Genomic DNA, 144,179 nt, shown 5'->3' with positions numbered 1-144,179 from the left:
CAGAATATAAAACTTTGCAGTAGAAAATCATAATGTAATTATTTATAATGGTTATTCGTAATCAAAACAGTTACGACATAACTTTTTTTAAATCATTTTATTGTTTGAAAAATTTCTCGAAAATTCAGTGATGACTGTCTTTCATTTAAATAAAAATTAATTTTAATTTAATGATTGTTTCCAAAAAAAAAATTAAAATAACTTTTATTCTGTGTCTCTGCTATTTAAATAGGTATGATCCACAAGCTCTAGTAATTCTGAAAATTGTCATGATGCGAAAATACACATGAAATTATGGGGTGTACATACCATCCAATATAAAGAAAAATCTGTTGAAACGATGTTACTGTGTAAATGATTCAGAACATTGAATGCCATTCATATTCACTGAATTTACATAAATTACCGTAATTTGAAATCAACCCACCCAGCAGATGGTACATTCGTTCCCATGAAGGGGTCGATTTCTCATTTTCGAATATTTTACGTTGCTGTACGTACTAGTCCTTCCGATAGTGGATCCTATCAAGGATATTATGTAAAGACTCCTGGACGTCCACCCAGCTTTATGCGCCAAAAGTGGTACACACAGGCGTCCAGTAATGTCTGAAAAGGCTTGGATCGACATCACAGTCGCGATCGCAGTTCTGTCGAGTCCTGAGAGCTCGGTAAGGACGAAAGGAATCATCGCGTTAAAATTCGTTTCGGCGACAAAGGATACTGCCATACCTGTAACAAACGAAACGTTAGTCGCAGACTAATAAATTTAAACATACAAGTAAGAAAACAAGTTAAATGGATTATAATGTTTCTCGAATAATAAATACTGTTTATGTATATGTAAACCTATAGTAATAGAATTGAATGCTTAAAATTTGTTGTATGAAACTTGTAATTTAACAAAATGTTAAAGTAAATGATTAAATGACACCTGTAAAGTGTCACATGCAAGGTGCTACATTTTTTGAAGGGTGATTCTACATATCGAAATAATGAAAACTCACATACCTGCACGTATTTAGTGATTCATATTTTTTTAAGTGATTTAACTTAACGCTAAATAAATACAGATAATTTACGTAGTTTATTATCATTTTTAACACTATTTTCCGGTCTTTATAAAATCGACTAGGGAATTTCGACATTCTGGCAAAATTATAACGCGCAATATGTCAATTTATTTTAAAAGCTAGACAAGCCAGATAATATTAAACAAGTGAAACGTTAGAAGATTTTTTCAATTTTTTAAAATTTAAATTATTATGTAATTGATTGTGGAATTTTGAGATCGATAGCGTTTTGATACTGACCAATGTACTCTCGAAGTTTATGTACCAATACATAGATCACAGCAGAACGTATAGTATTGATTATGTAATAAAAGTTATTTATGTATAAATAATAGAAATATTTAAAGCTGGTTCTAATCTAGAGAAATCTCATTTATGCATGAGATAATCGTGTTTCCATAAGCTAAGGATTTAACTATACATTGGTACGACCAACAAACTTCAAACGTTTTAAAAAAAAAGGCGGAAGGTCCTATAAAAACATCTAAGTTTAGCATTGAATAGATATGTAAAATTTACGGGGTGCCTCAAAATTCAGGGAGTTCACAGAACATGCAATGTCCTGATGAAAAAAGACATCGAAAAGTCCTTTACGGTTTTGGGATCCGAAGCTTCGTTCCCGAGATATTAACAGTTGAATATTAGGGGTGGAACTTCTGGGACGCCCAGTTTAAAGGCCGAAACAGCTGAGCGTGAAGCAGTGAACCCTAGCACGCACACGCAGGAGGCACGCGTGGATACAGACGCATGCACACAGTGCAGTCGACCGCGTTGGTTTCTAACTGTGAAAATAAATCAACGCGGTCGGCTCAAATGAGCAGTAGCGCTGTCCAAGGTCGCTTTCGCGGGAGCTTGGGGTCTCCCACTCTCGTCCGCGTTGTCAGGGATACCGCGCGACGCTAACCGCGAAGACGCTAGCCCGGCTAGCCCGTCATGGCAGCCTTCGTAGCGTCGCGCGGTCTCCTTGACAACGGAAGGCACGCTGCGCGAAAGAAAGATTGGAAGGAGAAGCAGGCGCGTGAGGGGCCCCTACGCTGGACAGCGCTGCTGTATAGTATGCAGCACGGTGTAATAGACAGGTGTCCTGACTCCTGTTCAGAATGTGTGATTTTTTCGTCCTAGTTCTTCTGGCGGCCGCTAGATTGGCGCTCAAGGAGAAACGGCTGACTTTTTGCGCAAAATACGACTAAGAGCTCTACTACTACAATCACATAAATGCATGCATACATGGATTTCTTATCACGACGCCTCTCGCGACAGCCAGAGGAACCACACAGAAATAAGCACACAAAATCGCTGGGGTAAAGGTGCTGAGTCGGAACACCTGTCTATTGCACCGTGGTATGCAGTGTATACGCGAATCCTACGTGTGCGTGCGAGAGGACGATACGGCGCACTCACAATCAGCTGACTCGGCTTTAAACTGCGCGACCCAGAAGTTCAGCCGCTAATACAGGGTGATTCTCTCGGTGCGCCTGATCAAAGAGATGCCGCCTAGTCAACCGTGACGAGGTCAATCCCCCGTGGTGCCTCTTCTGATTTATCGATTTCGACCCTCGAAGAGGTTGGAGTACCTATTAAGAAGTGCGAAATGTCCCGTTTCCGCATTTCTTATCAGATCTCTGCGAAAACGATGTCAATCGATTCCTTATGTTTCGCCGATGAAACTAACACCGAGAACGACGCAATTCGGAGCAGAATGAAGGAAATCACATGAAAAATTGATTTGCATAATTTGAAGCTAACTTCGTTGAAAATAGTTCGATTTACATGACATTTGGTATGATTTTCATCGGAAAAACACAAGGAATCCATTGGTGCCACTTCCATATCGATACGATAAAGAATAAAGAATTATTTTATTTCTGAAACAGGTATGAATCCTCGGCCGACCGCAGCAAATTGAGGTCGGCGTCCCGGAGTCCAGGGTGAGAATGTGAAATATTCATTGCAGCTTATTAAGAAATTCTTTATACTTTATCGTATCGATATGGAAGTGACGCCAATGGCCGACTGCACTGTGTGTATGGGTCAACATTTCCAAAACGTTTGCTTTACACAGTTACATGTGTATAGTGTCTCTTTTATTGTACTGACAAGGGAACACCGCGAACCCGGACTCACCGATTGGAACGCAACTTTGTGGGTTTTTAGAGTGATTCAAAACAAGAACAACGGTGTCTTTCATTTGGGCCCTATCGCCCTTTTAGGGGGTGAAAACTAACCTCAAAGTCAAATTGGCACTTCCACTTTTTCGCGTATAACTCTCAAAGTACAACAGACAGAAAAAAATGTTTCAAACAAAAGTTTAACAGTGCAATAAGCCTTACAAACTTCCGTTAACAAATTTTTGAAAAGAGTTAAAAAAATATATATAATTGACGAAAAAAACTCTTTTCAAAATTTTGTTAACGCAAGTTTGTAGCGCTTATTGCACCATTAAAATATTGTTTGAAACATTTTTTTCTGTCTGTTGTACTTTGAGAGTTACACGCGAAAAAGTGGAAGTGCCAATTTGACTTTGAGGTTAGTTTTCACCCCCTTAAAGGGCGATAGGGCCCAAATGAAATACTTTTTTCCAGAACATCGGTCCGTTCCATACTTATTTCCCAGACACATTTTGTTTCTTCCATATTTTGTATTATATAATAAACAAAATTCTTAATTATTTTTGGTGCTTTTACTTTAAAATAGACCAATTTAACATTACCACGCGTTTCAAATATATACCGTTACATATTATACATAAAAAATATTGGTGTTTCTCGTTAATTTCGTATTTTTGCGTTTGGTTCCAAACTTATTGCCAGGGGTTGTAGATATACCATTGCATGTTTAAACCAGTTTTTCTTGAAATCGCTAAAAGTGGACACACAATATTTGTGCACTGACCCATCGATATGTAACTGTTGTTGCTATAGTTGAATAAATCGTCCAATCATTGTATTTAATTTATCACCTACTTCATAATGAAATATGCAGTTAACTTAATGCTAGCAAGAATCAAGAATTGTCAATTTAACAATAAGTGCAATCACAAAATAATAATGAAAAATCTGTAGAGCGATTATCAAACAAGCTTATTAAACAAAACAGTATCAGCAAATGCATGTACTGCAAAATGCACATTTTTAACTGAAAACTGAATATTGTCTGGAGAAATTTAGAGCAATTATTAGCATTACTAGTGTAGATATAAGAGACTTACCTAATATAACCGCAACGTATCGACTGTCCTTCAGAAGATCGAGATCTAAATGCTCAGAAATTTTGGACAGGATCGTCTGTTTCCCTTCCTTCATATTTTCATCAGTCATGTCATGCACCGAAGGTCTCTCACATTTTTCCATTTCTCCTTCCACTTCTTCGTTCAATAGTAGACAACTAGCGAGACCATTTTTAAGGTCAGTCTCATTATCAGTTTTCAGTTCTTCGGTTCCGTTTACAATGCTGCCACCGTTGCATTCTGCGGAAGATGCCGTGATGTCATTGCCCTTTGTTATACTTGTTATCTATTAGAAATCAAATCTAGCGGTGAACGTTAATCAATGCCTTTTCTCTGCTGTTTTAAGAAGACACAGAACTAGAGTGATTGTACTGGAAGATTAAAATGAACTTCACCTTCCATTCAGATTTAATTCTAATAGGCCTCGTTCAACGTCACTTTAATATTCTGGTTGGAGTCTTTTTTATCAAACTAGTTTTTCCCCAAACAGATACATATGTTATAATGAAATGAAATTTGGAAAAAAATAAATCGGCTGTAGACTAAAAAGCTTAAGTAATTTTAAACTCTGGAATGTTCGGTATTTAGAAACAAAGTGGCTTTTATTATACTGTTTCCAGCTTTAAATTAAACATTAATTCGCATTACCGAAATTGTCGAAGTTTTTAAATGCTTCTATTACATAATTCACTGTTTACAATTTTCAGAATCGTTTAGAAGAATACTATGTCGGGCAACAATGATGATTTAGCTTGATTTGAAATGTTTCCTACTTTGTTCAGTGTCTTCTTAGTAATGATTGCGTTTTAAATTCTTTTAACTCACTTCTTTCTCTTTAAAGGGTTGTAACAACGACGCCCCAATAAATGAATGGATTGCGATGCCAGCGACAATTAAGAGGGTCCCAATAGTTCCATATCCCTCTAACAGGTTTGCTACTACAAGAGGCATTAGAATGGGACCTAAACCAGTTAAAGTCACTGAGAACCCCATCGCTATATTCCGTTTCTTTCGGAAGTACGTATTCAGGGCTAAGCTCGTTGCTGGAAATGTGATTCCCTGACCAATACCTACAAATCATGACTTAACGTCACTAATTGTGTTTAATTTTATACTCTATAACACTTAAAAAAAAAAGGAAAGGAAAAATAGTAGGACACGCAAGAGGCAGGAGGCGGCGAGCGGAGACTGTAAATAGTGATGTAGTTAGGGGTAGTTGTAAGGAGTCGCAGTAAGGAGTAATTGTAAGAAGTAATTGTAAAGAGTAATTGTAAGTAGAGTTAAGTAAGGAAATTGTACGGAAGGAGACGGAGGTTCTTGCAACCCTAACGGGAGTCAATAAAGATACATACATACATACACTTAAAATTTTGCAAAATAGTTGGATCGATGTACTTTATTTTAAACATTTCAGAATAAAGGATTAATAAGTTTTATAAAATTTATTAGAGCTGTGTGTAATTCGTTTCCTGATTTTATTTTAATCGGATTTCATTTAATATTGTTTATTACCCAATAAATCAAGCACAGTTTTTACTTCAACATTAATTCTAAATGCACTTTATTTTGTACTTGTAAAATCGCACCTTGAAAATAATACAGAAGGTGATTTTTTTTAATGGTTATAAGTTATAAGTGAAAACAGAAAATGGGAGAATATTTTCACTATAGCTTTTGTATTCCAGATACTTAATGGGCAAATTATTAACGTATTGTTTAAGAAATTTTAGAAAACATCAATAAACTAATTAATGTAAATTCAAACAGAATTTCGAATCTTTCAAACATTTATTATGTCTCTTTGATTTCTTAATTATTATTATCGTACAAGTATGGGCAATAAAAATTTTTATGTGTGTGAGTGAAAAGTTTTATCTGATAAATAAATAAGTACATATAGAATATTGAATATGTCGTTATAAATTTTTGCAATGATAGAACGTTTCACTGTACAGTTTCGTTCTGCAAGGTCACGCGTGTAAATTCCAGATGCTCTATGGCAGTAAAGTTCCTCTGCAAGGAACAAAGTCAAAACAGAGATATGAGTTACTCACCAATGATAACACAGTATGTGATAATAATAGAAGGAAGAGAGACAGCGAAGGCAGTCATGTAGATACCAATGGCAATAATCAAACCCCCACAGAAGGCGACCTTTCGAAATGTGAATCTCTTCATCATTGGGCCGCTTATCAGACCCAGGCTGCACGTTATTGTTCCATTCAAGTGAAGAATTAGGGATATTTGTGTGGCTGTGATACCAAGTGACATGAAACGTTCCGCAAAGATCAGGCCGAAGCATTGTTGTATTGGAAGTATCGCCAGCTGAAACAATATTTTTGCTTTAAATAATTTTTGCCATAAATAATTGGCTGCGTAACGCGTCCTTGCGTGGCAACTGTTACAAAGAAGCTACAAAAGACCTTTACCATATCCCTCCCCGTCTCACATCACGATGTAAGAAAATATCTACATACAGTGAGCCGCATTAATATTCGGACACAGTGGTACTTGGAAATATATTGCTGTGTATCTGTAGTAATTCTGGAAATAAGAGATTCGTTGTTTTTTATGATTTAGTACAGTTATTCTAGTTGCTAAAAACGTAAGATTTTTTTTATTTAATTTGTACACTTTTCTTGTTAATCAATGGTAAAGGAAATAATGCCTAACTTTGATGTCGCAAAAATATTCGGACACTGTGCGAAGCATAATGCTTTTATGTAAAATATACATATACTTTAAGAAAATTACATCAATTTTAATATTTTGTTGGATTGCCCTGATGTTTGTGTACTAGGTTAAATTGTTTGAGCATACTAGAAATAATTTTATTTAAGTATTCTAATGGAATACGTGACCATTCTTCGCTTAATCGTAATTTTAATTCGTCTTTCGACTTTGTGGGTGTTAGTCTGATTTGGCGATCTAAGTCAGGGGTGCACAGGACCCCCAATTCCGGGCGCGAGCGCTCATCCGAGCTCGAGCCGAGCTCAAGCCGAGCTCGAGCTCGTTCAAGAACAAGCGAGTCCGCTAACGGAGTGGGGAGCGGTTGGAGTAGTGGGAGCGGAGCGTCACAGGCTGCCGCAGGGGTTTCCAGAGTTTCACGCTCCGAAAGTAAGGCACACTTTGGGGAATTTTTAAAAGAAACGTATTGAGTATTATAATTCCAATCTCTGTACTCAAGGTTTCAAATTGAAGAAAAATGAATCCACGATTAATAAATATTAACAAATTATACATAGAAATATATGTATATTCACGTATGGATCTAACATTGGACCAACTTTATAAGTATCCGAATACTTTTGTGGCCCACTGTATATGTATATATCACATATATGTTATTAGATATCTTCAAATGCAAATACCCAAATTTACGTATGCGAATTTGTTAAAATTAACTTTCTGAATATAATATAAAATTCTGTACGTTTTCGTTTGGTCTTGTATATCTATCGCGAGTATGCTTGTAGTTGTAACAGGCATACGGCCCTTAAAGTCATAGAGTTCCCCACCACGAGACATTATACCGAGGAGTGGGGGTGAGCATACCACGGTCGAGCTCGACGGCTCACCGACTGCCCTAGGGCAGACTTAGTGCGCACCCCTGCTATAGATGTTCTTGCTTTGTGACTACTGTTTACCTCACAAGGGAAGGTCCCGCACCCGAAAATTCAAAAAAGTCTGAAACCTTGTGAATATGTAGGGGATTTCTTCCTGATTACAACGCAATTTTTGTTTGCTACCCAAATTCACAATAAGGAGGTGAAATTAACCCCCGAAATTTCGGCTATTTTCCGATTTTATTTTGTAACTTGCAATCTGTAAGAGATAGAAAAAAAGTTTTACGACAACAGTTACTTCTTTTAATTAGATCTATCATTTGGTAACAAAATTATTTTATATTTCACGAGTTATGACACGAAATCGGAAAATAACCGGATTTTCAGGGGTCAAATACAGCCCCTTAGAGTGAATTTGGGCAGCAAACAAAAATTGCGTTGCAATCGGGAGGAAATTCCCTACATACTCACAAAGTTTCAGATTTTTTTGAATTTCCGGATTCGGGATGTTCCCTTGTCAGTCACCGTTCAACCGACTCGTACGTCGCACGTTCCCAGCCATGAACGTGTTAGTAATTTAAAAGTAAAATTTTCTTGTATAAAAGCACACGCGGTATTTTTCCGTTTATCTAACTTTCCTTGAAAATGGTTATAAGAATTTCATGAAAGTTCTCAAAATTGCAAAATAGCTTTTATTTAATTATTCAATGGACCGAACTAGTGCGCCGAAATCATCTCTCCTAATTAGAACAATTTTTACGGTCGAAATTCAAATTATATTATGTAATTCTGACTCAGCTGAGAATCGGCCATTGCAAATCGACCCAGGAATATTTAATATCATAATATCAACCTAACACGTGTACTCATTGCCAAGTCCTCACCACGGCTATGTAAACACCTTTTGCTTGAGTGTCCTTCGTTGCGATCAAGGCGAAACAAATTCAACATTTCCGGAAATCTTCAAGTAGCGTTGAACAACGAACGGAGAGCAACCGAAATACTTCGTTTTATAACTTATATAAATTTACAAACTCAAATACGACTGTAAATATATTAGACTAACGTATAATAAAAATGAAAATGTAAAGCGAGACAAGTAGGATTAAATAGGATTAAGTACCTAATGCAGATAATTCACCCCATTTAAGCGAAATCTGGTCGCTAATAACCTATATTGTTGATGCGGCCTTAGAAATAAACGGAGAAAAAGTTTGTTACAAAATTATACTCATCACTTTTAGAGGAACTTGAAACGTTTTTGAGTTCATCATGAACATTTGATACAACTTGTTAAAATAATGCTAAAGATTGATCTCGATATCGATTATCACAGCTTCTGAGTGTTATACGGGTTGAAGGTTGATACCTTCACCTTCTGGATATGCACGTATACTAGGATTGCCAACTTTTTTGCAGGAAAATAACGTAAATTTGTGGGGTATACAAAAAAGGACGGTCGATAAAATTAAAAGTAGATTTTAATCTTATTTGTTTATATTTTTTCCAAACATATTTTTTATTGCTTCTTGCATTACACAGCAACTTTTTATCATTTTTAAATAACTTAATGGCAATATTGCACTCAATATTCATATTAAAATATATAAATACAGAGGCCTTGTTTCTTTCACCCCACCACTTCACATTCATGACAGAGAAAATTTTCTCAGTAAATGCTGAGGTGGCAGGAACAGACAAAAGATACGCAATTACTTTGAGATGATCATGGTTTGTTTACGTAAGCAACTACACTGCATTCCACTTAAGAGTAGACTCGCTCCGCGCAACGATAACTCTGAGGAGGCTGTTGATTGGTAGGGAACCGGCAGGGAAAGCGCTACGACCAATCGCGTGCGCAGGCAGTGAGTAGTGGGAGCTGCGCAGATCGGTTGCAAATCGGTGGGGGCGTGGGTCTACTCTTATATGGAATGGTAATATCATTAATCGTGAAATAAAGTATTTTCGCATAATTTATTTTTATTCAAAAGCGTAGAGTAGGTACATTTATGTGTAATAACGTAAGAATCTTTATTTTAAAGTACCGGTGGCAACCCTAATGCATACCTATATGATTTCGTTATAAATAATAGATCCATTGATTTTTATTCATCAAAAGATATATGTAGGTACATCAGAAGCTCGGGTGCAAAGGGTGTAGCCGGGTAAGCATAGTGAAAAATACCCACAAACCAAATTGAACTTGGTGCACAGCAATCGATAGGTTTCTCAAAGAATACTATTTCTGCCAAGTATCAACCCGGTACCCCTACTACTAGCGTATTTGCGGGGATGAAACGTAATTTGCAGTTTAGGCTTCATTACTTCTGCTCCACTGCACAGAAACTTATACAAAAAATCAGAGACATTGGTGTACACGTCTGTGAATATTTTCGGAATTTTCAGCTGCAAAGCCGAATTTTAAAAGATTCAAAAAATTAAAAATGCCGATTTCACGTTCAATTTATGAAGGCGCCACATTTATATTTTTACACTTATAGCATCTTTGTATGGTTATTAATGTGTAATTTTTCAGATTCTCGGAAAGGCGAGTACTATTTCAAGAAGATTCCTTCACTTTTTGAAATGAATATCATCATCGAGAAGGAATTAAAAAAAAATTTAAATAGAAAGAACTATATACTAATTTAAATAGTAGAAACTAGATTTAAATAACCGTTCATCTTAAATCACAAGTACACATCTTACAGTTAAGTTATTTTCCTAGCAGAAGATGTTTGACATACATACTTGATTTATTGATTTGGACTGTACATAAAAGCGCGGGCAATAACACAATAAGCAGCATGCTATGCATAAAATGAAGTCATAGCTGAGATAAATTTTAATACGTTAATTGAAATATTATTTCGTTCCTGTTGCGCTGCGAAAAAGTTAAGTGGCAAACACATGCTCATCGAGTTCGCGATATCTTACAAATAAACGTGCAGATCGCGATATTGTATCTTGATAAGCAGCTAATAAAATTGCGCGGACGTCATTGATGCTGGTAGAGGAAAGAAAGTTAAGGAGGCTTACGTTAATGATCGTTACGGCGGCGACAATCATCCACGCCCAGCCTCTGTCAGGTTCGCCATGTGAAATTATGTCGATCATCATCGACCTCCGGCTTCGAACTTCCTTCAGGAATCACGAGAGCACCGCGCGGCTCTTTCTTCTCCTTTGCCTTGCCTTGGAGCCGGTGGTAGACTGCAAACTTAACGTGTCGACGAAATACAAGTCGGGATCGGGCCAAAGATAAGATATCGCGACAGTGCGAGTAAGTATTAGGCACGTGAAGATAGACAGACGCACATAATAAATGTTTATGATCCGACGTCAGCTGGGGAGAAATCAATTTATAAATACCATTTGAAAATCGATATGTATTGATACTCTGAGCGGCGTGACGATTGACAAAATGCGATTTCAAATTAGTCAGGCCTTCATCAGCGATAGCTCCTGCGGGGAGAAAATTTCAGCTGCTATATTTTCTATTAGATCTTCATGGCAGTGCTAATAATGGATGGGCAATATGTTTCCGATGAAAATGAGTCCAAACACGATACCATTTGGGCTGTACCAAATGGCCACAGTGACTGATCGACAAGAGGTTCGAGAGGAGCTGATGGGAGGGTGTGTAGAGACTAAATGTAAAACTGCAGCTTCGGGGGTTTATTAGTTTCCGAAATATTAATAAAAAACTTTCAGTAGGTACAATACATTGTAGTCTGCCTATGCAGACGCTAATAGTCAACTGTTTGCGTTGTAGTAGTCGTCGTCGTCAGGGTCGAATAGCCGGTGATTACAATAGCGATATGGGCCTCAGTATCTTTAGGGTGGCCCATCTACAATTTCGACGATGCGACCGAGTTTAGACTTCCCTAAAATCCTTGGTGTTACACCGATAGTCATGTCATTTTGTGAGAAATAAATACTGTACCTTATTATTCGATAGGCAGTGACTTCATGTATATTTACCTACCACAACTTATATAAAATAAATTTTTCCAGTTGGGCAATATAGGACTACTGGGTCCTGAAACGCCATCTTTTGTAGAAACTGTACAAGAGAGAATAAAAAACCTAACCTAAATATTTCTAAAAAGTGTCAAATGCGAACTTTTACCCCACATGTGGGGGGAAAGATCGCGTGTTACGTGGTAAAAGAACGGAACGAGAAATTCCGACAAAAGTGTTTTATTTTCCTACATGCAATTGTAATGTGCTGACCCTTTACTTGTCGCTTTATCTCAACAAAGATGAATCAGACCAACTACCCAAATGCTGCGTAAATGTAAATACTGCGTCATCCCTGCTACCCATCGTCATCCTAGCTCAGGCCTTCCCAGGTAGGGGAAATGCACTCCTGAAACACATGATTCAGTTCTCCCTCCACCGGTGCGCCTTCAGCTAAGGTGGGACGACTCCTGCTACCCTCTCTCCGAGGAGACAGTAACGTCGCTGGGAAGCATGTTGGGTGCTTTAGGGCGAAAGTACCAAATGTGTCAAATTTTTATAGGAAATTTCATAATAACTTAAAAATAGTAGGAAAAATTAAAATTTAAAAAATTTAAAATTTATAAAATAAGTACTGATTGTATTTTCATAAAACTGAATTAAATATATAACACATTTGCATTGTACGAAAGTTGTTTAAAATATAAAATGTATTTGTGTATTGTACGAAAATTTAGAAAATAACTACTACTTGTATTTTTAAAAAAATGAATATATTTTTCCAATGAGAAGACATCACTACGATTATTGTTTTACTGTATCGTTGTATGCAATACATTTTTTAAAATTCTTTTTACGTCATTTTGAAATGCCAGTTTAAATTTTTATTTTTCCTACTATTTTTAAGTCATTATGAAATATTTGGTACTTTCGCCCTAAAGCGCCCAACATGCTTCCCAGCGACGTTACTGTCTCCTCGGAGAGGGGGTAGGTAGGAGTCGTCCCACCATAGCTGAAGGCGCACCGGTGGAGGGAGAACCGAAACATGTGTTTCCGGAGTGCATTTCCCCTACTTGGGAAGGCCTGTCCTAGCTAATGCGTCACCTATCCGAAATCCTGCCTTTCTGCCTTATCCCGTCATCCCCTCTCTTGCATTCCGAAACCTTTAAAACCCCATCGCATCCCCTTATACGAGAGCATTACTGTTCTAAAAGCCACCAGTCTCAGTCACGAAGTCCAGTCCAAAACAGTTGAAACTCCAATACAATTCTCCTTTTTTTTAGATTTTTAAAATCGCGCCCGATGTTAAAAACCTGCATTTATTTAAAATAATTGCACAAAATGGTTAAATTTTTTTTTAAACTGAAATAATTTTTTCTTAAAACTTCAATGTCTTCTCTATAAGCACCGTAAAGCTCATCTCCGTCCGTTTACTACTTCCACAGCTAGAATGTATTGAAAAAAAGTTAGCACTTAACTTCAAACAGCTGTAACATCGACATTTTTCAAAATTTCGAAAAATCCTTTGAGTTACGTTTAAATATCACTAAAGACTACAGCATATTCAAATTTCAGCAATCTACGAAAACTTACTCCAAAATCTGTCCGAGTTCGCATGGAATGTCCCTATAAGATAATGTTCGGACTTAATGTACTCGGAATATGCGCGGTAATCTCGATAATCGTTTTACAAGAAGAACTCGAGAGTGTTTCGGCGTTGGGACTCATACAAGGACTGACTCTTGGTCAAGGGAGACAAGCTAAAGGTGAAATCTGATGGCACGTGGGATCAGCGAGTCTCGTGTCAAGCTCGCCCAGGCTCGCGAGTCGGCGATCCATGAGCGTTCTCACAGCGCGGGACTCAGCGAGAGGCTCAGCTCGCCCAGGCTGGCCCAGGGGGGCCAAGCTTCCCTCTTACGAAAGTTGAAGCAGAGTTTGTAGCGCCTCCTACCAATGAGGTGCGTACTAAACTGTGAATGTGTGAATTGGTGTGAATCGAGACGTATGTGTATGTGTATACGTGTAATGCACCGTTTACTTTAAACCTGTCCACGGATTGTCGCGCCAGCGACACGTATGCAGCAGATAGAAGGATATACAAAGAAATTGAATATATTTTCTCTTCCTAAGAAAAGAAGAAATATTCAATTTCAATGTTTATCCTTCTATCTGCTGCATACGTGTCACTGACGCGACAATCCATGGTCAGACGGCCTTAGAAAGGGTAAACCAGGGAAAGTGAGGACACTTCCTCGTGTCTGCGCCAAACATTTCTAAATGACGACGGTCGTCATGGTAACATTTCACCAACGTCGAAAGGTTGTGTGTCGTGCTCACTGATACACGTAGGTATGTGTGTGTGATGTACCTAGCGCCTCCTACCAATGCGGTGCTAACTAAACGGGAAAACTTCAGCCAAACAAAGACAGCTTGGTCCCCCTGGGCTGGCCCAGGCTGGCCCAGGCTCGCGAGTCGGTGAGCCGTGAGCGTTCTGACGGCGCGTGGGCTCGGCGAGTCTCGTGCCAAGCTCGCCGATCCACGTGCCGTCAGATTTCACCTTTATCTATCGTCGAGATAGGTGGGTACGTAAGGGCGAGTCTGCCCTTTGCACATGACTCCAAGGATGATGAATCCTGCGTGGCGATGCGACAGTTCGGGATGACTCGTTGTTTTAGAAGAGTCACTGTATACTTTTACTCATTACAACGTGTATGTAAAACAAATCGTAAAAAAATAACAATAATTTTTTATTAACCCTCATCGGTCCCCCGCGTCAATTTGACACAGTTTTTCCGTAATAAGTTCTACTGTTCTGTTGTTTGTGATTCTTGTATCAAGCAATATGTCCTGCACATCATTTTATTCTATGCGAAAGTTGTGAAAAATCTAAGATGTAAATGGTAACTCGTCAATTTGAATAAAAAAATATCGAAAAATAACTGTTTACCTCATCGATCTCTTAATACTGTGTCAATTTGGCACCCAGGGACAGAATCAGTTCGTGAAATGAGGAACGGATGAGGGTTAATATTTCGGAAACTGATAAATACCCGGAGCTACAATTTTAAATTTAGGGTCCAAAACCCCCTCGCTACCCCTTCTCTAAAACCTCGTGTTAATTAATGATTAAGTCGTGAATATAACAAAATGGTGCAAAATTATTTTAGTTTTATCGGTATGGTTAAGTGAAGCAATATGTTTCTGTGTAGTGCTGAACAAGCCTTTCTTGTGGACCTTGTCTTTATCTTTTGTTTGCACCGTGAATTTGTAGATTTACTTGAAACAAAGTCTACGTATGTCTCGTCAAACGTAAGTAGGTAATACACATTTATGTAAGTAATAAACAGAGAAAGTAAGTTATCTGCTATATTCAAGATATTAGGTGTATACATCTAATTGCTTATAAGTAATATTGCAATAACTGAACAATGATGAATTTTTCCAATTTTTTAATATGGCATAAACGTGTTTTAAATTGTCGAAAGAACATTGTGTAATTATTTTGAAATGCAACTAAACTGCATATTTTACTTATGATTATGCTGTCAATACTGCAATTACAGTTTAATATATTATGCTTGCCATGTGTATCCTGCTTTCGTAACCTAAAGTACAACATTTACATATGCATGTATGGCATTTTAAATTTAAAATGAATAAATTCTAATATATGATGTTAACAGTACCCACAGTATCTAAACTCTCTCTTGTTGTGTTACCTTCGTAGTGCAAGTAACCCTTTTCAACCTGAAAGATCTAAACATTGTACAAAAATAGTGATAACAATATCCACAAAAAAAATGTACCACAGAAGTATTATTTACGTTATCCTTTTTTTTCACGTTCATTTAATCTTACACATATTATAAGAACGTAATTGTCAGTTCTAATGGCAGATTACCTATCTAATAATAATTTTTAAACTACATATTTCTTAAAAAAAATGAAATACAAAATTTTGACACAGCAGTTCTGCAATATCTTGCGTAAAGGAACGTAAAGAGCATGCGTTTGCTCCAAAGTATCGGCTTTGAAGGAATTGCGGATATAATTACGATTTGTAATGCGTGATAAGATATGCGATAATTATCGTAGATAAAGGAGAATGTGATAGCCTTAAGTATAGGTATTATCGCATTATCTTAAAATAAATGCACAGGACTTAAAATATCTTTGCATGCAACTAATGCATTTCTAATAGTATTCTACCTCTTCTGCGTTCTACGTTCTAAACAATGTCAGTGTCCTACGTTCTTGTTATTTTTCTTAGTAAAATAATATTTGTTACACCAACCGAACGATAGAATTTGTCCATAAATGTTTATGCCAACATATGAAAAACTGTTGCATAATAATATTTTTGTGTCAATAAAATTTCCGTATTAATATAATATTTATTAATAAACAAAGTTTGTATCAATATACGTGATTCCTATGTGATTTCTCGTCATAAACGCAATACTATATAAATTGATATCGTTTTTGATAAAATAGGTAGATATCAAAATGTTTGTATTGTTGCATGTGCAATTATGAAAAACGTTTTAAGCAAAAGTTACTCAAGTTTAGTAAGGACTATGCGAATATACCAAAATTGGCCGCACATTCCATTTAAAAAATTGAAGTTACCCTCCGTTTCGTACGCTTCGAGTGAGACCGGATATTTTTGTTTAGGAAAGGCTCCTTCATAAGATAAAGTTTAAGAGAAAAATCATCTCGTTAATATTAATAGCTCCGTGGATATCGGCTTATTACAGGTATGGTGAAATATAAATTATGTGTGAATGGAATATTTCCTTATAAATTTTTTGGCGAATATAAACATTAGGGTGGCTCTTATTTACTCTTGGTAAAATTTTTTTTCAAGATTTTCTTCGGGGCACCCTCCAGAATAGTTCCAAATAATTAAAAAATAATCCGTGTAAAGTTTGAGCTCGATCGGATAAAGGGGAAGGGTGCCCCTGGGCCCTTAAACATTTAAATCATTATTTAACAGCTCGCGAAGTCGATATTATATAATATCCTCCAAGTTATTGATTAAATAAAAAAATATGTCAAACAAAAGTTGTAGATCCGGATACGGAGCATCTTTTATGTTGTATTACTTTTTCTCGTGCGACAAACGGTTTTCGAAAAAAGTCAGAAAAACTATTAAATCTATTCCTATTAAATTACGTTTTGTTGTTATGATTTGTAGCGCGGACAGCCAAATTTATATTTTATTGTAAAATGTTTAATTTAATTTGCCCGCGGCGGAAAGGGATTTTTCCTTTAATGTCACTCGAATTTTTAAGTCTGTACATTGTGTACTTAACTTCCTAGTACTTTAATTGTGAACTGTAATGTATAAATAGTGTAATGTGAAAAAATTAAATTGTTTAAAAATTCTTTCTATTCGGATAAATTCTCAACTGAGTACGGATTAAAAATACAAAAGTAGGCTAGTCATACACGTGCCTCACAATCAATTGAAAAGAATCGCAGATTCTCTTCCATGTATTCTATTTCAGTTAATCATTTTATAATAGTTTAATGAACCCTCTTACACCCTCTGTTCAAGTAGGTAAGCGTATGACACAGTGAGAATAACCATTTGCCATGTTCTCTTTAAGCTTCGAGAATTTAATAGGATTCAATTTGCTCCATTGGACGCTTTAAGTTTACTTATAAGAGCATTGTACTTTGCATAAAAAAATTCATCCAGCAAAAGCTTTTTTCAAAACTGTTAAGTCGCGAACGAGTCTGTAACTGAAATGTAACTAAAAATGTAAATTACATATGGACGTAAAGATATCAGCCTGTGAGTTTTAAAAACTCAAATAAGGAATTGGATAAGTTATATTAATTTAATACTATCAATAGGTTTGTAATGGTGCTAGAAGTGTATAATATTTATATACAATACGTTATGAGGTATGAAATACTGAATTATATTTTTTATTCAATTTGTATTCAATGCAATAGAATATTATATAAGAGTGCACTTAATTTCCTACGAAAATTTATTAATCTGCTTTGGAATTGAGAAAATTGTTTTTTCTTAATTTGATGGAAATTGTTTATTCTTATTATTGTTCACATTTTGCAATACATATATACTATAGATACGTTAATAAGATGGTTTACTATTATAAATTTAAATTCTATGAATATGTACAAATGAAATTACTAAACTGTGACAAATATGAGTTAGTTTTTAATTTTTCATTATTTCTTACTTTGCCTACATTCTTGGAAAATTATCTTTCACGAACTACACATGATAACTAACTATTTTTTTCTTCTTTTAATAGTGTCATGAATAATTATGTTTCACTTATGTGCTTATGTTATTAACTTTACGAATGAATATTTTACGATAAACAATTTTATTAATGTTATATTTTATAGTAATTCTTTTAATTTCTGTGTACACGCAAAAGTGTTTCGTCGATAAAAATAAAAAAGTGATTTATTTGACTAATATCGTCAGAGTTCAGTTTATGAAAATTTGCATGAATTTACATTTGGTAATATCAACTATTTCGTATTTAACCAAGATAATTAGTTGTTATCGACTAAAGGAGCTGTACCGATCTGGAGGTGGTAGAAATATAAAGGAAAGGAGTTTAATCACTCACCAGTTGTCAAAGGAACCGAAATCTCCATAATTCATCAGTTCTTATTCTGCCTAAGTAGGTTTTGCTTTTCTTGTATAAACTTAATTCCATTACTTGGTCATCCAGAGTCCACACACTTGAACATAATTTACATTTATTCAAGATTATACGATGTTTTTACGATGTTACGGTGATTTTAGTTTTAAATATTCATTAAAAGATGTTGTTTTTTTTTAAATCTTATGAATTGTTTTAAATAATATTAGAACTAATCACCTGATAGTAATGCTTGAATTAATGTAGTAAATAATCCTGGATTAAGCATATTGGATGTAACGATTTAATTAAGAACGCAGTAACAATACATGGAAGGAGCTCGATTGTTTACAACGTCTAAATGTAGAATCAGATCTTTCCGCGGGGATAGCCGATTCACGCGCCGTGAGGTCACTCATGGCTCGCCGACTCGCGCTCGCCAAGCCGACTAGCCGAACCAGAGCGGGCCGAAACTGAGCCGGCCGAACCTGAGCCGGCCGAACCTGAGCGGGCCGAAACTGAGCCGGCCGAGTCTGAGCGGGCCGAAACTGAGCCGGCCGAACCTGAGCGGGCCGAAACTGAGCCGGCCGAACCTGAGCGGGCCGAACCTGAGCGAGCCGAACAAGCTCGCTAATACACGTGCCGTGTGATCGTTCATGGATCGCCAAGTCTTGCTCTCCAAGCCAACTTGCCGAGCCTAGACGAGCGGAGCAAGCTCGCCGATTCACGCGCCGTTTGATTACACCTTTAAGGTACGTTTATGTTGGAGCTGCGTTAATAGCGAAGAAGGAGAAATATTTCTTTCTCGACGCTTTTATCGTTGGCCATCTATATAGTCATCTCGCTCTTATCGTCGCTCTGATCGTTTATCGCAGCTCCAACATAAACGTACCCTTAGAAATACTTAAGTGTGCCGCCTCATTTTTCTTATGGTCCGAATAGAGACACTCACAGTCTGGACACGAGAAGGCCACTTTTGATTGGTCCGCTATTTTTGGTCTATTCCCTCTTATTTTTAACCCCGCTACATCCTGCTCATTTAACATATATTTTTTTTATATATTTTTCTTGTCTCCAATTAAGTTACAGTCATCAGAATAAAACAAACCAATTTCATTGGAGAATTGAAATAAGACATTCAAGCTTTCACCCCCTTGATACGGATGATTACAGATAAAAAAAGTGCATATATTTTTCGAAGAATTATATTCTCGAGCCGAATAAACTACTGATGAAGATGAAAACCTTATTCGACGGTTCGAATAAACTTTCTTCGAATAAAAGAATTATCTTTTGCCGTCGAATGAATTCACTTCAAATAAATTTATTTATCCGTGGTGTTTGGAATAAAGATAACTCGTGCTGTTCGAAGCTTCGAATAAGGGATAAACATAAAGTATCTTTTATTTAAGTTTATCCAGATATTATCTTTGCCCATCTCTGTTCTCCAGCCGCTTCGCCGTGATTCATTCAAGCCTCCCTAAAGCCGCGTATTCACCTGCGCATTCGCCCCGAATGTGCATTCGGCGCGCACCGATTTTTTGCTCGTCCGGAGCTCTGCGCGCGTTCGGGGTTGAGTGAAATTTGCGGCGTCCAGTTCATGGTATTGTTCGGACCCGAATGCGCGCTTTGATGGACCGCCAACAAGCGGATCGGCCCGAATGCGCGCCGAACACCGGACGAGCAAAAAATCGGTGCGCGCCGAATGCACATTCGGGGCGAATGCGCAGGTGAATACGCGGCTCAACGGCAAAATAGTGGTAGGGGAAATGCGGCAACAGCGCCATACGACTCTCAATACGTATCGGCAACTATGTCTTCCTTACATTTATCGGCTAGCTTGGACTTCCACCGGTTCTGATGGTACATGGCGCGAATGTACCATCAGCGCCAGTGACGGGGAATCCTCGAAGCTTCATTCTGTCATTTCTCGAGTCATAAATTCATTATTATTTCAACGTACGGTGCTTATTAACTTTCAAACGCACCAGAACACCCTGCACAGATGTCTACTGGAGGCAACTATACCCGCAAATACTTCCTTCTTGCCGATTCCAAGACGAAAGTTATAATTTACGGTTTGTTTACTACGCGCCTGTACGTACACGCTCAACTTAGCTTGCGTGAGCGTACGCGCACACTTCAAGGCCCAGTGAGACGGCAGCCTAAATATTTATCACTTAATTGCCCGAAAATTGAAGCATTTAAAAGCAAACTACTTAACGAATCCTTTTGAATACGATTTTCATTTCGAAATTTATTTAAAGTAGATTTACAAGCTGTACAGGAGCAGTAACTTAGCGCAGCAAAAAATTTGGTTGATAGTTTTCTGACGAAACGGTGCTCCTAAAATCAAGAAACCAAAATGTTTTAGGAACTATATGCGGATGGCTATGGCACGACGGGAGATTTTTTGATTGGTCGTTTCCCTCTGTTTCTGTTTTCAACAAAAGAGGTTAACTCTCAAACAAAACTTCACAATTTTCTTCAAAGCTTCGCCATTTTGTGATTTTTCGAAATTTTCAAAATTGAACCCGTCGCGCCATATAGTCTCTAAACCTTTTCGGTTTTTTGATTTCAGAACAACCGTTTAGTCGGAAAACTGTCCCTATAAATCTGTACTTATAAAAGAAAACTGTACTTATAAATCTACTTTAAGGAAATTTAAAAAAAAATATTCGTTTAACTTAAATATCCAATAAAAAGCCCTGAAAGTTTCCAAGAGATTCATTAAGTAGTTTGCTGCGAATAAATGCCCAAGGATACCTTTACTTTTCGAGCCATTATCCTTCCCTTAAAAGCAGGAAATTACAGCACTTTCAAACCACAACACAAACCATAAATGTTCTTTGAATTATACAAAAAGAAACGCCACAAAATTTATTTTCGGTACTGGTCTGCAACCGACAAATGTTAACCGAAACAAAGGAGTTGCAAACTATAGTTCCTTATCTGTTTTTACACAACTCAAACATATTTACAGAAGCTGCATTTAACGAAAATGGAACAAAGCCTACTTACATGCAAATAAATGCAACGGACGAACTCGACCCGACTTATCCTTGTGCGCAGACGAATAAATATTCCTCAGCGCAGACTTGTATAAAGAAAACTCTTTACGACGCTGATTTTAGTGGAAGGAAAGCAGGCCAAGAGGAAAGCAGAAGCGAAACAGAATTTGGAACGTCTGTTTCCTTCGCGACACGTAATTCCTGCTTTCTCGTCGATTCAGTTTCAATTACGCCGACGTATCGCGAGAGTAAATTGTGATTCGCGTCAAGTTCGTTGTCACTTCCGAAAGACTCGGTTACGAGGCCGTCAATGAGCTCCCGATAGGCACCACTTCCCGTCGGATCGTTTCACTCGAAAACACCGCATTTCTCCGTCACGTATATCCACGAACTTTCCGCTGGTGCCTTTTTACGTCGCATCTCGGATGAAACGGAAAAATGAGCAGCATAACATGCTCCGAACGGAGCTGCGGACTACTCGTGACTGGCTGGACGAAGGGAAGTCGCGCGATAAAAACCGGCTTCGTGACTCGACTCCAGACCAAGTCTGGTCTTTGACTAGCGGCTTCATTTACACGCATCATCGAACCTGCTCCAGCAGAATGCTGCACGCACAATGCTGCAATTTATAAATAAATCTACACGCAAGGGGTGACACATAGGAGTGGTGCGATGAGAAAGTTGGCGACTGTATTTGTCAACAATTAAGGTGAACGTAATGGAGGAAAATTTTGGTGTGCGAGGCCTTCAGGAAAGTGACTTTGAATAATTGAGAAATTAGGTACTCACAAGGGAACACCGCGAACCCGGACTCACCGATTGGAACGCAACTTTGTGGATTTTTAGAGTGATTTAAAACAAGAACACCGGTGTCTTTCATTTGGGCCCAATCGCTCTTTAAGGGGCTGAAAACTAACCTCGAAATAAAATTGGCACTTCCACTTTTTCGCGTATAACTCTCAAAGTACAACAGATAGAAAAAAATGTTTCAGACAAAAATTTAATGGTGCAATAAGCGCTACAAACTTGCGTTAACAAAATTTTTAAAAAAGTTTTTTTCGTCAGTTATATATTTTTTTGTAACTCTTTCCAAAATTCTGTTAACGCAAGTTTGTAGCGCTTATTGCATCATTAAACTTTTGTTCGAAACATTTTTTTCTGTCTGCTGTACTTTGAGAGTTATACGCGAAAAAGTGGAAGTGCTAATTTGATTTTGAGGTTAGTTTTCACCTCCTTAAAGGGCGATAGGGCCCAAATGAAACACACCGTTGTTCTTGTTTTGAGCCATTCTAAAAACCCACGAAGTTGCGTTCCAATCGGTGAGTCCGAGTTCGCGGTGTTCCCTTGTCAGTGAAACACTTAAGGGGTTATACCTAGTCAGGCGGCCGAAAAGAGGCGAATGTTTGTGATTTTTTATTGAGAAAGCGGAAGCATATATTCTTACAGAACTTTCGCTGCTTAAAAGAGCAATATTTAAAGAACATTTGGTAATTTTTTCGTAGAAAAATATTTTGTGCAAAAATCACGCGAAAACAATCTGGATTTCAACTTTAAATAACCGCCATTTTGTTTTAAATTAATCTTTCGGAAAATTCTCTCCGCCAACCTGAGGATACATTAATATACTAACGAAATCTTTTTTGTTTTTCGATTTTAGATAATCTGGTTCCGAATGGCAGTGCTCACCGTAAAACCAAATTTTTAAAAAGGCTTCTTGGATGTGGGTTGTTAATTTATTATAAACGTAAATATTTTTCTACGAAAAAATTACCAAATGTTCTTTAAATGTTGTTCTTTTAAGCGCAAAAAGTTTTGTAAAAATATACGCTTTCGCTTCTTCAAAAAAAATTCACAAATATTCGCCTCTTTTCGGCCGCCTGACTAGGTATAACCCCTTAACAGATCTCGTTTTTGAACTCCCAGAAATCTATTATACGTGTTTTGACGTCTAATAAATTAAAATTTAAAGACATTGAACAATAAAATACTTAATAAAATACTTTTTAATCATTTTTACGAATTTTTGCGAATTTTTACGTGCTTTGACGTCTAACAAATCAAAATTTAAAGACATTGAAAAATAAAATACTTTTAAATCATTTTACTGCATTTATTCTATTTGACATTCATAGTACAAGTGTTACAAGTATTTAAAATGTACCTAGGTATGTACGCCGGTATGTAAAATATCAGGTACAGGTCATCATAAAATTGATAAGATTTTGCGCTCTATTATAGCATGGCATGTATTAATAATTACGGAACTTTAAACATACACATCGTCGAAAAAGCACTGAAACAATTAATTATTAAAAAAGTAATTACACACTTAAAAATTAGCCCTCAGTATTAGCCCTCAACGGCTACCACTTTTGTACCTTGATTGTAATCGTAAAGTCTTAACGGAATCCAAATGATTCTCCAACATTTCCTTAAACAACAATTACCGTTCTTAACGTTACTTGGTGATAGCGTAGTGTGTACAACTAACAGATTCACAGAAAAATAAAAGATATTTATTCGTCACATGTGTAGCATTCTCCTATCTATAAAATATAGAAGTACTTAATGTAGATCGGATTATTTAACACCAAAATTGTTACTAATATTCAGTAATGTAAATTGAGAAAAATAATAATGTCAGTATAACTGATAAACTGCTTCATAGATGTATTAACAGTACATAAGAAATTCATTTTAAAATAAGAAATTCATTTTAAAAAATTTTACTGCAAAGAGAAGTTATTAATTTTTGTCCATTTCCCTACACCCATCGAACACTGTGGCACACCATGAAGGCTCAGTGCAGGGGGTCAGTTTCCCCTGGATCGCTGTTCGCGGGAGAAGTTCGGAGTGGACAATGAATGAACTACATCTGTGGATGTAGTGATTAATCGAATAGGGATTTTATAAGGAACAATTATACGATTGTCTACATCTAAAAGACGGAATGTGTTTAAATTTTCAATTTCATTAATTATGTAGGAGTTAAATTCAATGTTGTTAAAATCTGGATATTCATAACTTCAATACTGCCCTCTTTAGTTAAAATGTCCTATCTAACATTTTGAAACAACCGAGAAAACTGAAGTTTTATCATTTAATTTGTACCGTCCTTGTTTTCCTTCATTTAAATTAAAACATGTTGTCATTATTTCGTAACAGCCTAATATAATTTTTTGTAATAGGTGTACCGGTAGGTGATGTATTATTACCGTACCAATTGATTAATTGTTTTAGATAGGTTATTATAACCATTTGGAAATAAGTTAGGTTAAATACATTATACTGTTTATAAACTTTTACGAAGCACGTAGAGTTTTCTAACTTTACGTAAAAGGTAAAAGACGTGTGGAACTTCAAATATTTTAACATATCTCGAAAAATGAAAAAATGCTAGATAGGACAGTTTAACTGGGGAGGGCAGAATATCATTGATGACCAATTGATTTAATTGTAAAGAATGGATTTCATAATTCATCAATAAAATACAGAGTTTTTATGGATGGTACTGCGATTGTTATTAGTATAATTATTAGTGTAATTGTTCAAACAATTTCAATTGAGTGATTGTTTAGAAGAAATCGATTAGTAAATTTATTTTTAATTATGTTGACTATAGTGATTATTGTGGATGAATTTTAATATATCTGATGTCGATCTTGGGTCAGTAGAACTAATAATCAATAATTAATAGAGCGAGAGAGGACACTAAAGAAAGCGCAGAATAATTGATTTGTAAAAAATTTATAAAGTCTCTATAAGTTTTTTTTTAATTTACCATGCGCCACCTGAGGATGATGTAATAACTTATTAATTTTTGGTATGAATAATGCATTTGTATAGGGTCAAAAATCAAACATACAGTGTTGGCGAAATTGTAAAAAAAAAAAATTTCATTCCACCCTAACGTGCAATACTCATAAAAATAAACAAAAAGATGAATACACTTTTTTTGTTACGTATTCTGTATTAATAATCCGTCTTCGCTATCACTATTAATTCTTAGCAGCTGTTCAATCGATTGCAATCTTTATAAAAAAACAAGCTTTAATTTATAACTCGGAAATGGTTGTAAGTTGAAGTTTCGTGTCATATCAAATCACTTGTTTACGTCGACGAGTATGGCAAGTCTGAATTTCGTATCAGGGATATTATTGATGCTCGTTACGTATAAATTTTAAAAATAATATAATGGAAGAACTTCTGATAAAAAAAAGTTGTCGACTTCTAATAACTGCAACGGCGAGAGTTACAGAGATTTTTATTATAGATATAAAAGTATTTCCCATGAAATGAACATTAAATTTGGCTACACTTAAGTTATTACATACATTATAAGCATTTTACGCCTTTAAAATTATTTATAATCCGCATCGAATTGCATGAAATTATTTTACAGTGGGAATTATATTTAGGGCACAATTTTTTTCTTTCACATTACCGCTAATGGTAAGCCAAGAATAGCCATTAAATTCTTACATCAGTAAAGCGTCGTTTCACATATTGGCCGTCAGACAGGAAATGGTCGTTATTCACGAATAAGGAATTACTTCGTATATTAAAATGGATTGGTTCGGTATATGAAGTTATACCGAATGATGGATGTAATTTTTCTATTAACACCCAGTAACGTTTATTCTACCATGTCGCTTCGTGCTTCATTAGATAAAGGGGATTTCCTTTTTATAAGTGCTGCATGTACAAATTCGAGACTCCACGCAATGAAGGTGATACATATCATCAGTGTCATAACGTGTATACAAATGGTATAACTCTTGGTAACATCTCTGATGTACCCTGGAAACAGACAAAAATTAATTAATATTTGCTACACAAACAATCACCATCGTGTACATTTTAATTTCTTAAAATTTTAAGGAATTAGACCTCTATTAGGAAACATTGTTCAACCGACTCGTACGTCGCACGCTTCTATCAAGCATGTTACATATAAGCATACGCAGTATTTAGTTATTCAAACTTTCCTCGATAAAGGTCTAAATATTGACCGAAACGTCGGAAGATGATACTTCTTATATTTGCAAATTAGCTTTTATTCTTTTAATTCACCGAAACTGTGTGCCGAAATCATGTTTTAATTTTTTTTTTTTTAAATTTTACGGTCGAAATTCCAACTTCATTATCTATTAGGAGAGTAGTTTAATCTCTTCGACAAATTTTCTGTACATTTTAATCTCTTCGTGAATTTCGAAATACGTAGCAACAGATACGCCAAGTGTGTTAAATAATATACAATTTATTTGTTAAAATTTTATCGAGGATAAAGGCTGTGGTGGTGCAAATAATATCTTACGAAGCACTATCATTAAACCAAGAGGGTTTATTAAATTTATGTTAGGAGCCGAGGGCAATCAGATTACCGGTGCGAAGCGGAGGATTTGCGATGATTTTAGAGTTTGTTACAAGGGAAGTTAGCTAACCCGAAAATTTAGAAAATTATCCAACTTTGTGTGCAAGTAGAATAGTTCATCCGTAAGACAAATCTATTTTTTGTTGGTGTCATAGTGCGGTTTTAGGGGGTGAAATCACGTCTTAAGAAAACTGCAGAATTTTTTTTTTAGTGAAATATCTCGAGAACGGTGAGAGATATTGAAAAGAAATTTAAACAAAAGTTGCATCTTTTTTATATCTACAGAACTACGTAAAAATACTTATTGAAAAACCCATAGTTTTCAACTTTCCCCCACCACCAATCCTTAATTCGATCATTATTTTCGAGTGGTTTTGTAGATATATAAAAAAGGTGCAACTTTTGTTTAAACTTCTTTTCGATACCTCTCAGCGTTCTTGAGATATTCCACGAAAAAGAAAATTCTGAATTTATCTCAAGGGGTGATTTCACCCCTTCATGTGGGACTATACTTTAGGCAACCCTGAAACAGGCCGATTTGGGGGAATTTTTTCTGCAGAAATTATGAAGCAAATCATTTTTAACTTTTTATGGCTTTATATTTAACTTTTGAAGATGCAAAAAAATTCTATGTTAAAAATATGCATTGTAGATGTCGCTATCGACTCATCTTGCTACAGCGTGGCCGCCGAAGTTGCAAAACGGTGCAAAACCCCTAGTATTATAATAAAAATTAATTTTAATACACCAATGTTGCATAAATAGCAATATTTTTTTAAACACAAATTGCGATAACTTGAGTAAATATTAACGGATCGTTATGAGACTTAAAACATAACTTCAGAAAACCCTAGCGAAGCCGTAAAAGGTATGCACAAAACCCTTATGTTAAAAAATGTAATAATATTTAATTAAAAAGTAATACTGGACATAACCCATGTTATTCAACGTTCGCCGTTAAAAAGTATCGAGGCAATTTTGAGGTACATATAACTTGCAGCGACAAAGTTTTTCCTTAATATACAAGGAAGATTTTCACCAATTTTCACACTGATTAATAAATAATTGTAGAAGATATGGCGAAATATATAAATCTCGCGCGGCACCAACAGTCAGCGGCCGCGTATAATGCGCTACTTAGCAGTCATAGCAGTCGCGTTGACTGTTGGTGCCACCTTTCGGTTTTGGCGCACTGAGAAATGCGGGAGGTGGTCTGAAAGAGGATAATAAATATGTAATACCTAACAGCAACTTTACATACTCTACGGTTAACTAGTTGCTGTAACTCATTTGCTGAAAAGGGGATGAAACCCGATCTTGCTAAGCCTTTGACTCTAAAGCCTATTAAACTGAAAGTGAGCCTCGGAGTATGCATTCGTGGTCCATTTTACACTACGAAATTGGGTTTAGAAAGTAGCGGAGACATGCGTGCCTTCAATTAAATATCACTTTTCTTGGAAGACCTCGGCTGCAGCACACCACTGCAGGAAACGATTACGCCACCGCGTGATGCGCATTCCAGACACCGAAAGGGTCAAAATGTCAAGAGACAGTCTCTGAACGTAACATTTATATCAATTTCAGCGGACATAAGGAAAAACAAAGGGGAACGAAATCAGAAAAGCGTACTAAAATACTTGCTAATATAATAATATCTGCTACGCATTAAAATGCATGTCAGGCCTTGAATACATAGGGTGTCCTCAAACAAAAGTATACCCGCCTAGGACCCGGCAACAAATGTGATTCTGTGTAAGCAAGTTTCAGTAGACGTATGCCTGCGAATCCTTAATTAAAAAGTTATTGAAAAAAATATTTTCTATTGTTTTTATTGTTCTTACCAAGACCGCCAGATCTAACAATTCTGAACTTTTACACGGTGCCTCGCAACCGATGGTACAAGCGGAAAGTTGGCGATTCTACATGAAAAGAAAGTCAAAGATATGGATTAAAATCGTTGGCACTTGTAGCGCGAGTAACTCGCTTTGTTTTCGAGAAAACTTAGTTTGAATTCCGGTGGGGTGCTCGTGCACCGAAGTATGAAGGATATATTAGGCAGTGAGAGCAACAACGGACCAACCCACATTAAAATTTTTTTATTTTTTTATTTTATATGATTAGTAGAGCCTAGTGGAATAGGTTATTCCTACTAACTCAATTTCGAAAAAATGTGGGTTAGTCCATTGTTGCTCTCACTGCCTCATATTATGTACAAGATGCGGCAAGAAATTAATGAGACTACTTAGTAATAAATAGAAACTACTAATACGTAAGACTGCAGACTTTTTATTTGTTTTCTTCAAAATAATCTCCGAGACACTCAATACCACGTTTACGTCGGTCACATTGTCGTTTAAGGGTGGGGTGGATGCACCATTTGTGGACACTTTAAGGTATTGCACCAGTTTTGGCCACTTCTTAATAAATATAATATTTTTCCGCGTAAGCAATAAATGTAACCTTATATTTCTGGCGGTATACTAAACAAAATATTTATGATGTGAAATTCTCCACATCATAATGATCTGCGAGCAGTTTAAAAATAAGAGAATTATGCACATGTCCAAAAACAGCGCAATGGCCACAAACGGTACACCTACCCTACTAGGCAGTCGTTCCTGTCTAAAATGAAGCATTTCTGTTAAAATTAATTACAATGAAACAAATTGTAACTGAGACTTGTTCTTTGGCCTCAAAATTATTAACATCAAAAGCTTTAAAAGACTTGTTTATTTAGTAAAAAATATGCATTATATATGACGCCACAGATGGATCATTAAAGAGGCTTTTTAAAGAAAGATTCTTTTGTTTCTCAGCGATAACTGACAAATGGAGGTTTCAATAGATTTAAAATAAATTCGAGCACCTTCACAAAATGTGTAGTTTCGGACCAGACGTAATTAAAGTTAATGAAAACTTTTATTCTTTATGAAAAGAAACTGAAACCTCATCCTTTGGGGCTTGAGGGTGGTAAAACCTCATCAATGGGGTCTCGATGAGGTTTTAGATTATTTTCATAAAGAATAAGAATTTTCATTAACTTTAATTTAGGTGTGATCCGAAACTACACATTTTGTGAAGGTGCTCGAATTTGTTTTGAATCGATTGGCATCCCCGTTTTTGAGTTACCACTGCAAAACAAAAGAAACATTTTTTAAAAATCCTCTTTAATGATCCATCTGTAGCGTCATATATAATGCATATTTTTGAGTACACAAGCAAGTTTTTTAAAGCTTATGATGTTAATAAACTTTATGCCAAAGAACCAGTCTCAGTTTCAATTTGTTCCTTTATAATTTATTGAAACAGACTGCCTAGTACCCTTAAGGGAGGATTGCGCCTTGTTGGGCCGAAAAATAGGTAATTATTTGAGAATTTTTTGTACAAAAACGGCGCGACAAATTAATTTGACGTTTGGCAGGCTGCTTTATTGTATCTTGAGCTATTGTTCTGAATTTCTGTGTGACAGTGAAAGAAAAAGCATGGCAGATACAGAATGCTGACTGAGAGCGGTGAAAAAAAGTAGGGTGGTCCTGGCGTTGACAGAAAGTACTGTAAGGGTTATCTGTAACCCAAAGAGGAAAAGTGATTCTTAATCTATACGAATGTGGCTACCTGTGGTAGTAGATTAATTGCTGTATCCGTTACCGTTCCTTTTTTATTTAAAGAAGTTTTCCCGATTTTGGGGCGAAACCTTTTTCAAATCAGGACTCTTCATCTTCTTCAAAAGCCTGCCATTTTACCATTTTTTTATATTTTTATTAATGCATCTACTACCACAGATAGCCACCTTCATATAGATTAAGAATCTCTTTTCCTTTTTGTGTTTTAGATAACCCTTACAATACTTTCCGTCAACACCAGGACCACCCGATTATTTTTCAACGCTCCCTCTGTATCTACCATGTTTTGTTTTGCACTGTCACACAAAAATTCAGAACAATAGTCCAAGATACAGTAGAACTGCCTGCCAAACCTCAAATTAATTTGTCGAACCGTTTTTGTGCAAAAAAATCACAAAGAATTACCTATTTTTCGGCCCAACAAGGCGCAATCCCCCCCTTAAAAGAATTTTGAAAATCTATTATCTCTACCATTTTTAAAACGTTTGAACCAACGAAATGTCGCTGCACGAGACAGAGCATCTTCTCCATAAGCTGTCCTTAACATATCATGTGTTTCATTTGCGGTTTTCCCCAGTTTTACGCAAAATTTGATACTATATCGTTGCTCCATCGAAGAGATTGCGGCGGCCCGGAAAAACAAGACTCGGGAAGCACTTCTGTACGTTACGAAAACGAAACATCGTCTGATGTTTACTAGGCGGACGCTTTGGTTCATATTCCGTCGTATCTGTTTCGACCATTCGCATAACATTGTTGCCGCACCGTATGCCAGCAGATATTCAGTCACACTACTTTCTTGCCGCAACGTGTATGAAGTACTTACAGTGACTCGCATTAATATTCGGACACTTTTAAAATCGCATAACTTTTTTAGAATTGGTCCAAACGACTTGAGTTTTTTTTAGAAGCTAGAAGGATTAGTTTGCTAACTGACGCGTTTCGTCGTTTTGAAAAAAAAGTATTTGGTTGGAATAGCGAAAAGAATAGTAAAGGTCGATTTTTGAACTTTTTTTTTCGCGAAAATTCCCGAAATCAGCGATTCTCGATCTTATTCTGCGATCTTTAAACGTTTGTAATTTTAGGCACGTATACAACTTACTGTAATCTACAAACGGTTTTTTTTTAATTTTCATTACGAGCTCACAAAAAAAAAGTTTGAAAATCGACCTTTACTATTCTTTTCGCTATTCCAACCAAATACATTTTTTTTTTCAAAACGACGAAACGCGTCAGTTAGCAAACTAATCCTTCTAGCTTCTCAAAAAAACTCAAGTTGTTTGGACCATTTCTAAACAAGTTATGCGATTTTAAAAAGTGTCCGAATATTAATGCGAGCCACTGTACGTGCATACAGTGGTAGACGAAAGAAAATTTACATTTTTAAAATCGCATAACTTTTTTAGAATTGGTCCATACGACTTGAGTTTTTTTTTTTGAGAAGCCAGAAGGATTAGTTTACTAAGTGCCGGGTTTCGTGGTTTTGATAAAAATTGCAATTGTTCGGAATAGGGAAAAAAATAGTAAAGATCGTTTTTTCAACTTTTTTTCTGAGCCTGTAATGAAAATTCAAAAATCCCGTTTGTAGATTTAAGTAAATCGTATACATGCTGAAAATTTCATGAAAATCGGTTAAAGTTGCTCTGAGCTACAAACGCTTAAAGATCGCAGAATAAGGTCGAAAATCGCTGATTTCGGGAATTTAGCGAAAAAAGTTGAAAAAACGACCGTTACTATTTTTCTCGCTATTCCGACTAAATGCAATTTCCTTCAAAACGACGAAACACTTCGCTTAGCAAACTAATCATTTTAGCTTCTCGGAAAAAAACTAAAGTCGTTTGACCCATTCCAAAAAAGTTATGAGATTTTAAAAGGTGTAAACTTTCTTTCGTCCGCCACTGTGTACTGTGCAGGGGCGGATTTGTATATAGACTAAGCAGGCTGTAGTCTAGGACGGCAAATTTTCGGGAGCGTCAAATTTTGAGCGAAAGAGATTGCAGAAGGTTTAAACACAGAGGTTTGAGACCACTTTAAAAACAATTCACTTTCTTTTCATGTAGAAAATGAGCAGTTTCTAATATATTTGAGTTGTCATAATAAGTTAATTGTAAAATTGTCTCATCTCTTTTCAATTACAATATTCGATGATATTTCACGGAAAGGGCGGCAGACGCTTGTTAGCCTAGGGGCGCCGAATCTCCAACTCCGCCCCTGATAGTATGCCCCTTAATACGGCGTACCCTCTAGCCACGACGACTGCTTCAGTGCACTTGTACCGGGGCGTAATTCAAACTCGAATTTCTCAGAACCGCAGCGAGTTAGGAGAAAATTTTATTCTGCATTTTCGACTCATTTTTTCCTGTAGAATTACTAGCCTCGGATTTTTACCACTGCTTGAATGTATTGTAAGTAAAACTAATGGATTTAGATACTACATAAAACTGAACAACCCTTAAAAGTTAGCAGAATAAAAAGATAAGGTTAACTCATAAGGACAACGAACTATGTAATTGATTACACATGGAGGAAACATGACAGAAATGATTTATAACTCGGGACGGCTGGCCTTTGGGCTCACATTTACTTACATATTTGTGTTTACTTTGATGAGCACTACACGCAGGGCCGGCGGAACCCATTATGCAAATCATGGCCGAAGGGGGCGCTAAAAAATTATATCGCACGCTCAATAATAAAGGAATCCGACTCCCTCATAGACTAAATGTAAACGTAAAATTTCTTTTTGTACTCCGTAAAGGCGAAACATATTAAATAGGAAACAGGTGCAAAAATTTGGGGCGCCAATAATTTTCTTGCATAAGGGCGCCAACTATCCTCGCGCCGGCCCTGACTACACGGGTGTAAAGTGGGCATCATAATCATGAATATGTGTGTACCTTGTGTAAATGAAAATTTCTCAGTCTTAATTTGTATATAAACTAGGTATTAACATATTAATAATTTAGATGCACGAAATTTTGTAAAACTATGAGACGTACCGATTAAAGGACTCATCGTTACAACGAACAAACCCTTGGAAACCATAAACATTCCCAAGGCACTTGGTAGTTTCTTTAAGGAACAGCATTCGGAAATGCTGAGATTCAAATTCACCAAAGTGGCTCCACGTAAGAAGCCTATTACTATGAATGTCACTATCATGAGCATTCCCTTGGATTGCACCGCCAGTACTGAAAAAAAGTAACAAAAACATATTACAATGAAGAAAATGGTAGTTTTAAGTGATTTCTTGTCTCACCAATTTACGAAATAATATAAACGATTTTATTAATAAAGCTATGTCTACATACATCTATTGGCACATGCGTGAAATTTTAGACAGATATTTATGTAAAATATTCGTAATTTTTTACATCGCACACTGTTCTATCCAATTCGTTACTTACGTATATCACTGTATACATAAATACATTCATAAACACTGTTCAAATATATTCCAAAATATTTCAAAGAAGGGATCAAGCATTGCTTTGCGAATTTAAAATCTATATAGACTAACAAGGGGAGGACAACATGTGGTAGACACCGATTTTGATGAGCCTTGGCAGGATGGATCTATGTCGAAAATAAGTAAATAGGTGTCCGAGCGTTTCAGCCAATAGGCCTTAATAATAGAGATATTTACATGTAAATTATTAAAAATTTCGTAGTGGCCGTGGGGTTTTAGTGGGTAAAAATCCCACACTACCCTGGCGCCCGCGGGAGATTCCCTTCCAGAGGCGTTGGGGTGCCTTTTGAAGATGTCTCCACGTTAAAAAAAAAACATTATAAATTTTTTTGTTATAAATTATTATTTTTACACATTTTTTTTAACTTGGGGAAATCTTCAAAAGGCACCCCGACTCCTTCAGAGGGGAATCCCTGCGGGCGCCAGGGTAGTTGTGGGATTTTTACCCATTAAAACCCCACGGCCACTATGAAATTTTTAATATTTTCCATGTATCTCTATTATTAAGGCCCATTGGCAGAAACACTGGGACACGTATTTACTTATTTCCGACGTAGATCCATCGTGCCAAGGCTCATCAAATCGGTGTCTACCACATGGTGTCCTCCCCTTGTGAATATGAAATATCAAGGATACAGTAGTTTCGATAATTGAAGAGTCCTTAGTAGAAAATACTGTAAGTGCTAAAAATCAAATTCTATTTATAGGTGCCTACTACAGTATTACCACGGGCACGTAGGACATTTTCCGATAAAAATTTTCTTTTTTTAATACCAGCACTTGCAGTGCTTTCTACAAAGACGGATATATATATATATATATATATATATACCATGTATGTAGACTTTTGGAAGTCACTATAAAGATGTACTAACCAGATCTTCCAATTCCAACCAATAAGCAAGATATCCAGAAGACGGACCTTTTCTGGAATCCCAGTCTGTCGAAAATTGTTGGAAGCAGAAGTCGGGCGACAATATCGGTGAATGCGGTTATTGACAAACAAAAGGCCACTTCTACGTTGGTCATTCCTATCGACCGTCAAGTTCCTTCGAGATGTCTACCGAAATCCTAAAAAATGTCGCACAGTGGAACGAAACCCGAAAAAAACGCGACAAACGGTCGGAACATCGATCGTAACAGTTCGTAGTACATATTCCTCTATTTTACATTAAACGTGCAAATTATAACAATTTGCTCAGAGTTCACTGAGAAATCACTATGTTTCTATTAAATCTCATATACATTACATGTATGTACTTCGACAAATACCTACCCAGATAGCAACAACGCCTCAAACACGTCTATTTTACGTTTTTTCTTTTTATCTGAACGTCTTACTATCTTATTTGTACATTTTAAAGACGTACAAAAATTAGGTCTCAAGAACAAGGGAATATCATCAAAATAGCGTGGATCCCCAGTCACATAGGACTCAGCGAAACAGCGGACAAAGCCGTCCAAAAGCTATCTAAAATTCTAAACTACCTGTCATTGCGGATATCAGAACAAACCTTCAAGATTCAAAAACAGTTATTAAAGAAGCCTTAAACAGACTCTGGAAGTACGAATGGCTCAACAACTCCCAAACGAAGCTGCACAGAGTTAGATCAAGTGTATCTACGAGAGAAACTTAATACTTGAGTGCTAACTAGGAGGAATCAAGCCGCTCTTAAGCTGGGAGATTTCCAATGGCCGCCGCGGCGAGCCGAGCATTGGAAATCCCAGGTTTAAGGTCGGTTTATACAGCCACCGAGCCGGGCCGTCCGTGCCGTGCCAAGCCTCTATGGTAAGTTTATGGACGTGAGGAGCCGCCGAGCTCGGTGGGAACTCGGCGGCTCCTCGTTGTCCACTGGGTCCGGGCTCGGTGGGAACTCGGCGGCTCCTCGTTGTCCGCTGGGCCCGGGATCGGTGACCGCGCTCGTTGAGACGACGGGCCGGACGGGCCGAGTCCGTACCCTGTTGAAGTGCAACGTTATTGGATTTCATGCTCCCAACACCTAGGGTAAATCCCGGAGACGCGGTCGACCTAATATAAAATGGCTATTAAAACTAATATAGATATTACTTCTGAACATATAGGTTTGTTTTGATAAAATAAGTAATATCTATATTAGTTTTATTAGCCATTTTATATTAGGTCGCCCGCGTCCCCGGGATTTACCCTAGGTGTTGGGCCACCGAGCCCGGGTCCAGCGGGCAACGAGGAGCCGCCGAGTTCCCACCCGGCTCGGCGGCTCCTCGCCTCAATAAGCTTACCATAGAGGCTCGGCACGGCACGGACGGCCCGGCACGGTGGCTGTATAAAGGTCTGCGCACACAAATCCGTTCCGTGTCAGTGGTAAGAAGAAGAGGGGCGTAGAGGGTCTCTTCTTCTTACCACTGTCACGACGGATACGGAACTGACACGGAACGGATATGTGTGCGCAGACCTTAAACCGACCTTTACCCGCATTCGTACCGGCCATTCGCGACTAACACATGAATCCATATATTCTACATATATAAAAGAAGAAGTCCTGACTGAATGACTAACTGACTCATCAACGCCCAGCTCAAACTGTTTAACCCAGGAACGTGCAATTTGGAAGGTACAGTGTTTCACGACGTAGGCGCTGAATAAGAAAGGATTTTTGGAAATTCCGTCCCTAATGGGGTGATAGGGGGTAAACTGTATTTTCACGGATTTCTCAATATCTCTTAGGCCCGATTAGATAGCAACTTGGTTTCTACTTACAAAGATTTCTCACACAGATACCTAAACACCAATTTCAGGATTTTGCCCTAATTAACGTGTAAGGGGGTGAAAAGGGCTAAACTGTGTTTTCACGGACTTCTCAATATCTCTTAGGCCCGATTAGATATCAACTTGGTTTCTACTTACAAAGGTTACCCACAGAAATGCCTAAAAACCAATTTCAGGATTTTTCCCTAGTCAACCCCTAAGGGGGTGGAAAGTGGTAACCTGTGCTTTCACGGATTTCCTAATATATCTTAGGCCCGATTAGATATCAACTTGGTTTCTACTTACAAAGGTTACCCACAGAAATCCCTAAAAATCAATTTCAAGATTTTGCTATAATCAACCCCTAAGGGAATGAAGGGGGTAAACTGTGTTTTCATGGAGTCATTAATATCTATTAGACCCGAAGCGAAGCGCGGGGTATTTTGCTAGTAGTTAATAACTAAGCAGCCCCCTCCCGAATGTGAGTTTTGTAAAATACCCATAAGCATAGAACTTGTTTTGCTGGAATGCCCTCGCAGGAAAGAAGTCGACTCAACATCAAAGAGAATTTGAACTCAAACTTGAATAAGCTTGAAAATATCCCAAATGTGATCAAATTTTTCAAAGAGATAAATTTGCTTGATCTCTTGCAATGGAGCACTACGTATGATCGAATTAGTTTGTAACTAAATTTTCAGCTGTTTAATCGTTGTGCGAATTTGGGTGGTCGCTAATGGCTCTAGGGTTGATGCAACCACCTTAAAATAAACCCACACACAAAACAGAAAAAATTAGGTCTTAAAATTACGTCTGTCCTTTGAGATTCTGGGAGATGAGTCTAGAGATCGAATGGTGGCATTCTATAAAATATTTCGCGCCAATACGCATTGTTTATGAACAATTGAGATTAGTATGTAGGTACCTAAAAGTTGAAACAGTTTACAAGGAAGTGTCTTGGGTAGTTGCGAATAACGGTTACTTCATAAGCGGGAGGCATAGGTTAGATTTCTGTCAATGTTAAGTTTTTTCCACACGTCTTTAAGACGTCTGTCTTGAGATGTCGTTTCAACGTCTTTAAGACGCCTTTCAGACGTCTTCAACATGGCTACCGACGTCTTCAAGACGTCTTTTAGTTGTCTTTAAGCCTTTATTAGCTACATTAAAGACGTCTTAAAGACGTAGGTACTCATCTGTGAATCCGGATATGTTTAAGACGTTTTTAATTTTTGCTATCTAGATATAGTATCTATCTTTGTATATGTATACGTAGAACCTATCACTTTCAATGTTTCCATTAAATAGGTAGTATCATAATTATGATTTCATAATTTATGCAGAATTTTGGCCCTATTCTAATTTCATTATTGTAGGTATATCCGCAATATAATTAATTAATAATTGATTTCGTTCAGTGGAAGTATTACAGACTTAAGGAGGGAGCCTCATATTTTGAATATGAAACTGACAAAGTACAGTAGTTTTTTTGCAGTTAAAAGAATATTATCTCATTCTTCAAGTTTGTACTAACACTTTCATAATTTTATAGTAATATACAAACTATCTTGCTTACTAATCTGCAAAAAGCTACTGTACTTTGTCAGTCTCATATTCAAAATATGAGGCAAAATTATATTTTAATAATACTCTACCAGCTAACACTGAAAAAAAATTAATGAAAATATTGAGGAATTCTGTGATCATTTTTTGACCGTTTATCACGTTTTTTCGGGTTTCGTTCCACTGTGTGCCGTAGCGAGGATGTTAGCCATGTTGCCACATATGTAACGTGTGGCGCAAGGCACGCTGAACATACAAAGAAATCGCTTTTAGAGGTATCATGGATCGTAAATCTCTGAGGTATGTTCTACTTGTTGCATATGTGGAAACGTAGCTTTAGATTTTACAGCATGAGTTCTTATTAATCTTCTGCGATGACCGACCAAACAAATGGTGGTAATAACATTTTGAAAGTGCCACTCTGGCTTTATAATCGTTCGATAAGTGCTATTATTTTTTTCTTTGTATTAAGATGAGGAATTTGATGTTTAAAACTATAGTTTTGACTACAATTTGGAATAGGGGAATTTTTTAACTATCACGCGAATATAATAGGCTACCGTTCGCTGAAAATTACATATCTGCACAGGGATTGTTTAATGGTATTTTGTAAGAACATCATTGTTGTTTTAATAACATTCCTTGCTACGGTACTGGTTTCGAAGTAATTTCAAAAATATTATTTACCTATGTTGGACAGAAAAAATGGAGTCATTAGCTTGAAGTTTGATTCAGCAACGTAATACAGACTCAATCCGACGATTACGTTGAGATAGACACCATCTCTAAGAAGGTCCAAATCGAAGAATTGATTTATTTTCTGCATGCACGATGCAACTTTATGCTTCCCTTCTGTTCTCTTCTTTCCGTTCTGCATAATGTCGTTTCGCGTCACCTCCGCGCCATTTCCCACTTCATTTGTTCCGTTTTCATTATTAGTTTTACGTAATAATGTGTCGCTTTCAAACGTCTCGTTTCTAACCTGCAAGTGACAAAGTGAAAGCAAAGTTTTATTCGAATAATAAATAATGGTATGAATAAATAGTGGCTTATTTAGCAATTACAAATCGCAGGTGAATGAATACAATTTTCATGAAATAATGAATAACGAATAGTAATACATAATAAATACATAATGCTAATGGTAAGAATAGTGAACAGTATGAGTAATTACGATAAAAATCTAAACAGACAACGATACAAAATGGTCAATTCTGTAACAAGTTAAAAAACTAAATTTGTATAAATATTGAAGTTCAGCTAATTATAGGAAACCTATAGTTACTATTGGAGACGGAGTGTTAGTATTATACACTGCGTTCCACATTAGAGCATACTCGTTTCGCGCAGGGATACACTGTTGCTTGGTAGTAAACCGGCAGGGAAAGTGCTACGACCAATCGCGAAAGTGCTACAACCAATCGCGTGTGTTAGATCCGTGGGAGCTGCGCAGATCGGTAGCAAATCGATAGGGGCGTTGGTACACTCTTATATGGAACGCAGTGTAGAACACAACAGGTGCCTAAGTAGTTACAAATTAAACTACGTTTGGCGGCTGAATATGTTATTTATATGCATGTGTATCGTATGTTACTATCGCTACGATAAGTAAAACTTTAGCACGCCAATACAGGGTTGCCAGGCGTACTGGATAAATGGCGGCGTGTTGGCCTATATGACGTCATACGGTGTAGGAGAAGGGGAATACTTATATTTGGTTGGTGGCGCAGTGACGTCATGCCAACGCCAAGCCAATCCAAGCTAAGTGACGTCATATATGCCAGTACGTGTACTGGATCGTCTGGCAACGCTGCGCCAATACGAATTGACAGCTACATTATAAGATTCAGTTACAATTATTATTTCCTTTTCTGACTTACAATTAGTTTTAGCCTCTACATGTTGAAGTTAAAGCTGACATCACGTTCAATAAAATAATTGTTGTATAGAAAGGACCTGGAGTAGAAGCTCTCTTAAGGGGTTATGCCTAGTCAGGCGGTCGAAAAGAGGCGAATATTTGTGAATTTTTTTTGAAGAAGCGAAAGCGTATATTTTTACAGAACGTTTTGCGCGTAAAAGAGCAACATTTAAAGAACATTTGGTAATTTTTTCGTAGAAAAATATTTACGTTTATAATAAAATAACATGCGACATCCAAGAAGCATTTTTAAAAATTTGGTTTTGCGGTGAGCATTGCCATTCGTAACCAGATTATCTAAAATCAAAAAACAAATAAGATTTCGTTAGTATATTAATGTATCCTCAGGTTGACGGAGAGAATTTTCCGAAATATTAAGTTAAAACAAAATGCCGGCTATTTAAAGTTGAAATCCTGATTTTTTCGCGTAATTTTTGCAGGAAAAAATCAGGATTTCAACTTTAAATAGCCGGCATTTTGTTTTAAATTAATATTTCGGAAAATTCTCTCCGTCAACCTGAGGATACATTAATATACTAACGAAATCTTTTTTGTTTTTTGATTTTAGATAATCTGGTTACGAAGGGCAATGCTCACCGCAAAACCAAATTTTTAAAAATGCTTCGTGGATGTCGCATGTTATTTTATTATAAACGTAAATATTTTTCTACGAAAAAATTACCAAATATTCTTTAAATGTTGCTCTTTTAAGCGCAAAAAGTTCTGTAAAAATATACGCTTTCGGTTCTTCAAAAAAAATTCACAAATATTCGCCTCTTTTCGACCGCCTGACTAGGCATAACCCCTTAACCGAACTTCCGTTGCCGAATACTCTGTTACCTACACGTAAGTTCTATACTGAATGGAATCCTAGAATGTGATAGTTCTAATGCGATGGTATGAAACACAACAACAGCGTAACATTAATCAATTGAATTTCTTAAAAAGCTAGGATTATTTAGCCGCTAAAAAAGTTTGGGAACCAGAAATCTTTAATCACATTGCGTTTAATTTTATCATTTCTTATCCCCAATCTACCTAACTTAACCTAACCCTGATTAATTCCGATAATCGAGTTTCTATGGTACTTCGTTTAAGGGGGAGGTCTACCTAGAAATTTTCGAAAAATCGATTTTTATATTTTTTTGAAGTACAACATCTAAAAATATTCCTTGAAAGTGTCAAGTTAATCCGACCAAAATTGACAAAGTTATACGCGTGTGAGAAGGTAGGTGTTCCTCGGTGCAGCGCTCAGAGCCAAAACTTTAAACGCGTTTTCCTCACAATCATGTTTTCAAAGACGGTGACACACATAACTCAAAAATTAATGCTCCGATTTACTCGAGGATTTGCAGGCTCGTTTTAGGGTTAAAAATCTAAGCGCTATCGGGAGCTTTTCATTTTTTTTAGGCATAGATTTTTTGTACACTCGAAACACGAGCGATTTTTTGCCAAATCTCGATGCTTCAACTTTGCTCCTCCGTCATTTTATCTCAAAATAATTTTTACAAAATCGGGCCCGTTAGCGCCTAGATAATTTCATATATTATCTAAAAAAAAATCGCATTTTCTATTTTAGATGATCCTGCACCGAGCTACGGTTGTCACAGCAAAGCGCGTAAAAAAAGGGACGTCTCGGGCATCGCCTATAACTCACAAATCTTTCAATACTTTTTATAACAAAAAATACTCAAATCTCCGTAAGATGTACTCTTTCCAATACACTAATATTTAATAATAAAAGTTTATCGTTTTTTCTAGAAAAAAATCCCAAAGAAGCATGTTGTTTTGACCGTTCTAAGTAGGCCTCTTCCGTTAAAGGAGTAAAGCATTCATTATAATTTTGATTTTAATTTTATGTATCAAACTTAATATTACCATTTTAACCATTTTTGTATCTCCGCCTTTAAGTGGTCTCAATAAACAAGCACCAACAGTTGAATGTAGTGCCCATCCACCAATGACCAGCATTGCTCCGCGGAATCCATAAGATTCCAGAAGAAGGTGTACAAACTGTAGAAAAAGAAAATGAAGTGACATGTTAGTAGAATTTTCACATATATTTCTTCATATATGCATTGAGACTGTGCTGTTAAATCAATGAAAATAAAATTTGCTCTTCACTAAGTAAGTAGTTTTAGACCTTTATATTATTTAAAACATAATCAAAAATCTATTACACCTATGTTTTAAAATGATCTATGTATGGTATTGTAATAAGTTCGATAAATTTCTGTTTAATAATTTACCTCTTATTATACGAAATGTATATATGTAGTACATGTATATTCTTTCACCAAAATGTAAAAATATGTAATTACATGCCAAAATATGTAAAAAAATGTAACATGTAAATGTAAATGTAATATATAAAAAAATAAGTTACTACAGAAGTAAGAAAAATAGAAAAAGGAAAATATAAAGTGTATATCTTAATATATAAAGCAGAAAGCTTCTATATGTTTGTGTGTTTGTCGCCTAAAAACTTTCGAGCGATGAACTCTGGGATCACAGAATGTACCTCAGCTCATTATGCCGGACTAATCCAGATGAATGTGAACATTTTCACAAAAAAAAAAAACTAAAAGAACAATTTTTTTTTAAATCAGAATATATGTTTTAGGCGAAACCGAGTAGTAAAGCTAGTAATGCATAAACCAGTTGCCACGATATTTGTGCTACTTCTAATACTTTAGTAAAAAAAAGTGTTTAAACAAATGTGTTTTAATACAAAATGGAGAATATATTGTGCCTCTCAAAAAATTTCAAAAACATCTTATCTCCACAGAAAATTGGAGTCACCACGTATCTTCCTTTCCATATGCTTCATAATGCTTCATGTTCAAACTGAATCGGCAACCATGTCGTGGATTTTATTTCAGATACCAACAAAATTATGTTAAGATGAAATAATTAAAGTCATACATCATGTTATATCCCTGAGGTCATCTTTTTCTCTACAATTATTAAGTATGGAAAGAAAAATATACAGCGCCGCGTATAAAGCCGGGAATCCACCGGGAAGCTAAGCTATGCTATGCGATGCTATGCTATGCTATGCTATGCTATGCTATGCTATGCTATGCTATGCTATGCTATGCTATGCTATGCTGTGCTATGCTATGCTATGCTATGCTATGCTATGCTATGCTATGCTATGCTATGCTATGCTATGCTATGCTATGCTATGCTGTGCTATGCTATGCTATGCTATGCTATGCTGTGCTATGCTATCGCATAGCATAGCTTAGCTTAGCTTAGCTTAGCTTAGCATAGCATAGCAAAGCTTAGCTTAGCATAACTTAGCTTAGCTTAGCCTAGCTTTGCTTAGCTTAGCTTAGCCTAGCTTACCTTAGCTTAGCTTACCTTAGCTTAGCTTAGCTTAGCTTAGCATAGCATAGCAAAGCTTAGCTTAGCATAACTTAGCTTAGCTTAGCCTAGCTTTGCTTAGCTTAGCTTAGCCTAGCTTACCTTAGCTTAGCTTACCTTAGCTTAGCTTAGCTTAGCTTAGCTTAGCTTAGCTTAGCTTAGCATAGCATAGCTTAGCTTAGCTTAGCATAGCTTAGCTTAGCTTAGCTTAGCTTAGCTTAGCATAGCATAGCTCAGCTTAGCTTAGCTTAGCTTAGCTTAGCTTAGCCTAGCCTAGCTTAGCTTAGCTTAGCTTAGCTTAGCTTAGCTTAGCTTAGCTTAGCTTAGCTTAGCCTAGCCTAGCTTAGCTTAGCTTAGCTTAGCTTCCCGGTGGATTCCCGGCTTAAAATACAAGATGACACTAATTTTTTGTGGAGTAAAGATTTCTTAAGATTCTCGCTACGTTAATACATACTTCACTTGCTACCAAGAAGCTTTCATTAGAAATATTTTTTCGCCAAACTATAGAAGGTAGCACAAATATAACGATGACTTATTTGTGGACCACCCTGCATAAGGAAATAAATATGAACAGGAAATATAAATGGGCGCAGGGAATTTTAATGCATACCTGTGGTACTAGCATCATAGCTAAAGTTGTTCCCGCCATGGAAAAACCGACGGCTTGTCCTCGTTTTTTATCAAAGAATGTGTTTAATGCAACAAAGGCTGATGCGATGGCTAAACCAGTTCCTAAGCCTATGATAAGAAAAATAAATATGTACATTAATTGAATAAAATAATATTATAATATACACAATGTGATACACTGTTTTCAGAAATTATGCACTACTTGTTGACGACACACGTATTATCTAGAACAAGAATTTTAATAAAATATAGATACAAGACTGCACGGTAGTAACATTGCAGAGTTGTTCAAGTTCGATTGGAAACGCAAACATTGTAGTGATAGTTTATCAAGCAAAAAGATTAACTTTCAATGACGTGCGTCTTCTCTAAACCAAGTGTACACATGAAATATGTAACCTGTTGTATAAATGTCTTTCTTGCGCCATACCTCCTAAAATACTGTAGGTACAAATAATGTGAAACATGCTGTTAGCCCTCGACGTAAGTATCAGTCCAGTACAACTTAAAAGAGAGCCAAAGAAAGCCACTTTCCTGTAAGAATATTTCTTCAACAATGGCCCTACTAAGACACCTAAATTTAAAAAGTATCATTTTAGCTTGGAAAGCGAGTGATGTTTATTTAATGTAAAAGGAAGTTGTAGCATGCAGAGCAATACTTATAACAATTTTGTAAGTTTTATTATTCCGATCGCAAATATGCACTATGTTCGAATCATCGTTTATTTTATCATGGTTGTGATGAATCGAGATTAGAAAACTGAAGGAACGTAAGTTTGATACCTGAGAAATTAACGATTGCATCAAGAACGCTCATTATTAGCGACGTCCCTGTGGAGTCTACATTAAGCCTCTCTAAAGGTTCGTGAAAAAGGAGGCCAAACGAGGGGTCCAAAGATCTTAAAGACAGCTAAACAGAAAAGTATACACGTCTCGTTATACACTCTGTATGAGGTAACTTGCGGCAGAATGTAGATTTTTATTTACATGGTAAAATCAACAATAATTCATACCCTTTAATGAACATTCAACATTACTGAGCGAGCGTAAAAGTTTTGTTAGTTTTGTCCAATAACGAAGTAAGGTTCCATTAATATGTATCTAAATCGTACAAACGTGTATATATTTTTCGTAAATAATTAATGTGTTTTACATAATTTACTGGAAGAGAAATAAATAGCTCATAGGAACAATGCCACAACCTTCTTAACATTATTAGAATCACATCTTTAACGCTTGTAACGAGTATTATTCAAGCCTCGACAGGGATCGGCGGGCTTAAGCTACGCTGATGGAGGGGGAAACACCTACAGGAGCGGTGGTTGCGTGCGTGACTGACGCAGGCGCAGTTCATGGTCATGCGTGCATGAACTGCGCCTGCGTCAGTCACGCACGCAACCACCGCTCCTGTAGGTGTTTCCCCCTCTATCAGCGGTAGCTTAAGCCCGCCGATCCCTGAGCCTCGAGGAAGTACTCAGCTTCGTGTAATCTATCATCCATGTTCTCTAATTACTTTGTACAATTCCATACAGATTAAAGGAATTTGTTCATTGCTCAGTGTTAGATAACATAGTGTTTCTGAGTCTGAGGACAGCGACGAGCAGGCCAGGGAAATGGAGTGCGACATTGGTTGTGCAACAGAAGTGTGACATGCGGCATCACGTGCCGTCTACCACATGTCTTTGAGCCTGTCACCCTCGTGGCGAAACTACTCGCGAATGGAGAAGGAATCGTTGGTACTTGTTACCGCGGATGAAGGCTTTCATAAATTCTAGCGGGGTAGAAACTCCATCCTGCAAATTCATTGTCCACCACCCGATTATTCATTGTTCTAGACTGATAACACTAAAGATTTAAAAATGACCACGACTCGCACATTAGTCTACGAGGCTCCCCAAGTATGATTTTCAAATTAAATATATAAATGCGGGAGGGACAACGTGAGACAAGTAGAATCTTTAACTTGGCTGATCAATAAAATTCTGAAGGTTAATATCGAAGAACTACATATTAAATCAGAGATTCCTCAGTAGATTTTGACCAAAACTTAAGATAAGAATTTGACAGAGCCATTTTAGAAGAGTTACATTTTTAATTAGTGTTGGAAGCTATTAGCACTATTAGCTATTACCGCGCCATTATTTAACGACAGAATTATTATCCTTTAAAATCTTATTTTCTAGATCTCTTTCGTAATTCTTAAATTATGAAGGAAGAAATAAATGATACCCCCACGTTAGGTTTATGCAATAGTTATTTTCCCCAATATTTATATTTTAACATTATTCAATATCTGAGATAATGAATTATTTCAATTACTTTATTACTCCAAACATCTCGGGATTGGTTATATCAAATCCCGAGATGTTTGGAATCCAAAAAGCAGCCGGGATCGCGGGATTCCAGGATACCTTATCCCGGGATTGTATTCCTTACTCGCAAGATATCTATCGGTTCCGAATGTCGAATGCCGTGCAACAGGTGGCTCACAAATACGACTCTTCTTTGCAATTCATAGAAAGCCACTAAATGTATGCTTTTCGATCATTCAGAACCAAACGACCGCACTATCGACTTCTATCGGGAAGTACTTTTTAGATACGGATCATCAGACATTGGTATCAGTGATCATGGGACTCAATTTGCGTCACCAGAATGTATGTGGAAATGCAAATAACACACCTTTTCACTCCATCAGTTCACAGTCCAACGGATAAGAGGAGCGTTTAGTAAAGTCTACTAAATGGACACAGTCGAGGAATCAATTAGAAAGTACTCTCACGACTGAACAGAAGAACTATTTAATCGAATTTTTATATGACTAACTTTATGCAGCTTTTCTCATAGTATCTGTAAATAAATCATCTGCAAAACTATTCATTGGGAAACAAAGAAATGCAGCTTTTATGAAATTACTTTTAAAGATACGAAGTAAAAGATCAAGTTTTGGTAAGAAAAGATGCGAAAGAGGGGTTGTTTCTATGTACACGAGATCGTATTAATATAATAGTTCTCACAATCAGTAATAAATGAAATTGATGTAGTATCGCAAGAATTTAATGAGATATTAACTATAATTAACATTGTAACATGACTGTGATTATTTTATCGTTTCAATTTTTTTTGTATTAGCAAGAAATATTATTCATTACGTATATACGTGTATATCAGACGTGTAATTATGTGTACCCATGTATGTCCTTAAATACCATGTTTAACATCACTTATGACCATAACTGAGGAGTGATTTTTCATAAGGGCACATTTCCATATAGAAAAAAATTTCAATAACCGCAAAAAACTGTGGTACATATTTTTATTTAAAAAAAATCATTTCTCTTTTTATTAGTCCACGTATATTTTATTCTTCCATCTGATAGCGGTAATGTATTATATTTAGCGACATTGTTTTAATAGTTATTTAAAAAAAAGTTTGGAAATAAGCCCTTCTGATGGTAACTATAAAAAATAACCATTTTTGTATGAAACCATTTGGAAATAAGCCAAATCTATCAATCTTTCTTTTCTCCCCTATTAAGAACTTGCACAATCTTTTCTACCATTTTCAAAATATAATATAATGTTTATATTTACTTTATTTTGCCACATTTAATTCTAAAGATACCATGATACGTTACGTTTTTAATCTAATTTAACTAACTTTGGGTAACTCTTTGGAATTAAGTTCCTTCTATTTCGAATTCATTACAATTTCCTAGAGTAGTATAGGAAATATGTCCGTTTTGTTTCAGACTAAAAAGTTCACTATGTCAGCGCTGTCCAACCTGCCTCTTGAGAGCCAAAAGCCGTCCCCACCCTCGTCCGCCGTTGCCATGGCGCAAAGACGCCGCTGAGTCAAAGTAACAGTGAACGTCGATGTCGTGCGTGGCGTCTGAGCTTCCTTGTCTACGCAACTGTCGCGGTCTCCTTTTTAGCGTCGCGAGGTTTCCTTGACAACAAGTCAGCTGCTCGAAAGAAAGGTTGGAAGGGGAAGCGGCGCGTGAGGGGCCCCTACGCTGGACAGCGCTGCACTATGTCATCAGGCAAACTTAGAAATAACACCCTTTTTATGAAACATGTATTCTCACTTCAATTTTTCAAAAAGGAATTAAACCTATTTTGTAGTGTCTGTGCTGGGGTGTAATTTAACATTATTAAGGCGATGCCATCAAAATTTGCTTCAAGGTCAAAAATGCCTTTTTGAAAAATTACTCCTCAACTAGGTTTTCGTTTGTGCTGAAACGTAGTTCACTCATCCCGGGGAAGCGCAGAGGAAGACAACATACTGATACTTCTGTGCAACAACCAGAAGAACAGTCACATAGGTACCCTACACCCTACACTCGTTGTCAGCGGGGGACCCACTCAGTACGGGAGGTGTTGGATAACAGGTTAGGTTTGGGTCTGTAGATAGCGATAATCAGTCAGAAAACGTCAAGTAAGTATGCATCCAATGTCCAATAGAATGGGGATAGTTAAGAATTGCGTGAAGCTATAGTGAACAAACATCTTCCCTATGTTATATTTCTATTTTAAAATAAAGTACGTCGCAGTCGCGCTGAGTTTTTTTGGAAAAATTTGGTTGATTCCCAATTCTCAACCGTTATCGTTACATTATTGATTTACAGTAGCGGACAAAAAAATTACCATTTTTTCAAACCACTGTACCACTATTACTTTTTTACATCCACTCAAAACTGCGAGCATATGCCCAATACAGTACTTCCTCGTTACGGGCTCGGTTTGGTGTACACGATACGGACTTTTCGCTATCCCCACCACCCAAAAAAAAATTTTATGTTAAACGATATTATTAAAAATGTAGTAAGAACTAGATTAAAATGCACTAAAAAATAATTCTTTTCTTGTACTTCAATTTCGATGGTGTTAATATCACTTTAAATAAAATCGCGATGCACCATGTGCAATCAGAAGTTGAAGTATTAAAGTGATTCATATCCTGTTATGAAATATCGTGCCCCACGATTTCATTTAAAGTGATATTAACGCCATCAAAATTGAAGTACAAGAAAAGAATTATTTTTTAGTTTTTAGTGCATTTTAATTTAGTTTTTACAACACTTTTAATAAAATTGTTTAACATAAAATTTTTTTTATATATTCTTTTTACATTTTCGACTTAATCTGCACAGTAAGAAAACGTCAATCTGCAAAAATTTTGCAGCAAATTCAATTGTTCCAATCATGGTTAAAATATGTCGCAACTTTACAGTTGAACACTTAATCTACTCATTTGCGCGTTCCTTCTGTGGTTCCATGTCAACTTTGCGATAATTTCGAGAATACAAAGTGTGTCATGAAATTTTAGGTTGCAATGTTGCTAATTGGGAATACCGAAGGTGAAGGTAAGTAATTTGGAATATTCCAGGGCTTAGTTAACGATGCTCTTGTTTACGATTGTTCCTATATTGTGATTTTTCAGTCTGATTAGATCACGAAGGAAATAATTTTATTAACTACATGTTTCTTTTTTTAAGTTTATAACGTGAAGGTAAATTGGAATACCAGTATTCCAAATTACCTGCACCTTAACGAAATCGATACTTCTTGTCATTTTTCATTTAGACCAAAGTTTCAGCTATCGTAAACTGGGGTGAATTTGCCCAGTTTTGAACTTCAAATAACTTTTTTAGCACTCTTAGTGAATTAAATTTATTTTTCAAAAATACTATTATACGGTAGACGGCGTGTAGATTTAAATAGGCTTTTAAAAAAAAATCTTTACTTAAACGTACGCTTTTAAAATGCCAAAACATGATGGGCAAAGTTACCCGCTCACAAGGGAACATCCCGAACCCGGAAATTCAAAAAATTCTGAAACTTCGCGAATATGTAGGGAATTTCCCCCTGATTACAACGCAATTTTTGTTTGCTGCCCAAATTCACTCTAAGGGGATGTAATTGACCCCTGAAAATCCGGTTATTTTCCGATTTTCTGTCATAACTCGGGAGTTGTTAAATAATTTTTTTTTAACAAATGATAGATCTAATTAAAAGACGTAACTTCTGTCTTGAAACTTTTCTTCTATCTCTTACAGTTCGCGAGTTATAACGCAAAATCGGAAAATAGCTGAATTTTCAGGGGTTAATTTCACCCCCTTCGAGTGAATTTGGGCAGCAAACAAAAATGGCGTTGTAATCAGGAGGAAATTCCCTACATATTCACAAAGTTTCCAAATTTTTTGAATTTTCGGGTTCGGGATCTTCCCTTGTCAGTTGGGGTGTCTTTGCCCACGTCAAATTTTTCAGTGAAAACATGCCTAAAACTCATTATTGTGTTATGATAAAGCAATCATTCTTAGTCTAATGGATACATAAGACTAGTATTATCAAAACATGTGTTTTTAAAAAAAAAATATTTAAAAAAAGCCTTAAAATGCGCTCTGGGTATTTCACCCCACGCCGAAAATACGCTTTTTTTCATCCCCGGGTCGTTGCTAAGATTCGTCTCGTCGTAATTAAGTATGTTCGCTTTCGGGACGCCTGCCAAAGTTTTCTCTAAGTGGTCAAAATATTTTACAACCGTCTCGACACCAACAGTCGTTCTCGCGCGAGAAATATTTTGACACCTTCTTTCGGGCAGTTCCGTTTTGTGTCTTCTGTTCCAGTATTGTGTAACAATTTTGTACGAGATTTTAAGGTTTATTTTCTCTCAACACCACAAAGTTCGAAGATCACAAAATTCACTTGGAAAAAAAAATTTGTTTGTGTAATTTTTTACCCTGACTGAAAAATTACCATATGATTGGATTCGCTATTTTTTTTTTCGTTTCACCTTGGGGAAATTATTGCTATCGATTACAAAACACCATTTGTCCTAATTACTTCACAATAAAATAAAATAAAATTTTTCCGAAAAGTGGGCAATGTCACCCCGGCGGGCAAAGTCACCCCAGTTTACGTTACTTTTTTTCTACAATTACTGAGAGTTTGAAATATAAAAGTTTTTTAGTTTCCCTATGATATTATGCAGTTTTATTTGTTCCCATCCTCTCGTAATTTTTTATTCGTCTTAAACAAACTGGTGTTGCAAATATACTGCACTTCCTCCAGTCGTGAAACCATTTGTTTGAATAACAGACGCGGTTTTGTAGAAAAATAATTCAAAACACAATTGAGTAATAAAAATACCGACGTTGTTGTATACCAACGCCACTTAAATTTATTTTTCTATAGTTTTAGTCACTCCTTTAGAGATAGTAAATCTCTCTACAGATAGCTCGTTCTACAGATAGCAGTCGCAAATATTCTAAATTCCTTTTCCTGTGATTTTATTCGTCCCTTATTACTCCTCCTTGCCCCTCGATCCCTATGCCTCATCCCTTTCAACCCCCACTTTCCGAACCACCGAAACCACCCATATATAACACGCAATATCTCTTTCAACTGACTCTTTACTCCTATTCCGAACAGTCTCGACACAATAGTCTAGCTCTAAAATCTATTAAGCTGTATTTCGTTTAATTTTCCGTAAACTGTATTTTTATATTATTATACAAAACAAATGGAAATATCATAATTACGGAATACAACAACGTAGAAATAAAGCAACAAAAAACCCACCCCCATAGATCTACAAACTAATAGTTTAATTTCGCGATACAACCAAGCTGCTAACAAAATAAATATTCGCCACGTGAGTATTTAAATAAGCACTGGTACAATTTTTTAAATTAACATAGAGATTCCGGAAAAGTCAGAAAATCATTGTTATTACGCCAGGCAACGAGTAACATCCTTTACGATTATATATAGAGTGATACTTCAGAGCGAATAGTGGCCCCGAATTTTGAAACCGCAAATTCCTTAGACAAACGTAATCAGGGAAATAACATGTCTGTTCCTAGATCGTTCCAAGCTTCGAATACATAAAAGACGAGTAGTTTGCACACCTGTGTTTATCCAAATTTCGTCTTGCACCATGCGATGAGTTTTATTAGCGTGGACGTGAGTTATAGTTTTATTAGCACAGATTCGAGATATAGCTTCATTAGCACGAAGTATATCTTGCATGAATACGTGTCAACAATTGTAATTTTTACAAGGCCATTAATATTTCGCGGGCGAATTACCATAGTCGAAAGTACGTGGTTTAAAACTTAGCACAAGCTTCTATGGTATCGCAACAATAATACAATTTGCAACTGTTATAGCAGACTGAAATAGCAGAAAGGTTTCGAAATGACGAGGACGCAGGATTAGAGAAGCTGTTCAATAATAAAAATAAAAATAACGCAAGAGGATCCTGAGAGGAGGGAGCAAAGATGCAAATTGACAGGGTATTAGCAGCTTAAATGTGAAGTAAGCAGGTGCATGCAAGAATAGAGACAAGGAATTGTAAGTGAATTGTTACCGTGATTAAGCTGCTGCCGAGGCAAACGAACCACCCCCAACCACCGTCGGGGGCTTTCTTCTTAACGTCTTCGCGATTCGTCATTTTTCCTTCGCACTGTTCTCCCACATATGATCGGGTTTAATCGACGGCTCTCCGGGAGTTTTGGAACGATCGTGCGAAACGTGTCGAAAAGTGTGGTGCCCGCAATTGTATTTGGTAATCACATGTTACGAGGTATAGTTTAATCACTGCCGCTTTATTCACTGCTTAATGATCCGATACGCAGTCCAGAAAGACCGGTTAGAAGTTTCCCTCACTTCTGGCTTCGGTTGTGACTGACGAAGCACTGTCACTCAATGGCAAACCAATTCGTTCTTCGTTCGCCCCTCTTTGTTCCGTCGTCTCGTGGAAAAATACGTATTACATTGTGATGTGGGACTTGCGATGCTGAAAGAATTGTACCTTCGTTTTAGAATACCACGAAATGGGAATACATTTTTATGAAAATGTGTTTCCTTTGCTCTTAACGAATGTACATATCGTTGATAGGTCTATGGATACGAACACATTGGTGCTCTGTAGTTCGTGCCTACCCAAGGAGGACAAATGGTAATTGTTCCTTCAATAAAGCTGATTCTGATTTTTTTTTTTTATAATGTATAGGTGCTTCACTGATACTTTATGTCCCTTAACTTTTAGGAATAATTTAATGGATTAGCTTTAACGAGCACTGGGATAAATTAGGTTTTATGGGGGAATGTAAAAAATTAATTAATCTACGTAATTAAAATTTTAAAATGATCGTGATTGTTTTATGGTTTTAAATGTTTTTTTTCTATGCTAATTGTTATTAAGTAAAACCGAGGAAGTACTTGCAACTGTACAATATTTATTATAGATGATTGTAAATAGTTATTTACTAGCGTTTTCAACATTATGTGCTTTTTGTATTTTTGTATACAATAAAATAAGGAAGAAGTTTTATATTTTATAATCATAGCGACTTCGTGTGTGTGACTTTGTTTATAGATAAACTGATAGACTGGAATCTAATCTAATTGTCCAGTGATTAGATAGAGGGCTAATGAAAAGCAGACTCTCTAGAAATCCTAGAACATTAAGTGGTCAAACACCTGAAGATTTGAAGAAATAATTCTACGCTTCAAAGATTCCGTGTAATTTCAAATTTCTCCGTGCGAGATTAATTTCCAAGTGGTATTCTGGTAGATACCTATTTACATTCGTCGCAATCTTATCTGCATAATATAATGTGCGGAGGGCAGGAATATGTGATTCCATGTGAAAAAAAAAACGTTACTCATTATCATAATTCAAAACAGAATGACTGCGTGAAGAAGGAAAATATGTGCATCATGTTTTTGTTCATCAAAACTGTTTAACTGAGGATCTACGTATTTTTTTTTTGTATTTTCATATTTCGCGGAAGTAATTGGTGTTTTATTTTTATTCTCGTATAATTATAAATAACAAAACTGGCAATGATACATTAAGAGACAGTGAATGCGATCTAGTGTTTGAAATGGAGTAAATATATTTTTGAGGATTGTATTTTAAGGGGAGGTTCCGGTCCAAAAACCGATTTCTTTGTTTCCTTTTTCGAATGTTTAACCTTTCAGGAATACGTGTTTAAAAGAATTTTTTTAGATTTGTAAAATTCCCGAAGTTATAGGCATTTGTGTTTTTTTCAAAACAGTATTCTTAATATTGATTGATTCAACTAAAAAAATTTTTATTTTGAGGAATACACTTCTGTGTAGTGGATGAACCACTAACATTTTAAAAAATTGGAAATTTGTAATTTTCAAAGGCCTTGAAAGGACGAAAAATATAGGGAAGAAGTGATTTCAAACTTCAAGTATCGTTTTTATCTAAAAAAATGTAGCTTTTTGTAATTTTTATTGTTTAGTCCACGAGCGAGTTTCACGCCCTTTAATAATCTGGCATTGCTTTTTATTTCGGACAAATGGTTTAGGTGCTACAGGTTCCACTGATGTGGATGAGTTTTTGGACACCTCGAATTTAACGACTCCCCAGTGCTGTCTGCAATGATTAATTATAAAACAAAAAATGTATTTCTATAGTTTAAGACATCCCTAATACAATGCAACAAGCCCCATTAAATTATATGTAGTAGTTTTCCTTTAATTAATTCCTAAAGATCACCTATTTTTATGGGCCCTAGCCCGAAAAGCCCCTTAAGGGGAAACGTTTACAAAATAGCGTAAAATAAAGTCTAATTTCTTGTACATATTTTAAAGGACATTTTTCGTTTTGCTTTTGGATGACACCCCGAGGAGAAATTTTTAGCATCGCAAACTCCTTATGTGACGACCCTGCTTTGTTCAGCAGCAGCTACTTACGCGGCGAACTTTTTTTTAAATTCTTTAAATTATAAGCTTTCAAGTGCATATTACGATTTTTGATTAACAAAATTACTTATAGGAAAAAAATCATTAAAAGTCCCCTCTTTTTACGGTCCTAGGTGTATGTAACCCTTTAAATCGATTGCGAAAGTATGTACATACACCGCAGGTCAAAAGTTGGAATCACTTTGTGAATATAACGGGTGTAGGGATTCTCTCGTTGAACAAATAAAATTAAGTAACTTTCTCACGTTATAAGATACTAAAATTTACTAAAACAGAGAACATTGTAATCGTTGAAAGTATTAGCTTCGCATGGGCGAAAATTTTTTATACGAAATTCTTTAATGAAATTCAGCAAGTGATTTCAAAATACGTTAGTAATTTGTCCCTAAAAGGGGTTCCATTTATTAGAATATATACGTGCATATACTGTAAACAATTAACCCTCTAATGCATAAATTTTGAATTCAGTTGGAAAAATAAGACTAGTCTAATTCGGGGATGAAAAGACCGAATCCGATGTCTGTTTTCAATTTGGAGGTCGTCTGGGCTCCCCAGGGCAGCTTTCTGTGTCACTGCCTTAAGGCGGGATCATGTAGCAAGTACAAAAAATCTAGTTTATTTTAATAAAATAAATACTTTATTTTTAATGAAAAACTTTGAAAAATTTTCAAAGAAATATAAATTTATGATATAATAGAGATATATTTTATTGCGTATTGTGAAATTTAACAAAGCACAGAAGAAGCACGAGAAGCCATCGCGAGCCGGCCTAAGGTCGGTATCAGATATACACGGTGAGTTCATTTTAGCGAGCAGCGATCTGGGAGAAATCAGCCACCACCATCTGACGATCGTGGATTTGTCAATTGGAGTTGCATGGTCCCCGAAGAGTATGGTGAAGTAACGGCAAAGCTGCTCGGCTCCGCCTGAACGTGTTATTTATTCTGAGCGTAATAGTTGTGTGCCTTACAAAGCTATGCGTAAACCAGTATGAAATAAAAATATCGAGAAAGAATCAATCTGCTGAATAAAACTCCTGAATTTTTTCGGAGCTTACGCACACCTATTCTGTTGTGTGTATTTCTACGCTAAGAACTCGGGGTGTCCTACACGTCAGGAGCTTGGCGCTATCCCCACCACTTCTGATTCACTCTTGTTCTGCGAAGACGAGAGCGTGATGGAACGAGAGCGAGTCAGGAAACGTGGAGAAAAGGAGCACCGAGGCAGGTAAGCGGTATGGTGGGAGAATACCCCTCGCGAAACGCACCGGCCAATATATCTGATACCGACCTATATTCATGACTTCTTTATGTACATACCATTCTATATACAGATTAATTTTATTTTACCACCATAATGCATAGCATATGTCCCTTCTTCTTGTTCAAGGATACTGTAGTTAAAATTTGTTAATAATTTTTTCAGTACTTTTTGAGATTTTTGTGAGCATACAAACAAAGGCTGTGGCTTTATTATAATAGTAAGATATGATATATGTGTGTATATAGGTACCAAATTTCGTGAACAAAGAGCGAAAAGGTGCACAAGTAAAATTTTCACGCAGCAATTATTAGGGTGATAAACTAACACCCTGACTAACTTAGGATGATCCACTAACATGATACCGCCTTAAGGCGGCTACCGGCCAAGCCTCGCTTCACAGGTGTAAATTATTTTGTGCTTTCAAATCTTTATTCCATTCGATACATCACTACACAAACTACTTACCAATAATTTTCTTTTAGCTGTACGGTGTCGGGAAGTATTTTATTCGATTTTTTTACTTTCACAAATAATATTCGCAGCATGCTTAGCTCAAAAATGCACTTCAAACTAGATTTCTATCAAATCGAAACGTCAGATTGACATGTTTCTTAGACTAATATGTGCGGCGTGGCAATACTTTTAAGGCTGGCAACTGAGAATTCTGAAAAAAAATTATAGACGCCCAACTCCTGGATTAAACAGGTGCCCGCCTTAAGGCAGGCGTATGCACTAGAGGGTTAATGTCACTACATTCTGTGGAAATAAAATATCTATTAAATACTACGTCCTTGTCTAAAAACTGGGTTTCCAATATAACTGTAAATATAGTTTGATTCCTAGATTAACCGAATCTTTAATAATCTGCTACTCAGAGAAGTTTAGGGAACGTGTAAAATATTCTGATGCAGTGCAATAAAATAAATTATACCAACTGTAACGTTGGCATTTATTGAAAGTACTTCTATATTTTTAATGTTACAAAGAACGAGTCGCAAAATGAGAAGGTGACGAGTAAACAACGAATATAGAAGTCAGGTGATATAGATACACATTACGTGCGCATATGTAGTATGTTAATGTCAACGTTGTACAATGAACGACTAACATGGTGCAGGTGGTGTAAATGGCTGATTAATATGCCCGAGGTCGAAGAATCGAATCTCGTTTACGATTGTAAATAATTTAATTGAATATATTGCACGTATCAAAGGCCGTCTGTCTCTTCCTACATGTATCTTCAATTTTTTTGCAACTTTGCTGCAACTTTCGGTATTACATAAGATATTAGATATCTTATGCGCAGTGTGCAGACATATTTATATAGCATATTAAAGATCTTATTTTTAATAGCTGGCATGAAAAGTTGGCGTTACGAAAAGTAGCACGTTTCATTGTTCTTACGAAAAATAGCACGTTTCAGTTTGCCACGTCAAGAAACACATTTGAGGCCGTGAGAGCAGAACGGACTAACCCACATTTTTTTCGAAATTGAGTTAGTAGCCATAACGTATTCGAATAGGCTTTACTAATCATATAAAATAGGAAAAAATAATGCTTTTTTTAATGTGGGTTTTTTAATGGGTTCCTTCTTAAATGACAAGGAGTATGTACATACAGTCACTCACAGTTAAAATCGTACACGTCGTTGTAAAATTTGTAAAAATAGAATATTGGTAATTAGGGTGACTGTACCTAGTGTTCCTTCTCGAGAATGCTTTGTCGACAATTTCTCGAGAAATTTTATAATTGCTTATCTCTTATTTCTCGAGAAATACTACAATTTCTCCAGAATACTTTCGTTTATAAAAAAAATAATATCACAGTTCCAACAACTTACGAAGCATTATTCAGTATTTAGAAAAAACGTAACGCGTTCGATAAAGGTTCATATGGAAAATATTTGCATATTTTTGCATTTCCCTTTCAAATGTTAAACTGAATCACTGCGAATGTGGCAGAAATAATTACAACACAGTATTCGTAACAGAAATAGAAACAGAATATAAGAAAAATGAAAGAGTGCATGTACCAGAATAGGTGCTGAAACCCATATTGTCAGATTACGAGGCTTCGACCCCCAGCCACTGGGTTATCGTCTCATTTAAAATCAGTCTGAGGTCATAAACATTTAGCGTTGCAGCGAGCGAAACACAGTTTTGTTGTTAAATATTTTATAAATTATTGTTCGTTTACGCGAAGGTTCTTACACGTGTCGAATATTTTCCACTCCTTTATCTACTTATAAAGCTTCATTACAGTGAATGCATCATACCTCGCGTGGTCCACTGGCGAGCGTCGCGCGCAGTAGACTGTCACGTATCAGTGAAAGTATTTTTAGAGGGAAATCATTTTTACTTTTTAATTAATCGCTTAGGTTCAGCTAATATCAAGAATAAGGGCAACGTAAACGTTGCGGCACGCTACTGGGTGTTAAACACAGTTGGTGCTTATTAGTGATCATACACAAGGGTGTTCTTCTCCCCTTTGCAGGTGTAAAGTAAGCTCTGATACGAAGCTCGAATGCAATAAGAGTAAGGTGAATGTCCCAAATTCTGCTTATTTAAGAGGTTACTCGTCATAAAGAAGGTGTAAAAAATTTATTTGTGATTAAAATTCGCAGAGTATATAGCAAGTCAATAAACTATTCAAGGACGATATTTCAAGATGTTTAACTATTAGTAATTCGTAGTTAAATACAATGCTCTAAATGTCCGTATTTCTGCTCACGAAAAATAGCGATGTCCGTATTTCTACTCACCATTTGTACCAATTTCTGCTCACATAATATGTTGCCTTTTCAGGTTAAAATAATTTACATCTTTTATGGAGCTGTTTTATAACACAACAGTAAAGCATAAGACAATGATAAACAAAAAATAAATTGCCTACGAATAGAAATAGAGGTTACATCACACATTGAATTGTGAGGTTGTGTTACTAAAATTTGGTGAGTAGACATGTGGACATGGCGGTGATTCACTTGACTCTAAACCTGCTCACCTATTTCCTACTTAAAAAATTAAAAATAGTAAAAAAAATCTAAATCCAAAGCACAATACGGTATTTGTTTTTGTCATTAAATAAGAATTTTTACTGCAAAAACTATTTTCTGCCCAATTATCGAATATCAATAGTGACGATGTTCCTTAGCACAACCAGCTAGAACACGATTGAAAAATCATGAGTCTCTCGTTTTAAAAATTTTTCGTTGCTTATGCTGCACTTTGATTAGCCCCAACCTCGTGCAACGCTCGCGTAAATGTTCAAATAATTTAGAATTATTTTGTTGCAACTATAGTGCAACGGTAACGCTTATAATAATAAGAAAAATACGAAATGAGCAGAAATAGGGACATGAGCAGAAATGGGGACATTTACCTTAGTATGAAAACACATTCTAGATTTTTAGTAAAGAAGGTAATTTAAATATATTTACAGAAAGTTTGCCATAAAGATAATACTTCTCACTAAGATTAAGATGTATACGTCAACTTTTACGGCTGTAACTTTGGAAAATAATGAATAAAGACGTGGAATATGGTGCAATTCTGTTATTTATGAAAATACTAAAATACCCTAATAATTTCTAAAAAATTAAACGACCTTTAAAACTTACAATCATCTATAAACATTACATTCTTAACTGCATTATAATCATTTCAAATCAACGTAATTGCTTGCAAGCACGATTCCACTACATACACTGCGTTCCATATAAGAGCGTACCGACGCCCCTACCGATTTGCGATCGATCTGCGCAGCTCCCACGGATCTGACACACGATTGGTCGTAGCACTTTCGCGATTGGTCGTAGCACTTTCCCTGCCGGTTTACTATCAATCCAACAGTGTATCCCTGCGCGAAACGAGTACGCTCTAATGTGGAACGCAGTGTACACATAAATATAAAGTAGAACGATTAAAGTAGGGTAAACTCGGGTAAGTTCGTGGTACAGGTTACTCCGTGATACTTATTCATTTATCTGTAACTCTAAATTGTCTGACTCAATTTAGATGGAGCAAACACTACCAGACAGCGTTGATCTTCTGGTTTATGTTGTGGTACAATAATTAGTCAATTGAAGTTAGTATGATAGAGTGAGAGAGCATTTTGTTCCAGCAGCGCATTATTCGTGAAATTTTTCTGGCTAGTTGTGGACGATCGCTTGACTATGTATTATATGTGCTTTAGAAGATAAATGGAAAGTTCAAACTGCAGGTAAGTGATGGTAAAACGACACTTTAACGACTTTTAAGGCACGTCTACACGACGACACTTTTGTGTCTAGATCAAGTGTATACGACACTCAACAAAATTTTCGGAAGATTGGAAAGTGCTTAAGCAGTCCGCGACAGTGAATCTGACTTATCGTCGCGGGAGTTGCAGGTAGAGGTAAATTGGAGACACTGCAACTAGCTCTAGCTAAAGTGTCGTCGTGTATACGCACCTTTACTCTTGAAATTATCATACAATAAGGCATCAGTGTTATTTTTGCTTATGAAAAGTGACTAAATTCTTATATCTCTTGTGCCTGAAACTGCGTTTCTGATTGCGCTTCTTGAGAAATTTTGATGGTCATTACCAGAAACAATGTTTCCTTATGTCTCAGACATCTAACGACCATGAAACGATTGATTATGCACAAAATAATAATAATATAAAATAATATGAAATAATGTAAAATAATGTAAAATAATGTAAAATAATATAAAATAATATAAAATAATTTAAAATAATGTAAAATAATGTAAACTAATGTAAAGTAATGTAAAATAATGTAAAGTAATGCAAAGTAATGCAAAGTCATGCAAAGTGATGCAAAGTAATGCAAAGTAATGCAAAGTAAGGCAAAGTAATGCAAAGTAATGCAAAGTATTGCAAAGTAATGCAAAGTAATGCAAAGTAATGCAAAATAATGCAAAGTAATGCAAAGTAATGCAAAGTAATGCAAAGTAATGCAAAGTATTGCAAAGTAATGCAAAGTAATGCAAAGTAATGCAAAGTAATGCAAAGTAATGCAAAGTAATGCAAAGTAATGCAAAGTATTGCAAAGTAATGCAAAGTAATGCAAAGTAATGCAAAGTAATGCGAAGTAATGCAAAGTAATGCAAAGTAATGCAAAGTAATGCAAAGTAATGCAAAGTAATGCAAAGTAATGCAAAGTAATGCAAAGTAATGCAAAGTAATGCAAAGTAATGCAAAGTAATGCAAAGTAATGCAAAGTAATGCAAAGTAATGCAAAGTAATGCAAAGTAATGCAAAGTAATGCAAAGTAATGCAAAGTAATGCAAAGTAATGCAAAGTAATGCAAAGTAATGCAAAGCAATGCAAAGCAATGCAAAGCAATGCAAAGTAATGCAAAGTAATGCAAAGTATTGCAAAGTAATGCAAAGTAATGCAAAGTAATGCAAAGTAATGCAAAGTAATGCAAAGTAATGCAAAGTAATGCAAAGTAATGCAAAGTAATGCAAAGTAATGCAAAGTATTGCAAAGTAATGCAAAGTAATGCAAAGTAATGCAAAGTAATGCAAAGTAATGCAAAGTAATGCAAAGTGATGCAAAGTGATGCAAAGTGATGCAAAGTGATGCAAAGTGATGCAAAGTAATGCAAAGTAAGGCAAAGTAATGCAAAGTAATGCAAAGTAATGCAAAGTATTGCAAAGTAATGCAAAGTAATGCAAAGTAATGCAAAGTAATGCAAAGTAATGCAAAGTAATGCAAAGTAATGCAAAGTAATGCAAAGTAATGCAAAGTAATGCAAAGTAATGCAAAGTAATGCAAAGTAATGCAAAGTAATGCAAAGTAATGCAAAGTAATGCAAAGTATTGCAAAGTAATGCAAAGTAATGCAAAGTAATGCAAAGTAATGCAAAGTAATGCAAAGTAATGCAAAGTAATGCAAAGTAATGCAAAGTAATGCAAAGTAATGCAAAGTAATGCAAAGTAATGCAAAGTAATGCAAAGTAATGCAAAGTAATGCAAAGTAATGCAAAGTAATGCAAAGTAATGCAAAGTAATGCAAAGTAATGCAAAGTAATGCAAAGTAATGCAAAGTAATGCAAAGTAATGCAAAGTAATGCAAAGTAATGCAAAGCAATGCAAAGTAATGCAAAGTGATGCAAAGTGATGCAAAGTAATGCAAAGTAATGCAAAGTAATGCAAAGTAATGCAAAGTAATGCAAAGTAATGCAAAGTAATGCAAAGTAATGCAAAGTAATGCAAAGTAATGCAAAGTAATGCAAAGTAATGCAAAGTAATGCAAAGTAATGCAAAGTAATGCAAAGTAATGCAAAGTAATGCAAAGTAAGTGGCAAGTAATGCAAAGTAATGCAAAGTAATGCAAAGTAATGCAAAGTAATGCAAAGCAATGTAAAGTAATGTAAAATAATGTAAAATCTTTTAAAATAATGTAAAATAATATAAAAAAAGTAGCTGATGGCCATATCACGGGCTAGCGAGAACTATCACAGTGTTACCAGAGTACTATCACGGACTAACCAGAGCTATCCAGAGCGGAGTAACCAGAGTATGTAATGACAACTTAATTTTGTATATTTTCAATTAAACATACTTAGTAAATTTCTGTTAACCAATTATTTGTTTCTCCGATGTCTGACCTATCTATTATATCCTAGACTCACTTTCAGAATATGAAAATATAATCAATTAATAGACAGATTCCAAAACTATCACGGACCTACCCGAGTTTCCCCATAGTATTTCTGACTACTTTAAAAAAAAAACGATCCGAATAATTAGCAGCAATGAATATGTCACTCACGAGGTATGTTAACTCAAAAGAAGTTACTTCCCCTGCACATATATGCGCTCCAAATCGATCGTCCAAATTCAACCGCGAATGAAACTGGGAACAGTATACTCGCACCGACAGTTAAGGTACCAACCAAGCGCACAAGCCTGCTTCCAATCCATAGGCAGACTCCACTTTGAAAGTGCATAAGCACACCCACAGCCGCTCGATATTTCATTATCAGCGGCGTGGTTATCGTGCCGCGGGGTTCCGTTGAAAACATTACCAAGATTCGTCAGGAACAAATTAATCACAGTTCGATGTCCCTTCGAAATGATCACACTCTCCGCACTATCGGCGAACCCTTTCCTATCCCTTCCCCTTGGAAACTCTTCACTCCCAGGGAGACGGATCGGCGAGAGCCGTGGACCGACCACGGGCCCCGCATGCCAGGCAACGAAATGACGCCGCCGGATCGTGGCCCCGTCCCTTTTCTGTATTATCGTCTGCTTCGCGAAGAAAACGGCGGACGATTGTTAGGCCACGAGGAGGAAAGAAAGCGCGAAGAGGAGACACGAGAGATTAGCGATATCTCGTCACTGGTTCGACCGCAATCGCCACTGTCGCGCGTTGATTCCGCGGCGTTTCGCGGCGAGAGCGGGCACGGCCGGTTTAAGGCGGGTTCTCGTGCGACGATTCCTTTACCCGGGACGCGGCTTAATTTACTATGCCCCGTCGCGGAACGAAAAGTCCCACCACCTCGCGCCTAATTGCCGTCAACGTTTCGTGCGCCTTTGTGTGACAGTGAACGCGACATCGCCCGGAGCGAGCCAATTCTCGCCCAGTGTTGATGAGAATTCGTCAAGGGAAGGAAATATGCGCACGCACATCAACGTCGTCGGCAAAGCTTGATGCTGACATTCCTGCCAATGCCGAAGTGCGCTAAAGTATTTTTTTCGACTCGATGGAAACACGGTTTGTAACGGTCGTTCTCTCCGCCGGGAATTTAGATCACCAGCTGAATTGATTAAGCCTGAAATAAAGAGGTCCTGATGCATGTGTATGGAGATACATTCGTTGCTGTATGCACGGATAACAATGACACAGTTTTTTTGTTATTTTCGCGGCGGTTCTTGTTTTCCCTTTTATCTCGTTGGTTGTTTTTGTGCACGGGACAATAAAAGAGCAGTGGGAGGAAAAGTTACGTTACTCTCTTTTCCCTTTGTTCGCTTCGGTACAAGCGTTAAGGGTATTTCGGGGCTCGGTGTCGAAATCGTTGGATTACGAAATTCATTTAGGATCTGAATCGAAGCTGGCTTTCAGTTACATCAGCGTAACAATTTCAGATTAAATAATTGCATAGCAGATTCTGTTATCATCTTCACTGTTGACATTATTGTTGCTATCGGTGATAATCTAATTTCTGTATTTTATTGGGGCTACTTCTGTCCACCTCTGCGATTGGAAATTTTCAAGCCTTTTATAAATTGAGTTTTAATTTATTACTGGGTTCGCAATGGGGACAAAATGAATTTACACATTCTTGTAATCGGTGGAAAAACACGATCAAACGATTGTGAAGATTTGACTGTCTGGGGTAGTTAAGGTTTTAAAATAATTTTTTTTTAATTTATTTCCACGTTTCGTGGGATTTAGTGCGTTAGAGAATTATTAATGCTTAATGCGCGTATGGATATATGCATTGAAAGTGTTTGTACTTGTATCTTTCATTGGTGATAACAGAAAAATTCTACACTGTGCTGTATCAAGAAAGCATCAACCTTATTTCAGAAATTTCTTTATTATCCTTTTATTTATTGTTCTTATCGTATTATATCTCGCAGAACACACGGTACGCTTTTAGAATCGATCGTATAATACCGTCCTACATACGGTCGAATTAAGAGAAATCATATTCGCTGTAAAATTAATTACAAAATTATGTTACTACTAAAGTAGAGTCTACGCTTAAATAGAAATATGTAACATAATTTATAACTACATAGAAGCAATTTATTTTTCAATTGTCAGTATTTAAAAAATTTAATACGTACAGGGCGCGCCAATAAGGGTGGCGCAACCTAAATGTTGCGATGCCTAGTGGACAAATGAATTATAGAATGATTTTTTTTTCGAAGAAGCTTTGTTTGTGAGAATCTAAATTTCGACGATATTTTCTTTTAAATTAAAGGTTTGTACTGTTTCTCTAAATTTCGCCAGCGATAAAGTCGATTAGAAATGATAGGAAATAGTTCGAGAAGACAAACGTTCAAAACGATTTTACTGAATACAAAGACTCCTCTGATAAAGAGATACTTCTTCAATTTCGATTTATTTTTGCGCAGAGAATCATCTCACACGCGATTGCACCACTGCTGCCCGCGCTCTTTGTATGCGTAGGTAATCTACGAGCCTAATGAGAATTTTCCAAAACCAGCGAAACCGCTGTGCTTTCGAAAAAGCATCAACTGCAGTGTGCAAAATTATCTGCTAGTTGTTGAATAATATTTAAAGCGAAACTGCTCATTGTTCGCTGCAGTAGTAAATGAATGTCAGATGGATTAATTAACACGCTCGCAGAGAATACTTTTCGCCAATGGCTTAAATTACTTGCGGTGTAAACTAGTTGCGGCTTTGGAGCAAATTTATTTTCGCACCGTAAATGTACTCTGATGACAATCACCATTTCCACGGTCATTTTAATAATATTCAGTTCATAAGCAGGCGATGGAATTTACGAAAACTATAAACAAAGAATTTCAGTGTAATTCGCGTGTGATTATTTGTTGATTCTCATTAATGTACAAAGCTAATTAAACTTCAATTAATTGCATTAACGTAATGGATTGTTCCGAAACGATTGATACAATTATTAGAAGCGATCGTTAAAAAAGTTATCTAAGTAATACAAAATATTAGGGTCTCCTAATTAGAGCGAATAGAGAAAGGTACGTAGAAATGTAAATTGCTTGAGAATTTTTGTAACCAATTAATAATACTCGCGAAGGAGGTCTATCACGTGTTCAAGTCTATATGTATTGTATTTTATCACGTTGTAGCATGATAAACGTATTCGGAACGCGCAAATTGTATTGCTAAAAGCGTCGAGAAATGCAGTTTTATTAGTAGCATACGAAGCACGCAAGAATAATGGCCGCGAATTAATCTGCTGAGTTAATGGCAAAAATAACATAGAAATTTATCAGTAATGAAAAAACAATTTAATGCGAATTGGAAGATGGTTTGAAAGATATTTCAATGTTGAACACAGCACTTCGAGTTCACGATTAAAAATAGTATTTAAAACACTTTCAAAATTTTAGATTCAATTTAAATGCTCCAAATCTTCAATTATTCTTAAAAAATGTGAAAGTATTTTTCAAGTAGTTCACGTTAATATTATACGTACAGGCACTTGCAAATGATTAATGTAACGATGACATTTGTTTGTTTAGTTACTTATTAGCGACTCTTGTAATTGAAATTAAGATTATTACGGGCGTTATAGAGAAAAAGTGTGAGAAATTTAAAATAATCCAGTAGTTGGTAAACAATTGAAGAGCAAAGGAGTAAGCTAGTACCGTGGCATATAGTATATGTGATTTGGCAAATTGGTATTTTTAGTACCTAAACATCTAGGTGTAAGTAAATATCGTTGAATGCTTCTGTTACCAATCAGTGAATGTTACAAAAGATGGAGCTTGCCTTACCAACTCTTACGCCTTACTAACCGCAACCGTACGTCTGTAGCGAATATCCCAATGTATGCTTCAGGGGCATCATAAAAATTGTACATAACACTGTACATATAACGCGTTTTAACGATCACACGTCCTTCACGTTTATATTCGCAGGATTGTTAAGGTTTAGGCTGCAACATCATCATTTGCAAGGCTTTTTAATTGATATGTGTAAGAGTAATAAAACTTATAACTACAGTGGCGTGCAAAAGTATTTGGTCACTCTTTAAAATCGCGTAACTTTTTTAAAATTAATCCAAACGATGTGAGTTTTTTTTAGAAGCTAGAAGGATTAGTTTGCTATATGACGTGATTCGTCGTTTTGAAAAGAATTCACTTGGTCGGAATAGCAAAAAAAAAAAAATAGTAAAAGTCGTTTTTTAAACTTTTTTATGAGCCTGTAATGAAAATTAAAAGAAAACCGTTTGTAGGTTTAAGTAAGTTATATAGATGCCTAAAATTTCATCAAACGTTGCTCTGAGCTATAAACGCTTAAATATCGCAGAATAAGGTGGAAAATCGCGAAGTTCCCGAAATCAGCGATTTTCGACCTTATTCTTCGATCTTTAAGCGTTTATAGCTCAGAGCAGGGTTAACCGATTTTTATGAAATTTTAGACATGCATATAACTTACTTAAACCTACAAACGGTTTTTTTTTAATTTTCATTACAGGCTTATAAAAAAAAGTTTAATAAATGACTTTTACTATTATTTTTTTGCTATTCCGACCAAGTGAATTTTTTTCAAAATGACGAATCACGTCACATAGTAAACCAATCCTTCTAGCTTCTCAAAAAAACTCAAGTCGTTTGAATTAATTTTAAAAAAGTTATGCGATTTTAAAGGGTGGCCGAATACTTTTGCACGCCACTATATTCCTAAAAAGCGTGTTGAAATCATAAATTATGAATATTTTTATGTAAACTCAATGGAAAGTTTGTGCATCGATTTAACTGTTTAGCAATCTGAACAACTATTTGTCAAGGTAGTATTCGAAATGATACAGAAACAGCTGTCAAAGTTGGAGATAATTAGACGTAACGACAGGCAACACATTTTCATTTGTTCGCCACCAATTGTAGTAATATTTAAGATTGCTAAGTTACACGCTTAACTGTGAAAGTCTTCTTTTGTGTGATTAAATGAGGCATAAGACAATTTTTAACAAACATGCATTTAGGAAGAACAATTCATTGATACACAGAAGTACAGTTCCACTGCTTTTTATTTTTATTTTATTAGCTCTATCTGAATATTATTTTATAAATTTAAATATTAATTTGCCAATACGTACGGTGATAATTAAAAGATTTAGTACGTTTACTTCTATTTATTTTCTAAGTGGTATGAATTCTGATATTGAGAAGTTTATTTGCAACGTCACTTGTTTATAAGAAAAAACATGTATTTTTGTTTATTTTATTGCATTAAAGATAATTACTTTACTGATTACGTATTCAGCTTTGTACTTCTCTCAGATTGTTTCGAATGAAAGCAAAATGAAAGTATCAAGGGAGGTTGAAAGGAATTTCAGACACTATTATCAGTGTGAATTTGTTTATTCTATGTATATGTTATAAACATTTTTCTGTAAGCAAAGAATACAGTTGAAATTATTTTCCATTTTACAAAATTTAAATAAAATAAAATATACCCCAAATTTAAATGCATTCTTTCTTCAGATTATTATTTTCTTTCTAAATCGAATACCATATTGTACAATCAATTGTAGTACAAAGCGATTACTTGTACTGTATTGTTTTATAAAAAATACTATTGTTTAGTAAGTGTCGTATACATATCGGGGATAAATATTATTTATTTCATACGCTACAATGAATTCGAAAATTCTTCTGTAATAAGTATTTTAACAAAATCTCTATAACGCTTAAAAAATCTTTGTGCGATATTTATTTAAATATTTGGACGTGATATTATAAATATGTAGTTCCATATCTCACATATCTGTCTCGTTTAATATGGCGTTGTATGTTTTTATTATTCTTTTTAAGTACCTTTCAATGGAATTAAAGTATTGTAATAATGATAATTGGATGTTTACGATACAAATTTTATAACTCCGAAAGAAACTAAAGTAATTTTATTATTATTTAGAGTTCCTCTCATTTGCTACAAATTACACAAACATGAAAACATAAGGGGTAAAAATTAAATGCTATAGGGTGGATGCATCATTTGCGGCCACTTTAAGGTACTGTACCAATTTTGGCCACTTCTTAAAATATATAATATTTTTCCCTGTAAGCAATAAATGTAACCTTATATTTCTGGCGGTATACTAAACAAAATATTTATGATGTGAAATTCTCCACATAATAATGATCTACAAGCCATTTAAAAATGAGATAATTAAGCACATGGCCAAAAATAATGCAATGGCCACAAACGGTACATCTACCCTATAATAGTTATTTTTGTGCTATTAACGGTACTGATTTAATCAGCTCTGTATAAAAAGTTGCCACATGCCGTTTACAATCTAAACTTTTTCACGGTTGATTTTCTAATTCCAGATCCTACGGTCGCAATAATTCATTCTCATTATGAGTAGGTACTTAGTACCACGACATTGTGTACAGAGATAAGAGAGTCTTTGAAATCGTTTGTACCCAGCTTCGTTCAGTCAAAAACCATTCAGCTGACTGTCACACACTGTGTAAAATTTATTAATTAAAATCGCGGTATTCCTTTACCGTTTGGAAAAAAACTAAAGACCTTCTGGTGGTAAGACCTTCTAAGTTACACATTTTCGCACGATTGAGTCTGTAAACTGAGTAAACTATTCTTTATTTGATCGACTGAAGTAAATTTACTGTCTGCATTTTAAGCAATGTACAGAATAACAGAATTATTGAAATTAATTATTTAAAGACAGAATCTATGCATCAACATGATAAAAAAGAAAGTTGACATATCCACGCCATTTTTTTCTCAATTTTTGGAAAACGTACCTTCAATCAGTAATGATTCCTCCTCGAATTTGAGATTGTAGCTTTCAAAAACAGCTACATTTAGACGTGATTAATCGTTAGCTAAACTAAGATTTTATGTCATCTTAGCTGATGTTTAAAAAAAGGTTTGCAAGTGAAAATGAAACTCTTCACTATTTTGACGCATGGAATCTTGAAGGAAAATGTCTTTAATGTTTAGGGACAATCGTGGATATAAAGTGCCTGAACATTTTAAGTGAGATGGAGTTGAATGGGAGGAATGTTAGTGATTGCTAATGAGAATTGACTAAACTCAGCATTTATGTACCAAATACTTTCTGTGCGACGCGTGTAGACTCTACGAAAATATGACGGTAGCTAAAAATAATGGAGCAACCACAATGACAACAACCACGAACATTTTCATCGAGGATGAGAAGAAACTTCAAAATAATGCGTTACTGTCCTACAAAGAAGAAGAACCAGAAGACGACGAAATTACGCTGGAAGACTTGGCCCCCGATGGCGGTTGGGGATGGATGGTTGCTTTAGCCATGATAATAGTATTTGTTAGTACCACATATTATGACGTAACACAATCATCAAGAACACAAGCTTCACAGCATGCTTTTATATTTTCGTTTCCTCTTTTGCTTCTTATTTGCAAACTGTAATTACTGTGTACAGTTCAGAGGTAGTTAACAAATGTAATTGCTACTGCATACGTGTGAAATTTCAACTTCAAACTAGTGACTGACGTGGTATTTTTGTACAGGGTGATTCTCTCGGTGCGCCTGATCAAAGAGATGCCGCCTGGACAACCGTGACGAGGTCAACCCCCCGTGGTGTCTCTCCTCATTTATGGATTTCGGCCCTCGAAGGGGTTAGAGTACCTACTAAGAAGTGCGAAATGTCCCGTTTCCGCATTTCTCATCAGATCTCTGTGAAAACGGGACCAATCGAGTCCTTATGTTTCGCCGATGAAACTAACACCAAGAACGACGAAATTCGGAGCATACTGAAAGAAATCACATAAAAAATTGATTTGCATAATTTCAAGCTAACTTCGTTGAAAATAGTCCGATTTGCATGACATTTCGTATGGTCTTCATCGGAAAAACACAGGGAATCCATCAGTGTCACTTCCATATCGATACGATAAAGAATAAAGCATTATTTTATTTCCGAAACTGGTATGAATCCTCGGCCGACCGCAGCAAATTGAGGTCGGTGCCCCGCAGGCCAGAGTGAAAATGTGAAATATTCATTTCAGCGTATTAAGAAATTCTTTATTCTTTATCGTATTTATATGGAAGTGACAGCGATGAACTCCTTTTGTTTTTCCAATGAAAACCATACCAAGTGTTATGTAAATCGGACTATTTTCAACGAAGTTAGCTTGAAATTACGCAAATCAATTTTTCATGTGATTTCCTTCATTATGCTCCGAATTGCGTCATTCTTGGTGTTAGTTTCATCGGCGAAACATAAGGAATCGATTGGCACCGTTTTCGCAGAAATCTGATAAGAAATGAGGAAACGGGACATTTCGCACTTCTAAGTAGGTACTCCAACCCCTTCGAGGGTTGAAATCCATAAATTAGGAGAGGCACCACGGGGGGTTGACCTCGTCACGGTTGACCAGGCGGCATCTCTTTGATCAGGCGCACCGAGAGAATCACCCAGTATATCCATCATTTAAATATTCACATACGTACAGAGTATGAAACCTGAGCCATTACTTCCACTATATTCTGTATAATTAGTTAAATGCTTCTGATAGTTAACTGTACATTAACTCATTAGTTATTATGAAACTGAATATTTTCTTTGGAAGATCCAGTTCATGTAGTGATGTAGTTTCATATGAAGCACCTCGGTTACACTGGAAATAATAATATTGCTTCTTTTATGTATTAAAATACAAGTTTTTTCAATAAGAAATATTGCGACATTTAAAGTAATAAACGTTTTATTCTAACTGAATTAATGTTATGTGATACAAAAATTATTTATTTTCATGCAAGGAACGTTGCTGAAAGTTACATATTGATGGGTATGTAAAAACAATGCACTGTTAAAGTTCCTGTTACGAATGAGGTGTATATTTAAACAAATGCCCACGATTTGTACAAAAGTTGAAGTTCAGCAGCTTTCAGATTATTTTTATTATATGTTTATGCTTTTCAATGACCTACTCTAAAGGTCATTAAACTTCTCTTGAAAATGACAGCGACAACATCGATCATGAAAATATAATATTTTGTATGCAATTTTTATTGTCTAATTTCTAATAAATCCCCATTTGACTTATTCTTCTTACAGGTTACCATATTTGGACCAACTGCATCATTTGGAATTGTATTTGGCGATTTTCTCGAAGCAACTGGTCAAGCTGGCACAGCAATGACACTTTTTAATTCCGTCTTTATGGTTACATTTTCGATTGCTGGTAAGTACACTTATTTCGCTAAAAAATGTACAGAATGCAGCCTCGTCGTAACTATGATCAATACTGAAGTTGAAATATGCCTTTTTTTTTACTTATACATGAAGTATCTGTAGCTACATATTTATAAAGGTCCTTTTGGCATACGTGCAATTAATTATGAATAGATATTGTACGGGAAGACTTTAAAAACGTATAATGACTCAATACAAGAAGGAATAAGATAAGAAATTAAAATACATTATGGTTAATTACAAAATATTAAAAATACTAAATTGAAATTTGAAATTAATAGTTCAAAATGTACAGCACTTGTTCCTAAACTGCTTAAAATTTCTAAAATTCTTTTACAATCAATTATTATGCCAATAACACAAAAGTGATGCTACTTCAATTTCTAACATGCTCCTTGGTGGAGAAAAGTGAAAATCGTGCGGTAATTGATGGAAAAAGCCACGGAAATTCAAACAGTTGATGTTAGTGTTTTTCCACATTGAAACGCTCCTTGGCTCACCATTGGTATTTTATTTCAAATATACTCATTTAACAAAGACTACTGCGATTACAGAAAACATGGGCAAGGTGCAAATATTTAAAAAGCTTCCAAATTCCAGTCGTAAACCACAAAAGTGTTCTACGTGAAAATACCCTTATATTACAGTAATTCGGCGATCTAAAAAAATCGATCGAATTTTGCTGAAATAAGCTAATAAAAAATAAGACACAACTGCTACATTCACTTCATCTTATCCACGTGTTGTGGAAATAAGTTTGCGTTTATTTGTCGCGAAGTGCCTAGGCGCCAGGAAATGAAACTCGTCTGAAAATGCAAGTAATGTAAACTGCAGCTATGAACAGTTGAAATTGAAAGCTTAATTTTCTGACAGGTTTGGTTAGATGATACTTCCAACGTGTTTAAAATTATCTTCTGATAACTATCTTAGTAATTGAAATATAACTGTTAAATTCCATACAAGTAATTATTGAATGTAAAAATAATTGTATCTCCTCGAGATATTTACGTTAGATATAGTGGTCTCGTGTATATTTATTTCCCGATGTACATCCTTAGAGACGAACATAACAATGATAACGTGTCATTGAGAAATTTTGTCCTCCGTTTGAGAATGCTTCGACGCATTCGTGTGTTGTTTCAAATGTACATGATACTCGGTACTGATAACACGGATTTCGTACCGATAATTTATAAATATAGTTGGGACGAAACTATTAAATTTTCCTAGTGCAATGCGAAACGATGAAAGAAATATTTTCTCATCGTACGTAATTTTTTAAATATGATGAAACCTCGTTTCATAATTATTTATTGTACAAATAATGTAGGATAAGGGTATAAAAATATTTATTATAGTGAAGGATTGTTCATTTAATATTTCAAAATTTCTTCCAAGTTAATGAAGAAAGTTTAGTAAGATTATGGAATTTTTATGTGCAGTGTTCTTCAATGAGTAAATAATTAATGAGCAATATTCATTACATATTTTTTTTATTGTTTGTAATCAAGTCTGGTGCAATATTTCGTGATGCATTAAAAATAAAAAATTACAATAAACAGTTCTCCTAATCACGCTATTTAGTTGCTAGAATCAAAATTCTTTCTTAATGTAAAATAGTGGTGATTAGTTTTGAAAGTACAAGTCTGTCAACATTAAACCATTAGGCGTGTCGCTAGTCTCGCTCGTGTGTTCAGTAACTACCAGAAACTTCACATTATCTGGCATAATCATGCCGTAGTTGAATACTATTCAAACTATTAGCCTTATGTACACATTTCCAACGGCAAGGTTTAATTACGCAGAGTGTCAGGTGATGAAAACATTGACGATAAGACACCTGCAATTCACGAATAGTTCACGTATATAAATCTAGCTCTGTAGGCGCAAGATAAAAGTGACTGAGTATTTACACTTTTCTGGTAATATTACATGTCCAAAAATTTGAATGGAAGATCGTGCGATAACTTTGAAACAGATAATTTGTTATCATTTCAAGTATTATGTTAGACTTTTTGCAACACCAACGTTTATACGAAACAGAGTTATTAGCAAATCTATCTGTCAAATAATTATAATGACGCATGCTTTCAAAAAATCAGTTCACAGTGAATATGCTTTGACGCGATACTGTTATTAGTATATCTCTATGTGAAAATTTGTAATGGTACACATACGTGCCTGATATGAAAAACATAGAAACACTAAAAAATCGCTATCTAAACCTTGTCTCGTATAAGAATTAGTGATGGGATGAAGTGTACTCGAACTTGGTTTCTAATCTTACTGGATAGTTTCGCACAGTTCACGAGTAGGTACTTGAAAAAGGAAAAACAATAGCTCCAAGTACAGGTTGATTCTCTCGGTGCGCCTGAACAAAGAGATGCCGCCTGGTACTCCGTGGCGAGGTCAACCCCCCATGGTGCCTCTCCTAATTTTATGGATTTCGACCCTCAAAGGGGTTGGAGTACCTATTAAGAAGTGCGAAATGTCCCGTTTCCGCATTTCTCACCAGATCTCTGCGAAAACGGGGCCAATCGAGTCCTTATGTTTCGCCGATGAAACTAACACCAAGAACGACGCAATTCGGAGCATAATGAAAGAAATCACATGAAAAATTGATTTGCATAATTTCAAGCTAACGTCGTTGAAAATAGTCCGATTTGCATGACATTTGGAATGATTTTAATCGGGAAAACGCCAGGAAGCCATTGGTGTCACTTCCATATCAATACGATAAAGAATAAAGAATTTCTTAATATGCTGCAATAAATATTTCACATTTTCACCCTAGACTGCGGGACGCCGACCTCAATTTGCTGCGGTCGGCTGAGGATTCATACCTGTTTCAGAAATAAAATAATTGTTTATTCTTTATCGTATCGATATGGAAGTGACACCGATGGATTCCCTGTGTTTTTCCGATGAAAACCATACGAAATGTTATGCAAATCGGACTATTTTCAACGAAGTTAGCTTGAAATTATGCAAATCAATTTTTCATGTGATTTCTTTCATTATGCTCCGAATTGCGTCGTTCTTGGTATTAGTTTCATCGGCGAAACATAAGGACTCGATTGGCCCCGTTTTCACAGAGATCTGATGAGAAATGCGGAAACGGGTCATTTCGCACTTCTTAGTAGGTACTCTAACCCCTTCGAGGGTCGAAATCCATAAAATTAGGAGAAGCACCATGGGGGGTTGACCTCGCCACGGAGTACCAGGCGGCATCTCTTTGTTCAGGCGCACCGAGAGAATAACCCTGTACAATCGAACCCTGACGAAGTAGATTAGAATCTTTTATGAGTAGGCACTTTAACCAGGACGTTTCTATATCCGTGCAATCGTGTGATTTGTTTTTGTTTTGTTTGCGAAATCGCTGTCTTTCAGGATTCGATTGTAAGTAGACACTTTTACGAGATTCGATTCTTTCAAATGTGAAAGTCAGGCCTGTCCAGGGATTTGCTCGCACGAGCAACCGCGAGTTGCTCTTCGCTCTTGAAGGCATCCAGCCAGGCTCGCAACCACCCGCGGTTGCTCTTCAAAGGCAAGAGCAAAAGTTGGACGGGCCTGGTCGAAGTACTTATAGGTACATATTCGAATCTTACAGGTACTCGTTCCAGGGTTCGAAACCAGCTTTTATGTTCTGAGTACTTAATAAGCACGTATAAATAATTGAACATGATTTTTTACAAGTATTAACCGAACCCCTAAAGTGAACTTTTTGTATTGAATTCGATTTGGTTCCGTGAGTACATGTTGAACGTGATCCTATCCCTAATAAGAATGTATAAAGTGCTGTCTAAAAAGCTCAGAACTGAAAACATCTGCGTAAATATATGAATGCCTCATTTTTTTAATGAATTTCCAGACGAGTTATTGAGTTTGTTTAGCCATTACATTTGAACAATCCTTAAGATAAGATAAGTAAAAATGTTGATATACTCCTCGCATTATCAAACTTCCCTTGATTCTTTAAACTTTTTGGTACTTCTGCCAGAGTATCAATATTGTGGGTTTTGATACTAACTATAGTAATATTAGAGATAATGACCTTGAACGTGTACTAAAGAGGCACGTGTACACAGGATTCGTTCAACGTATACCTATTTTAATCCCCGTGTGCACGGATATGATGCACGTGTTACGTTTGGATTTATTTATTAGCAAATTTTGTTAGAAAAGATTATGTTGGGGTTTATTATTGTTACTTGTGACCTTCAAATTTGAAAAGCCGTGTTATTGCTCCTTAAGGTACGTAAGTATTTACACGTACGACTGTATTTGTACATATATATACAGTTTCGAACAAAAGTATCGGGACACCGTTTAAAACGGAATAACTTTTTTAAAATTGGTCCGAACGACTTGAGTTTTTTTTTTGAGAAGCTAGAAGGATTAGTTTACTAAATTGTGAAAGAAATTAGTGAAGGTCGCTTTTTCAACTGTTTTATCTGAGCTTGCAATGAAAATTTAAAAATCCGGTTGTTAGATGTAAGTTGTATACATGCTAAAAACTTCGCCGAAATCGGTTAACGTAGCTATGAGCTACAAACAGTTAAAAGTGGTGAAAGTAACAAATTTCGGCTTATAACTGTAATAAACCTAAATTTTTTACATATTTTGTTATTTATAAATAACAAAAAAGATTCGACATATTTAACTTAAAATCTTAGAGCATATACTACTGGAGATCTCATTGCCTTATGACCTGTTCTCGAAACTGTCGCCAACATCACGCGAGAGAGAAAGACATGTGCGAGCTGGTGCGAGTGAGAGGTGTACACCGGCGCATGCGCATTGCGAGCGATTGGGAGTCCCTCGTTCTACCTCTCTCGCTCGCACCATCGAGAAAGTGTCTCTTTCTCTCTCGCACGATGTTGGCGACAGTTGTCGGGCTCTCAATGAGACCTCCATGTGTATATGCTCTAAGCTGAAAATGAATTTCGATTTTTAATGATTTATATTATAACTTTAATTAGTATTCGACGATAGCTTTGCTCCTTATCTGATATTCGAATGCTATTTTGCTAATCTCTGCCGTCCAGTGGCATGGAAATTAACACTCCATGTTTTTCAACAGGTTTAATGACCAACACGTTACTGAAGAAATTCGAAATGAGGACGGTGGGTGTTTTTGGCGCTGTGCTGTTTTCATTGCCGAACGTTGGCTTGGCGTTCGTCACCAACGTCTACGAAATGGCGTTCTTAAACTTCCTTCAAGGGATGGGGCTCGGTTTGATCATCCCGATTTGCAACACGAATTTCAACGCTTACTTCGTGAAGAGACGGGCTTCAGTACGTAAATGCAAGGCCGATGGCCGTGGTTCCACAAGATACTTATATTCTTGATTTTTTAGGGAAATTTTTGCTTTCCAGGTAATGAGCGCCGCCCAAGTCATTGTCGGCTTAGGTGGGATTGCGTATCCTATATGCATCGAAAAATTGATGAAAGTATACGGATTCCGAGGTAAGATGTATTGTTAATTATTATAATCTATATTCAACTTGGCACCTGCGAATACAGTAATCATATAAATCTTTAATTCGTGAAATTTTATGAATGATTACTGTGCAAGTACTAAACTGCATTTGATTTGATAGGCACTGCATTGGTGACGGGCGCCGTGAGTTTAAATTGCATCGTCGGTATGACGATGATGCATCCCGTTGAATGGCACGCGAAGAAACCGGAAGATGTTCGCGCGGAAAGGGCACGCCAGAGAGAAATACGGAAATTGTGTGGAATAGCAGTGTCAAATCGTTGTTCCACCGATATTACTCATCCTCCTGCGAAAACTAGGTGGAGCAGCTTGACAAGCCTCAAAAACGAAAGCGGAAAGCAAATTCCGCTTTTAATTGAATCCTTGCAAGTAAGCTACAGAACACCGTAACAGTCATGTTATCATATCCATATCCAACATGGAATCATTTTTTGCAATCTAATAATTATGTAACCCGAGGAAAGATATATTTGGAAAAAGTATGTTACAGTCTTGAAAATTAACCACATTCCAATTATTATTCAAGTTGCAAAATTTAGAATTTTTACTAGGAAACTCAACTTTTTATATCAGATTTCCCTGTTAAAAATTAAGAACTGCTATTTCTCTGCTACTAAGATACATGAAAATGAAAGAAGATACTGTTCGACTTGGAACATAAAAATTCATCAAAGTCAGTGTCACACCTTTGTGGCACAATGGCGTTACTCATAAATTACAACGATTATAGAGTGGTACAGATTTTTTACTCCTTTACTCTGCTCGAATTCAGGAGCCTGCAAAGAGAGTTGCCTCGATTTCTGAGCTCGAGGATAAAGTTTACAATCGAATTAAATCTGGATCGATGCGTGAACTGTTAACAAGACGCCTGTCAGCACTCTCTTCGTCAAGCTTAGCGAATCTAGTGACTGGGATCGGAGGTTTTGGAGATGTCAAACACCAGTTTGACAAATCTAAAGAGAAGCACGCAGAAAAGGGAGTTCAAGTCTCTATGAACGAAGAAAACTGTCTCGGAAAAAGGCAAATAAAGTAAGTACAATATATTGCACTTCAAATTGTCACTCGGAATTTCATTAAATTTCACAATATTTTTCAAATTTTCTTTAAATAATCATTTTTTGGTAACTACTGAGTACAGTGGTGTCTCGTTACGGGTTCGGTTTGGGGTACACGATACGGACTTTCCGCTATCCCCACCACTTCTGTCTCACTCTTGTCCGGCGAAGGCGAGAGCGAGCGAAAGGCACTGAAAAGCTGGCCATACACGGAGAGATTTCCCGGCGGTCTTCATCCGTCGCGTTTCAAGTCTGCGGACTTAACTGCATGTTAGTGGTGCATGTCTATGAACGATTTATACCGTCACGGTTCTCGTGACAAACTTCACCCGCGTGACAAAATAGTTGTTCAACATTAACGTGCAGTTTTTGTCCGCAGATAAAACCGACAGGTCGAAATTGAAAAAAATGAAAAATCTTACTATTATCCACACACGGGGAGGTTTCCTCGCGGTCTTCATCCGTCGCGTTTCAAGTCTGCGGATTTAACTGCATGCTAGTGGTGCATGTCTATGATCGATTTACCGTCACAGTTCACGTGACAAACTTCAACCCCATTCAAGTCTGTATGACAACTGAGAAAACTTTCAACGAGACGAAAGTCCACAGTTTCGATGAAATCCGCGGATGAACTAGCGGTTATCATCCATTAACACGCAGTTTTATCTGTGACCGATTTATCCAACGTGATTTGTCTGTGAACTTTCGTTGTATGTTAGTGGGTATTTGCAGTTTTGATCCGCCGAAGACTTTGATCGCGGGTTTGTCCGCGATGGATGAAGACCGCGGAGAAACCTCTCCAGCGAGCGAGGACGGTACGAGGCAGACGACGCGTTGATGTTTTGTCTCGCTCCGTCTTTGGGACGCCTGACGTTGTCCTTTGCGTGCGCGACGGGCGTGCGCGATGGTCGCGAGCGCATACCGTGAGCCGGGCCTGCGTCAAGATTTTGCGAAGCGGTTTTCGTGCTCACGGTAAGCGCTTGCGACCACCGCGCACGCTCGCCGCGCACGCAGTGTCCCATCTCGCTCCCCACCTTCGGCCAGACAGAAGCGAGAAACGAACACTCGGAATTAGGGCTCTCTTCACGATAAGGGCTCAACGCCGGTCCCGACCAGCGAGCCACTAACGAGACAATACTGTAATTGCAATTTACACCTTGTCTCTGCACTTCATTAACATTAATGTGTTTTAAACGTTACAGAGAATTCTTGGGAGAATTTCTGGAAGTATCACTGTTAAAGGATTGCGGTTTCCTCAACATTTGCTTGGGGATCAGTTTCGCTTTATCGAGTGACTTCACGTTTTCATCTCTGTTGCCATTGGTGATGACCAACGGTGGCTATACGAAAAGTCAAGCAGCCCTAGCAATTACTATCAGCGCCGCTGCGGAATTGGCGTCCAAGATTTTGCTAGCAATTTTCACTTTGGTGGTAAACGTCAAAGCGAAATATATATTCTTCGTCGCTATGATTTGCATGGCGTTTGCAAAAGTTGGTCAGTAAATTAAGCACATGCCAATTTAATAGAATAAAAGTATCACATAAGGTCATGATTATTAGAGCCGACTGCGAATTTTTTTTTTTCAATACCTATACAAAACACACTGCATATTATGTGGAAAATGCGTTAACAATACATTAACAAAAAACAGAAACACCTGACAAGACGAACTCTATAAACAGACATGCCCTGCGTTTTGATTAATTTAGGCTGAATTTTATTGCCTCACTTTATTTTCCTGAATATACACAACACGAAATTGACAAAATTTGTTCAGACTGTAATAATAAGACATAGTTACAATTCTATAAAATCTTATCGCCCGAATCCCGTTTGCGCAGGTTACTTGCTGTACAACGACACCTTGATGGGCACATTTGTAATGATAGCAGTTATAGGGGTGGTTAGGTCCTGGTTATTGGTGCCACAGCCATTGGTCATCATAGAAGACATCAGTATTGAGAAGTTTGCCTCGGCATACGGAATTTATGGCGCTATTAATGGCGTAACTTCCATATTGTTTGGGCCAATCGTTGGTGAGTATGTAATACATGTATATTGTGGGCGAATTCCACTTGCGCCCAAATAGCCCGCAACGCTCGTGGTTCTCGTTTCGAAGTTTATAAAAATCTCCTGAAATATGGACGAGAAATCTGTGAAAAAGGCATTATCGGAAAATACAGGTTTTTAAGTATAAATTACGACTCGAAAACCGGAACTTATAGTAGGGATAGTATACAGGAATATAATTTATGATATTCATTTCATTACAAAAACGGAAGATTGCTACGGTCGTGGGCGCGGGCGATTTGGGCGTAAGTGGAATTCGCCCTATCTATGAAAATTTTGGATGAAAATATTAAAGAGAAACGGAAGAAGAAGCAGCAGCTTTTATTTGCAGAAGAGAGTAGGCGGAATTTGAGACGTGAATGTTCTGTTTTAGGGTTCATGAAAGACTGGACCAACAGTTTCGTGGTGTGCCAGCTTGCTCTTATACTAATGAACGTCCTGTTCGTTATTCCTTGGGCAATACAGTTCCTTTCAGTGAATTTACCAAAGAGGAGAAAGAAACAGGCGAATATAATTGCTGCCCAAACTTCCAGGCCCCTTTCTGCAAATTGACGCCAGCAGAGAAAGAAGGAGGGCGCTCTCGCAGCTATTTGAATATAATGTACAAAAATGAAACAAAATTTTATTATTTATGATAGGGCTTCTACAGAATACTTTCATTTATAGAATGCAATGGAAAATGTTGTCTTCAATTTCTTAAACATGTTTAGTGCTTACGTGAAATGAATTACTTTCTCAAATTTATAAACTTGAGCTTTTTTTTATAATACAAACATTTATAATTTTAACATTCAAGTTGAATATTCTACATATTTACTGTAAGATATATTGCAAGGAATTAATTCCGATTAAAATTTTTGGAGATTCCTGTTACTTTACAATCATAAGTTATAGGTACACGAAATATTGTAACTGATTGTACATATACGAGTATTTAAACAGTGTGACTAATTTAAATTAAATATTTTATAATCAAGTTGATGTAAATATATGAAAATAAAGGAACCAAACAAAATTAAATACTTTCAATGCACGTATAATACTTTATTATTATTATTTGATTTCCATAATATCATATTGAATTTTATTAAATAATTATGAAACGTAATGAAAACGTGTGCAATTCTCATTGATGAAAAATTAATATTTTCTACAATCTATATTTAATATAAAACAACATATCCAAATTAAACGTCTTTCAATATATTGTTTAAATGTATGTCTTATACGCATTTTATAATAACAAAGATATATACAGATATTAACAATTTAAGTTTTATTTAAATATGCAAAGTCTAAGTGTTACTAATTGCGTTATATCTCGAGTTATATTGACTATGGTTAATAATTATTTATACTGAGGGGTTAGTGTAAATGTTGTTAATTTTTCATAGTAATAGCCATTGGAATGAATATTTTAGTGGAAATATCAATTTTTGTCGAATAATTAACTGGCTTTCCCAGTTAAAACTAACTATCGACCTTGTTCTGGTCGCGGCTGTTGTTCCCCCGAAATGGAGAGTACCCTCGAACCTCCAGATCCTCAGTCATCGTTGGTCCCCCGGTGCGGCAGGACCTCCGGGTACCCGGGAGCCTGTGATGCCAGATCGGGGACGGGTTCCCTCGAGAATTTCCCCCACCTCGCGCACACTACGCCCGAGCAGCGCGTCCGTGAGCTCGGCGCTTCGGAGTCCAACTCACGGATACTCAGCTCCGGCGTAGTGTGCGCGAGGTGGGGGAAATTCTCGAGAGAACCCGTCCCCGATCTGGCATCGCAGCCGGGAGCTTCTGGGCCAACTGGACCTCTGGGTTCTTAGGGCTAGTCCAACTGGAATTCCGCTCGGAGCCGGTTACTATTAACATAAGACAGTCTAGTCCAGACAGCCACTTAAGTGGGTACTCTGGTCATCTGTACCCCCATGGAATATTATGTAAAAAGTTTTGCACGATTATATTTGTTATTCATTGAGTAAAGAATTCATAAAGATTCCTCATTTTTTCGGCCGGCTGACCAGAGTACGTTAAGTGGCTGTCTAAATCAGACTGTCTTATGTTACTAGTAACCCGCTCCGGGCGGGTTACAATCCCCGCTTCCTGGACACCTGGACACGCTTTCAAACCTGGCCCATCCTCCATTCCCTAGGCCCCCTGGTCTGAGGTAGCTTATTTGGTTCGTGCCCATTTTTGTGGTTCGTTAAAAACCATTGCAAGTTTTGTTGTTCTGCGAAGATCAAAATTCAATTTTCTTCCATTGCAACTGGTTTCTTCGATGGCTTTCACTATTTGTTGCATTTCATGCATATCTTTGATGGTATTTTGACACGATTGCTATTATCTCGTGCATTTCTTCGATGGTTTTGCATCGTTTATTCAATTTCATATATTTATTCGATGGTTTTGCATGACTTGTTCCCTCTCATGCATATCATCGATGTGTCTACGTTCTCTACTCTCCTTCATGTATCTCTACTATGGTTTTGCATGCTCGTGCATGCTCTTCTGTCGTTCCAAATCATTTCGATCCCCACCATCAGCCCAATAAATGTTTTCTTAGTTCCCACCCAGGTCCACCACGCCATTACTAACATAACGTATTTGATTGTTTCCGCTTTCTAAGGAAGCCTAGGGTAATTTATTACAGTATGAATTACTTAACAGAGTGTTGCAGCGGAGCTCGGAGCTGGAGCGCGGAGTAGTGGAGCAATGGGGTCTTGCCCGGAGCACGGAAAATTTTTACTGCTCCACTGCTCTAAATTTTTTTGTATTATTTGAGTTTTCTTTCATTTATAAGACCAGACGAATGAAATGTTTTTAATAAATACCAATTCTCAATTTTTCTTCATTGAAAAAATATTATATCGCAGGGCCGGGCAGCCCGGTGTTAAGGTGGCATAATACTTTCTTTGCCCGAAAATCAAGCATTCAATTAATAAATTCAATTAATTGGCGAGGTATTCCACGTTGCATCATGAAAGCATGTCTTCCACAAATAATGTTGTTGTTTATATAAATTTGTATGTTAAATGAATTTGTTTTTCGGTAAATAAACCTGAATAGGACAGCAAGGTTGAAAGGCGTATGTATTCTTGTTTTATTGTGATCCTTCTTTCTCGGTCGTTGCACGGAATACGTTTATAAAACGATCTTTAAATTGTTACGCTAACAGAGTCATTTGTAAATCGCGGGTTTCGAATGACCTTGTTTTACACTTCTTGAATTCTAATTCCTACCGCGCGTGGCGTTACAATCTGTTTCGAGGCTTCATCGGTAACGTTGCATGCGACACAAAAATGGTAAGGGGTTCTAGGCGCGGTATTCTCAGTCGCTACTTATTCTTAAGCCAATGCTCTACTAACCTAGTAGCTAGTAAAGTATACCGAATGCTTAAGCATTTGCTTAAGAATAAGTAGCGACTGAGAATACCGCCCTAGGACCCTCCAAACCGGTGACAGAAAAATGCAGCGGTTGATAGGTCTATCCTATACCTCGTCTGTGCAATCTGTGTCGAGACATCACCGGTAACGTTGCACGTGACACGGAAATGGTAAGGGGGCTCGCGAGGCTCCCGAGCGTATGACACAAAATTACATTGCGTGATAGGTCTATCCTATACCTAGTCTGTGGTCCTAGGACTATATGCACCTACCTTGTTCCACTCATGATATTTTTAGGTATATTGCACTTCCAGATTGCAATTCCAACTGTTTTCTTTAACCCTTAACTGGTATCTTGGGGTCGTTCATGACCCCAGGCATGCAAAGTTCGCTGCAAAATTTTTGATTGCCTAAGCTTGTAAACTATTTTTCTAATTAATTTCATAATAATAGTTTAACTTTCTAGGTTTCTATTATTTTACACATTACCTAAGAACAAAATATTCATAGAGGTTGATTCAGGGTCAACTTTACAAATTTCTGTGTCCTTTTTTATTTGGGGTCTGCCACGACCCCAGTATACCAGCCACGTTTGCCAAAAACAGTATACCAGTTAAGGGTTAAAAGAATGATCCCTTCACTTGTACGAATGATAGAATAATTTTTTATGAATTTTTGTTATTGTCTTTGTATTATGTTGTGTGTAAGGTGGGGACAAAAATGCTAGTTACGAAGATTCCGATTTATTTTACGAATTTTGAATCGCCCAGTAACATTAGAGAGTACTAAAACTTAATTTCCAAGAACGAACCAATCCATGACTAACTGAATTTATTATAAACATATATATATCAATAAGCGTTCTATAAGAAAGCGGGTGTATATCACGATATTATATTACTTCATTTAAATATAGTTAATTACTGAACAACAAAAGCCTTTTCTGCCACGAGTAAATGTCAATTTCAATCTAATAGTACGTTGATCCACATCTATGGAGTTTTGCATTTTTTCTTGCAGTGTTCAGTTATTGTATGTCATTCATGAGAACTCCATCTTAGGCACGGACCCCTTCACTGCTTTTATTTCGTGGCTCAATTTTTATTCGGAACCCGTCTACCCTCTTGAGAATAATGTCAATCTTCAGCCGGAAGTCCTTTTCTGTGAGATCCGACAGGATCTTGTAGTTCCGCAGGATCGTCGACAATAAGACCTTCAACTTTAACAGCGCGTATTTCCTTCCCACGCACGATCTAAAAAAAAAACAACGTAATTTAATCGCGTTAACCGTATTTCATAAAACCTGACTTGAAAAAAACGTAATACTTCTGAGGGGATGCCTATTTCGACGGTGTTTCGTATCTACGCATACATTGATATTCATAAATTTAGTATCGTTTTTATCATGCTCAAATTGTCAAGTAAACATATTTTATATTTATTTTAATTATTGATTAACTTTATCACATCGTGATTAAATTCAGTAACAGTATATTTTATCTAGTTGAAGAACTAAGAGATATACCTAAGCAAGAATAAAAAATAAAATCTAATTTGTCAAGATATTATCTACAAAATTTTAATAGCTAATAGTTCAATCACAAATTACTTAACATTGAATATTTTTTCTCGAGGACAATTTGTTTCTCAATTTAGTCAGTGAAGTTTTTTCGAAACTCAAAATAATAGGTCTCCATTGTGGCACAATACAGAATTAAAAGAATTTTCAGAAGACTCCTATTCGTATTACAACAAATGGGAATGGCGTCGGAGTATTCCATCTAACCTAACAATAAATTATTCGGATTTGAATCAATATGTATTGATTCAGTTAATGAATAAATTTTTACGAATATACCTCTTCTGGGTATGTTTACGTCGGACGTTGTAATATAATTTTGAAACTTACTTTCAAAAGAAAATTAATTAAAAAAAAAATTTCGACCATCTTATAAGCTCATCGAAATGAAATGAATCCATAAAATCCGATTCCCGAAAAAATAATTATTTAAGATGATATTTAGAATGAACATGGTCAATACGTCACCCTGTATATCGAAAATAGTAGAATAGAAAATACTTAAGGGGAGGCGGGTCATCTGACTCCTTCGGATGTTTACTGTACTCTGAGATTGTGTAGTGTAGCTACTTTAAATTGTTTTGTAGAGAATTAAGCTCCATCGCTTAAGGCTGATTCAGACACGTCGAGTAATTTAGTCGAGTAGCGAGTAATTTAGTAATTTACCATTGTTTTTCTGAACTGCTTGACTAAATGTTAGTGTTCACACACGAGCAAGTACTAAATTACTAGCTACTCGACTAAATTGCTCGACGTGTCTGAATCAGCCTTTAGGCGTTTGTTTATTGTTTAGTCCTAATCGCCCCATTTCTGCTCCCTTATGTCTAACGTCCCCATACCGACCCCTTGATACCCAATGTCCCCCTAGACAATTTAAACACACTTAGGGGGCGGTAGCGCCGAGTTCGAAAAACAATGGTATAAACCAGTGATGGCGAACCTTTTTGAGAAGTAGATCAAATTTTGTGCATTATTTTTTTTAATACTAGCCTGTGGGTCACTACGTCAGTGGCGTCACTTGGAAAGGGAGGGGGGGGGGGGGTGGTGGTGAAAAGCGTACCAACAATTCAACATTAGATATTTATACTATAATTTTTTAATATTTTCGATTTTCTATTTTCTCTTTGATGATATAAAAAATAAGTTTATAAAAATCAACGCGTGGGTCATTTAAAAAGCCTTCAGTGTCTGACGCCGGATCATAGGTTCGCCACCACTGGTATAATCCATTATAAAGTTAAGGGTGGTTGCTTCAGGGAACAGCGTTGTGGATCAAAATTATTGTGTTACCGAAAACGTAATGTTTTCTTTTTTAAAAGAAGATACCTTTGACTCTCCAAGAATCCTGACACACAAACCTTTCATTTATGATAAAATAAATTGCTCTTTATTTATCGTAGGGGTGGTTGGATAAATTTACGATTCATGTTATCTGTATGATTACTTCGTGTTAATATACTCGATTAAGCATATTAGATAACTATAATTGCAGGCAAATATGAAATGGAAATGTAGCCTGAATTAAAATTCTCGATGGATAATGTGAATCAAAGCAATAAGCATATAGTTGATCGATGGTTTTATGGACGTTCGACACCTCACTTGCGAGGCAGGCGGCGAGAGGGGTACGCCTATGCTCATACATGGGAGCTCTGCAGTGATACCAATCTTAGATAAAAAAATTATGTAGACAAAAATGTTATTTACATGTCTATTCCTAATAAAATTATTACTACACTGTTTGTTTTGGAATTCAATTAAACAAACAGTATGTTCAATGCAGCTAGAAACACAATGTTTTCATTAAAAGTAGCGTAAAATATGCGAGTGAAATGCGGCAACGTCGCTCTGCGTCCATCTTTTTTTCTCTTTCCATCTCACACTTGTGACGTACTTTTGCGCATTCGTACTGGTTCGCAACAAATTACTAAATACATGTTTACAGTTTGGTAGTGTTTTTACCAATTTCTACTGTATCCATTGTACAAGTATACATTGTATAGATGACTACCCGGCGTACAGCGTTGCCACGTTTCAAACAGTTCCTTCAGGCAGTTCCAAAAATACGAGCACATTGCCGTCTATTTATTCAATTATCTAATAAGCCGTACGGTTCATGTCGGATTTTCTTTTTTTAGAATTTCATAGGAATACTTAAGCTTTTCATTGCAACATTTTGCAGGACTTTCTCACTATTTTTAAGGACTCTGTGTAACATTTTATAGAAATTTTATCGCTTCTCCCATAACAGCCTGGGTATAAGAGCGCAACTTTGATTTCAATTTTTTCAAAAACTGTGCGGTCCATCGACTTGAAATTTTGACACAATGCGGACCACACTTTGAACGTTAGATTAAAACACTTTTCAAAGATTTCTCATTATTTTTTCTCCGGTATCGAACCTCCTTAAGCGATTGAAATGGTTACTTGCCTGGGTCCTGCGCTGAAGGGAATGAAGGAATAGTAATGTCTCCTCTGCATTCGTTCTGGCAAAAAATTGTCAGGGTCGAACTGTTCTGGGTTCGGATAGAATTCCTCTAAACGATGAACCCTGTACGGTAAAATTAGAACAGTACAACCTTTTGGCAGCACGTAGTTCTTAGTCACTGTAAACGAATGAAACATTGTCACGTGAACTTCGATAATATGTGTCACGCTTTACTTAAAAACTTTAAACAACATGATCTACTCAATCTACTATATACCAATGAATCGTATGCAGTAATTATACTTTCAATTTCAAGGATTTTCGAATTTGGAATAATATTTGAATTTCAATAAAAACATACAATTTTGTTAAGAATGTAACAAATATCGCGGTACATTATATTCGCTAAACAGATTTCAATTGATATTATTGATTATTGGTAAATGGAACCATGTATTTGAAAATCTGAACTGTTAAAGCAGTTATCTTTAAGTAATAATCTAGAAAATATATCATTCTTATTAAGTATTAATTATGAGCTGCGTGTATAAAATTTACCAAGTTTAACGTCTTCGTTAAGTAACCTTGCAATGGCTGGCACTGGTGGAAAAAGCCTCAGAGTTTCGAAAATAACTCTTTCCAGGTATTTCATTTCCAAAGTATCTTGGAACGTGCAAGGTCGGTCAGATCCTTTGAAAATAGAATCCAATTCCTCGTACACACGATCCTAGGATATAAGCGTTGCTATTACAATCTACATACATACATACATATATATATATATGGAAACTTCTGAGAGGGTCAGAAGAAAATTTTAAAAACTTTGATTTTTTACCATACATATAAGAACCACCCTAATATATATATATATATATAAAATTTCTTGCATAAGGGCGCCAACCATCCTCGCGCCGGCCCTGACTAAACTGAATTCTTTTAATGGAATTATGGAATTATTTAATATATATATATATATATATATATATATATATATATATATATATATATATATATATATATATAATCACTGCCTAAACAAATAATAGTAACTGAATTTTTTATTTGCACTTTTAATATCTTAGTATAATACAAATTAATTCCATTAAAAGAATTCAGTTTAGTCAGGGCCGACGCGATAATGGTTGGCGCCGTATACAAGAGAATTTTTGGCGCCCCCAAATTTTTGCACCTGTTTTCTATTTAATATGCTTTGTCTTTACGACGTACAATACAAAAAGAATTACATTTACATTCTTGTTTATGTGGGAGTTGGATTCCTTTATTATTAAGCGTGCGAGATATTTGTTTAACGCCCCCTTCGGCTGGAGCCCTTATGCGGCGCATAACTCGCCTTTGTCGTGATTTAATAAAAAAACTTCAAGTGACATGAAAATCGATAAATATCGAGTGTTGAAATAATACTTCACTATAGTGCTCGATGATTGCATGGATAATTATTGGCATAACCTCCGATATTAATAGTAATAAATTCTTTTGTAAAAATGGGAGATGCAGTCAGAGGAAAAGTTCTGTTTGTAAGAATGTGTGCGATGTGCCATACCGATGACAAAAATGGTAAACACAGAATAGGTCCTAATCTTTTTGGCATTATGGGCAAGACCTGTGGTAGTACGTATTCATACACTTATTTAAGAATTTTAGAATATTTAGACTGATAAATCGGTGTACTAATAGAATTTACGTTTACTGCCTTTGTAATTTGAAATTTGCACAAATTGTTGAAGCTATATTTACGTTGCAATTAAATTATATAGGTTACGTCTTTGAATGAACACAGTGTAATTTTAAATATTTATAAATCATGCGAGAAAAATATTTTGTACTTCGAAAATAAGATTATTTGCTGACGTTTATAGATCGAAATACTTGAATCATATATTCAATTAAATATATATTCTTAACTGTTAGTTGAACTTAACCCGAAACTTGCAAATGAAATGCAAAATTTGCTTCCTGTGGGTTAATTAAAATTCATAAACAAGAACGTAGCTGAAATTTCAAAAATTTAGAAAGTTTATCAAATGTGAATTATATTTCGATTTATACTTTCTGTTATGAATTACCGGTTATTGGAATTTTTGATCAGTGATTATTTATATTATAATTTTCATAAGACTATTACAATATTTTTTATATTACTCTACTTCACGCAATTAGAACCATCTCAGTTTTGCAAATACTAACTTCCGCAAAAATTGATTCGAGTAAACCAATGTAATAATTGAAAACTAACTTCGCATTTCGTAATGTATTAAAATTAATGCATGTAAGTAAGTATGGCTTAATAGAAACAATATAAAATTAACTGTCCTATATAAACTGTTACAATTAGTATTATTGTAGCATTCATTAAATTATAAGACGTTAGTAATGCATTATGTACACTATTTTAAGTTTGAAATTTTTCTGCAGTTAAAGGTACTAACCAGTCGTTTTTGTCGAAAATGAAGCATTTCTTCTTCATTTAATTACAAAGAAATAAATTCATGCTGAGACTTGTTCCTTCACACAAAGTTTATTAACATGATAAGCTTTAAATAAACATGTTTGTTTAGTCAAAAATATGTTTTTTTTAAACTTATGATGTTAATAAACACTGTGTCAAAGGACAAGTCTCAGCTTCAATTTATTTCTTTGTAATTAATTAAAAAAGAAATGCTTCATTTTCGTCAAAAACGACTGCCTAAGTAGTCCCTTCGTTGACACACTTCTTTTTCGATCAACTATGACAGCGCTGTCCAAGGTGGCTCCCGCGGGAGCTTGGGGTTCTCCCACTCTCGTCCGCGTTGTCAGGGATACCGCGCGACGCTAACCGCAGAGACGCTAGCCCGTCATGGTAGCGTTCGTAGCGTCGCGCGGTCTCCTTGACAACGGAAGGCACGCTGCGCTAGAGAAAGATTGGAAGGGGAAGCAGGCGCGTGAGGGGCCCCTACGCTGGACAGCGCTGAACTATGACATATCTGAGTGGCTCAAACCCAGAGCAATTTTTGAATGGCTGCCATTCTCATCTGAAGAATCCAATCGTAATGAAAAAAATCATGGGTCAATCTGAAGGTCTCTAGAATGTATTCGAATAGTTTTTTCATTGAAATTTTACCACTGTTTTTTTTGTAAAAAAAAGTCTAGAGTATTACATGTCGAGAAAAAACGAAGAAAATCTTTAAAAAATAGTAATTTGTACGAATTTCAATGTTAGAAGCTAACAATCTACAGAGTTGTTGTTCAGATAAAATATTTTGTGAAAAAAATAGTTTGTAAGTCGACTTTGGAAAAAGGTATTTATTTTGCATGCAGAAGGTACAGAACTTCAAAATCAGCTTATGGGTGGCTCACACCCAGAGTGTCAACGAAGGATTAAACTAGAAACCTTATCTTTGAAAGCAATTCATCAAATTTGTTCGCATATATCAGGCCTTCCCAAGTAGGGGAAAGCCACTCTATAAACATATGTTTCGGTCCTCCCTCCAACGCTACGCCTTCAACTAAGGTGGGACGATTCCTACTACCCTTTCTCCGAGGAGACAGTAACGCCGCTAGGAAGCATGTTGGGGCGCTTTAGGGTGAAAGTACCAAATGTGTCAAGTTTTTGTAGGAAATTTCGTAATGACTTTAAAATAGTAGGGAAAACTATATCGTTGTGTGTAATAAATTTTTTAAATTCTTTCACGTCATTTTGAAATGCTAGTTTAAATTTTAATTTTTCCTTCTATTTTTAAGTCATGAAATTTCCTACAAAAAATTGACACATTCAGTACTTTCACCCTAAAGCGCCCCAACATGCTTTCTAGCGGCGTAACATGTGTTTCAGGAGTGGTTTTCCCCTACTTGGGAAGGTCTGGCATATGTTATCCTGCATCATTTTTTAAATACTATATATAAACAAATAAAATAACAAATTTTAGCTACTCCTGGATTTATGTACACGGATTCTATGCAAAAGAAAGCAATTATTTGGGACGAGGCCCTGATGAATGATTTCTTGGAGTCCCCCAGAAAAATTATTCCCGGTACAAGAATGGTATTCATAGGTGTCAAAAATATGGAACAGCGCAGAGACATAGTAGCTTACTTAACAACGTTAAAATAAAGATTCAAAGCATTGCATTTTCAATGCGAATCATTGTGTATAGTGTCCAAAACGTGTTATTGTTGTACCTCGACAAATGTAAAAAAATGAAATGTTATAATTAATGAAATTAGCAAAGCTATATTCGTCTATACAGGGTGAGTCACATGACTGGTCCACCCCGGATAACTTCTAAAATGTGTATTTCACACGAAATTGTTTTATATAAATATTGCACGGTGTCGAAGGGAACATATTATGATACTGAAGCGTTTTCTATAAGCTTTATTTGTTCGAAACCAAATAATTAGCGAGATATTTGCAAAAACGTTCTTCATGGTCTCGGTATTTACCTTAGCTACCTAGTTTAGGCATCAGAAAAGTAAAGCTTAATACTTTCTTAAAGAAAATTCACTGCTCTTTCAAATTTCATGCTTTACAAATTATTCTGGGTGGATAAGTTAGGTGACTCACCCTGTATATTCTGTACTTCATTCGTGCCTACGTTAATAATAAGTAATGAGATGGCGAAAGAGTTTTCTCGTACTTTTTAAGAAAATTCAAAAAACGTTATTACATGTAGGTAAAACCAAAACTTGTGATACATTTAACTAAATTTTAATATATCGATTATCTTTTAAACCTCCCGAGTCAACTTTCAAATTTTATTCACTTGCATAAAGTTGAAAGAAACCGCGTAATAGCATTGGAATAAAGATATTTTATTATAAGCAGGAGAAACCTGTTCACCCATCCTAATACATTTATTAGACTCACCTGGATATCTTGATGTATACCGAGTACGCACAGAACAAAACTAGAACCCGCAGCGGTGGTGTCATGCCCCTGAGAATAAAAAATGCTATGCATTTATCGAGTATTCCAGCTAATATTAGCAGAGCCGTTCCTGGGTTTTGGCCGCTCAGGTGCAAAAACAATATTGCCGCCCTTATTAATTCAATATTCTTTAATTAAGAATGTAATATGCAGTGTTTACTTTTATATCTATACATACATTATTTTAAACAGTTATCATGCAAAAGAGTTTCGATTATTATTCTTATTAATCAAAATTTTACATGTAATAAACGGCCTGCGGCCACCCAGGTGCGGGGGCACCTTCTGCACCCCCGCCAGGAACGGCCCTGAATATTAGTATTCTGCATCTATTCTGCAACCGCTTTACATTATTTCGAATAGTTCATACAATGTGGATGGTTTCTGACTAATTTGGTATTAATAATAGAATTGCTTTTAATTAAAGATTGTAGGGCAACTCGATTAAAATGAATCCATACTGCGTTTTATTTAGTCATGTTGGATAATTTCACAGTTATTCCGATTAACCCTTAGAGGACCGGGATTTGTTCATTGAAATTGTAAATTTTATTTACTTAAAATTTACGCATATATACCACCAAAATAGCCGGCAAAGTATCAAAATTCTTAGATGACCACTATAGTGGCTCTCTAAAGGTTAAATGGTTTTTCCTCGAATAAAGCATGAAAATAATGTTTAGGTGAACTATACTATACAATTACATGTACATGTATAGTGTATATAAATGAACGAAGGAAATCCAAGAAGGAGTTTCAAGTAAGTGAACTAGTTTAAGATAAATAGTAATCAACATGCTGCTCTTAGGGTAATTTTAAAAAATCCTTTAAGGGGTTACATACCCTTGACAGGTCGGAAAATAGGGTCGTCTTTATGTTTTTTTTTTGTCATATACATAAACGTTATATTTAAAAATCAAGATATACACCTTGTTGTGTATAAATTAAGTTGTATTCTCTTCAAAAAGAGATTTGATATCTTACGAAATGGTGTCATGGTAGCCCCTTCTTCAAAAGCTTCTTCATAGTTACAGCATTTGCGGTACTGAAATATCTCAGAGATTAGTGGAGCGATTTGAATAAAATTTTGCACGAATATTCTTACGACTATAATCTAGTACTTATCAACGGCGATTTTGAAGAAATTTATTTTTTAAAAATGGCAGCTATTCAAAGTCAAGCATGTGATTTTCGACCTAAGTTTTCATCTTCTTTTATTAATAAAAAATCAAAGAAGGCACTAATCGAAAAATCGTCACCACTAGTATTAGATTATTGTCTTCAGAATATTCGTGCAAAAATGTATTCAAATCGCTCCACTAATCTCTAAGATATTTTCAATACTGCAAATGATGTAACTATGAAGAGGCCTTGTGAGAAGGGGATGCTATGGCACCATTTCTTGAGGGGGGATTGCGCCTTGTTGGGCCGAAAAATAGGTAATTCTTTGTGAATTTTTTCTACAAAAACTAAAATTTTTTACAAAAAAAATTGTTCTGAGTTTTTGTGTGACAGTGAAAAAAAAACATGGCAGATACAGAGAGAGCGTTGAAAAATAATCGGGTGTCCTTGGCGTTGACGAAAAGTACTGTAATGATTATCCGAAACACAAAAAGGAAAAGAGATTCTTAAACTATATGAATGTGGATATGGGTGGTAGTAGATGCATTAAGAAAAATAAAAAATTGTTAAAATGGCAGCCTTTTGAAGAAAATGAAGCGCCCTGATTTGAGTCTGAGAAAGGTTTTGCCTCAAAATCGGGAAAACTTCTTCAAATGAAAAAGGAATGGTAACAGATACCGTAATAAATGCGAGAGATGGGACACTGCGTGCGCGGCGAGCGTGCGCGGTGGTCGCAAGCGCTTATCGGGAGCACGAAAACCGCTTCGCAAAATCTTGACGCAGGCCCGGCTCACGGTAAGCGCTCGCGACCATCGCGCACGCCCGTCGCGCACGCAAAGGACATAGAGTCAGGCGTCCAAAAGACGGAGCGAGACAAAACATCAACGCGTCGTCTGTCTCGTACCGTCCTCGCTCGCTCTCGTCTTTGCTGAATAAGAGTGGGACAGAAGTGGTGGGGATAGCGGAAAGTCCGTATCGTGTACCCCAAACCGAGCCCATAACGAGTAAATACTATACCCTTAAAGTTACTAAAGGATTAGCGCATTGGTATCTTTGCAAAAAAATCCTAAAAATTGATACAAAAATAAACCGTCTATACGGGCTTCTCCCCTTAAACACTTTTGGAATCTCAGGGACATACATCAGTGTGCTCATTAAATGCATGCTTCCTTCTTCGAGTATTAGTTTCGACAGTTAAAGTTGGCTGCAGCGTTGTCATGTTTTCATTTATCATTCAAACAATTACGCAATAGCAGAGATGATAGCATTGAAAGTACTTGCGAAAGATTACATTTTGTTCAATTAGAGTCCGTCTACCTTTCTGAAGCGATTCTATGTACGAAAACCTGTTTAGTACATAGTATTCGACAATAAGTCCACTATTTATGTAGATCCTGGACTCACCTTGAACATCCACGCTTGGCTTTAAATTATCCTTTTACCTCAAACATAATGGTGTCGACTTCTTCCTTGATTTCGTTGTCACTGAGTTGCGCGCCATTTCTCGAAAGCTCCAGCATGAGATCCAAAAAGGCGAGCCTACGTTTCTCGCCCACATCATTGTCGTCGATATCATCAAGATCGTCCCTCACGTAGTGCATTTTCGTCGCTCCCTTATCTTTCTCGTTACTCGAATTTTTCTCCGTAGCATCTTGCGACGCTGCACTTTCTGTCGGCCTCTTCTGTTCCTCCCCAGTACTCGCGCAGATTTTCCTATAAGCTTCTTGCTTTTTCTTTTGAATTACCCTCGAGGTTAAGCCATGGATGGTGTTCAGCAGATTCTCTTGTTGCTTCGCGAACTTTGTGAATTGGAAGATAAAGTCGAATCTCAGATTCACGTTGTACTGTCGTCGATGAATGATGTCGCACATACTATGTATAAAAGCATGTTAAAGTTATTAATGTTTATTATATTAATGTTGTTTAATGTTTCAGAAAAAAAAATCAAAGTCTTTTTGTAGCGCTTTTGCAGTGTCAGTGTCATTTTAGCTGCACAATTCAGATTTTATAATTAATGTTTAGGGTCACATATTTTATTAAATTTAATGACTCTAATCTCAAGTGATCACGAAGAAAAAAATTTACATAGTAAACAACTGGATAGAAATTTTTGAATATGTAACACACCGTTTTTAGAAGTTTGTATTACGAAGCTATTTATCGTGAAGATGCATTTTGGAAAAGTTTAGAGTACCTATTAATTCTGTCTGAAGGTTTCTTTAAGGGGTCAGTCCACTGTGACGGTTTGAAAAATTAAGCTATTTTTGAAGATTTTTTTTCTGCGTAGATACAGCATATAATGCAATAAATCTTTTTGGTATTTATTAAGCTACTCTTATGTTATACAAAAAAAATTAAAAGAATTTTTTAATTTGTTTTAAAACTTAAATCGCAATTATTTCAAAGCAGCATTTTTTCAACTACTGCAGGTGATTGCAATAAAATTATTAGATCAATCAGTCTGAAATTCTTACACGTTATTCAGAACATCAGTGGCTATGGCCAAGACCACGGAAAACTTTTTGGATTAAACATTTTTGAAAAATTCACCGTATTTCGACACTTAAACTTCAAACCCCCGTCATTTTCTTAATTTTTGATCAGTAAAAATAATCTTGGTTCCGGCGAGAACCACACTCATAACGATTGCAGCACACTTTGAATTTTTTGTTTCAAATGCGTCGTTCTCCCGGAACCACCTGCACTAGCACTGCATCGCTTTCTCAAGGCGCTCACTTCAGTGCGATATAAATATTTATAAAAAAAACTGTTTAAAATTTAAAATAGATTTTTTATACTGCCAATAAGTGTATTAATAAGTAGACAAAACATTATTTACGTTGGACATTCCGTTTACTAAAAAATAAATCCTAAGAAATGACATTTTTTCACGACTACACAGTGGACTGACCCCTTAAGACAGGTACAAATACATTAAACAATTATATGTCACTGTAGTATTATTTAGTAATACTATACCAAAATTAATCAAGCTAACGTTTTTTTTCTAGGAAAAATAATGACAAGGGTACGTTTTAGATAATTTTTTAGTGTAATAAAAGTGTTAGAAAAAACGCGAAGCTACACGTGGCTTCAATGAAATATAGAAAAAAACTCTATTTCTTCAAAAGAGTATAACAACATAAGCGTAAATTGAGCATTAATTAAAAATATTTTCTTATTTTATCCGATTACGTTGTTGTGAATATTTTACAGTAAAGTAACAATCCACAAAATATAATGTAACTTGCTTATCATTTAATCGAATCGACACTGTAATTATGAAATACTTACTTCATCACAGCCATAGCGTAATCATAACCAGTTTTATGTTTCTCAGATTCCCTTAGACCCATTGCTGTTTCCAATAAAATATCAACGGTGACTGCTGATAAATAATCGTGGCAGTCAAATTCTTTTCCTACTTGTTGGCGCAGTCGTATTACTAAATCTCTGCTGTTTTCATAAAATAATGGAACGAATGTTTTTAATACGTTCAAGTGGAATGTAGGCGCTATTATTTTCCTGTGCGATCTCCATTTTTCACCAGAGCTAATGAGCAAGCCGTCTCCCAGCCAAGGCTTGAAGTATCTGGAATGTAAAAATTAATGAAAAGTCTTTCGAAAGCAAATGGTCTCTACCATTACTATATATTCAAAATAATATTTAAATTGTGTACGTATTTTTCTGCTCTGTATGTTAATATGTAAGGGTCTTCGAATAGAATTTTTTGATTCGTGCAAAAATCCCGCGAAAAAATTAGGATTTCGACTTTAAATAGCCGCCATTTTGTTTTAAATTAATATTTCGGAAAATTCTCTCCGTCAACCTGAGGATACATTAATATGCTAACGAAATCTTTTTTGTTTTTCGATTTTAGATAACCTGATTCCGAATGGCAGTGCTCACCGTAAAACCAAATTTTTAAAAATGCTTCTTGGATGTCGGTTGTTACTTTATTATAAACGTAAATATTTTTCTACGAAAAAATTACCAAATGTTCTTTAAATGTTGCCCTTTTAAGTGCAAAAAGTTTTGTAGAAATATATGTTTCCGCTTCTTCAAAAAAAATTCACAAATATTCGCCTCTTTTCGGCCGCCTGACTAGGTATGACCCCTTAAGATACTGCAGTGCAGCGAGTATGCTTGGATGGAGTGTAGGTAAAAATGTTGGTTGCAAAATATTTACCTGTACTCTGGAGACTTATCGATATGAACTGAGCTACTGAGAATGATTTCAACATCACGAGGGTGATACAGGAAGACCACTAATTTCTTTCCCAAGAAAGCTCGAACTACAGGCCCGAATACATCATATTTAAGTATTTTTTCCAAAACATGATCTGGATGCACGCCCAACGTGAGTAATGCATTTCCTATAATTGGCACTGTTTTTGGTCCTAGAACAAAACGAACCAGATTTCATTTGCAAACCTGATTCATATACAGGGTGTTCCTGTTATTGCTATATAAATATATGAAAGAAATTGAGTGTGCAAATTTTTCACTACTTTTTATAAGCCACTGGTTTGGTTATTTTAATTTCTTAAATGTATAATGACTTTGAAACAACGAAGGTAAATTTTGTGAGGTATGTAATTTTTTAAATGGAAATAAATGTATATTAATTATAATTGTAAATTTAAAAAGTAAAACAACCAATCGCGTTAGTTTTTAAATGTACTGAAACCTTTTCTTCTTCCTTTCTTTATATACATACTTGACACTTTTAAAAAAAATACATGAACACCCTGTATATCTAAAACATTGAAATTCCCATGCATTAAAACTGGCCTGTGATTTCAAACATAATAACGAAGTATGTAAAATTCTATGGGCTCTCGGAATGGATACATAGCGGTTATTTAATAAAATAAACAAAACCTGTGGCTCATTAGTAGACTTTAAACGTTTAAAAAAACATGTCTGTCAATGTATTACATTGTATTATATTTTCTTCGAAGACCATATTAATTGCCTCCAAATTTAGTTTAGTAGTCTAACACACTAGACTTGAAGAAACTTTTCCAGCATTTAATTGCATTAGAGATGCATCAAACAGTTTAAAGAAATAAAGTAAATACAATATTATGCATAGTTTTCTCTGAATTATTATGATCTGCAAGCTAAAGGCTGCTTCTTTTGGTAAAGTAGTATCGCTTTCCAATATTATTCTTCACCAAATTATTGTGAAAGTTCGGTTTACTTCAAATCCACAACAAGTCTATCTAAACTTTGAGAATAGGGGATGTGATTCCTATGATATGTGCACATTAAATCGAATTTATATTTGTAGTTGATTTTTAAAGAATGTAATTATATTTCTATTGTGTTTACCCACCTGGCAGCTTATGTCCCAAACGAACGACTCGTAAACTCTCGATGTAAAAGTAGATACCAAGTAAAATGGTAGACGCGGAAAGGAGGGTGTAAAAAACAGCTGTTTGCCAGTAGGTTGTTGTTATCGTCGCCACCTCCATCTTCGATTCTACTCGAAGATATACTCACCAATTTTTCCTATTCGGCAAAAATGATTCACAAATATTTCGACGTAACGTCTATTACACATTTTTATTTATATTTCATTTCTGCAAGTTTAACCCTTAACTGGTGTACTGTTTTTGGCAAACGTAACTGGTATACTGGGGTCGTGGCAGACCCCAAATAAAAAAGGACAGAGAAATTTGTAAAGTCGACACTAGAGCAACCACTATGAATATTTTCATCTTAGGTAATGTATAAAATAATAGAAGTATAAAAAGTTAAACTATTATTATAAAATTAATTAGAAATTCAGTTTACCAACTTAGACAACCGAAAATTGTACATCGAACTTTGGGTGCTTGGGGTCACGAGCGACCCCAGGATACCAGTTAAGGGTTAAAGTACGTGGATTGGGAATATATATTTTAAGTGTTTACTGCTGATCTTTTAACCAACAAGAAATATAGGGGTAGTCCGGGAGACTTGACCATATGGGAGAGTTGAGCCGCTTTAAATATTTGTTTTAAATTTCGCCGTTCTAAAATTCTTTTAAAATTCTTTACCGTTACCATGTCATGTAACAAAATGACGATCGGTGGTACGCTTTAGCTGTGAGTCAGGAAAACGTGTTTCTTCGTGTTCCGAGTGAAATACAAAGTAAAAGCTCAATTAAAGTATATAAGATAATTACACTAGTTTACAAAATCGAAAAAATTATTTTTGATTGAGACTCTACTATGAAATTCTTATGTAAGGTGGCCCCCTAAACTCAAAAATCGACATGAGACGAAATCCTATGGATACTTTTTTGAGATATCGCCCGATGAATATTTTGGTAATTTTTTAAGAAGACGACCCGATGTTATTGGCCATATCTCGCGTTAGAGTTCACCGATTTAATCGCGACGACTCTTAAATTACAGATAATTAAATTGCATACAACTCTTTCCCACAGTGTTTTCCAATCCGACCAATAGTTTAGGCGGAATCGAGCGAAACTTAAGGAAAATGTAATGTTTGGGGCCGAAATTGAAATCGAAAATTCACTACATAGCCTGGAAAATATAGAAGTTATCATGTCACGTCCAGTTTCTTATTTTTTAAGTAGAGTGCGCACATTTACTAAGAAAACAAGCCCAATATGAGCAAAATCCATGCACAAATAAGGAAGTTATTGGCGATAGAGCGGGAGTGCCTATTTTCAATTTTTTCCCTATTTTTGCATTTCTTCCTGTTTCTTGGCAATATTATTCCTAGATAATATATTTTCCAATGTGAAAAATACGAAAATATGAATACAAGATAAAATGTGAAATAGATAATAAAATTCTGTGTTCGAAAAAATTTGCTGTCGCTCAATAGATTTGCACTAATAATTGTATTTTGGTACTATCCGTATTTTCAACCAGCTTTCTCTAAATGACTATTTCATTATACAAATATAAAAATACGAATTTCCACGTTATTAAGCACGTATCACTTTTATAAATAATACCCCCTCTGCTTCTTTTCTTCCTAAGATGTTTATAATTAATGATATTACAAGATTAATAAATTGACACTTAAATTTCACGCGCACTGTCTAATTCACGATCATCGAATTAAGAAGAAAATAAATAATTTAAAAGTATTCCAAACTATTTTCATTAAACTATTTTCCCGTGAATTTTAGTCAAAGTAAGAGTACACGCTAAATACCTTGGCACAATATTTGCGCGCGTCAAGTCACAAGCGTCGAAATCCACAACGCGATTCGCTGAGGCATCAGCTCCTTTTATATTCTCGATTATATACCGTCAATACGGATGTGTGTAAAACTTTTTTTTTTTAAATTAATTATACGATGACCCGTCTTTTCCTGTCTTTCATTTGCTTAACAAATTTTCATTGTCGCGTAGCATAAATCAATTATAATGGCGTACAGTGAGAACAGGTCATTTGATAAAAATAAAGATCCGAAATAATTAAGCAATTGATCGCGAAGCGGCTTGACGAATTACTTGGTCTTTGTAATCGAATTACTTTGTCACTTATGCATATATATACACTTGCTACATGTATATGGTAATATAATAAACACGTTGCATTTAATGAATAAACAATTTTACACTTAATAATCAATCAACTAAATATCGATTACAGTCTGCTCTATTCATGCTTTATTCATGATGGAAATAATTATTTAGTTAGATGAAGTACGTAGAGTTGAAAGAGGGAAGAAGGGGAGGTAGGGAAGATAGAGAAATAAGGAACGAGACTACGAGACGTAAGAAGGTACCAGGGTCATTCCACGCGAAATCGCCCACTTTTCGGAGTAACATTTCGGATTTTGGTGAATCTTGAATATATTGTAGTCTTTAGTGATATATAAACGTAACTCAAAGGATTTTTAAAATTTTTAAAAATTGTAGATCTTACAGCTGTTTGAATTATAGCGATGACCTTTCTTCAATAAATTATAACTGTTAAACTCAGAAACTGATAAAAATAAGCTTTTGGGTGCTTACAGTGGAGACATAAGAGCACCTAATAAAAATTATTCCACGTAAAAAAACAAATTTTTCACCATTTATTTTGCAATTGTTCTAAACAAATACAAGTTTTCAATAGCAGGGCGTTATTTAAAAATGTGAAGAAAAAAATGAAGATATAGTCCTATTTGTCCTCTTTACGGACACGGTTTCAAAAACCCGGACACTTTAAAATTAGAAAAATTAAAATTAATTGAATGTGACGCTGCGTCGTCAGAGTGGCCAAGTGGCTACAGTGACTCGCATTAATATTCGGACACTTTTTAAAATCGCATAACTTTTTTAGAATTGGTCCAAACAACTTGAGCTTTTTTGAGAAGCTAGAAGGATTAGTTAGCTAACTGACACGTTTCGTCGTTTTGAAAAAAAAAATGTATTTGGTTGGAATAGCGAAAGAAATAGTAAAGGTCGATTTTTAAACTTTTTTTATGAGCTTGTAATGAAAATTCAAAAAAAAAAAAAAAACGGTTTGTAGATTGCAGTAAGTTGAATACGTGCCTAAAATTTCATCAAAATCGGTTAACGTGGCTTCGAGCTACAAACGTTTAAAGATCGCAGGATTATGGATTAACATTTTAACAAATGGGGGAGAAATGAAATATTATAGTTCTGCCACTTTTTATATTTCGACTTTCATCACATTTATTTCAACTAGCGATAAGTAACATGTGCTACGCGTGCCAAAACCCCCGAGGTATAACGAATATGTATCGTAGAGGGTAAAAAGACAAAAAGACGGTTATAACGATCGCTCTTTGATCGTCGAGGTGGAAACGAGCACTTCCGGAAATGACGTAGCAACCTGCTTCACCCCCTACATGGAACGTGTCCGGAAATCGACCCTCCAGGATAATAAAAAAAAGAGGCAGGAGAGAGGTATACAACACGAGGGAGACAAAGAGAAACAAACTTCCCCTCGAGTGAGCTTGGGCGAGCGGGACCAATTTCACGAAATTACGAAATTATCGATGGGCGCCAAATCGACCACCCTTTATTACCGCCACCGGCGCCATATAGATTTCCTGACCAACTGGATTATTCACAGAAGACAGACATACACCAATGAAAACAATTTTTCAATCTATTTAATCTATTAAGAATGGCGTGGCACATTTTCATTTTCGCTGTACAAGGTGTACATTAGGGTGGCTCTTATTTACTCTTGGTAAATTTTTGTTCAAGATTTTCTTCGTGACACCCTAGAGAATAGTTCTAAAAAATTAAAAAAAAATCCGTGTGAAGTTTGAGCTCAATCGGATAACGGGAAAGGGCACCCCTGGGCCCTTAAACATTTAAATCATTATTTAACAGCTCGCGAAGTCGATTTTATATAATATCCTCCAAGTTACTGATTAAATAAAAACATATGTCAAACAAAAGTTGTAGATCCGGATATGGAGCATGTTTTATGTTCTATTACTTTTTTTCGTGCGACAAACGGTTTTCGAAAAAAGTCCCTAAAACTAAAAAAAAACTTTCTTTTCCTCAAATTTTGAAAGTTTAAATGCTTCTTGGACACTTTTTATTTATGAAGGTGAACAAACAAAATGGAATTTTTATTTTCGAGGACTATTTTTTAAACATTTAAGGGGGAGCATATACCGAAATATGTGAAAAAGATAAAAAAAAATTTTTTTCTTATTTTCAGTGTTTATATATATATATATATATATATATATATAAATAATATTAAATGTGCCATACTACCAACAAGCTGCTATTTACTTCAGAAATTGACTTTTGGCCAGCTTTTCGGGAAAAGGCACCACTGTGCGCCGTAGCGAAAGGGTTCAAATTCAACTTTTAAAATATTGCTGGGGCACTCCAACATTTTGTTTGTGCTGAAAAACGGGCCTCATTAAAATTGTATTACACTCTATAATGTTTTAGAGGTTGGTACCCGATTATTAATATTGGAAATAAAATTGTATTTTTTTACTTAAGACGAATTCATACACCAGACATTCTGTAAATCTGAGAGTTTATATTATATCAAGAATCCCCCCCCCCCTCCCCAGAATGGCAACCCGGCTTGCCAAACCTTCCCCCACTCTGGCTAGTAAACATTGCTACTAGAATTGTATAAATCTGAATTGGCTACTTTTAAAAGTTTTTGGTTCACAAATTTAGTTGGTAAAAAATGTAATACGTGGAAAAGAAAATTGCAGTTTTATTCTTAGAAAGCACAAAATTCAATGCCTGGTAGCAACCCTTAATATGTAACTGAGAAAAATAAAATTAATACCGCATTACTTACTCATAAAGGTGAATACATTGGCGGAGTAGGTGGTGAAAAAATACAAAAATAATTTTTTTTAGGTCAAATAAGCACCACCCTACTGTATAGGGTAGTAAGTATTAATGTGAATCTTGTATCAGTTTTATTAATTTTGATAAGGAAATCTTAAAATAATTTGGGTTTACGGAGAAGCAGCATTGTAAAGTTCTTATTCCACTCGTACATTGAAAGCTATTGAACATTTACATACTACCTGATATTACGTAGGGGGCAAATGCAAATTATATCGTGCATTTTACAAGCATGCATATTGTTATCAAGTGTATCCTATAAATGGTGGTGAATAAATATCTTACTTATTCGCACAGCATTCGTGTACATAATATTTATTATTCAGTGCGGAAATGAATGTTGAATAGATTACGTGCAGCCAAATGCATGAAAAATATTATTGTTTTTTCTGAAATTAATGTTGAATTTTATGCGGAGCAAATTTATTTTATCCTATACTTTAACAAAAGTACTTAAAATGTCTTTTGTTGTCAAATTATTATCGCTGTATAATTGTATTATTGAGCTTCGTGACATTTATAAACGTGTAACATATTTAGACACGTAAAAAATATGTTGCAAAAGTGTAGAATAATCATCCAGACCTGCTGTCACGGGATATGCGTTGTCTAATTTATATTATATAATGTAGCAATAATTTTTCACGATTTTCTTTTTATTTTTGCCTGTATTCATATTTAGGGGGTTAAACCACCCCTCAAAGTTCTTAAGGGGTACAACATTGTATTGAATAAAACTTGATATAAATTTCATTTGCGTCATAACTTGCTGTGTAGATGATGTTCTTGTCGTGAGTCACCGTTATTAGGGGGTAAACTACCCAAGGGGTGGTTCACCTTTCATTGTCAGTAGCGATGGGAGGTCATAAAACCACTGATGTGTCATCCTAAAATAATTTATGTCTAAGGTTTTCAAGAATTTTATGAATTTCTTTACACGTTTCAAGTTTCCCAAATGCGCAGTTAAAACATTACAGATAATTTACCCCCTATTAATGGTCACCGACGACAAGAACATCATCCATACAGCAAGTTATGACACAAATTTTTATATCAAGTTTTATTCAACACAATTTTGTACCCCTTTTGAACTTGAGGGGTAGTTTCACCCCTTACACATGCTAACGGGCCAAAATAAAAAAATATGTGTTTTTTAATTTTCGGTCCTCTAAAACATATCCAAAAACCAAAGCAATCGGAGACGAACACCTGAAAATCTTATAACTTTGAGGAGTGGTTTCACCCCCTAAATATGAAAAGAGGGCGCTATAAAAATTCACGTATATCTTATTTTTCGATCCTCAAAAACATATCCAAAAACCAAAGGAATCGGAGGCGGACACCTGGGAACTTCTCCTGGTGAGTGTGGGGCTCGTGCGGCTCCCGGTGGAGAAATTCTCCATCCCTTACTTGGGGGATATTAACACTTTCACTGGCGTCAACGCTTTGTCACGCCGAGAGGTTTAACAATACAAACATATGAAAAAAATAAAAAAGTATCAAGTTGCCAGTGGCGGATTTAACAGGGCGGTTGATGAGAAGTTGCCGCCTAGGCCCCTGCATAGAAGGACCCCCTAGGGCCTCATCTTCAAAAGAGAATTATGATTTTAACCAAATACTATTGTAGGTTTTCCCGCAATGGAACTCAGGGGGGATAAGACATCACTTTGTTCTAGGTAGAAAATAAGGATGTATATATTGTTACATATAAACTAACAAGGGGAGGACACCATGTGGTAGACACCGATTTTGATGAGCCTTGGGCACGATGGATCTATGTCGAAAATAAGTGTAAATAGGTGTGAATTCCCTTCTGGAGGCGTCGGAGTCCCTTTGAAAATGTCTCCACGTTAAAAAAAATTTGTATAAATTTTTTTTATAAATTACTTTTTTTATAAATTTTCTTTTTTAACTTGGGGAAATCTTCAAAAGACACCCCGACTCCTTCAGAGGGGAATCCCCCGGGGGCGCCAGGGTAGTGTGGGATTTCTACCCACTAAAACCCCACGGCCACTATGAAATTTTTAATAATTATCTTGTAAATATCTCTATTATTAAGGCCCATTGGCAGACACGCTCGGACACCTATTTACTTATTTTCGACATAGATCCATCGTGCCAAGGCTCATAAAAATCGGTGTCTACCACATGGTGTCCCCCCTTGTAAGGTACAATAAGTAAACAAATAGAAACGTGTGCCGACAGCGAGGAAGCGTTACCAACGACGTAAAGTGTGGCAACGGCGCACGACGCAAGCGACCGGAAGGGGGCCCCAGCGTCCCCGTGTACAGTATTTCCTCGTTAAAGGCTCGGTTTGGTGTACACGATACGGACTTTCCGCTATCCCCACCACTTCTGTCTCACTCTTGTCCGGCGAAGGCGAGAGCGAGCGAAAGGCACTGAAAGCGAGCGAGGACGGTACGAGACAGACGACGCGTTGATGTTTTGTCTCGCTCCGTCTTTGGGACGCCCGACACTCCGTCCTTTGCGTGCGCGACGGGCGTGCGCGATGGTCGCAAGCGCTTACCAAAGAGAAGGTATACCAAGAGGCGACACTCTGACGAAGAAACCAGTTTTAGAGAGAGACGAAATCCACAACCAATTTAAATGTCCATGCGGTAGTCGGAATGCGACGGGATTAACAAGAGGCGATAGTAAGACGAAGATATACAGCTGCCTTATACAACCAATTTAAAGGGACAAGCAAACGAAGAACTTCAAAGATACCGCTCGGAGTGTCGCCTCTTGGTATACCTTCTCTGTGCGCTTACTGTGAGCCGGGCCTGCGTCAAGATTTCGCGAAGCGGTTTTCTTGCTCACGGTAAGCGCTTGCGACCGCCGCGCACGCTCGCCGCGCACGCAGTGTTCCATCTCGCTCCCCCCTTCGGTCAGAAAGAAGCGAGTAACGAAAACTCGGAATTAGGGCTCTGTTCACGATAAGGGCTCAACGCCGGTCTCGACCAGCGAGCCGTTAACGAGGAAATACTGTATCGGGAGGAGATGCGGGAGCTACGAACTTCAACAAATAGTATATTTTTTTCTGTACTAATACACCTTGCCCGTTTTTAATAAACTACCTCTTCATTTTCCCCCAACAGTTAGAATGTTTGCCACCTAGGCCCTGTTTCTTAAATCCGCCACTGCAAGTTGCGTAAGTTTTTACCAAAACGTCTAATAGATATTAGTTCATAGAATAAAGACAAGATTAAATAATAATAAAAAGATTGTTACTTACAGTGTGGTATGCTACCTTCTTATTCAGGCGAACTTGTACAATAAATCTAAATCTCTTGTTAAAAAAATTAAAAAGGAACGTAGTTACATTACTGTGAATCTAATACAAAAGTCACTAAATAACAAATACATAGAAAACTGCAGAGTTACTGTTGCACACGATCTTCAAATCGGTGATCATGTAAACTGTATTGTCAGTATAATAACATTGTCCACTCCTCCCTGGTAAGAGCTAATTATTACTGTTTACTTCTTCAATTATTCTTTCAATCCTAAATTCTTATTATTTTTCTAACTTATTATTTGCTGAACGTCAAAACTTCTACTAGATCAAATGTTAACGCCATCGTTAAACCTCAGCTGCCAATAATTTTTACATTCAGGGTACGGATGAAGAAATCACTATAGTATCGTATAAATAATAAAATGTATTTTAAATATTTCATAAAAAGTGTTACAGAAGATACAAGTAAAAAATGCTTACTGTAGGCTTATTCAAGGCACTTGTATTTACAGAGTTTCACTCGTTGTACTGCATGAACGTCGACTAATTCACGACTGATATGCATCTATCCGCCGCGCTACCGCGTGAACATCCCTGCGCGTCTCACAGTTAAGTCAGGAGGACGTCATTGCATCATTCTTAACTTAAGGTCTCGTTCAATTAAATTAAGTTAGAAATAATCAAGTACGTTAGGCTAATACAACAAAACCCTACTGTCCGCCGTAATAAATCGTATCGCGGCTAGATATATACAGTGTACAAAAAGGAAAGTTGCACGATATATATATATATGTATATAGGTATAGTGTACCAGCGTAGTAGTAATTACAACATAATCGATCGAGAATGGCGAAATAAACTTTATAACAATATTATACAGTTTCTTATTAAGTAATTCGTTTGTCGTTACGTACTCCTAATACTGAACGAATGAGAATCAGACATTTGTACAATAACTCATCTGAATTTACGGCTTAACATCGACGTAATTCATACTGACCGAGAGCTAAATGTAAATAATTAAATAATATTGATCGCAAGAAGATTAACCCTTTACTCCTTGGCACGCGGAATTACTTTCCCAAAGCGTATTGTCTCACGTATACCCTAATTGCTCACTGGACTACACTGTCAATATAAGTAGCAAACAGTTTCTTAAACACTCGTTAAAAAATATCATGTAGAAAAAATAGGGTTCGTCTTAATTTTACGTAAGGCACTTCAATACACACAAATCCTTTGATTTTCTTTTTCACAGCGGCAGGAACGTCCTTCCGTTCTCTTGCCTCGCACAAGCGTTCGAATCTTTATATTGCTTTTATTCTTAGGATATTTTACGTAACGTTAATACAAGGAAGTCGAAGCATTAATAATATCCTCAACGACGAGATTTTATCGAAATCTTCGTGTCAATTTGTTGGTTACATTGGAAGTCAATTTCGATCAGAAATCTGATTTTATGGATTGTCAACCCTTCGTTGACAGTCTGGGTGTGAGCCACCCATAAGCTGATTTTGACGCTCTGTACCTTCTGTACGTAAAATAAATACCGTTTTTCCAAAGCCGACTTACAAACTATTTTTTCTCTGAAAGTATTATATCTGAAGAATAACTCTGTAGATTTTTAGCTTCTAATATTGGAATTTGTAAAAGTTACAATTTTTTGAAGATTTTCTTCGTGTTTTCTCGACACACGGTAATCTAGATTTTTTTTACAAAAACTGTGATGAAATTTCAATAAAAGAACTATTGGAATATATTCTACAGACCTTGAAATTGACCCATGATTTTTTTCATAACCATTGGATTCTTCAGATAAGAATGGCAGTCTTTCAAAAATTGTTCTGGGTGAGAGCCACCCAGGTATGTCAAAGTTGATCGAAAAATAGTGGCGCGTCAACGAAGGGTTAAAATTACCGTCCTTTGGTTTTATAAATATTCTGAGTTCGACAAAATATCATTCTGTTAGAATTCTAATAATTCTCTAAAGCTACATCTGTTTAACAACAATTTAAACTATCTGCTTCATAGTAAAAATAACATAGTACAAATTTCTTCTTTCTTATTTCAAAACACCTGCAAAATCACCTTTTCGTAGGTCTCTTGAAATTACAATAAAAGAGTAGGAAATTTTGCTGTCAGTTTTTAGCGCTTATATCTATTGAGATGTGCGTTACTCTTAGGTAAATCTCAGTAAGTACTGATTTGTTCGCTGGCGTTGGTGTGCGAGAAAGAAAGAATCATTGAAAATTTATGAAAGTCTCGCGCACAAGTATTTCTTATAAATTTTGTTACCAACTTAGGGTCTTTTCTGTTATGGGACAACATTGTCTAAAAATTTGTCTCTCCATTGTCGATGACTGGGTTATATCTAGATTAGGTTTCACGATATATGTTCCAGAAATTCATATTCGATATAGCAAACCAATTAGCAATTAGAGTAAAGTACATTCAAAATATGTAAAACAATTAAATATTGTGTAAAAGCAATTAAATGTATTAAATGGTATTTATTAACCCTTCGTGGTCACTGGGGGTGTATTGCACCCCAAGAATAATTTTCGAGTTAAAATGTCGCGTCTTTACGACTTCCAAAGGGGATTTATCCCAAGAAAAAAAAATTTAAAAAAATTAAAAAATCGTTTTTTCCCACAACCGTGGAAAATCGCTCATTTTCAACTCCAATTTTTATCATATAAAAATTTAGATGTCTAGAAAAAGAATATTAGACCATGAGCGTATAAGTATTACGAACGTACAATTATCATTGAAAAGTTAAAAGATTAAAAAATACGAAAATGGTAACTGAAAAAATGACGCAGGGGTAGAGTGAACCCTGTGTGACCAACTTGTGATTTTAAGAATGTGTGACCACGAAGGGTTAAATAACACCAAATCGTCAGATTTCTTGCAATTTTATTTTTAAAAAATATCCCCCACGTTGTCCTACAACAGAGATGACCCCCTGATTCAATACAATTCTGTCTTTCTTCAAGACCAACCTTTAATTTCACATGTTGCATTGAGCGTTTGAGGATGAAAGTGGTGTAGCTCAATATTTGCCCAGTTACATCACTCTCACTTTCAGGGACTCACTTGTTGTTAATGGAAGGAAATTATGGGTTACAGTGTGGTAAACAATTTCATTCTGTTTGTGATCCTTTGGTTGGAATTTAACGTCAATTGAGATCACGCACCGTGAAGTCAGAGTCCTAGGAAGTGATTAGTTCATGAACGAAATCAAGATATTCAAATGAAACGTGTTGCCATTGATTTTCGTTAATGGTGTCCTGAATGCACTACCAAATAAACAGAGGGGAAAGACATCATAGGCAGTGGTGCGCATAGAAAAAGTACTATGGGCGATAAGTACAGTTTGTCGATATCCTGCTTTAACCAACGATATCCTCGGTGCAATTTGAAATCGATTGAAATCCCTTTCCAAAACCAAAATTTTGTCCTAGCATTATGAGATCACTCCAGCGAGTTTTGTGCCAAAGCTTCTGTACGGCGCTGTAACAAAAAAGATCAAGAGACATAGATTAATATGCTGCAATAATACGGATTTCATAGAATAAAATTATAACAATTTGCAAAAACAAGTATATTTAAATTCCTAAATTTTTTATAAGTACAGGTATTTAATTTTTAAGCAGAAATTATTTTTGTTTCTAGCTTGAAAATCGTTTTATGAAATTGGGGTTGCATTAATATAAATTGCATTAATATTTTTCTTTCTTTCTTGTCTCAGTGGTGTCTTATTTTATTATTTATACCAAGACAATTAACATTTTTCGGTTTCGCAGTGTCAAATATTTTGCGTAAAATATTTATTGCTATTGAAATATTTATTTGTATAAATTAAAAATATATCTGCTTAATATTATTTAATACATTTTTTGTTTGCATAAATAGCGATTGGTATAATTGGCGCAATTTTTGAATATCATTAATTTTGTAAAGCTAAATATAGCACGTTAATAAATTTGCGACAGCTTTTTTTTCGTTCGTCTGCGCGCGCGCGTATACTTGGCGCACTTTTTTTTACCTTTTTTTTTTAGAAAAGCGAATCTTTTTCTAGCAAAGAACCGTTACTCTGTCGAAACCCCGAAAATTTCCCCTTTGTGATTTATTTGAGAATAGCAGTTTCCATTTACTGTCGAGATGATTTCACGATTCTTCCAGGGGAAGGAAGAGGGATCCTGCATGGCGTTAGGATATTGTCCCGCCTGGCCATTGTGTTTCTTCCAGCTCGATCGTGAAGATCCTTATTTACCTGGATCAGCGAGAATTAAGCAGGGAAACGGGCGAGCGAATCTAGCAGACACCCTATCATGACCCCAAGGATCGTGGGAAAACTACGTGTATCCGGGAAAAAAATTACGGAAGGATCGATAATAAAATTGCTGGGAAAAATTTCTTTTATGCCTGGAACAAACTTTCGTTGACTATATATATATAGTTTGTTCCAAAGAAATTTCTCCCAGCAGTTTTATTATCGAACCTTCCGTAATTTTTTTACGGAATATATATATAACCCATCATCGAAACGAATAATTCATAAATCCGTGTTAATGTGATTTCAAAGCTAATATATTATTTCTGTCTAAGAATCTTGAAAGTTGCAAATCAAGCAGTTTTGCTAAAAGCCAATTTGCAAATTAACACAAGCAATAAGGATCGAACACTATCATATACTATATTACAAGATTTTTTCTTCATTTTACAGTCGATTAATTACACAGAAATAGAATTTTTGAGCAATTTGTTAGGCTTAAAAATTGTGTTATACCGGTAAGTTGTATCATTCCATAATTGATGCACTGCAATTTTGTTTTTATTCCTAAAAGTAGCGTAACTATCAGTCACGCGAGATAAGTGGCGGTGAAATAAAAAATTGTTAGAATTCAAGAGAGGGCGAACTTAATTATGTATGAAGAAGTAGACCTTGGGGTGTATCGCTTCCAGATAAAAGGATAAAAATTTGAAAAGCACTCTTCTGTAAGGACGTTCGTTTATCAGCAGCAGGGCGTGACTGGAAATCGTTCTCGAGCGGGACACTTTGGAATGTTAAAGCACCGCTGTCCTTTGGCGGTAATCCGTCTTGCATTTTTTTTACTTTATCACTGGCTATACAGGGTGTACCCCAAACGGTGACCCTCGAGGGTAGTGGTTAGGGAAGTAAAAGGAAATAGAAAATAGTCCTGTAAAGGGGGGTGTTGCATACGTGCACACAATCCCTCAAACTGATTTCTTCATAATCAATAAATTGAAATTTGTTACATTCTGTCAAATGTTATTTCATAATAATCGATTTTGAAATTTTCACCGTCACCCATCGAGTCGTTCACAAGTTCTATCGGCTCGTGTAGTTGCACAGTCTCAGCACATTCAGGGTGAGACAAAAGTATCGTGTCTCACATGAGACTTTAATCTCACGAGACTATTATTTCAATTATTTTATTATTTTTTAATTATTTTTTTATTAGGTTCACGAAACTAGACTAGTTTCATGATAGACTTTCAAAAGTCTCATCTATCGCGACTATTTCCATCATTCACGTTTAGTTGTTGCTCAGATTTTTGTCTCAAAAGTCTCAAGTATAATCTCATCGTGGATGCGCACCTTTACAGTCTGTTTTACGCGACACCAAGGTTATTTGCGATTCTATAAACGTAAATCTATAAATTCATCACCGTCAATAGCAGATGCTGCGTTAACCTGCGGGTGCAAAGGAAGGAAACAAATAAAAAACGACAATTCGTTGCTTCGGAAAGCATGATTGATAGTGTCATAAAAGAATTCCACAAGCAATTCTACTGAATCAGTCCCTGATCCTTTGGTATTTTGAATTTAGCTTAAGTCTTTTTAAAAACAGGGGTTAAAAACCGATTTTTTTATGCATTCGTAAAATTCATTTTCGGTTTTTAAATTTAAAAACCGGTTTTATATGCTGGAATTAATATGTAAAAGCGAATTAATTATTAATTAAAAACGTTAACATTTGTAGTACGTAATAGTTTACTGTAAAACTGTTCAAATGTTCTGAAGAAAAATACTAAATGAAATAAAGATTTATAAATTATATTTCGTACGGAGTTTAGTTATTTTAGATTTCTTTTCTTTTGGTTTTGTATGTGTGTATTTTATTGTGTTATATTTTTGTGATTCCATAAATATTAATAAAAGAAACTGAGTATTTTTAAAGTAGGTACAAATATGTATTTACTATTTTAATTATATTGTTTGTGAAAATTCCAAAAATCGATTCAACCGGTTTTTTGGGAATAGTGGAATTCGAAGACCAGTTGTTTCAAAAGTCGGTATTTTTATAAACCCTATCACCCTTAAGGGGTCATGCTCAGTCAGGCGACCGAAAAAAGGGTGGTCTTTGGAAATTTTTTACTCAAAAGCTGTACCACATTTCTCAAAAAATCTTTTTTCCTTTTAAGGATTGCATCTAGTACCGTGCATCGTAATTTTTTTATTTAAAAATATTTATCAATAACTGAGTTATTGTCCATCACATGAAGGTTCTCTAAAAAAACAATAACTTAGTTATTGATAAATATTTTTAAATAAAAAAATTACGATGCAGTGTACTAGATGCAATCCTTAAAAGGAAAAAAGATTTTTTGAGAAATGTGGTACAGCTTTTGAGTAAAAAATTTCCAAAGACCACCCTTTTTTTCGGCCGCCTGACTGAGCATGACCCCTTAAAGGGCAAATTTTGAAAGTGATAGAAAAATAACAATTTCCTCGTAACACGAGTTTGTATGTTCGGAGGAATCAGAGCCAATGATTATTTATCCTAGAAATGGTGTGAAAACCTGAAATGGTGTGGCCGTTACTCGCCTACATAGTTTCTAGGTTATGTTCAGACAGAATCCATCTTTGACGTCATTCCCCTTTTGTACGTTTCGACTTTCCTGTACCGAGTCTCGTTTCATAGAGTGAGGCACCATGTTTTGGGAGTTTATGAATTCATAAAGCTGATCCAAATATTCCACGTGCCATATATCAACTACATACATATGTAACTATGAATCCAGAAACACTAGCGTTATGGAGGGACATTAATAACAGTCAGCTTCCATCCTGATTTGCTAAAACCTACTTAGTTCAATTTTGTTACTTTTCCTTCCTCATTCGAGTATAATATACTAACATTACATTATTAATATTTTATTTTCGGTTAATATACCTACTAGGTGAAGCACCTAAATTGGCAACTTCAAATTACTCGTCAATTACTTGCTGTCTGAAAAAATGTTTTAAACAATAGTTACATGGTTTCAAGGAGGACTATTGCCTTACATGTCTGCCTTGATACGATGAAACTTTTGTTTGAAATATTGCCTCATGCAGCAAGTAATTTACGAGTAATTTGAAGCTGTCAAATTATTTAAGTGCCTCGCCCTGTATATCACACAGCTTCGGTGTTTATCAATTTTTGCTACAGCTTATATGCCATTATTCGTATTTCGTTTCTTTCTTAATGAAATTAATTAGTATGTTTCCACAAATATTTGAATTTCAAAATTATATATAAATATATGTAATTTCAAATATATATATTTATATATAATTTTGAAATTCAAATAGTTGTGGAAACAGACTAATTAATTTCATTAAGAAAGAAACGAATTACAAATAATATATAAATATATATATATTTATAAATATAAATATAAATATATATATATTTATAAATATAAATATATATATATATATTTATATATATATTTATAAATATAAATATAAATATATATATATATTTATATATTATTTGTAATTCGTTTCTAAATATAAATATATATATATTTCAGTCTAAAGATTAGCTGTGTACAAGTACAATATTCAGGATTCTCGGCCTGTTTCTCTGACACCGAATTTTATAATATAACTGAGAAATAGTAACGTGCAGACAGTTTAGATCTTTCCGCAGAAAAGGCTTAATCTTCAGACAGCATTACCAGATCCAAACCGTCGCCGATGCGGACGCGGTTAGTACATTGCCATGCTGGTAATGTTTATTGATAAGATACTCAACATGCGGGTTACCAGCATAACAGTCCTTTAAATTCTTTTGTTCTTCTCGAAATAAGTCGAAGAAGAAAACGAACAATGGACGGCGTCAACCCGGTCGTCATTATGTTTTACAACGCAGTTTCGTTTCTTAAAACGGGGAAAATGGAATGTCATTTACCCCGCGTGGAGGTGAAATACAGAAACTGAAAGCGTGACGAAAAATTTGTACAAACACTTGTTGCTCTTTCCATCGTTCTCTTCCTTCATTTTTTTTTCAAATTTGAGAATGGTTGCCCATTGATTTAATTTTCTTACTAAGATGTCATTTATTAGCTGTCTAAATCAGAGTCGACGTGTGAGTATGGCGTTTAAATTATTCGAGAACGAGCCATATTTTTTTTATAAATATATTTTATGTGGATGTAATCAAATACAATGCAATGGAAAATATAATTGTTTCAGGTTTTGCATAATTATTTACCACCGGAATGACCACGAAGTCCAAAGATTGTACATATGCAATGCTCTTGCACAAAGCCACCTTCATTCGAGTCACAATAACAACGGTTTGAATTGCTGGTGTTCTGGTCTCCATTAAGGGGTCTTCCCACTGTGACGCCCTGACAAAGTACCGCTGTTTGGAACCTTTTTTGCCACAAAAAAGAATGTGTTTACTAAATTGAAGTTTTTTCTATTTATTAATGTGTGTTTTGAGAATACAGAAATTTCTTTCATATTTTTTAATGCCTGCTTGCCCCAAAATAAGTGGGTGTAATATGCCCTATGAAAAAGAAAGATGCTCGATTGCGTCACACATTTTCGTTGTTCTTTCTCATCTTTTGCGTCGCAGAATGATTAAAAAAATTAGCTAATTTCGATAGTGGAACTTTGGACGTCCGCCATATTGTTAATTCTTCATCAATCTAATTAATCTTAGACCCTGCCATTGCGACAGTCATACTGATTACAAATCTTTTTGTTCTTTTGTCTCAGACGCACGGTTCCTCCAAAATCGGCCACGCAGTCGAGGAGTTTTTTATTAAACAATTTTTTTGTGATGGAAGACTCCGGTTCTCGTTAGATCACCGAAGTTAAGCATTACGGGGCGGTGTACTGGGGAAAGATGGGAGACCACCTTTCTCCCGGTGCGCTGCTGCTGCTGGGACCCGAAGGGGAGAGGAGGGATAAAAAAAATGGGACTATAGTTCGTTGAGCAATATAAGAAAAAATAAGCTTGAAACGCCATCCTGCTTTAAAACACAGGAAAACAATAAAAACAAACAAACAATTTTTTTTTATATTCACAAAACACACTAATACATTATTAAATATTAATACACATTAACCTACTTTTTCGAACGTCGGTGTCACACTGGGTCAATTCGACCCTGCCAGTTTTCAAACAGTTGTCATTTAAAAACTATTTGTTAAATTAAGTCTGAAAAATTCTAAGATAAAGTTTGAACAATGTAGAATATATGCCCATCGTTGAAAGTTGACATTTAAATTGTCATCATGCTTAAAAAAAATTTTAATAATAAGAGTTCCGACAAAAAGTTTTTTTGTTTAAAAAATTGTAGGGTAAATTTGACTCAGTGTGACAACCGAGGGTTAATAAACAGAAAAAAAATTCAATTTAGTAAACACATTCTTTTTGTGACAAAAAAAGTTCCAAACAGCGGTACTTATCAGGGCGTCACAGTGGAAAGAGCCTTTAATACATTTGTAATAAGCATTGCACAACTTTTTAAACTAAACTATTTTTACAACAGCAACACAGTACAAAGTTCTTTGTGTTAATAAGTACACCCATAAATTAGAAGTGATATTGTTCATGTCTACGATCTTTATTGCTCAAGTATGACATTAAAATGACCTTTCCAATTAGGTTTTCTTAAATTCCCACAATAAGAGAAGCTTAATATAAATTAACGCGATTATTATCCACCGATGAAACTCAATCGACCATATATCTTCCTTGCACACAGGGCCGTTCCTGGCGGGGGTGCAGAAGGTGCCCCCGCACCTGGGCGGCCAAACTTAAGGGCGACCACAGGCCCTATATTATATCTAAAGTTTTAACTAATAACAAATAATAACCGAAACTCTTTTGCACGTTAACTAAAAATCTTTAAAAAAAGATTTCAAAATTGCGTATATATCAATATAAAATTAAACACTGCATACCAAATTCTTAATTAAAAAATATTAAACTATTAAGGGCGGCAATATTGTTTTCGCACCTGGGCGGCCGAAGCCCAGGAACGGCCCCGCTTGCACAGAACGGTTAAGATAAACCCACTGTCGTGATTTTGTTACACTTTCGCGCAATAACATCCTCTGCGTTCGTACAAGCGACATTTGTAACTGTCATTTACAAGTGTACGTGACGGGTCTCGAAGAAAAATATAAAACGCAGCGTTCAGGCGCTCCACCAACGGTCAGGCGCACTTTTACCGAGCCCGAGAAATTTCGGTCGACGTATGGAGGCAGGTGACCATCAGTTAAAGAAGAAATTTCATCGAGTAGCTTCCGGCTTTTCGTGCGTCCACCGAAGAGAAATAATCGCGCTTAAAGCGAGGTTAAAGTTTCGCCGTGCTCGTTACGCGTGTTACAATAAAGGGGGCGCGGGGAGCGGCACCGAAAGAAGCACGATGGTCGCGCGCGCAACAGGGCGATACCGACGTGACTCGGGAGCCAAGGAAGGAATTTATTAAATTAATTTGCCGCGGCGACGCATCTCGTAAATTTCGTAGATGACCTCACTTTATAATTGTCGAGAATTACTTGCTCGCTCGCTCGCTCGCTGGGCAGCCTCGTGCGAGACTTCTTGCTCCCTAGGGCGCAACATTTTATTGGTACTTTCTTCGGGAACTACGCCACCGATATTCCGAATTCTCTGCGAAACGGCCGCCGCGTCAGAAATTGTAAGACAAGGCGGACTCGTTATCGCCAGAAGCGGAACATCACCTTAATTTTTGTGATTTACGCCGGGGATTCGTTTTAAGGGCAGTGTAATTGAACGGGATTAAAGGACAATAAAGATGCTTTGTAAGAACCGGGGGAAGAGGTTTTCTTTTAAACGCGAATGTTATTAATATTGCTTTCGAATGTTATTAATATTGATTGCTACCAATATATGTTGTTCGTTTTGTACGATATTAAGTTAAAGCTATTTGTGAAGCTATTTTTAACAAAAAGTTAAGCTATTTGTAAATATTTTTTTCTCGGTAAATACAACATATAATGAAATAAATCTTTTTGGTATTTATTAAGATACTCTTATATTGTAGAAAAAAAAATAAAAATAATGCTTTTAATTTGTTATAATGATTTTTTTTGTAGCCTCAATATGGCATCTAAAAAAGGTATATTCGTGGTTTAGGCTCAGGCTTATTCGAAACAAAAAATTCCAAAAGATTCTTAATCTGTATGAGTGTCGCTATAGCACCTAGCTCGACCCAGACCTAGCTCAATTAACAATTTTTGTCGAGAAATAACGGAGATTTTTCTCATGGAACACCCGAGAATACATCCTTTTGGGTGTTTCGTCAGACTTCTTTTTTCAAACCGGCGCCATTTTTTTATTTTTCAACCAAAATTGTTAATTGAGCTAGGAACTATAGCGACACTCGTGCAGATTATGAATCTTTTTGAATTTTTCGTTTCGGATTAGCCTGAGCCGGGAAATCACCTACGCCATGAAAATACCTCTTTTTTAAGTGCCATATTGACAGTGTAAAAAAAGCAATTAAAACAAATTGCAAAAATTCATTTTAATTTTTTTTTAATAATATAAGAATAGTTTAATAAATACCAAAAAGATTTATTTCATTATATGTTGCATTTACTGAGAAATATATCTTTAACAATAGCCTAATTTTTCGGCGGTTCAAAGTAAAAGGACCCCTTAAAGGGAGTTTGTGTGTACTTTGTGAATGCAAACTATCTGCATTAATTAGAATGCTGTAAAGTGCTAGGAGTTGGATTTAGTTTACGGATTTTTTTCCAGTTCCGTCGAACAACACTGGTTTTAGGAATCAGCTCGATTCTTGAGAGCCTCTTGCAGTGGAAAGTAGAGAGAAACGTTACACACGAATGTACGGTTTGACATATGGTAACCGTCCACTCACGCTTCTTAATCGCAGTGCTACCCATATGGCCACCACCAAATCCTCAACAACTGTCTTCAAAATTGTACATTTTATATATATATATATTAGTAGGCACCATACTTGTTACTTAAAGCTGAAGTAATTGTGATAAATAAAATATACCTCGTTCAGTACTTGTTTTGATAAAAAGTGACATTGCAAATACCGACTTAGTAATTTTCTCTATTTTAAACATGTACGTGGAGTTTATATATAGTTCTTATTATTGCATAAAATTAGTTGAAAATATTATTATTATTATTATTATTATTATTATTATTATTATTATTATTATTATTCGTCTTTATTACTTGACACATCCAGAGAAGAAAATAATACATAAAGACAAGCGAAGTAAATGGCGAGGCTGCAGTACAATACTGTTAGAAGCCTAACCATAACTAAATAACTAACTAAATGACTAAAAACTAACTAACATTAAGAAACTAGAAAGTTACTGTGACGCATAATGTAACCATATGTATCGCCGAGCTTTACATTTAAAATCAGGAAACGAATTTAAACCTCGAATATCAGGTGGGAGGGAATTATAGTAATGAGCCGAAATATAAGCAAAGGATGATTCAAATTTAGATGTCAAGTTAATGATTGTAACAACTATATTTGTATAGAGTAAAACAAACACTCCTAGTTAAGAAATAAGAATATATAGTTCGTAATTAGAAGGAAAGATCACAAAGCCATTCGAGGAATTAAACAGCCAGAATTATATAATGAGAGTTAATACTATAAAATCTTAATTGGCTAAACACTTTCGTGAACAAGATCGTATGCAGTATTTAAAGAACAGTAATCAGTTGGAAATTGTTATTTTATTGCGTAGTACTTCTGAGACAGAAATTTTATAATGAAAATTACACGATTTCTATTATCTAATAGCTACATAAATTTTCAACATAAGTGCAAATGTTAAATATTATCTTGAAATAGTAATTATGCTTATTACACTTTGTGTTTAACGTTTCCTGTAATGTTTAGAAATTAACTAGACTTTCTGTGTATGTAAAAGTTAATAAATATTGATAAGCATCAAACTACTAAACAAGTATTTTTCAGTTTACATTTTGGAGGCAGTATTAAATATTCAATGAATATAATATTCAAGGTTTAACTTCAGAAACAATTTCTATACTGTGCCACTTAAATAATACATAGTACAATCAAGAACGGAATGATTACTGTGGAAATCATAAAGTTTAGATGTGTCCACAGGTACTGATTAAATGTTGTAAGCAACGCGTTATTCTATGACAGGTTACTTCTGGTTTTGTATGTGTTCGTAATACTGACAACACTTTTTATCAAGTTATTATGGCGGTATGATGCGACTTAGTGTTACAGAGAATAATTTCTTAACCACTATCCTTTAAATATAGGTGACTGACAGACAGACTAAAACAAACATTCGTAGTTAAGAAATAGCATTCAGGGAACGAAATAAAAATACAGTTTCTCACAGCCATAATCGCACACTCTTTAAAATCGCATAACATTTTTAAAATTGGTCCAATTGACTTGAGTTTTTTTGAGAAGCTAGAAGGATTAGTTTGCTAAATGTCATGTCTCATCGTTTTGAAAAAAATGCAATTGGCCGCAGTAGCAAAAAAAAAAATAGTAAAGATCGTTTTTTCAATTTTTTTTTGTGAGCCTGTAATGAAAATTGAAAAAAAAAAACGTTTATAGATTGAGCTGTAAACGCTTAAAGATCGCAGAATAAGGTCGAGAATCGCTGATTTTGTGAATTTCCGCAATTTTCATGAAATTTTAGGCGCGTATATAACTTACTTAAATCTACAAACAGGTTTTTTTGAATTTTCGTTAGAGGCTCACAAAAAAAAGTTTAAAAAACGACCTTTCCTATTTGTTTTGTACTATTCCGACCAAGTGCATTTTTTTCAAAACGACGCATCACGTCACTTGGCAAACTAATCCTTCTAGCTTCTAAAAAAAACTCAAGTCGTTTGGATTAATTTTTACAAAGTTATGCGAATTTAAAGAGTGTACGATTATGGCTGTGAGCCACTGCATATAACTCGTAATTGGAAGAAAAGGTCGCAAACCCAGCGAAAAAAATTAAACAGCTAGAATTGTATAATGGAAATCGTTAGAATCAGTTTATGTGTAAGCTGTGTATGTGGAGCGCGCTTTTAAAAATTCGTTGAGTAACAAAATTGCGAACATTTTTCTTCGAACGTTTATTGTATATAAAATAATTAACTATATACATATTACTGTATACCCCTCTCAATACTTTATATGCAGATAAAGTTAAATTTCTATGATTATATATCAGCAAAGGGGTGGTTTGTGAGTATAAAAATTCTAATAAACAAATCGTGGAAATAGCGCGGCCACTTATGTTAAGTTTTAAGGGCCGCTTGTCTTAAAATTGTTATTCGTATTCTTTTCTTAATGATTGCTTGCTCGCTACCCATATGTTGAGCCTCTGTCGCCTTATGGGCGCCTGGAATCGCTCGAGTTTCATACCGATATGTGCGCATGCATTAAGTATTATATCTGACTGGCTGCATGGCACGTGGGTTACGCACGTTTCCTAAGGAAACCATGATTTCTATTTGTGGCCCGACGATTGCACGACCAGTCGATCTTTTTCCAGCTTCTGCACTGTGGCTCTGTCAACGTCTACCGCCATAATAGCAACGAGCTTAAACGCTGGCAGAAAGTAAAGATTCAATTCTAAAAATCATTCATTTCTGGTTCAGTCTTATCATTCTTATTCCATTCAATTTAATGGTAAATTCATCTATTTTTAAAGCATAATTTCCTTTTGTTATAAGTATTTTATAATATTAATTATTATTACAATACAATGATAATTAGAATATCAGTTTAGGAGAAATCAATAATTGACGAAGTATTGTTAGTAATTGAAAATTTATTTAGACTGCGTAGCTCAAGATTTATGCAACTACTAATGTTTTTCACTGTAGAATTGAAATTATTATTATTTACTATTTACTCACTGTAACATTACAATTATGCGAACTTCGCTGAATAGTTTGAATAAGCAGCTTGTTCACATTATTCCATTCAATTTAATGGTAAATTCATCTGTTTTTAAAGCATAATTTCCTTTTGTAATAAATATTTTATAATATTAATTATATTACAATACAATGATAATTAGAATGTCAGTTTAGGAGAAATCAATAATTGACGAAGTATTGTTAGTAATTGAAAATTTATTTAGACTGCATAAGCTCAAGATTTATGCAACTACTAGTGTTTTTCACCGTAGAATTGAAATTATTATTATTTACTATTTACTCACTGTAACATTACAATTATGCGAACTTCGCTGAATAGTTTGAATAATCAGCTTGTTCACATTATTCCATTCAATTTAATGGTAAATTCATCTGTTTTTAAAGCATAATTTCCTTTTGTAATAAATATTTTATAATATTAATTATTATTACAATACAATGATAATTAGAATATCAGTTTAGGAGAAATGAATAATTCACGAAGTATTGTTAGTAATTAAAAATTTATTTAGACTGCGTAAGCTCAAGATTTATGCACCTACTAGTGTTTTTCACTGTGGAATTGAAATTATTATTATTTACTATTTACTCACTGTAACATTTCAATTATGCGAACTTCGCTGAATAGTTTGAATAAGCAGCTTGTTCACATTATTCCATTCAATTTAATGTAAATTCATCTGTTTTTAAAGCATAATTTCCTTTTGCAATAAATATTTTATAATATTAATTATTATTACAATAAAATGATAATTAGAATGTCAGTTTAGGAGAAATCAATAATTGACGAAGTATTGTTAGTAATTGAAAATTTATTTAGACTGCATAAGCTCAAGATTTATGCAACTACTAGTGTTTTTCACCGTAGAATTGAAATTATTATTATTTACTATTTACTCACTGTAACATTACAATTATGCGAACTTCGCTGAATAGTTTGAATAATCAGCTTGTTCACATTATTCCATTCAATTTAATGGTAAATTCATCTGTTTTTAAAGCATAATTTCCTTTTGTAATAAATATTTTATAATATTAATTATTATTACAATACAATGATAATTAGAATATCAGTTTAGGAGAAATGAATAATTCACGAAGTATTGTTAGTAATTAAAAATTTATTTAGACTGCGTAAGCTCAAGATTTATGCACCTACTAGTGTTTTTCACTGTGGAATTGAAATTATTATTATTTATTATTTACTCACTGTAACATTACAATTACGCGAACATCGCTGAATAGTTTGAATAATCAGCTCGTATCTGTGAGTTACATAATCATTTTTTTTACGAACTTATGTTTACCGTGATTATGGAACTTATTTTTAAAGTCTTCATACTACATTTTTTCTGACACCACATGCGATAACTCTGGCAATTAGCAATTAATCTCCCAAAGTTCATTCTCCACCAATTACGATAACACCCCCAAATAGATTAATTTTCAGAAATAATATTCTGTTTGTCTTTTGATTTCGACGATGAGAGGCAAGCATGCGCGTGATCTGTGCGAGGAGAAACGGATCAATGACGAGCAATTGGAGACGAAGAAGATTGGGAAAGGTCTGGGCGAGGGATGTGTCGAGGAGGATACCTAACATATGGCGAAACGGTGAACCACTTCCGTTTGTGGGAGCTGGCTTTTGATGTAGCTGCCGCAGTGGCAGCGTTTCGAGACGGATGAAGAAGTGGAGTAAGCTGGCGTGAACTTGAAATTTTCCCTGACACGTGTTCGCTGAGATGCTAAGCATACCCCATCCAAGAACACTTTCTTACTTGCCAGCAACGTAAGTACAACTTCAGTAATCTTATCGCGCGATAAGTAAAGGTCCGCGCGCACATATCCGTTCCGTGTCAGTTCCGTATCGGTTCCGTGTCCCTAATTTCACTGACAAGTGTGTAGGAGACCTGCTCTGGGTCGGTCAGTCCCAATTCAGCCGTTTCTGCAAGCCCGCTGTACAGTTCTTTCAGTCAGTAGGTGACAAAAGTATTCGCGCACCCTTCAAGATGGAATAACATTTTTAAAATTGATCTTCCACGTTTCATCTGTCGACCTCGGACGAAAGGTATCGCGCGCCCGACGTTTGCGGGGTAGACAAAATCAGTATCGCGATACGAGATCCGTCGTGTGAACGGTTCTTAAGGAAGCTATAATGATCAATGGAAAATCGGTATGCATCGTAGACGTATCGCGATACATGTATCGCCGTGTGAAAAAGCTCTAAAGTTTGCGCGTCCTGTCGAAACGCACATCCAGCTCCATTTCCCTACACCCATCATTCATGCATCCGATCGTACCCTACACCTTACCGCGCAAAATTCAAATACAAAACTCTTTTCATTACAATTATTAATAACGACCAGAATTGTATCATGTTTGGTATAATTTTCATTGCGAAAACTCTAGCATTGGTGGTATTTGTATGGAGGTCTAATGTTAATTATAGAAATTCCCATTTTCATTACTGAGTGGCCTATTGCTGTCCTTGTCTTTATGACTCTACCCATACAGCACACTTCGTGGCGGCAGCGTTGCAGGATCGTTGCAGTAACCTTGCAGTGTTGCATGGTTGCAGCGCAATGTACATGTAACGTTGCTGCGACGTTGCCGTGCAACATTGCACGGGGCGGACGTAGAATTATTGCTGCATAGTTGCATCAATGTTGCGTTGCAATATTGCACTGCAACGATCCTGCAACTTTGCTGCAAAGTTACGGCAACGTTTGGCAACGTTTCCACAATGTTGCTGTAAAGTTACGGCAACGTTTGGCAACGTTTCCACAATGTTGCTGCAAAGTTACGGCAACGTTTGGCAACGTTTCCACAATGTTGCTGCAAAGTTACGGCAACGTTTGGCAACGTTTCCACAATGTTGCTGCAAAGTCACGGCAACGTTTGGCAACGTTTCCACAATGTTGCTGCAACGTTTGGCAACGTTTCCACAATGTTGCTGCAACGTTTGGCAACGTTTCCACAATGTTGCTGCAACGTTTGGCAACGTTTCCACAATGTTGCTGCAACGTTTGGCAACGTTTCCACAATGTTGCTGCAAAGTTACGGCAACGTTTGGCAACGTTTCCACAATGTTGCTGTAACATTGCGCCAGTATTGCAGCAACGTTGCTGCAACTAGCATTTAAACTTAAAATATTTCCGTTATTTGTAATGATACGAGAAAATGTCTAAGGAAAACAATGTTTGCTTCAGAGAGATAATTATTCTGACAGGGGCGATTTTTGTCTAGAAAAAGACTATTAGACCATGATTGTATAAGTGTTACGAACATACAATTAGGGTAAATTACCCAATTACTGACACCTAACCAATTACTGTCACCTTAAGCTATTTTACTTAAAATAACGAATAAATAAACTATAGTATATAATCTATAGTATAGATTATTGATTGAATTACATAATTCTTTTTGTGTCTGACATTACAAAGTTTATTTATTCGTTATTTGAAGTAAAAGAGCTTAAAGTGACAGTAATTGGTTAGGCGCCAGTAATGGGGTCCTTTACCCTATCACTGAAAAGTTAAAAGATTCAAAAATACGAAAATGGTAACTCAAAAAATGACGCTGGGGTACAGTGAACCCCGTGTGACCAACTTGTGATTATAAGAAGGTGTGACCACGAAGGGGATTAAATAAAAATTGTGTCCATCTGTGCTTTCTACCACCTTTTTGGTCTTCAAACAATTTTCAAAAGGAAGCAACTTTTCTGAATCAAGAAGTTGTAGAAACATATATTTAAGTAATTTTCACGTTAAATTGAATATGGAGTTTACTAGTAAAAATTAATTAATCTAATTGTAAGCAGTGATCACTTCTAAAAACCTACGACTAGCAATGTCACTAGGTTCGGTCGATGCGTTTAATTTATATATGCACGTATAAAACTAAAATCCACTGGAAAATTAATAATCAGACTGACACTTAACAGCGTACACTGAAAAAATTAATTAACCAACTAAAATTTTCCCCGACTAAACGCGTAAATACTTAATAAAACCACATTGTCAACACCAACAGTCTCCTTATTTTAGGCAAATAGAAAAGTGTTTTATGACTACACTAATATGATAGAGCTTCGAAAGTGTTACTACTGTCCATTCTTCTCAAATATTAGAATTCTACAGTTAACACATTTTTATTACTGCCTGTAGGCTACAGTTTACTCAGGTTGTAAGTGTACCCAGCAATGGTGATGCACTCAAGTGTCACGTCGGCACGCACTTCGCAAAGTGGTTACAGCGCGTAAAGTTTATTTTCGGGAGCGTCGCCGCTCAAGCATGTGTTCGAGAGGAAACGCCGAACACGAGTTTCCACTTGGCGACGCTTCCTCGGAGTAGTTGTCACGTGCGCCGCTCCGATCGACAGCCCCGACGGTTTCAGGCTACTTAAAATATTCCAATGACACTCTTCCACCAGGACTGTAACGCGTTTTACCCAACGAGGAACTATAATACACCGCTGGCTATTGTCCTTCGTCCGGTTAACTCCCTGTTTAATCACAGCGCACGTGCAATTTTCCTAGTTCTTCGCGAGGACACCTTTCCACTGAGGTTAGTCGAGTAAATACTCGATATAGTGAAACACCACGTTGAGTACGTAAGAAATTAACACGTACTCATCGCGACTATTAAATCTCGTGGGAATGTAAACGCGGTGAAGTTAGCACCGGTTTGTGGATTTTGATTAGCACTTGAAGTAGCAGGATCTATTAAGGGCGAATTCCACTGACGCCCAAATCGCCCGTGAGTTTCGTTAGGGTAGGTTTCCCTATACGCGACTGGACGCGACGTCAAGAATTTCGAAGTCGATTTTCTCGAAAATGAAGCACGATATGAAAAAAAGTTACTCTTCCTTTTCGATTTATAATGAGTAAATGAGTCGAGGAAAAGGAATAACATTTTTTGTTATTGCCCTTCATTTTCGAGAAAATCGACTTTGAAATTCTTGACGATGCGTCCAGAAAACGTAACTTAATGAAAATCACCGGCGATTTGGGCGTAAGTGGAATTTGCACTAAGAAGCTTTTCCAAAATATTTGTTTGCAAATGAGCGATAATAAGGAACCCTTAAGGTAGTTCCTGAATAATCTACTGAATTCAAGAAATCTTTGAAATTTCGTGCAAAACTAATTTGGAATGCAAGAAACCCTTGTATAAAATTTAAAATCGATTTACCACATAGTTATCGAGAGATTGTTAATTAAAGTTAATGCGTTTTAACACAGTGGCATGTGGCAGAGTCGAAAAAAGAGGGTTATAGCTTCAGTTTTTCTTCTGAAACAGGAACACTATGTTCAAGAAGTGTACCAAAATTGGCAGCAATGTGCATCGAAATGTCAGGAAATGAATTTATTAATTTCTGCAAAACTGACCACATAGTTTCTTCGTAAATCCCCATAGAAAAGTAGGTTTACGTGCAAATTTTTCAGCAACTACAGTGGCTCGCATTAATATTCGGACACTTTTTAAAATCGCATAACTTTTTTAGAATTCGTCCAAACAACTTGAGTTTTTTTGAGAAGCTAGTAGGATTAGTTTGCTACCTGACGCGTTTCGTCGTTTTGAAAAAAAATGTATTTGGTTAGAATAGCGAAAAGAATAGTAAAGGTCGATTTTTAAACTTTTTTTTGTGAGCTTGTAATGAAAATTAAAAAAAAACCGTTTCTAGATTGCAGTAAGTTGTATACGTGCCTAAAATTTCATGAAAATCGGTTAACGTTGCTCCGAGCTACAAACGTTTAAAGATCGCAGAATAAGGTCGAGAATCGCTGATTTCAGGAATTTTCGCGATTAAGATAGGGGCAGTACTTAACTTTACTTAGTTTTTTTTCTTCCTTTTATTTTTTCTAGTTCTTGTGCGTATGCCACTGTTTTTCTTTATTGTACAAATTGGGCTTGTCCCGTAATAAATAAATAAATAAATAAATGACGTGCTACGCCATTTTCACCGCCAAATTCGTTTTCAGCGAGCAAAAATTCGTCGGGAACGATATATTTCATTAAGGTTAGAAAACCTTGTCGGACAGTGCAATCATTATATCTATTCCAATAGAAAAACATACGATATTACTACTTTTTCATTTGTAATTTCATTTACTGTTTTTAATATTGTGTAATATGTTGTTTTATCTAATGCGGAACTATATCAAATATAATTCTGGGATATTAATAAAATATTTTATAAACTAACAAATGTGTCGAATTTGATGTTATGCAAGTTCATAGTTTTTGTTTTAATTACAAGTAAATAAGCTGGTATAAAAATTAAAAATATCCGAAACATTTATCATACTCGATATAGCGAACTGTTCAATAATATCGATCTGCACGAACGATGTAGATTGTACGTGTACATACCTTGTATGCACGGATCTGCTCGGATCTTTCGAGCCACTAGATTGTTTCAAACCGCTCGAAACAGGTTCGAACTGTTCACTTCATTTGAGCCGCTCGCTTTATTCGAGCTGCTCGCTTTATTCGAGCGCTCGGATCGGATCGGAAACCGAGTCTCGGCTCGAATCGAATTTCGAGCTACTCGAATATTCGAGTACTCGAACAGCTCTAATAGATCTAAATTGTGCAATTACAGATACGTGACAGCGGCAGATAAACTGTTCATACATTAAAGATGATGCTGTTTCAATGCTACGCCTTTTAAAATACTAAAGTAATTTGAAAAACAATAACTCATTAAATTCTACGAATCATGAGTTCTTTTACAATACCAAGGTTTAATGATATCGGTACGTGACTGAGATTTAACCTTCGGTGTGTCTAACAAGGAGAGTATTTTAGGTGTCCGCCTCCGATCATTTTGATTTTTGGATATGTTATAGAGGACCGAAAAATAAGAAACACGTGTTTTTTATTTTTCCCCGTTTTCATATTTGAGGGGTGAAAACTGCGATCAAAGTTAGGGTTGAAAAATCATTTTTGTGGATTTTTGAAAATCTGGCGAGTCAGTCATATTTCGCATTCAAAGACACAAAATTCGTCCATTGACACTATTCCCCTATCTCTAATAGTTCTCGAGATATTCCACAAAAATGATTTTCCAACCCTAACTTTGAACGCAGTTTTCACCCCCCAAATATGAAAACTGGGGAAAATAAAAAAACACGTATTTCTTATTTTTCGGTCCTCTATAACATATCCAAAAATCAAAATGATCGGAGGCGAATACCTAAAATACCCTCCTTGGACTGCAAATGATTAATATTCATATAATCATAAACAAAGAAAAATAATATCCCTAATATGTACGCTAATGTACATTTCGTTTTCGCAAACGGGAAACGAATATGCGCGCCTAACCGTGTTAAATAATCCAGCAATTTGAAATATTATATTTCTCAAGAAATCATAAATAAAGTTTAGAGAACTCACCTTTCTATTACACGTGCGTGAGGCGTTGGGCGTGTTGCTGATGAACCATTCTGCCCTGCTCCTGTTCCCACCAGCTGACAACATCCATGAATTCACCGGATTCGGTGATCTCCTGTTTATAATAGAGAGCTCCGGAAAAGGTTTCCGGACTGGCCGCGTAAACGGTGGCTGCACCCTCTTCACTGTCCCCGGCGCCACTGTACGGCGATAGAATTTGAGGTTCGAGGTTCTCTTCGTTCTGTCCGTAATACTCCGAGGGTGGAGATGCTACCGAGTTAGGGGATAGCCGAGAAAAATTCTGCGTGCCCGATAAAGTTCTCGGCTCAAGATTCTCTTCGTCCCCCACAGAGGACGTGTAGTAGTCGTGAGGAGAAGGTACTGCGGTTCGATTTGGCGATAATCTGCAAACATAATTGAAACAATGACTGTTACGTTGCTTTGTTTAACTCTATCCATTTAATTCTACCGTTTTTTAGATTACATCATTATATTGCCAAGTAGGCTGTCTATCGTTCAAACTGTTGTTTAAAACATGAATGACTTGATTCTTGGATATTGCGTTCCATATTATTAAGAGCGAAACAGGACTAGGATAAGTGGTTCTTTTATCATATTCAATACTGTTTAGTACACCACGTATATACGTGGAAACTTAAAGAAAGCTCCCTGCTGAACCTTGGCGGCGACCAGTATTGATTGATTAGAATGGAAGTTGACACCTGTTGTGGACAAGTCATGTGGGGTGGTCGGTTAATATAATTTCTTATTTAATGTTAGGCTTTATAACTTGCGTAAATAAAAGGCTAGGTGCTCGCAACAATATGCAAATATTGCAACCTGAGAATAATGTATTTTTGACTGCCTTGAGAATTTTCCGTGGAATTTGTATCAGTGAAAGACGATGTACATATATATTTGCACTGCAAATATAATGTTACTCCTATATTTGTTGTTATAAGGGAGGTAATTTTACCTGGACGTGGCCTTTTGTTTCCCAAGATCCTCGACCTCCTCCAACTGTTCGCCATCATCGTCTTCTGCAGCGAGGACGTCGTCTTCGAGGATCAGTCTTTCTCCGGATCCGTTGTGACTCGAGGAAACGACGCTGCTAGTGGGTGAAGGCACGCACTGAGTACCGCCGACATTCGAGTCGTATTCAACCCCATCAGCTTCAGCGAGCAGCCTCTGAAGCCCCCTAATGTACTCCACGGCCATTCGCAGTGTCTCTACTTTTGACAGCTTTTTGCCCCGGTCTCCGTAGCCTGCAGCGATGTGGCTTGGTATGTGCTGTCTCAACGTTGCAAATCCGTTGTTTACCTGCTTAACCCGGTTCCTTTCGCGCGCATTTCTTCGAGCAACCGCGACTGGCGGCGGTTGGCCATTCTTCCCGTGTTTCTTCAGCCTAGACGGGTCATAAGGCGGCAGCACGGTCGCTGAATTCATATTGTTATTGTTTACGTTGCTCTTAGGGGCTATCAGGTGAGGCTGATTGCCAATTATGTTGCTTTCGTTGTCTTGCAGTGTCCTCAGCAACATTAACTGCTCCTGCTCGTTACCGTTTATTTGTACTCTGTTGCAAAACACCGTAACACCCATAGTCGTCATCGTGATCACTCCCCGATGATCCCTTTAACAATTCGGCCAGAAATTGTTGTTCACCGAACGAATACGATTGATACGACGGAGTACAATGATCGTCGCTGAGGTGCGTTCTCATCAGTCTTTCTCAAGCGCAAAGTTCTTCCGCCAGATATTTAGCGCACGATGTTCCCGATAAAAAAATAAGGGATTTTTATCGTAACGATTGCAGAACGAGCTTACGTCGTGAGAATAGCAAAGCTGACGAGTTGCTTATCGACTCTAATGCCTTTCGAGGACGAGTCTAATTGATGGGCTTATAAATAAAACGCACTCTCCCCTCGAAGACAGAGATGATTATCGACACAGACGGTTAGACGACTGTTCGATTTAACGTTTAGATCTAGGTCAGACTATCTTGCGAGAATTGTACTGCTGAAGTTCATTCAAGCCGCCTGTCGATAATAAACTTTGTAATATGCTCGTTTATAGTAATGAAAACAACGCCAAGTTAAAATGCTATCTGTCAGAATCCTGGCACGTACACCCCTAATTGTTCAGCTTTATTTTGCAATGATTCGTTACTTGTACTTTGTTAGACAATGGTGAAACATTTGTTCAACGTAGCACCTTCTTCTAGTTAATCAGTTATTATACTTTGGAAGGAATTGTACAAGTCAATATCTATGGCGATAGGCCAGTCAATAATTTGCGACTCTAGGAATATGGAGTGTGCTGCTGAATAGCAGGTCTAGTTCTTACGATCTTCAGATAGGTCTTTGCCAATGCTTTCAATGGTCCACGGCTTCTTTCTCTACCAAATGACGAAGCTGATGACCCGAACCAAGATCCAATTGTCTCGCTGCCGGTCACAACGGCTTAAGTAAAGCATGAGGTCACCGTCTATTCTTCTCCACAACGGTCGTCGACTTCTTGAAAATTATTCTTCAGAATACTTCCTAATTACCAATTCTGCTCCAAAACGTGAAACGGAATCAGCTTTTTATCCACACGCCGCCTGCCAAGCTCTCGACGCTAGATACTCGAAACTCCAAAGCGTCTCTGCTGCAAGGCGTTTCACTCAGAGCCGAGATCATTAAATTGTGTTATCACGACATATAGTTTAACGAATTCTTTAGCACCAATGTTTCTATTTACAAAGAGAGCACTTTGAAGATTTTAGGGAGGCCCCGAACGATCTTAATGATATGTAACGGTACGAACAACCATCATTCACGTTTAAGCACTTATTACGAATCAATTCATTTATCCCGGTTATTAAGGCACTTGCAACCAATTTTCGTTGCTCTGCTCGTGCGACTAAGGCCACTTGTCATTGAAAATATAAGACACGAGTTTGTTATAGAGTTCAACCGGCAACATTTCGCGAGACCAACATTGGTGTCTAATACTTATCCAGCACCATATTAATCGTACGCTTTCAGACAGCTCCAACGTTTAAAGTACCCTAGGCGGTGATCGTTGTCCAAGGCAAATGTATCAGCCACTATTTCACTTCTTCAAAATAATCGAGATTCATGGCTGTATCACTGACATGAATCCACCGAAGCGACGAACTCCTGACACCCGGCATTCGTTACCGATCGCAGCAGCATTGTCTCGACTGGAGCCACCGTATCATAGTCTGCATAGCGTTTAACGAGTTTAGAACTCCGACGGAAGATTAGCTTTCGTTTAATCTATCGCTGCATAGCGAAGTGGCACGTAGAGATGTCGGCAGATACGAGAGAAAGAAGGATAAGGACCAGGCGGTGGAGGTTCTAAGCACACGCCGTAGGTCGATGCCTGTCTAAGCCAACTCAACGATCCTGAGTACAGATCACAGAACGAATTTGTAAACCGTTTCGTCCATTCAATTTTGCAAAATCCGCAGATTCGTTTAATTTACAGATTCACTCGAGTGGAACGGTGGAAAGTTCACTTGGGGCCGCGATCTCGTTCAACGGACACGCGACGAACCCCCCACGTTTTATTCACTTCACGGCTGCGTATCCCGCGGGTGTCTCGGGCCGATCGAGTAGATCCCGAAGCGCGGTCACTTGAACTCGGTCTGAAATTCCTCCGAGCTATCGGGGTTTCCTCGACACTGTAGCCGATCGCCGCTCGGTACCCGTCATCGGTCACTTTTTCACAGAACTCTTCCCGTCGAATAGCAGCAGCTCCCGTTTCTGATCAGACCTCCGTGCTACGCACCGCATGGCGTCCGCGTTGAGAATGAGCGCGGACATCCGATAGATGGGTTAGGTTTCAGCATTTTGCCACACTACTGAGTGAGACGGAGGGCTGGCTCAAGGGGGAGAGCCACGGGGGGATTTAGGACCTACGAGGGGAATAAAGAACGACAAAGGAGCGAGCAAGAGAGGCGTCGAGGGAGACGCGTGTGTACGACGCGGGCAAGGTGGTGGGGATTTTGAGCACGCGCCGCAGCCCCCTCGTTTCTTCTCCCCCGGAACTGAAAAGGGGGACCGTGCGCGCCATATGCCGGGGGAAGAGCGTGTGCCAGTTGCGTGTATCGGTGCACGTATGGGTGCCTTATGCGGCTGCGCGTACGCGCGCCTCGCTGAGAGTATCTGCTGTCGGCCGGGCAACGCGAGCGCGCGCGCGCGCTCGCTACGCATTCATGCCCGTTGATGCTTGACTAGACGTCTACTGGGCCCTGTTATTTCGAGAGCTTTGCGAAAGTGAATCCATGGACGTAAAATGTAATAGGAAAGTCCCGGAAATTCGCGAGGGTGGCTTGATGGATGAGAATCGCGTCTTCAATGCCGTCTAAATTGTTGGCCACTTATTCGTGAGTGCTGCTTGGGTTCAACAGTTTGCGTAACAACAGATGGAATCCCATTAATGGAAATCCGCGGCTGAGAAGGACTATGGACACCGACAAATAACGCGATTTTGTTGAAATTTAATCGATTAAGTGCGTCGACATGGAAATCTAAGTTTTATGTAGGTTTTTGAAGATTGTTTCAGTTTTTCGGTTTTTACGATGGTATTGTTTTTTTATGTAGGCGTTGGAAGTATTTGTAGCTCTTGATTGTAAGCATAAATAATGAGCACATGGATAATGTTTTTTAAACGATTTATAGTAGCTTCGATCCTTTGTATGTTTGTTTGGTGTATGGTTCAAATGTTGCAAATCAATTTTAACTCACTTCTGCCAATCCAATTGTCTTGAAACTTTGTAGGCGTGCGTGGTTGTGATGACAATGCAATTTTTATAAACAAAAAGTAAAAAATGAACGGGAAAAAATAAAACAAAATGAAAAATATGAAAAATAAGAAAATGTATAATTTCGTGCTGAACACGCTGGCGTAAAAAAACCGCGGGGTTTAAAAAAATACCCAGTCATCAATAAATATAACCCATAACTACAAATCTAAACGACTTGAAATCAGCCTATAACCACAAATAAAACTGGGATACTAAAAAGTAAAAAATTAAAAATATATATAAAAATCATTTTAAGTTAAACGATTTATAAAAATGCACTAAAAACTAAAAGATAATTATTTTCTTGTACTACAACTTCGATGGTGTTTTCTCAGTTTAAATAAAATCGTGGTGAAAGATATTTCATAACAGAATTTAATACAGCGCCACGTTTTTTTTAAAGTGAGAAAACACCATTGAAATTGTAGTACAAGAAAAGAATTGTTTTTTAGTTTTCAGTACATTTTATAATTTGCAAATTAGTCCAGGCTTGCTTTTAAATGTAGAATAATTAATTTGATTAAATGTTGCGATCTAGAATTAATTTATGGCTTGCCCACGGAATAATTCATTTGCAAAGATAAGATACCTACGGGAGAATAATGGAAATGTTTGTTAGAAGAGAATTGTGCAATCTACTTGTGATTTTGAAAGTATCTGTGCATAGTCATGCATCTATCCCTCTTCACGTATATCATTAATATAGACACTTATCGCAATAAAACTTAAAATTGGAAAGTTAATATTATAAAAGCATTTGTTTTTATTTATTGCCAAACTTACTGTTTTCACCAACACGCAATAAAAAATTTAGTATACGAATACAATCATAATTTTGCCTTAAATTTATTTTCCTTTTCAATTTTACAAAGGGATTGTACAAAACAATAAATGTGAAGTATTTAATTTTTATCCAACATTTATGTTTTGTACATAAAATACGTCACTACTTTTGAAAATTAGATGAATCTCAGCAACAACTGTATAGGTTCTGAAGAACACTTATCTTCAACTACATTCCTTAGTTGTTAACAGACGAATAAAACCGCACGTGAATGTTCATGACGTAGGTATTCCTAGTGATAAAGCTGACCTTACGTTTTATAAATTCTAAAGTCGCACTTGTAATAGATAACACGAGTAAGTATAACACATGGGTATTATCATCATTAAAAGTATAGGTACTACAAGCATGTATAGCTTTGATTAATATTTTTCCGATCTATTGTTGTTTTAATTACCGAGGTTTGCTACACAGATATCGCCTGCACATATCCATGAACATAAATAAATCATCTAAAAGGAATTCAAACACGATTTCCTAATAAAGTAACTTAAAACAATTGAAGTAACAAATTCATAAAAAGGCTAAGGCACATTTTGCTCCTTTCTTTAATTCACAAACCATACAATAGATATGGAAACGAATGCAATAAAAAAAGCACCTATCGCTGATTTCCATTTCACAATCGAAGTCAGTGTCCGTAAAAATGATTGGATCAATCGCATTTAAAAATATTTCACTGCAAAGTAATCTCGTATGCCTGTCAGTCGCAGATTACGCACAATCGCTTGCTATATGTATTCTCGAGCCTAAGAAACGTATTTGGCGATTTGCATTCTCAAGCAAGAAGGCTGACTGCACTTTCCAGAGTCTACAATTAAAATTTCCCTCGCCAAACAGATTTCGAGGCCAGAGAGAGGATTATGTCGTTGATCCGATTTTCCCTATCCCTTTGTATACCTACTATCGTCGGTTACGTACGAGACGAAAACAATTTTTCAGCGCATCTGCCCATCGTCGACAATGTCATAAGAATCAGATCAGATTTAAGCCGGGAATCCACCGGGAAGCTATGCTATGCTATGCTATGCTATGCTATGCTATGCTATGCTATGCTATGCTATGCTATGCTATGCTATGGTACGCTATGCTATGCTATGCTATGCTATGGTACGCTATGCTATGCTATGCTATGGTACGCTATGCTATGCTATGCTATGCTATGCTATGCTAAGCTATGCTATGCTAGGCTACGCTAGGCTAAGCTATGTTATGCTATGCTATGCTATGCTATGCCATGCTATGCTATGCTACGTTTTAAAAAAATTAGGTTCAATACATTTTTATGGAACCGTTTCCACCAAAAGCGTTAAAACATAGCATCACATAGTATAGCTTAGCATAGCATAGCTTACCATAGCATAGCATAGCATAGCATAGCATAGCATAGCATAGATTCCCGGCTTAAGTGATTTACGTTTGCAGATCACGCTGCCCTGGCTCCTTTGCGGTATCGTAAAATAGTTTTGGAACGAATCGAACGAGCCTGTACTAATTCTTAATGAAACCTATGGTAGGTACAGCGAATTCATTACAGTTTTTTCAGCACTGAAAACTTCACAGCGCAGGGCAGGAAGAGCGACATCGGCTTGCCGCGGAAGTTTCATGTTTCGGGGCGGTGCACTCGCGAAGGCTGGTAATGTTCCAGGCTTAAAATAGAATTTCCACTATGCTTCAATAAAAGTTTAATCATATCCAAGGCATTTTCACACATTTGTCTTCGGAATGTAGAATCACTATATTACGGTATTGTTTAACGCAACGTATGTCAGTACAAGGGCGTCGGTAGATTTTTTTTCCGTAGTGGGAGGGACAACTTTGGGGTGATGGTGAAGAAAAATATAGTAATGAAAAGCGAATAGCCCGCTGGCTTTTTTTAACCTATTTTGTAGCGCCAATTTAATTAAAAATTTAGAACCGAAACTTAAAAATATTCAGTTTTTATATATAAACTTAATAAAGATCAGTTTTTAAAAATAATCCATTTCCTCTCAAAAGCTAGGAAGAGGCAACTGCCACTTTTGCCCCCCCCCCCCCCCCTACAGACGTCCATGTGTCAGTAGATGTAAAATGATTGGAACGAATTAAGTTAGGGCACTTTTGCGCCTAAAGCGATGCAATAATATAATGAAACATGACACTGAAGACAAATGTTTTAGAGTAATAAATTACCAAAGTGGGGTAAAAATATGAAGAGGTTGAAAATTTAGTGAGGTATTTTAATTTTTAAACAGTATGATTTTTAGCATCATTTGGAATAAAATTAGAGCCATAAGAAGTCAGCAATCTGTGCATAAGATTTTCTACTTTATGAAACAAAATATTTCAGAGAAAACTGTAGCCATAAGTGTTATTTGCACTTTGATACAAATAAAGTAATACGTTTTAATCGCAGTTAACTTCCATGAAGGTTCCATGAAGGTTCCATGTGCGTTGCCGTGGAATGTTCCACAGGGGCGGACATAGGAAGATTCCTGCAATATTCCAGCAATGTTGCTGGAACGTTCCGATGCTGCACCGCAACTTTCCTGCAACATTTCTGGAACCTTCCTGCAACGGAGTGTGCTGTATGGGTTCGTCAATTTTATTTGAATTCTGACTATTCATTATTTAATATTTTAAGGCGAGCTTTAAATCATTTTGTGATCGAGAAATGCCTAAATAACTCGTTCGACGAAACTCCCTTTCGAATAAAAATTTATTCGTCATCCACAAATAAACAATCATTCTCGTCTTTTAATTAACTGCAGCTTCATTTATGCATTTCAGATGTACCATTATTCACATAAACAATAAATGACGAACATATAATTCCAACTATCATACAAATAGAAAGTTATTTAAACAATAAATCAACTAAAAAGTTACTTGTTAGTCCCAAATCAATCAGCACTCGTTCTTATTTGTTACACGTCGTTTAAATAAAATGTGGTTCATCTGTGATGTATATGCGATAGAATAATAATCTAATAATAAACACCAAAGTAAACAATATATATAACGACCAAGATACATATAGTAATTTAATTCTTGAACTAAATTATAGTGTAACGGTAGTTTCTGCTCGTAAATTGCAATTTCAGAAAAAAAAACAGCGTGAAATAAATTCTCTCACAATTCGCCCAAGGGTTGCTGCCCTGATTGTTCCGCAGGAAGGAAAGGTTCAGAGGGATTTGACCTAGATCTAGTTTATATTCTGTATACCTAAGCTTGAGAGCGCAGCCCCAACCCTGTATGTATAATGGGGGGCACGATTCAATTTATAGTGTGAAATATATGGACAACATTCAATCCCTTACCGTTCCCATTATAATAATAATTTGTGACTGGCTGTTTCTATTACAATTTCTGTGAACTCCCTTTGTACGTTTGAAACTGAATCCTACCAAAGCCTATCTAGTTACAAATAACCATTTTTTATATTGCTACGAAATTCTTCCACTAAAGATTTGTAATAATAATAAAGATTGTTAATTGAAATTTGTAACAATAATGTATATTCGTCCATATTTAATGGGAACTAGTACATTGTTTTAAAATTGATAAAAATGTTATGGAATCATCACATGTAAGTAATTAAACAAAAGTATAATTTATTATATATTTTATTTTGTTTTTAAATGTAAAACATCCTAATTAATACGAATCCACATAAACTAAGAAATATATTTATAGCAAGTAGAGCTATTTATTATGATTATTAATATATTATTAATCTAGTACTCTTATATTAATGTTATCATATTACCTATCTTTAAATTACCTATTCTTATTAACAAAAGTAAATCTTATATGCAATTGTCTACCACACAAGAGCGTACCCGTGATATCCTCGTAAAAATTTGTTTCTCATCTAAAAACTTCTCATGTAACTTAATAGTTAGTTAAATCTCTTCCGTCGTCGCTTATAGCTAGACAACATTTTGGCATGTTTCACTGCTCTCGGCGTATGTTGCGGGTAACGATCTCCATATCTTCCGAATATCATGGATTAAAGTTTTCACCTTTGAGACCCGTTTTTCTCGAAGCCCTTGCTCCATTATAGACCACACATTTTCGATGGAATTTACCTACCACCGGAGATGGAGACGGCCACACCCAGACCATTTTCGATGTGCCACTTTGAGAGGAACAGTTTTACCATCGTGCTACACTGCGTTCCACATTAGAGCATACTCGTTTCGCGCAGGGATACACTGATGATTGGTAGTAAACCGGCAGGGGAAGTGCTGCGACCAATCGCGAAAGTGCTACGACCAATCACGTGTATCAGGTCCGTGGGAGCTGCGCAGATCGGTCGCAAATCGGTAGGGGCGTTGGTACACTCTTATATGGAACGTAGTGTAGGACATAAAATGCCACGTTCTTTTAAATGACGATCAATCGTTATTATGCTCACATTTATATTCTCTCTGGCAAGCTGAGCCTCTACTTTACACAATGACAGCGAGGGATTTCTTGTAAACAGCGGAATGATGCCTCAGCCACAGTGGTTGCCTTTGAACCTCGATTTGGATAACCATCCACACATTTTGTCTCCTTATATTACTTCTTCGCAAACTCTTTTGACTTAAGCATGAAAGTACTTAGCTGCATTTGCAAAGGTAATTTGTGACCCCTTAATCGAAACACGTATTGATAAAGACTCTATATACTTAGATTAGCGCTCTGTCCCTCGCTTTAGATATGAAGGGTAAGGGGAAAAACAGGGAATGTCCATTTTTCGTGGTATTGCGATTTTTAACATATTTTGTTGCTGGCAACTGGGACTACAGAACTGTCGAATCGGAAAGGGTTATAAATTTCAAATACCCCGTAAGGTAACGTTAAAGATTTGGTATACTGGTTAAAAACAGGAAATGTCCACTCTGCAGTCTGCATTGGAACAAAATATGGAATATCCCCACTCTTTGCCTAACAATAAGTATACAGTAGCGTGCAAAAGTTCCCGGCCAGATGTTTTTTTTCTCAATTTTTCTTCCAAAAGCAGGGTCTAAAAAAATTGTGCCCCAGACAGTATTAGTAGAAATAATTATTCGAAAAATTCGTTGTGCATCTCCCTGCACGATTAAATACCTTAAGAAACGGTTGAAGCGAATATAAATGCTCAAGCACTCTTTTCTAATACACACATACTTGCTTATACTCCACACAAATTTGACATTTCACAAGGCACGCTGTTCGCATGCCAGTGCACTTACCGCAAACTATATAAAATTGCGATCGATGGCAGACAGTACCCTTTGTTGTGCTGAAAACGCTGAGAGATGAAGCGCAGAGATCCGATCTAGATCTAGACCACGTCCTGCGAACCTAAACCAGGTCGGCTAAGTAGACCCTACAACGAAAGCGGGTCCCCTGGCGAATATATAATACAAAATATATATAGAATCGGATCCAATGGACCCTCGCGGGAGATTCTTTAATCTCCAGCCCAACCGAATACAACAGGGAAAAACGAGCGCATGAGAAACGGCGGCGCACTTTCCGAGGATTATGCACACCGACGAATTTACGAAAAAAAAAAAAAGTAAAAAGTCTTTGGCGGGTACACCGTAAGAGGAGCCACGAGGTCTTCCGTGGCTCCGTGCGTTCTCGTGCGAGCTGGATAAGTCCGACGCGGTATAAACATATAAAGTTATCAAACTTGGAACGGCCGTATAATCGTATCGATACACCGCGGATAATACCGAGATTCCGTAATATATACGTGGTGTGAACGAGGCCTTAGCCTCGAAACGCCGATCGGATTCTCGAGTCCGTTTGTCTGGATACGTAAATCCGGATGATCATAATTTATTGAAAGACCCCTTTTTATTCGACTGCTTGTCGCGTTCCGGGAATCTTTTCCCTGCGCTGCGTACCCGTTCAACGTTCGCGGCGGCAAGAATTAGTCGAGCCCGCCTTTAGAAATTTTTCATTCTGCTTGTTGGTGGATCGGCAACGCCGGATCAACATATCATGGAGTTTTATAGACAGTATTGTGCTACGGTCTTCGGCGCGTGTAGTACGTGGATTCGGTTTGAGTCCGTCGTTGCGAAATTTTCGCGGGGACCTAGATGGCGCTGGTTGTTTCATGTAGTTAGTGATCGGTATAACCGCAGCCATTTTGTAGCAAAACCGGAAACAACATAACCTAAACGTTTATCTATCTTTTTCTATCTGTATTTCTCTCTCTTTCTGTCAGTATTTCTGTGTCTTTCTTTTTTTTTTTACTGTTTCTTGCTCTCTCTACTTCCGAAAACGTGGAACTCATTTTCCGATCACTACATATAGTTTCAATGGAGACCGCTGGAAGAACTTTGTACGAAATACAATAAGATTTAGTTAGCTAGTTTGATATTGTGCTGTTGGATAAATTTTGTCACCATTTTCTCCTAGTTCCTTTGGTTTCTATACTGTACCTATTTGTTTGAAACGTGCGTTCTTTTGTAAATTAGTTCCAGCTGTCCTCGTTAGGAAATTGGATTGAATAATTGGCGTTAGATAATAGGTGTGCTTATTTTGATGATAAAATCAGGTTTTGCATTGCAAAGAAAATTTTGGAGTTAACCCTCGGTTGTCACACTGGGTCAACATAACCTACAATTTGACTTTCAGGTGTAATTGAAAGTGGCACTACTGTGTAAACCTGATGATACGTTAAATGTTAATTTTCACCGAGGTTCTATAATGTTCAAATTTTATCTCAGAATTTTTGCGACTTAATTTAACGGATAGTTTTTAAAAAGCTGCTGATGGAAAATTGGCTTGGGTCGAATCGAACCAGTACGACAACTAAGTTCGAAAAAAATATTTACAATTTTTTTCTTAAGTTAAACGATTTTATTTAATTTGGTAAACATGCATTAGGAACTAAAAAAACAATTTTTTTCTTCTACTGAAATTACGATGGTGATATGTCACTTTAATCCGGCAGGAGGCGCACCCCATATTGTAACACAGGTTGTCGCTACCGGGTGAAAAGTACCCAAAATTGAAACGTAAAAAACCACGGTTTCAGAATATTTTTTTTAACTTTGTAATTTTTATGTTAAAGTACAGTGTTTTGAGAATCAAAAAAAATTTATGAAATATCTTAAAATCGTTATTAAAGTTCTTTAAAAAATTGTAACAAAAGCTCAAACAGTCTTCATATTTTCGCAACTAGCGCCACTGTGGTAAATTTTACCCAGTGGCGCCTCCCGCCGAGTTAAATAAAATCGTGGTGCAGTATATTCCATCGCTTTTCATCGCTCATTTGGACCCTTCAGACTTTATTAAATTGATTCATATCCTGTTGTGAAATATCACCATCGTAATTGTAGTATAAGAAAAGAATTATTTTTGTATTTTTTAACGCAACTTAAATTTTTTTATGTATATATTTTTTTATTATTTAATTTTTAGGGTTTTGAGTTTTGCAACTAAAAAAAACTTGAAAAATTGAACTATTTATACGTGACAGAACATTTTTCGATAAATTGTGTATTTACAGAAGTCTCGATGCTACTAAGTATTAGGCAACGCAGCGACTTTTTGTCGTTTCTGGGAAGAACACGAGAGGCTGAATTCAAGTCGATTGGATTTCTGATTATGGGTTAAAATTGTAGGGGATACAATTTTTCCACCACCGAGGGTGTGTTTTTTTAAATAATTTTATTTGGCTTCACTCCTCTGTCCGTTTGTTTGTATGTTTGGTTCAGATATTGTAACACAATTTTAACCCACATCCACCAATCCAATAGACTTGAAACTTTGCAGACGGACGTAGTTATGGTGACAATACAAAATTAAAAAAAAATACCCCCGAGGATTTGGAAATATTGCATCCCCTACAATTTTAATTTTTTGGGCGGCAAAATTGGTACATAATATAAATAGCATTAACAGTTAAAGTTGTACCAATCTGAAGTTACATTGACACTTCAATTTGTGTCTTTTTATATTCAATGCACTCCCTTTTATTTTATTTTTTTTTTTAATTAAGATTTTTATATTTGCTTTAAGTATCCTATTATAACATCGCAAAAACGCATATTTGTCTTTATTTAATAAATGTTAAGTAGCTGCCAATGTTACCCCGATTTTATTAATTATTTACGTTCGAGAAGATATATAGAAAGAAATGACAGTACTTATTCTAGCTAGAAGTGTATTTATTTAAATACGTAATCCAAAAACAAATTCATTAAAAAATTATTTAATAGTTCTTGCAAAAATGTACCAAGTTTCAATATGTAGACTATAATAACATG

The 144,179-nt window shown here is 36.2% G+C and overlaps 6 protein-coding genes and 1 pseudogene across 11 annotated transcripts in view; 2 read left to right on the top strand and 5 right to left on the bottom strand.

The window, feature by feature from the left end:
• The window catches only part of LOC143378501 (monocarboxylate transporter 6-like), a 25,200-nt gene extending 3,146 nt beyond the window's left edge, over positions 1-22,054 (bottom strand). The window contains exons 1-7 of one of the 4 annotated variants that reach the window (XM_076830302.1): positions 21,479-22,054; positions 18,443-18,557; positions 10,902-11,079; positions 6,351-6,621; positions 5,122-5,366; positions 4,279-4,582; positions 407-729 (exon numbers count right to left, since the gene is read on the bottom strand). In XM_076830302.1, coding sequence (XP_076686417.1) covers positions 419-729; positions 4,279-4,582; positions 5,122-5,366; positions 6,351-6,621; positions 10,902-10,982 — 1,212 coding nt within the window. In that variant the 5' untranslated portion in view covers positions 10,983-11,079; positions 18,443-18,557; positions 21,479-22,054 and the 3' untranslated portion in view covers positions 407-418. The remainder of the gene's footprint in view (positions 1-406; positions 730-4,278; positions 4,583-5,121; positions 5,367-6,350; positions 6,622-10,901; positions 11,080-18,442; positions 18,558-21,478) is intronic. The other 3 variants (XM_076830303.1, XM_076830300.1, XM_076830301.1) reach the window with 3 other exon arrangements.
• A 1,502-nt stretch (positions 22,055-23,556) lies between these two features.
• LOC143366387 (cytochrome c oxidase subunit 2-like) lies at positions 23,557-25,939 on the bottom strand (annotated as a pseudogene).
• On the bottom strand, positions 24,773-63,271 carry LOC143378503 (monocarboxylate transporter 12-like). Of its 3 annotated transcripts, none has more exons than XM_076830305.1 (10): positions 62,926-63,271; positions 52,508-52,936; positions 44,917-45,043; positions 44,564-44,707; positions 44,114-44,241; positions 42,013-42,147; positions 38,904-39,198; positions 34,810-34,965; positions 33,465-33,656; positions 24,773-26,268 (listed from the first exon to the last, which is right to left on the bottom strand). In XM_076830305.1, exons 2-10 carry the CDS (start codon positions 52,589-52,591, stop codon positions 26,105-26,107), a joined length of 1,425 nt encoding a protein of 474 aa, XP_076686420.1. In that variant the 5' UTR covers positions 52,592-52,936; positions 62,926-63,271; the 3' UTR covers positions 24,773-26,104. The 3 variants fall into 3 exon arrangements, with proteins under 3 accessions (XP_076686420.1, XP_076686422.1, XP_076686421.1); XM_076830307.1 differs by having other exon boundaries at positions 63,050-63,271; XM_076830306.1 differs by lacking the exon at positions 62,926-63,271 and having other exon boundaries at positions 52,508-52,974.
• Positions 63,272-69,239: 5,968 nt separating this feature from the next.
• LOC143378494 (uncharacterized) lies at positions 69,240-81,720 on the top strand. The gene is made up of 10 exons (XM_076830291.1): positions 69,240-69,381; positions 69,943-70,156; positions 71,913-72,039; positions 77,134-77,348; positions 77,430-77,520; positions 77,655-77,923; positions 78,327-78,583; positions 79,812-80,104; positions 80,452-80,646; positions 81,054-81,720. Exons 2-10 carry the CDS (start codon positions 69,956-69,958, stop codon positions 81,230-81,232), a joined length of 1,827 nt encoding a protein of 608 aa, XP_076686406.1. The 5' UTR covers positions 69,240-69,381; positions 69,943-69,955; the 3' UTR covers positions 81,233-81,720.
• A 3,061-nt stretch (positions 81,721-84,781) lies between these two features.
• Positions 84,782-99,657, bottom strand: LOC143378554 (cytochrome P450 4g15-like). Its single transcript, XM_076830385.1, has 8 exons — positions 99,449-99,657; positions 98,297-98,507; positions 97,402-97,698; positions 95,550-95,979; positions 92,926-92,994; positions 88,620-88,788; positions 88,065-88,239; positions 84,782-85,307 (listed from the first exon to the last, which is right to left on the bottom strand). Exons 1-8 carry the CDS (start codon positions 99,585-99,587, stop codon positions 85,112-85,114), a joined length of 1,686 nt encoding a protein of 561 aa, XP_076686500.1. The 5' UTR covers positions 99,588-99,657; the 3' UTR covers positions 84,782-85,111.
• On the top strand, positions 89,564-92,169 carry LOC143378555 (cytochrome c iso-1/iso-2). The gene is made up of 2 exons (XM_076830386.1): positions 89,564-89,690; positions 91,985-92,169. The coding sequence occupies exons 1-2, from the start codon at positions 89,564-89,566 to the stop codon at positions 92,167-92,169; spliced, it is 312 nt and encodes a 103-aa protein (XP_076686501.1).
• Positions 99,658-110,533: 10,876 nt separating the features above from the next.
• On the bottom strand, positions 110,534-134,212 carry LOC143378516 (uncharacterized). Its single transcript, XM_076830339.1, has 3 exons — positions 131,262-134,212; positions 130,289-130,689; positions 110,534-111,183 (listed from the first exon to the last, which is right to left on the bottom strand). The coding sequence occupies exons 1-2, from the start codon at positions 131,891-131,893 to the stop codon at positions 130,296-130,298; spliced, it is 1,026 nt and encodes a 341-aa protein (XP_076686454.1). The 5' UTR covers positions 131,894-134,212; the 3' UTR covers positions 110,534-111,183; positions 130,289-130,295.
• Between the last annotated feature and the right edge of the window lie 9,967 nt (positions 134,213-144,179).

The sequence above is a fragment of the Andrena cerasifolii genome, chromosome 2, assembly GCF_050908995.1.
Source record: "Andrena cerasifolii isolate SP2316 chromosome 2, iyAndCera1_principal, whole genome shotgun sequence".
In the NCBI taxonomy this organism is placed as follows: Eukaryota; Metazoa; Arthropoda; class Insecta; order Hymenoptera; family Andrenidae; genus Andrena; species Andrena cerasifolii.
This window is presented reverse-complemented; position numbering and strand designations above follow the sequence as displayed.

What these genes read in the sequence shown, in the direction of transcription:
- LOC143378554 (XM_076830385.1), bottom strand. Translation starts at nt 99,587, where the DNA reads ATGGAGGTGGCGACGATAACAACAACCTACTGGCAAACAGCTGTTTTT. An exon ending in TACGCTATGGCTGTGATGAA is followed by an intron (nt 95,980 to 97,401) that starts GTAAGTATTTCA and finishes TTTTATACATAG; the next exon opens with TATGTGCGACATCATTCATC. An exon ending in TAACGAAGACGTTAAACTTG is followed by an intron (nt 88,240 to 88,619) that starts GTAAATTTTATA and finishes ATTCGTTTACAG; the next exon opens with TGACTAAGAACTACGTGCTG.
- LOC143378494 (XM_076830291.1), top strand. Translation starts at nt 69,956, where the DNA reads ATGACGGTAGCTAAAAATAATGGAGCAACCACAATGACAACAACCACG. An exon ending in TAGCCATGATAATAGTATTT is followed by an intron (nt 70,157 to 71,912) that starts GTTAGTACCACA and finishes TTCTTCTTACAG; the next exon opens with GTTACCATATTTGGACCAAC. An exon ending in TTTTAATTGAATCCTTGCAA is followed by an intron (nt 77,924 to 78,326) that starts GTAAGCTACAGA and finishes GCTCGAATTCAG; the next exon opens with GAGCCTGCAAAGAGAGTTGC.
- LOC143378503 (XM_076830305.1), bottom strand. Translation starts at nt 52,591, where the DNA reads ATGACGAATCGCGAAGACGTTAAGAAGAAAGCCCCCGACGGTGGTTGG. An exon ending in TCGGCAGCAGCTTAATCACG is followed by an intron (nt 45,044 to 52,507) that starts GTAACAATTCAC and finishes TTTTCTGTTTAG; the next exon opens with CTGTCTTTAAGATCTTTGGA. An exon ending in TGCAATCGTTAATTTCTCAG is followed by an intron (nt 44,708 to 44,916) that starts GTATCAAACTTA and finishes TTTTAAATTTAG; the next exon opens with GTGTCTTAGTAGGGCCATTG.
- LOC143378555 (XM_076830386.1), top strand. Translation starts at nt 89,564, where the DNA reads ATGGGAGATGCAGTCAGAGGAAAAGTTCTGTTTGTAAGAATGTGTGCG. An exon ending in TATGGGCAAGACCTGTGGTA is followed by an intron (nt 89,691 to 91,984) that starts GTACGTATTCAT and finishes AACAAATTTTAG; the next exon opens with CTACTCCTGGATTTATGTAC.
- LOC143378516 (XM_076830339.1), bottom strand. Translation starts at nt 131,893, where the DNA reads ATGACGACTATGGGTGTTACGGTGTTTTGCAACAGAGTACAAATAAAC. An exon ending in AAACAAAAGGCCACGTCCAG is followed by an intron (nt 130,690 to 131,261) that starts GTAAAATTACCT and finishes TTATGTTTGCAG; the next exon opens with ATTATCGCCAAATCGAACCG.